Raw genomic sequence first — 101,012 nt, 5'->3', positions numbered from 1 at the left:
AAATAGTAATGCACCAACATCATTTGAAAAAATACAAATTAAGCATGCATCGTCTTTACCTCGTCGTTACACTCAGACACCCCTTATTAGCGTTAAGCTTAGATAGCTGTGGCCTTTGATCTTCACTGATCTTTGTAAACACATCAAAGGCAGGAAACCTCTATTAGCAGGTTATTACGAGGTGACAGGCGTAACCATATCCTGTATTAAAAACACATCAGACTATGTTGAGCGTCCATGTGTCAAGTTCTATGTTACAAGAAGAGGAGCACTGGTGAATGAAAAGGAATGAAATATGATGCAGTAAAGAAGAAGAATCCAATGGCATAATAGGTTCATGTAGAGGAATGGACTTTTGCACTTTGCAATAGAGACTTTTTCAGGTGTTCAGAAATGTGGTTTTGTGAGACCTAACAGATTACTTCCTATTTATTTTCTTATTTAAATTTGGATGTCTTTCAGTCCAAGAAGGGAAACAGTGAGTTCCTGTGCTTGTAACCTTTCATTTCATAACTAGTACCCACCTTTGGTAAAAAATTAATAGTTACAGTGCCTCTCATGATTGAAAACTGCTCAATGAAGTACCCCAAATGCTACTACTCTAGGCTCATCACTGGTTCCTCTTGATACTACAACTGGAATTCAATCACGCAAGTACAGCAAGAAAGCTCTACTGTGGAAAAATCATATAGATTCTGTGAAACAGGCATTGTTTTTCTCTAGCTTTCTCTTGCTTTTCGTGCAAATCAACCTGGCCTCAGAGCATTTCGTATTATTATTGTGTGTAAATCTTGAAGTTCCATTTAGTATGATATGTTTGTGGAAGTCCATCAATAATTTCACATGATATGTTACAAATGACAATTCTTACTATATATTAAGAATTTGCAAAAAATACTATATGTTAAGTTGTTAATGTTAGCTAGGCTAGGTCTTCTGTTTTAGGGTTAAGTTTAGAAGTTAGGTTAAATGGTTAATGTTAGGGCTAGGGTGAGCTAAAAGGATTAAGGTTAGGGGAAGGGTTAGCTAACATGCTAAGTAGTTGCAAAATGGCTAACAAGTAGCAAGTAGTTCAAAGTTGCTAATTACAATAATGCTAAAGATGAGATTCAAACTTGCAACCTTAGGGTTACCAAACTTTACATACCGTATCATACTAATTGAAGTATCCTGGATTTACATTTACTATGTTACGTCTATTGTATGAGACCAGGCTGTGCCAACAGTCAAACATGACCATACCAACCGCCATGCACAAAGCTCTCTGCAAAGCAGTAATATACAGCATGTACCGCAGGCAGGCTTTAGGACCACGTTTCTAAGTAGGCAGTGGTAACCCAAGGAGAAGGCATTCATTCGGGAGTGAGTTTGAGTTGGTTCACCAATTCAGACCGAAACGCTGCAGCATCAGCATCGCCACTATTACAGCAAGGTGAAGTAAAAACTACGCTCGCAAAAAGGCTGCACGTCCTTGGGACCTGGTGATCTAAAACGTGTTTTTGGTTGTTTATAATTTGTTAACATTAATAAATAAAAGTGGCAACTCTTTCCAGGATCCTTCCAAAAGGAGCCATGGATTGTATAAGAAGACACACATTTATTAATATCGCTGTCAGCGTTTTGATAGGTAAGTAGACTATAGTAATTTATTTACAATTTCCTTAGATATATTGCGGCACTGAGGAGTCAATTTCAGTAATGTTTATTTTTTTAAATCTCTTTGGTTTGGTCTAGATACACAGGAATATACTTCATTCGAAGTTTCAGTATCAGTTCCCCTCACGGTCATGATATGTTCTTCTTCTATGATAGGCATATTAATCAATTCATTTTATGGTGAGATTAATACACATTCCTGACCGAATCATTAAGGTTAACATACTTTTAGAGTCATTCTTGCACGTGGAAAATTCAGAACGACACATTTCCATTTGTTAGGAAAGGTTGTGGCAGTCAACTTGTTTACTCAACGGATTTCTCTAGAGGAATATTGTTATTATTGTGTGATCATAGGTTTTTAGGAATAATCGCCTGAGATGGTCAGATAACCATTTTGCGACCTATTGTAGCTTCAGATCAACTGTGATTATTAACATTACTGCCATTGAATAATTATTTGCTATTTGACATTGTGATTCTTGGCACCCTGATTATTTGGAATGGTGCTGAAAAAATTTGAAAACAATATTCACATGGATAGTCCATGTTGTCAATATTACTTTGACTATGCCTCACTGTATTTCCTTAAAGAGTAAGCCTTCATTATCCTTACAGCCATATTCACATTTTCGCGATCTTCATAATCCATAATGTCTCAATCAGAGAGTTCCTGAGGAACCTGCTTGAATATGTCTGTTTTAACTGTAGTTTACGTTTCTGCATGTACTGTACCTGTATAAGCACACGACATTTACACACGCCATCCCACTGATGTATGAGTAAGTATGACTGCACTCGCAGACAAATTTATTACAAATAAAAAACTGAAATACCATTTTTTTTTTATTTACTTAAAAGTAATTGTGGCAGTAGAAGCTGATGTGTTCCTAATGCTAAATCATGCATTAGGAAAACACAATTTGTGTTAAATAAATATGACAGGAAAACACTCATGTAAGATTCACGAAGCTCAAATGTAAGTTCAATACGAATAATTTATATAATGTTGTTTTGGCTTGGTTTTAAAACATGTTTTACTTGAATAAAACTCTCAACTTTTTAAATAGAACAATTATATGAAAAACTGTCTTAATTAACAAATTATAGTAGGTGATTTTGCTCTCCTTTTATAGTGGCTTATTTATTTATGTCTAATGCAATCGCTCTTGCTATATATCACGGCAGAATATTCCTTAGATGAGGAACATTGAAGTATTTGACATCAAATGTGTTAATTACATCAGAACAAATTAGTAACTACACTGTAATAAAGTGGTATCAGAGGAACCATAACTATTTTCACAGACCTTTATTACTTGAAATAGTGCAGCTTCACAGATTCTATTATTTTGGTAGTCATCCATGTGCTCATTACAACTGAAAGCATGTCTTGTAGATGGGACCAATCACCATAGTTCATCCAATACATCTTATTGTAATATATTCATTTATTTCCCGAAAATGTATTTCTTGTGATGAACTGTTGGTTTAGTCAAATAGAGGCAGGGAATTCCAAGCATGTATATATTATTTTGATAACAGGTTTATAATTTAATCGGGTCTGAAAGCAACCAAAACAAATGCAGATTTTGCAGACGTTTGACTGTGCTGGCAGCTGCTACCATGGAACTACACAGATTTTCTCAATATTAAAACTTCAAATCACCAGCTTGCCCCTTAGGTAAACTTCTTATTATATCTTGAAATGTTGTCTGTCTTGACTATTTTCAACCTACAGTGGTATCTTAAAATCAGGTAAAATATGTTCAATCTTTGACCTTGATGCAGTACCTTATAAGACAAAGGAGCTAATCGTGGGCTACAGGAAAAGAAGGGCCAAGCACGCCCCCAAACACATCGACAGGGCTGTAGTGGAGCATGTCGAGAGTTTCGAGTGACTTGGTGTTCACATCACTAAGGACCTATCATGGTCCAAACACACCAAGACAGTCGTGATAAGGGCACGACAACACCCCCTCAGGTGTCTGAAAAGATTTGACATGGGACCTCAGATCCTCAAAAAGTTCTATAGCTGCACCATCGAGAGCATCCTGACTGGTTGCATCACCGCTTGGTATAGCAACTATTCAGGCATTCCGACCGCAAGGCACTACAGAAGGTAGTGCGTACAGACCAGTACATCACTGGGGCCAAGCTTCCTATGCCAGGCGGTGTCAGAGGAAGACCACAAATATTGTCAAAGACTCAAGCCACCCAAGTCATCAATCATTCAATCAAATTTATCATCAGCTGATGTCACAAAGGGCTGTACAGAAACCCAGCCTAAAACCCCAAACAGCAAGCAATGCAGATGTAGAAGCACATAGACTGTACTCTCTGCTACCACACGGCAGGCGGTACCAGAGCGCCAAGTCTGGGACCAAAAATGCAGATTCTACCACCAAGCCATAAAACTGCTGAACAGTTAATCAATAAAATGCAAATGAATTACTTAAAAATCATACAATGTGATTTTCTGGATTTTTGTTTTAGATTCCGTCTCTCACAGTTGAAGTGTACCTATGATAAAAATGACAGACCTCTACATGCTTTGTAAGTAGGAAACACTGCCGATTTTGCAGGTTATCAAATACTTGTTCTCCCCACTGTATAGTGCAATCGGAATGTATTCAGACCCCTTCACTTTTTCCACATTTTGTTATTAAAATATTTTCCCCTGATCTATCTACACACAATACCCCATAATGACAAAGAAAAAACTGGTTTTAAGAAATGTTAGCAAATTTATTTAAAACAAATCTGAAATACTTTATTTACTTAAGTATTCAGATCCTTTGCTACGATACTCAAAATTGAGCTCAGGTGTATCCTGTTTCCATTTATCCTGTTTTTATTTTTTATTTCACCTTTTATTTAACCAGGTAAGCTAGTTGAGAACAAGCTCTCATTTGCAACTGCGACCTGGCCAAGATTAAGCATAGCAGTTCGACACATACAACAACAGAGTTACACATGGAATGAACATGCAGTCAATAATATAGATAAGAAAACAAAGTCTATATACAGTGAGTGCAAATAAGGTCAACTAAGGGAGTTAAGTCAATAAATAAGCCATGGTGGCAAAGTAATTACAATATGGCAATTAAACACTGGAATGGTCGATGTGCAAAAGATGGATGTGCAAGTAGAGATACTATGGTGCAAAAGGAGCTAAATAAATACATACAGTATGGGAATGAGGTAGATAGATGGGCTGTATACAGATGGGCTATGAACAGGTGCAGTGATCTGTGAGCTGCTCTCACAGCTGGTTCTTAAAGCCAGTGAGGGAGATGGGAATCTCCAGCTTTTTGCAGTTCATTCCAGTCAGTGGCAGCAGAGAACTGGAAGGAAAGGCGACCAAAGGAGGAATTGGCTTTGGGGGTGACCAGTGAGATATACCTGCTGGAGCGTGTGCTACGAATGGGTGCTGCTATGGTGACCAGCGAGCTGAGATAGGGCAGGTCTTTACCTAGCAGAGACTTGTAGATAACCTGTAGCCAGTGGGTTTGGCGACGAGTATGAAGCAAGGGCCCAGCCAACGAGAGCGAGATCATCCTTGAGATGTTTCTACATCTTGATTGGAGTCCACCTGTGGGACATTCAATTGATTTGGACATGATTTGGAAAGGCCCAAACCTGTCTATATTATGTCCCACTGTTGACAGTGCATGTCAGAGTAGCCATGAGGTCGAAGGAATTGTCCGTAGAGCTCCGAGACAGTATTGTGTCATGGCACAGATCTGGGGAAGGCTACCAAAAAATGGCTGCAGCATTGAAAGTCCCCAAGAACACAGTGGCCTCCACCATTCTTAAATGGAACCACCAATACTCTTCCTAGAGCTGGCTGCCTGGCCAAACTGAGCAATCGGGGGAGAATGGCCTTGGTCAGGGAGGTGACCAAAACCCCGATGGTTACTTTGACCAAGCTCCAGAGTTCCTCTGTGGAGATGGGAGAACCTTCCAGAAGGACAACCATCTCTGCAGCACTCCACCAATCAGGCCTTTATGGTAGAGTGGCCAGACGGAAGCCACTCCTCAGTAAAAGGCACATGACAGACCGCTTGGAATTTGCAGAATGAATACATCCCTGATCACACGCAAACACAGTTCACTTTCATAGCGGCTACATACAAACAGCTTTCCAAGCCAAACCTTCATATCATCACACTAACCACTACACACAGTCTACATTGTTTCCACCATAATAGCTAACGTCAAGTCAACATAGCTACTAGAACTAACACGTTAGTAAATCCGCTACAATCATGCAGTACAGGGTATAGTCAGCAAGCAGTTGAGCAGTTACACCGGTGGGCCCCGGTGGCAATAAATTAATAAAACCACAAGCTTACCTTGACTTGGAAGAGTTCCAGTGTTGGATAGCCATAGCCAGCTAGGTAACATAGCATCCCTCTCTGTTTGAGCCGGGTGTTTGAGTATGCTAAACTAGCAAACTGCATTCGCTAGCTAAGTAAGTGAAAGTGAAAGTGAAAAAATATGAAATATAGCTAGCTCACTCTCTCTTGTTTCTCCTTAATTTTTGAAGAAATGAATTTGGTCAAAACTGTTCAACTATTGTTTTTCTCTCTTTTTGAGTCAATTATTCACCACATTTTAAGCACTGCAGTGCTAGCTAGCTGTACTGTATGCTTTCAATACAATATTCATTGTCTGATCCTTGGATTGGGTGAACAACATGTCCTGTGGCAAGAGCTCTGATAGGTTGGAGGAGGTCCTCTGGAAGTCGTCATAATTACTGTGTAAGTCTATGGAATGGGGGGCCTCCTAGGTTTTGTGTTGAAGTCAATGTACCCAGAGGAGGATGGAAACTAGCTGTCCTCCAGCTACACCATGTTGCTACCCTACAGAGTGCTGTGCTGTTGAGACTACTGTAAACCTTCATTGCAATTTAGTATAGTTTTATCAAAAATTATATTTTTTAATGTTTCACAATTTTTATTTTTAAATTCTCCACACACACACACACACACACACACACACACACACACACACACACACACACACACACACACACACACACACACACACACACACACACATTCACATTCCTTCACCCTCTTCACATACACTGCTGCTAGTCTGTTTATTATCAATGCATAGTCACACCACCACCTACATGTACATACACTACATTAGCAAAAGGCAAGGATTGGTAGGATAGTCAGTTTTACAAGGGTATGTTTGGCAGCATGAGTGAAGGATGATTTGTTGCGAAATAGGAAACCGATTCTAGATTTAATTTTGGATTGGAGATTCTTAATGTGAGTCTGGAAGGAGAGTTTAGGTATTTGTAGTTGTCCACATATTCTAAGTCAGAACCGTCCAGAGTAGTGATGCTAGACGGGTGGGCGGGTGCGGGCAGCAATCGGTTGAAGAGCATGCATTAAGCTTTGCGTGCATTTAAGAGCAGTTGGAGGCAACGGAAGGAGTGTTGTATGGCATTGAAGCTTGTCTGGAGGTTTGTTAACACAGTGTCCAAAGAAGGGCCAGAGGTATACAGAATGGTGTCGTCTGCGTAGAGGTGGATCAGAGAGTCGCCAGCAGCAAGAGCGACATGATTGATGTATACAGAGAAGAGAGTCGGCCTGAGAATTGAACCCTGTGGCACCCCCATAGAGACTGCCAGAGGTCCGGACAACAGGCCCTCTGATTTGACACACTGAACTCTATCAGAGAAGTAGTTGGTGAACCAGGCGAGGCAGTCATTTGAGAAACCAAGGCTGTTGAGTCTGCCGATAAGAATGTGGTGATTGACAGTCGAAGCCTTGGCCAGGTCAATGAATACGGCTGCACAGTATTGTCTTTTATTGATGGCAGCTATGATATCATTTAGGACCTTGAGCATGGCTGAGGTGCACCCATGACCAGATCAGAAACCAGATTGCATAGTGGAGAAGGTTCTAAATGGTCGGTGATCTGTCGGTGATCTGTTTGTTCACTTGGCTTTCGGAGACTTTAGAAAGGCAAGGTAGAATAGATATAGGTCTGTAACAGTTTTGGTCTGTGAGTCACCCCCTTTGAAGAGGGGATGACCGCACCAGCTTTCCAAACTTTAGGGATCTTAGACAATACGAAAGAGAGGTTGAACAGGCTAGTAATAGGGGTTGCTACAATTGCGGCGGATAATGTTAGAAAGAGAGGGTCCAGATTGTCTAGCCCAGCTGATTTGTAGGGGTCCAGATTTTGCAGCTCTTTCAGAACATCAGCTATCTGGATTTGGGTAAAGGAGAAATGGGGGAGGCTTGGGCAAGTTGCTGTGGGGGGTGCATGGCTGTTGACCAGGGTAGGGGTAGCCAGGTGGAAAATGGTTATTGAAATTCTCAATTATTGTGGATTTATCGGTGGTGACAGTGTTTCCTATCCTGCAGTGGGCAGCTGGGATGAGGTGCTCTTATTCTCCATGGACTTTACAGTGTCCCAGAACTTTTGGGAGTTTGTGTTACAGGATGCAAATTTCTGTTTCAAAAAGCTAGCCACAGGATGGACTATTCGATGCTAATGCAGTACGACACAGGATGTTTTTGTGCTGGTCAAGGGCAGGCAGGTCTGGAGTGAACCAAGGGCTATATCTGTTCTTAGTTATACATTTTTTAAATGGGCCATCCTTATTTAAGATGGTGAGGAAACCACTTTTAAAGAATAACCAGGCATCCTCTACTGACGGAATGAGGTCAATATCCTTCTAGGATACCCATGCCAGGTCGATAAGAAAGGCCTGCTCACTGAAGTGTTTTAGGGAGCTTTTGACAGGGATGGGTGTTGGTAATTTGACTCCGGACCCATTACGGACACAGGCATTGAGGCAGTGGTCGCTGAGATCCTAGTAGAGGTGTATTTAGAGGGCAAGTTGGTCAGGATGATATCTATGAGGGTGCCCTTGTTTACTGATTTAGGGTGGTACCTGGTAGGTTCCATGATAATTTGTGTGAGATTGAGGGCATCTATCTTAGATAGTAGGATGGCCAGGGTGTTGAGCATATCCCAGTTTAGGTCACCTAACAGTGCAAACTCTGAAGATAAATGGGGGGGCAATTAATTCACATATGGTGTCAGCTGGGGGCTGAGGGGGGTCTATAACAAGCGGAAACAGTGAGAGACTTATTTCTGGAAAGGTAGATTTTTAAAAGTAGAAGCTCGACCTGTTTGGGCACAGACCAGGATAGCATGACAGAATTTTTGGTGGCCTTCCTAAGACAGGATTCAGACACGGACATTAGAGAGATGCATAAAGCAATCACAGGTGTTGATCAGGAGAGCTAAGACAACAACGGGTAAATGGCGATTAATGGGCAGAATGGGTCAGTTAGGTACATACAGGACCTGAGTTCGAGGCTGGGGCCGACAGGTAAACAAAATGAGGTACCATGTTATTGAAACAGTCCAGGGGGCATCAGCTGTGTAAATGAGTGATCACAGGGTCAAAAGAGCAGCAATAGGTGAGTCAAGGTGCTGATCGGTAATCACTATTACGCTAGGCGAGCAGGGGACACAGCGTTCAGAAAAGCTAGCGGGTCGAGGCTAGTAGCTGGTTCTTTGGCGACATCGTAACAGAATAGCCTGCTGAAACCACATCGGGCGATCACGTCGGCAGTCCAGTCGTGATGGATCTGCGAGGCTCCATGTCAACCATAAAGGGTCCAGGCCAATTGGCAAAGGAGGTATTGTAGCCCTAGAATTAGCTGGTATATGGGCCTAGCTCGAGGCCAGCTCAAGGCTAGCTGGTGCTAGCTTCGGGACAGAGGCGTTAGCTAACAGTGGCCACTCGTTTGCAGCTAGCTAGCTGTGATGATTCGGAGTAATGATTTTGTGTAATGATCCAAAGCGGCAGGAATCCGGTGAAATGGTAGAGAGAAGCAGTCTGATATGCTCTGGGTTGATATCGCGCTGTGCAGACTGGGAGGTGTTGTCCGAGCTAAGGCTGGCTGATGACGGAGGAAAAAGGCGAGGACCGCTAGCCGTGGCTAACACAGACTAGTAGCTAGTTAACTTCCATCTCCAGTTATAAGAAATAGAAATACAGATCTGTACCACGTTGGGTGAGGCGGGTTGCAGGAAAGTATATTTAGTTCATAGATAGAATGTGAGATTAAGATATATACAAAAAATACTGTCTATTTACACAGGAAAAGACAAAAGACAAAGACAGAGACAGATACACATACACACGTCCTACCTACTGCACCACCATCTTGGGAAAAATTAGGTCAGGGCACTGTGCAGGCCAGTCAAGTTCTTCCACACTGTTTTAGACAAGCCAGTTCTGTATGGACCTTGCTTTTTACACGGGGCATTGTCATTCTGAAATAGCAAAGGGCCTTCCCCAAACTGTTGCCACACAGTTGGAAGCACAGAGTATGCTGTCGTGTTAAGATTTCCCTTCACTGGAACTAAAGGGCCTAGACCAAACAATGAAAAACAGCCCCAGACCATTATTCAACTTTACAGTTGGCACTATGTATTGGGGCAAGGTAGCGTTCTCCTGGCATCCGCCAAACCCAGATTCGTCCGCCGGACTGCCAGATGGTGAAGTGTGTTTCATCACTCCAGAGAACACGTTTCCACTGCTCCAGAGTCCAATGGCGGTGAGTTTTACACCACTCCAGCTGATGCTTGGCATTGCACATGGTAATCTTAGGCTTGTGTGCGACTGCTCGGCCATGGAAACCGATTTCTTGAAGCTCCTGACAAACACTTATTGTGCTGGCGTTGCTTCCAGAGGCAGTTTGGAACTCAAGCTACTCGCTTCGGCCCTCGGCGGTCAGGTTCTTTGAGCTTGTGTGGTGTATATCTCTTTGCCACTGAGCCGTTGTTGCTCCTAGATGTTTCCACTTCACAGTAACAGCACGAGTGTGGCTGAAGTGGCCAAATTCACTCATTTGAAGGTGTGTCCACATACTTTTGTATATATAATGTATTACCTCAATTACGTCAACTAACCCGTACGCTTGCACATTGACTCGGTACCGGTATCCATTGTATATAGCCTCGTTATTGTTCATTTATTGTGTTTCTGTTTTTACTTTAGTTTATTGAGCAAATCGTTCTTACTTACTCTGCATTGTTGGTTAAGTGCTCGTAAGTACGCATTTCACGGTAAGGTCTATTTGGATTGGTTTTACAAAGCAAGAGACATTAAGAGTGAAGCCATGCTTCTCTACTGATTTTATGTATTATTTCCTGGCATTGCTTAGATTGCTTCACCAATGGCATTGGTTTTCTGGTGCATAGTTGATTCGCTGCCCTTATTATCCACATAACTGATTAGATAACCTATCCAATGGTCATCACAGTAAAATCACAAAAAATATATATTCCGTAAGGGAAAACAGGACACAGTACTCACTCTGAATGAGCAAATATTGGTATCATTTTCACCGCTGTGGCACAGTCAATTAGTTCTTATTCTAGCTTACTAATGAAAATAGCCCCTCTACAACTTAGTTTGCAGAACATGTTTGAGCATTTGTTGTTCTGCAAGATGACGGAAATGTTTTCCTGTAAATGCCAGTTAACTATTACCAGAATTATGCCTCTTTGTCTAAGTCTAAATAGGCCTGTGCATTGTTTGGGTTTGACTTTTGCTTTTAGTATGATTGAAGAAGCAACTGCCAAAAGTAAGGAAGGAATCGAAACCTGATTTGAGGTTACTTCTGAAAATATAATTGATTCATCAAAATAACCATGTACGACTCAGAGACACTCTCATTGGAATCATTGAGCTATACTGTAGGGATTCTTGTTCACTGTAGACTTTTCAATAACCAAGAAGAGAAAGGAGGCTTAACTTAATTTGTGTTTTAATAAGAAGAACCGCAATTAACGTCTGCCCCCCCCCTCCCCTCCAGTAATGCTTAGTATTCTGTCTAGGTGAAATTATCACCAACAGCAGACGGCAAAGGTCATTTCTCTATATGTTGTCTTTGAAATCTACTGTCCATACTTGCTGAAGCTTCACATTGATTTCAGTTACTTGTACTCTAACTTAATTTGATTGTTTTGAATTGATATACAAGCTGAATGAATTCAATGCAAGTGCCAGTTACCTTTTTCTTGAGGCAGATCTAATCTATAAAATAAAAAACTCATGTTGATGTGACGTCAAGCAGGCATGTTACATGAGTAGAGTGGTACGTTGATTACGCATTTCTTACACGACATGTCTACTGGAGAAAATCTCAGTTGGGAGGGAGCTCCTTTAGGGTAGGATACTGCTATTGTAAACAGTCTTTGTACAGACATATGTACAGTAGCCTATACATCATATTATTGTAGATAGATGCAGTGTTTCCCTTCTGATTTATTTCAGCAGCGGTGGCAAAGTAAGTAGTGGGGGTCACTGCCTCCCGTGAGATTTTTTTTTTATAGAACGACTGTGATAAGGTCATTTCTGTTGATAAAATAAAAAATTAAAAAATACATTCTACTCCCAAAAGCATGAAAATGTAATTATGTTGACACCAATCGGAAATATAACTGATGCGTACCTATACACTGTAGGGAGATGAGGAGCAAGCAGTGCACTCATGGCTCTAATTTGCACCACTGCTCAATATGTTTGAACTTAAAGGGGTGGCGCGAGATTTTGTCATCTAAGCCCTGTTTCTACATACCTAGAGTCAGAACTCATGTATAACATTTGATTGTCTCTGCGTGCAGTTTGCAGGGGCATGAGGCGTTGGAGAGCCATTGTCTTTATACTATACCACTCAGAGGAGTGTCCCACACTACTGTAGATACCAAAGTGGCTTGGGAGAGAGAGTTTTGAAGCTAGATCACTCTCTTTACACTACAAAACTATGTGTCGAGGAACTAGTATGTGTCGTCAAACTAGTGTAGTGTAAAGAGGATCTTCTATGGAAGAGCTGTTCAGGCCATTGTGAAAACCTGTCTGTGCTGTCATAGCTGATTCAATATGCTAACTTTATGCTATGGTAATGTAGTTAACGTTAGGTTGGAGACTGGATTTTTGGGAATGTTGGACTTGGCAAGAATATTTAGAGTGCATTGAGAAAATATTCAGACCCCTTGACTGGGTCTTCCAAATGGACAATGACCCCAAGCATACTTCCAAAGTTGTGGCAAAATGGCTTAACGACAAGGTACAGTATTGGAGTGGCCATCACAAAGCCCTGACCTCAATCCTATAGAGAATTTATGGGCAGAACTGAAAAAGTGTGTGCGAGCCAGGAGGCCTACAAACCTGACTCAGTTACACCAGCTCTGTCAGGAGGAATGGGCCAAAATTCATCCAACTTATTGTGGGAAGCTTTTGGAAGGCTACCCGAAACATTAGACCCAAGTTAAACAATTTCAAGGCAATGCTACCAAATACCAATTGAGTGTATGTAAACTTTGGACCCACTGGGAATGTGATGAAAGAAATAAAAGCTGAAATATATAATTTTCTCTACTATTAGTCTGACATTTCACATTCTTAAAATAGTGGTGATCCTAACTGACCTTAAACAGGGAATTTTTACTCTGATTAAATGTCAGGAATTGTGAAAAACAGAGTTTAAATGTATTTGGCTAAGGTGTATGTAAACCTCAGACTTCAACTGTACATAAGTATTCAGAGCCTTTACTCAGTACTTTGTTGAAGCACCTTTGGCAGCGATTACAGACTTGAGTTTTCTTGCGTATGACGCTACAAGCTTGGCACACATGTATTTGGGGTGTTTCTCCCATTCTTCTCTGCAGATCCTCTCAAGCTCTGTCAGGTTGGATGGGTAGCGACACTGAACAGCTATTTTCAGGTGTCTCGAGATGTTGATCGGATTCAATTCTGGGATCGTTGGCCTGTTGGAAGATTAACCTTCGCCCCCGTCTAAGGTCCTGAGCGCTTTGGAGCAGGTTTCCATCAAGGATCTCTCTGTACTTTGTTTCGTTTATCTTTCTCTCAAACCTGACTAGTCTCCCAGTCCCTGCCGCTGAAAAACAACCCCACAGCATGATGCTGCTACCCCCATGCTTCACCATAAGATGTTGCCAGGTTTCCTCCAGACGTGACGCTTGGCATTCAGGCCAAATAGTTCAATCTTGGTTTCATCAGACCAGAGAATCTTGTTCCTCATGGTCTGTGAGTCCTTTCGGTACCTTTTGGCAAACTCCAAGCGAGCTGTCATGTGCATTTTCTGGTACCCTTCACCAGATATGTGCCTCGACAAAATCCTGACTCTGAGTGCTGTGGAAAATTCCTTTGACCTTATTGCTTGGTTTTTGCTCTGACATGCACTGTCAACTGTGGGAAATTGTATAGAGACAGGTGTGTTCCTTTCCAAATAATGTACAATCATTGAATTATCTACAGGTGGACTCCAATCAAGTTGTAGAAACATTTCAAGGACGATCAATGGAAACAGGATGCACCTTATCTCATAGAAAAGTGTCTGATTACTTTTGTAAATAAGGTATTCCTATTCTTAATTTGTAATACATTTGCAAAAATGTATAAAAACCTGAATTTGCTTTGTCACTATGGGGTATTGTGTTTAGATTGATGTGGATTGAGAAATGTTTTAATTAATTTTAGAATAAGTCTGTAACGTAACAAAATGTTTTCTAGGTCAAGGGGTATGAATATTTTTCAATTACGCTGTGCTCTATAACCTCCAATACTTTGATTCTCACGTGAATGTGTTTATTATGATGCCATATTAATAGTTTTATTTTTACTGTATGAATCGTCAATGTAATTGAACAGATGGGCTGTTCATTTAAGTAAGCAGCTAATTGTGAATCCTGTCTCAATTAGCAATTAACGCGGTGTGTGAATATATTTGAATAAAGAGGAAGAATACGAAAACCCTTTAAAGACTCAAGGACATTTTAGAAAACACAATAATATACTGCAGATGGTGCCTTTGATGCAAATCATTTTGTAGCTTGTTGCTCCTAAAGCTCAATTAGAGGGAAATAATGAGTGATGATGGCATGTTCAGACATGTTCGAATTCTTAAGTAGTGAATGACAACGTTTTACTATCTGATGTGCTTTACATCTGCTAAACACATGGCCCAATATTTTAGGAACAAAATGTTATTTTACAATGACTGCCTACCCCAGCCAAACCCTCCACTAACCCGGACGACACTGGGCCAATTGTGCTCCGCCCTATGGGACTCCCGAACATGGCCAGTTGTGACACAGCCTGGGAACGAACCAGGGTCTTTAGTGACGCCTCTAGCATGGTGATGCAGTGCCTTAGACTGCTGTGCCACTCAGGAGGCCAGCTATATAACATCTTGTTGGCCAGAAGTAAGAAAGCAATAACAAGACACTGGCTATCACCTCAGATACCAACCATCCAGGACTAGACCAACATAACCAACAAAATCCAAGATATGGAACAAATAACAGCTAAAATACACTTGAAACCTGACCCCTTTGTAAATACCTGGACCCACTGGACATCATTTTTAAACCAAAAAACAACAGAAAATAACAGACCAAAAAAACTAGACTCCAAAACATAGAAGAATGTCTCTCTAAGACAAAACAGGAAGAAGGATAATTCACCAGAGTGAAGATGATGGAAATGTATTTATCTTAAACAAAAATGTATTAAAGTTGTATTAAATAGTATTTTATTAAATAAAGTAGTGCTCCCAATAGGTAAGCATCTGATTTCGTGTACAAAACTGTCCATGGTATGCTCCTGCTCCTTCATAAGCCAGTGATGAGCCATTTCCAGGTGGATCATCAAAACCAGGCTGTGAAAATGTATTTACCCCTTTTAGATATTATTCTAAATGATAAAGACTTTCAACATGTTTTCAGTTAAACAATCCCTAAATGTATGTTAAGTGAATGATTGAAGCAGTTAGATTGCAGGCCTCCCTGAATGGAATACAGACTGACACGTCTATTAAGTGATGACCTTCTGTACCGTAGATTGCATGACTCACTATGGAATTGTTGATTTTAATGCAGAATTTAAAGGTTCTCACCTTTTCTAACCAGATGATGCCATCTACAGTATATATACAAAAGTATCTGGACAACCCTTCAAATTAGTGGATTTGGCTATTTCAGCCCCACCCGTTGCTGACAGGCGTATAAAATCGAGCACACAGCCATGCAATCACCATAGACAAATATTGGCAGTAGAATGGCCTTACTGAAGAGCTCAGTGACTTTCAACATGGCACCGTCATAGGATGCCACCTTTCCAAGAAGTCAGTTTGTAAAATTTCTGCCCTGCTAGAGCTGCCTTGGTCAACTGTAAGTGTTGTTATTGTGAAGTGGAAACGTCTAGGAGTGACAACAGCACAGCCACGAAGTGGTAAGACGCACAAGCTTAAAGAATGGGACCGCTGAGTGCTGAAGCGATGTCCTCGGTTGCAACACTCTACCGAGTTCCAAACTGAGTTTGGAAGCAATGTCAGAACAAGAACTGTTCGTCGGGAGCTTCATGAAATGGGTTTCTATGGCCGACCAGCCGCACACAAGCCTAAGATCACCATGCTCAATGCGAAGTGTCGGCTAGAGTGGTGTAAAGCTCGCCGCCATTGGACTCTGGAGTAGTGGAAACGCATTCGCTGGTGTGTTGAATCACGCTTCATTGAAGGAAGAGGACCAAGGTGCAGCGTGGTGAGCGTACATTTTCTCTCTATTTGGAAAATGACGCCGAACAAAACAATAAACACTACAAAAACAAATTGTGAAGCTAAAGGCTATGTACCCTAAACAAAGTTAACTTCCCACAACCACAGGTGGGAAAAAGGGCAGTCTAAGTATGGTTCTCAATCAGAGACAACAATAGACAGCTGTCCCTGATTGAGAACCCTGCCCGGCTAAAACATAGAACTACACAACATAGAACATAGAATACCCACCTCAACTCACGCCCTGACCAAACCAAAATAGAGACATAAAAATTATCAGGGCGTTATACAGTACCCTCGCTGCGGGCCCCGGACTGGGCACCTTCGCTGCGGGCCCCAGACTGGGCACCCTCGCTGTGGGCCCCGGATTGGGAACCCTCGTTGCGGGCCCCGGACTGGGCACCCTCGCTGGAGGCTCCGGACTGGAGGCCGTCGCTGAAGGCTCCGGACTGGAGACCGTCTCTGGAGGCTCTGGATGGAGACCGTCGTTGGAGGCTTCGTGCCATGGATCATCACTGGAGGCTTCGTGCCATGGATCATCACTGGAGGCTTCGTGCCATGGATCATCACTGGAGGCTTCGTGCCATGGATCATCACTGGAGGCTTCGTGCCATGGATCATCACTGGAGGCTTCTTGCCATGGATCATCACTGGAGGCTTCTTGCCATGGATCATCACTGGAGTGGAGAGACACACGGGAAGCCTGGCTCAAATTTTTTGGGGGGCTGCCTCTCGGGCAACCTTGTTAGCCGTGTTCCCTCATAACGCTGCCGCTCTGCTTTAGCTGCTGCCTTCGCCTTCCTCTCTGCTTTAGCTGCTGCCTTCGCCTTCCTCTCTGCTTCTACCTGCTCCCAGGGCAGGCGATCCTTCCCGGCCAGGATCTCCTCCCACGTCCAGGATCCCTTGCCATTCAAAATGTCCTCCCACGTCCATTCCACCTTACCACGCTGCTTGGTCCGTTGTTGGTGGTGGGAAGTTCTGTCACGGCTGTTGAAGGAAGAGGACCAAGGTGCAGCGTGGTGAGCGTACATTTTCTCTTTATTTGGAAAATGACGCAGAACACAACAATAAACAAACCGTGAAGCTAAAGGCTATGTGCCCTAAACAAAGTCAACTTCCCACAACCACAGGTGGGAAAAAGGGCAGCCACCAGGTCTGGGTGTGACAGCTACTTGCCCCAATGCATAGTGCCAACTGTAAAGTTTGGTGGAGGACAAATAATGGTCTGGAGCTTTTTTTCATGGTTCGGGCTTGGCCCTTTGGTTCCAGTGAAGGGAAATCTTAATGCTACAGCATACAATGACATTGTAGACGATTCTGTGCTTCCAACTTTGTGGCAACAGTTTGGGGAAGGCCCTTTCCTGTTTCAGCATGACAATGCCCCTGTGCACAAAGCGAGGTCCATAATGGTTTATCGACATCTGTGTGAAAGACTGTTACTGGCCTGCACAAAGCCCTGACCTCAACCCCATTAAACACCTTCGGGATGAATTGGAACGCCGACTGCAAGCCAGGGCTAATCGCCCAACCTCACTAATGCTCTTGTGGATGAATGGAAGCAAGTCCCCACAGCAATGTTCCAACATCTATTGGGAAGCCTTCCCAGAAGAGTGGAGGCTGTTATAGCAGCAAAGGGGGACCAACTCCAAATTAATGCCCATGATTTTGGAATGAGATGTTCGACGAGCAGGTGTCCACATACCTTTGGTCATATAATATAATTTGACCAACATTATGCATAGTCTCGGATATCCCCGAACTTGGAGCAGCGTAAGCCTGTAGGCAACGGCACAAAGTCTGGGGAGAATGTCAGCTTTTCTCTGATATTCAGCAAACAAAATCTGGGGAGACTCCTCAACTCTCTCAAGAAGTCACGAGTTTGGGTAGGCGGGTCTGTAAATACAGGTGGGAATTGTGCTCATGTTTAGCTAAGGTAACAAGCGAATACGGCACTGGTGCTGCAGTGACCCATTTCCGACTCGTCCTCACACCCAAACTTATTCCCGAATTTGTCCAGATGTGTTTTTATCAATCTTGAATCTCGGATGTATGTCATCATAGCATATAGATTTCAATGTGTTAATGGGAAAGCGAGGTTGTGGTGGTTGTGGTGGCTCATATTTCCTTCCTGTCCCTCCTGAACAAAGTCCTCGAAAAATGGCCAATTTCCACTGACAGAGACAAGAACTGAAGATTATATAAAACCTCACTTTACAATGTAATAATGGGAAAGTGAGGTTGTGATGAGGTGAGTGGATGAATGGGGGATAGAGAGGATGTGTGTGTGTGTGTGTGTGGGGGGGCAGAATGTCTGGATGATGTGGGCTTTTAGTGTAAATGGAAGGACAGGGGTCTGAGGAACCCCTGAATCTAATTCAAGCCTAGCTGCAACCAATTAAATTATAAATTCAATTATGGTGTAATTTTTGGGAAATGCCAAAAGCCTGATTCACTGCATATGAATAGGTCCTTAGAAGTGGGGAGGGAGAAGACCAGCATTTTGCTCCAACAACAGACCCTGTATTTTGTTATGGTCTTGCGGTGTGGTAGCCATGTTTTTCCTAGTGGTCAAATAGTCTCTCTGGGTAGAAAAGGATGAGACAAGTTGCAGCACAGACCCTGTCCCCAGTTGTGTTTAGTTTGAAAAACAAAGAGGAACTTATTACAGCTGGAGGCCTGGATATTTCCATCCTGTCTGTGGTCTGTCCAGATCTAGGGTTCCCCCTGAACAAACGCCTTTGGAAATTGCCAATTTTCACTAGCATGAAAACACTGTCGTGGTATTTTGGCTGGCTGATTAACAGAGAGCAGATTCTGCTGAGTTTTACCTCTGGGCTCTTGAGGATATCTGTAATCACAAGAGCCCAGTCTCCTGTGTATTTTATTTTCTGCAGCACTGTTCTCCTCGATGTGTCAGTGGCGTGTGTCAGAGTTCTGGTGGACAGCCCCATACGATATGTCTGGAATGAGCAAGAAAATAAAACCTTAAACACAATTTCCTGTGGTGGGTCATGACCATGTTTTGGAATTCAATGTTCTGTTGTCATAGGTTTAGTTCTCTATGTCTTAAAACATGCGGTGCTCTAACTTCCTATTAATAGGGCTTGAATTCTTCAGATTGACATCTTCCTCGTCTTTTAGAACAATGAGTTTCAGCAAATATGTTTTTGGTTGACTCCAGAGCTACTTAAGTCTGTAACCACAGTAAATCTACTACCAGTTACAGACTAACAGTAGACCTAATTAACATAGGCTGACCAGTTAAGTTGCTGGATTTTGTCAGTCTCCCTGCTGGAGTGGAATAAATGAAAAGGGCAATATTCCTCCCTGAATGGATACCAGTCAGGAAGACACATATTAACCTGTTTTCATTCCACTAATGTACAGTATAGTGTTTGAAGGAAGTTGACTGCAGGACATAATCCCTTGTTATATCTGATCATTATTACCTCTATACAGGGTAAGGAACAGAACTGCTTCATCTCAGCTCTATATAATATGACAGGAATGTGAAAGCCTTCAGTTAATGAGGAAAACATTCCTGTTGACAGGCGTGGTGAAGAGCGCGGTGTGGTTTCACTGTCCTGGAACCTAATGAATGTCAAGCACTTCTAATGAAGAGAACAGATGTGTTCAACAGATGTGCTGCTCTGTTTATCCGTGACTCCACTGTCTGTCTCCTCTTCTTCCAAGATACTCCTTAGCCTCTGGAGCTGGTTTGAATTCAAGGTCGAACATAACTGCTTCACTTAGGAGGACACTAATGGCTCTGAGTTAGATCATGCTGTAGATATTATATTGATGCTGAAGCTGTATTGTACGAGTCCCTAAGTAGGCGTGGATACACAATATACAGTATCATAACAGAATAGAAAAGGATTACACTTGGAATCAAATCGATAATCTATTTTTACAAGGGAGCCCAATGTCCAAGAGTTACTTCCTATTTTAAGCTCATGGGAGTCTTATCCCTCCTCGTTTTCGTTAAATGGTGATAAAGTATACCCTTGTGGTTCAATGTGTTTGAAGGAAGTGTGTCGGACTCATTTGTCAGGTTTCAATTTCCAAGCCACATCACTACAGAAACGTTCCTTTGTGAATACTGAAGATTCCATTTGGCAAGCCTTGTTAGTTATTGGCTAAATGAAGACTCCTACTTGGACCTTCAGCTAATTCAATCGAGCACAGGCCTAACCGAATGAACAACAATGACAGAATGCGTTATGACATTTTAATAAATGGTTTGGGGAATGGTCTTGTCTCCAAGGGAAGATCCTCGGAGCCAGATGATGTGATGGCAGGTAGCCCTATGCGGGTCTGCTGGCTTCCATCATTGGAACTCCTTTCCCCCGCTGATGACAGGCCTTCAGGTTATTATAGTGGTGAGGAGGTGGATGCTTGTCGAAAAGTGAGAGAACGAGCGTAGGTGGACATTTTAAATACATCCCCAGATTTAAGCCCATTGGCTGAGAGAGAGGAAGGTGCTAATTGCAAGAGTGAGCCCGGAGGTTAAACAGCCAGCGTGATGAATGTGCATTATTGTGCCGTGCGTAAAGGCTATGAGGTAAGTAGGTGAAAGACATTCCACACACGGCTAATAGGAACGAGGAGAAGAAACAAGACGCTATGTTGATGATACATTTGTATTCATTCCCAATATGCCCGTAGAAAAGGAAACAAATTGAATTATGTTAAGCCTACTGGATGAAGTTAAATGAGCATTCGGACCAGCCTTCCTGATTGAACTTTCTTAAACTAGATTAGAAAAAGGCAAGGCTGATGCTCAGAACATTTGTGATATGATTTTTGCCTTGATAGTAAATGGAGGCTTTTCTGGCGACTTAGGAAAGATGGTGACGATGAGTGAGTTGTATCACTGTGACAGGCATTCAATGGTCCATTGGAAGAATAGCACCATGGTTTATGCCTTTTAGCGTCAGTAAATTGCCCATGCACTGCCAAAGCTTTATTATTAGGATATCCCTCTGGACATACCCTCTTAGTGGGTACAGCACCAGCTCCTGTACATCCTGCAGAGCTTTTAACACCAACATGTGTGAGACATCTGATATGTTTAGGCGTTTCTGCATGAATGGACAGTGCATGACTAAAACAGGATGTAAACTGGTGTCAGTTGGGAATGATGCAGACCACTGGTTCTAGTTGATGTCCCTCTACAACAAACCATGCCTTAGGATGTGGATTTCATTAAAACAACGTTGCAAATAAATTGCTCCCTTCTAAAGACCTTTTCTGTGAATGAGTTAATTTTCCTACAGATGATATCAAGTATTGTACGTTTTGGGCACCCTTTTGGTCAGAATACAATTTGGAAATATCTGAAATAGCTCAGTACTGATGTATTACCATATCATAATCCACTATGTACTGGAACCCTTGGAAAGAACAAAAGACTGAAAATATAATGAGCAAAACGCTCCGGTGTGAGAATGTACTGTAAGCTACAGTGTTCCCTGAACTAAATATCTAGTCCATTTTTAAATGTTTTACTGTAGGTGTTTGTTCTGTTTCACAGATCTCAGAGCATGAAAGGTGTGAGGTGAAATGGAACACATGTAAACCATTAAAATCACTCAAACATACACAAAAGGCTGTTATCAAGAGTAAACATTTCTACCAAGTATGGGGTTTTTGTAGTGCGTGCCCGGTACACCAGGCACTACCTTTTGAAGTTGAACTAAATCTGGAGCACGGCAGGGAGGTTATGAACCCAGGTTTGTGTAATTGCGTTGAAATGCTGTGGAATACCATCTTTGTCTTCAGACCGTGGGGCGTTGTCTTAGATCATGGGGCTATAGTGTAAGTTGACATTACTCTTCCCCAGAGGGGATAAAGCCTTTCGGAAGCAGGCGGATGCTCTTCCAGTGGATGACTCAGCAGGGAACAGAGGATGTAAGAAGACGTCGTTCTGCTGCATGATGTTCTGAGAAGAGGAGTAGAGGAGAGACGGGTCTGCTTAGGAGCGTGTTGGCAGTGTGGAGCTGTGAAGCTGGTTGGCTAAGCAGGCCCAGCTGTCACCGTCAAATGTGCTCCGTCGCCTGTGCAGCTGGAGTAGCTTGCACACGACACAGCCTGGACCTGAATCACAGATTCTGCTTTGAGGCTGGGCCTGCACTAGCTAATGAGCCAGATCATCCATTCCTTTCATTTCTGAAGATGACCAGATATCCTGTGGTTGATGATTGAATATATTTTTCTTTTGTTACATTTTTAGAGCCAATCTTAGGGCGTCATCTCAGCCTTGAACCGCACATGTGACGGTAAACAGTCAAACAATCCCTTACTCTGGAAACATCTTTGCTTCATTTCATAGTCAGTAGCTAGCGAAGAAGCCAACGCCCCCAAATTAAACATAAATTTATGCATTTTAGTGTCTTCAATAAAACATGCCAACTGTTAAATTGAACCAACAAATGCTTTATTTTGAAGCCAAATGGCAAATGGTGTCACTGGTATAGAGAGGAGTAGGCAGGAGGCTGTCGCAGGTTTACTGAATTTATTTAAGCACCATAGATCAAAGCCGGACAAAAACCAAACGCTGTTGTGCTCAAAATATATCTTCATAAACAAAAAGTCACAGGGCGAACCTGTCATGGATCCCTCTGGAACTTTCATTGTGCACACCTAGCCCCTATTCCAACTGATTGTATTGGTATATAAACTCAGCAAAAAAAGAAACGTCCCTTCTTTAAGACCCTGTCTTTCAAAGATAATTTGTGAAAATCTAAATAACTTCACAGATCTTCTTTGTAAAGGGTTTAATGAACATGCACCTGTGGAACTGTCGTTAAGACACTAACATCTTACAGGCGGTAGAAAATTAAGGTCACAGTTATGAAAACTTAGGACACTAAAGAGGCCTTTCTACTGACTCTGAAAAACACTAAAAAAAGATGCCCAGGGTTCCTGCTGGAATGGCAACAACAACTGCCCGAGTTGGAACACCAGGAACACACAATCCCTCCATCAGTGCTCAGACTGTCCACAATAGGCTGAGAGAGGCAGAACTGAGGGCTTGAGAGCCTGTTGTAAGCCAGGTCCTCACCAGACATCACCGGCAACAATGTCGCCTATGGGCACAAACCCACCGTCGCTGGACCAGACAGGACTGGTAAAAAGTGCTCTTCGCTGACGAGTCACGGTTTTGTCTGACCCGGGGTGATGGTCCGATTCGCGTTTCTCGCTTCTGTTAGTCACATGTCTGTGGAACTTGTTCAGTTTATGTCTGTTGTTGAATCTTATGTTCATACAAATATTTACATGTTAAGTCTTCTGACAAAAACACAGTTGACAGCGGAGAGGACGTTTCTTTTTTGCTGAGTTTATGTGCCCTTTGTTCACCCTGGCGCTGACGATTATTGTTACAATGTCTGTTGGTGCGTGTAAGTACCTGTGTTGTGTGTTTTGGGCTTTCGTGCCCTTGTGGATTGTGTAGATGATTACGGGTCTTGTCCCGTGAGATAATCATTGTGCCCGTGTGTATTTATTTTATGGTACTCCTGGCTCTTTTTTTTGGATTTCAACACTGTGTTTTGTGTACGTGTTTGTTTGGTCTTTGTCCCCGTGCCTTTCTACGGCACACCGTAATTTGGGCTAAATAAAAACCTGATTGCGTCTGTCTCCCGATCCTTCATGCCAACGTCACAGAATGGGAGACAGGGAGACAGCAGGAATGGCCCGTCCGATGACGCTGCGACGGGGTACTGTCACAGATCCCTCTGGAACTTTCATTGAGCACACCTGGCCCCTATTCCCACTGATTGTATTTGCGTACATGTGCCCTTTGTTCACCATGGTGCTGTCAATTATTGCCAAAAGCTTGAGCTGGACAGGAGGGGGAGCCAAAGCAAAGGCTGGTGTGACAGTAACCCCACCCCTCCCCCGAGGCGGTGCGCTGCCGACCTTGGGGATGATCCCGGAGATGCAGTGCTTGTCGGTTGGACGATGCCTGTGGAAGTCGCGAATAAGAGAACGATCCAGGATGTCCCACGCCAGAACCCAGCACCGCTCTTCGGGACCGTACCCCTTCCAGTCGACCAAGTACTGGAGAAACCCCCCACAATGCCATGAGCCAACAGACTGCAGACGGGGGGACCCTCGACGTTCAAGAGAGCGGGAGGTGCGTTCTGGGGTCCAGCACGAGACAAGGGACCAGCTTCCACCGTCCCGAGGAGAGATGCATGAAATTAGGGTGAGATACGGTAATTGACGAAGAGCTGTCATCTGTACGTCACCTCAATGACTCTCCTCAGGACTTTGAACGGCCCCACAAATGACGGGCTTGGCTTCGGGCAGGGCAGGCGGAGGGGCTGGTCCTTCGTAGAAAGCCAGACCCTGTCACTGGGGTGAAAGACCATACTGACAATCAGCCTGCGCCTTCTGCTGGAGGACGATGCACTGGAGACGGGTGTGTGCGGTGTTCCATACCTCCTCTGCGCACTGGAACCAATCGTCCACCGCAGGAACCTTGATCTGATAGCCTAGAACACACTGAAAGGGTGTGAGGTTAGTGGAGGAGTAACGGAGGGAGTTTTGTGCGTATTCTTCCCGAGGCAGAAATGCAGCCCACTCCCCTTTCCGGTCCTGACAGTAACTACGAAGGTACCTACCCAGTTCCTGATATACCCTTTCCCCCTGCCCATTTGATTGGGGACGGTACCCTTAGGTGAGGCTGACCATGACCCCCAGTCATTCCATGAAAGCCCACATGTCCTCCGGGAACCCGTAGTGCAGGAAGACATGAGAAAAGAGAGTCTCCTCGGTTTGCAGGGCCGTAGGGAGGTGATGCCCTCTCTCCAAAACGGACCTGACAGGAGACTTGTTGCATGCGTGTAGTGGAGTACACCAAGATGTCGTCTATGTACACCACTACCCAGCAACCCAACATGTCTCTAAACACCTTGTTAATAAATGATTGAACCACTGAGGGTGCATTTGTCAGGCTGTAGGGCATTACCCTGTATTCGTAGCGCCCGGTGCTGGTGCTGAAGGCGGTCTTCCATTCATCCCCCTCTCTGATGTGCACCAGGTTGTAGGCACTGCGCCAATCCAATCTAGTAAAGTACTTAGAACCTGTTCGATCACAGTGGGTATGAGAGGCAGGGGATAACTGAATTTAACAATTGCTTTACTTAGTATCCAGTAATCGATACAGGGGCGGAGACCTCCCTCCTTCTTCACACAAAAGAAGTTGGAGGTGGCCAGAGAGGTAGACGGACAAATTAATCTTTAGTCCAGCGCCTCCTGGACATAGGCCTCCATGGCTTCGGTCTTTGCATGCGAGAGAGGGTAGATGTGCCCACGCGGGAGGTTAGAACCAGACAGTAGGTCGATATTGCAGTCCCATGAGCGATGTGGGGGAAAGCATGTGGCACGAGTCTTTGAAAAGGCCACCTGTAGGTCCCGGTGCTCCATAGTGTTAGGGACGTGGGTGGTTTCCAGGGAGGTGGCACAGATTGACACAGAGACACCTCCCCTGAAACCTAAAACTGCACCGTGTGCAGGAGAGTTTAAGGTGGTTGTGAGTAAATGTGAGGGAAATGGGAATCGTGGTCTGGCACACCAGTCCTGTTCCGAGGGGACGGTTGTCTAGGGCAAGGACTGGGATAGGAGTTAAAAAGGGTCTAGAGGAATGCGTAATGATAAGGCCACTGACCGGTCTAGGAAATTGCCTGCAGCACCTGAGTCCACTAGGGCAGGACTCAGTGGGGGGCCAGGATAGTCAGGGAAGGTGACAGGAAGGAGGATGGGCTGGGTGGACAGAGCAAGGCACGTCCACGCCTACCTGTGAAGGTGCAGGAGTGCTCCTCTGCCTGTCGCTTAATCACCTGGTTCTCCTTCTGGGACAGATGTTCCAGGGGTGGTCCCGCAGTAGGAGCAGAGACCCTGTTGATGTTGCTGTTGGCGTCCCTCGGGGTGAAGGTGCGTCGTGCCAAACCTCTGTGGGCTCAATCTCGCTGGAGGTTCCTGTACAGCGTGAGGCCCTCATCGCAACAGGCCAGCTCGGTCTGGATGTCCGCCTGTAGCCCGCTAAGGAAAACCGTCAACAGGGCCTGGTCGTTCCAGCCAGTGGACGAAGCCACTGTCCGGAAATCCAGAACGTACTCTGACGCTGTCCTGTACCCCTGGCGTATACAGAGGAGACACTCACCTCCCTCTCAGCCCTCTGTAGGGTGGTTGAAGACGGCACGGAAGCACTCATAGGACTACACTTCTGGTCCGTCCCTCTCCCAGATGATGTGCGCTCACTACAGAGCCCAGCCTGTCAGCACCAAGATCACCAAGGCCACCTTGTCCGTCTCAGAGGCCATACCGGCATGACGGGCCTAACACTGCAGGAGAAACCCCCTACAATGAGCTTGGGTGCCGTCAAACCCCTTGGAGAGCGGCAGGTGGACGTTGCTCACTGGACTAGGTGATGGTGGTGGGGTGGCTGGAACAACTGCAGGGAGCTGGGAAGGTGGTGGTGTAGCCTGTATTTGGCGTACAGCCAGAAGCACCTTGTCCATGGCAGTCCCGAGGCGCTCCAGGCACCAGTTGGGGTGGTGGAGCTTTGCTCCTACAGCTGAGAGGTCGGGATGTCCTGCTGCTTCCTGTTTTCTTGGGTCGGTTATTCTGTCACTGGTGTAGAGAGGAGTAGGCAGGAGGCAGTCGCAGGTTTAGAACTACTGAATTTATTTAAGCACCATAGATCAAAGTGGGACGAAACCCAAACTTTGTTGTGCTCAAAATATATGTTCATATACAAAAAGGCCCAGGGCAAACCCAAAGTGCAAAATGTAAAGTACTGTAAATAGTAGGACAGATTCCTCTCAGGAAAACAAGTAACATTTGCAATGACCGACGAAGACAAATGGCAGAGGGAGTATATATACAGTGATAGAGTGGGGATTGGAACCAGGTGTGTGTAATGATGACGAGACAAGTACGGGGTGGATGAGTGAAGGGCGTTTACCAGCAGTAGGTTCAGCAGCAGCTAGAAGGCCGTCGACGCCTAACGCCTGAGCTGGACAGGAGGGGGAGCCAAAGCGAAGGCTGGTGTGACAAACGGCGAATAAGGCATCTAATGGCATCTAAGCTGAGAAAATATGTTCCTGTTTGCAGTGAAACAGTTGTTTTTATACAATATTAAAAATGGCATCGTAACCAATATAGTTACAGCCTACTTCATTTAGTGAGTGGCTTTTTTTTAATAATCCAATTTCACAAGCATGGCCATGTCTCATATGTTTTTCTTCAGCATCTGGCAACATACAGACGGTCTATTGTCATGTGAGCTTTTCATACAGGGGTCAATCTTTAGAATGACGCGATACTAGTATGGGCTTATTTTTATTGTCTCTTTTGTCCAGTCTTGTGAGGTTGAGTTATGCTGACCCCCCAGTGAAAACCCCTATTCCTGTTAGTGTGTGTTGATCCTAATTGGACCGTGGGGTGTGTCACATGATTTGTCCATTAACCCCCAGGGCTCTGATTGTTGGCGTTATGTCCTGTTTCCGGCCCTCTACCCCTTTGAGCTAAAACTGTCATCTCCAGTTTATTTTTGTGTGACTTTGTAGTTAAAAAATCGTCAATCGTTGTTTTGAATCGGTCTTGTTGTCTATAATTAATCTGTTTATACACATTTGATTTGTTTCAATCACTTCGGCTGAGTTCCTGTTTGGCGAGTCAGAGATGTAAAGCGTGTCGGTAGCCTGGAGCCTTGAGTCAGAGGGATCAGGAAACTTGAGTAGAGCTTTATTCAGGTCTTTGTGTTAGAATTCCTAAGCCTCTAAGGGTTTACTGTAACAGTGCTGATGTTGCACCCTGTTCAGAAATAACACGATGCATATAAAGTGTTTGGGAGAGGAGTGCTTTCTGTGGGCTGTGTATGAGGCAACTCTTAATGTTGTTTGCATAGATATTCTTGCTGGTATTCTTATTCTGCTGCCACTCACTCTGTGAAACTACTGGTAATGTAGGCCTACTGTATATACCTTGGTAAAACAGAGCTCACACACTTTTCTCTGCGGCCTGATCTTGTTTATGGCCCTTCTGTGAATAGTTTATTTTTATATATATATATTTTCTTTTTAACACATTCTGAAAACCTAGCTGCCTTGAGATCCCAGATTACCTTGTATGCTTCCTGTGGTAGAAGATTAAAAGGCATTTAAATATGGTTTCCAGAATTTGTTTTTCCACATTTTTTATTTGAACGTAAATCTCACTGACCAGGATGTATACATTCAAGCCTGATCCCCTCCACCCTCATTTAACTGAGTAAGTGTGGACAAGCCGTAGCCAAAGGGATTACTTGATAATTAAGTTCAGCTGATGTTATTGAAATCTAAGGACAGACAGATTCAGGGAGGAGGCATTCCTAACTAATACGATTAAGATACACATCTTAATGTTCAACCCTCTATAAACAAGTGGAGGTTTTATTGCCAAGATTAAAACAGGCCCGAAGACAGGGGTTGTGTTTAATCAAAGGTGGTGATAATAATGTATGTAGCAATGCGAGGACTCGATATACTGTATGGCAATCCAGAGAGAAGGTTCTGAGCTGTTCTGTAATGGTTACCTTGTATTGAACTTTTGGTTCTTTTGGTTTTTCATGAGAGCTAAATTGGGCTATTAAAAAAATGGGTTCCATAAAAATGACTTATTTCAAAACAGAGCTTAATGTAATAGTACCAATAGTTGATCTACTTTGATCCTACTATCCCAAGCAATGTGTGCCCATTTCAAACATGGCAAAGGAGTTTTTAATAACCCTTTTTGGTTATTGTGTAGAACTCAAGCCATGTTGTTAACAGATTGTTAACTTCAGCCCATGTAAACAAATTATGTATTCTAAAGTAATGTTAGGTAATTGTGCTCAAGTCAAAATACTATACTGTACCTCTTAAGGTTTGTATTTACAACCTGTTAATAATGCCTGTTATAAATGTAATGAACCTCGTGTTATTACAGTACAAACTCGCCTTTTACAAACATCTTGTTCATATGCGTAGGCGACAACAACTCGTTGTGAACTCAAATTGATCCTTCCCAAAGTTATATGACAAGCAATTATCTTCTGTGGCCTTCACACTCATTATTGAAACTGTAGGACAACAAAAACATCAAGCATTTGGCCACATTCATCGGCTACATTATATTCAACATGTCAGAGTGCAATTTATATGTAAAGGCCTCGTCAGAGAACACTTGAGTAAGCCACCTATCCTCTGGTGTCGGGACACACAGTCAATAACAGCAATCATCTAACCACTTGTTTCTCTCTCTCTCTCGCTCTCTCTCTCGCTCTCTCTCGCTCTCTCTCGCTCTCTCGCTCTCTCTCGCGCTCTCTCTCTCTCAGTTAGCAGCTCCAGCCATGCTTTATTGGACAAGTCCCTGGAGGAGAACTTCATGTTCCCCCATCGCTTGAGGCCAGAGGACGAGAGCCAAAGTAAGACTATTCACTTAGTCACAGCCACAGCAAGCTGTTTGTTATTAGCAGACCAGGAGAAGAATTCATTATTGACTTATTGACATTATTGACACAGTTGCGTAGAATACTCTCCCCTATCGTTAGTGAAGTATGCAAAGTGTGTACGGAACCCAACTTATTAAGTGTCATTAATGGTCATGTGTGTCAGGGTCATTAAGGCTCAGATCTCTGTCGTTATTCATTGTTTGCCTTATAGGGCTGCCATTTATCTTAGGTAGTAAGTAGTTGTCACGCCCTGACCTTAGAGAGCATTTTTTATATGTCTCTTTTTGGTTTGGTCAGGGTGTGATTTGGGTGGGCATTCTATGTCCTTTATTTGTGTTTCTATGTGTTGGCCGGGTATGGTTCTCAATCAGGGACAGCTGTCTATCGTTGTCTCTGATTGGGAATCATACTTAGGTAGCCTTTTTTCCCTCCTTCACTGTGGGTAGTTAACTTGGTTTGTTGCACTAATGCACTGTAAGCTTCACGGTTGTGTCTTTCGTTTGTTGTTTTGTTGGCGACATTTTGAATAAAAAGGAAAATGTACGCTCACCACCCTGCACCTTGGTCCACTTCTTTTGACAGCTGTGACAGTAGTATGTGTGGTCTGCAGAGAGTGAATTAAACCATTGAAAACACTAATGTAATACAGTCTTTGTCACAGCTTTTACAACATTGTAATGTGTTCGTCTTGAAATTTAGTTTAACACAAAAAGCCTCATCTGCCTTGTTTATTTATGACAAAAGCATGCTTGTATTTATAGTAACCCATCAAACTGCATGCAATAAAAACTATTTTATTACATTTTCCACCTAATCAGTTCTCATAGGATATTTCCGCGTCCCAGATGAGAGGGATGGTGTCACGTCCTGACCTTAGTTCCTTTTTTATGTCTCTATTTTAGTTTTGTCAGGGCGTGAGTTGGGGTGGGCGTTCTATGTTTTTGTTCTATGTTTTGTATTTCTGCTTTTGGCCTGGTATGGTTCCCAATCAGAGGCAGCTGTCAATCGTTGTCTCTGATTGAGAACCATACTTAGGCAGCCTGTGTTCCCACTATGATTTGTGGGTAGTTGTTTTCTGTCTCTGCACCAGACAGAACTGTTTCGTTTTCGTTCGTTCTCTTATTATTTTTTTTATTTTTTTTTGTGTTCAGTTTAATTAAATATTAACATGGACACGTACCATGCTGCATATTGGTCCGATCTTTCATACTCCTCAGAAGAGGAGGAAAGCTGTTACAGATGGCTTTCTTATTAATGGTTTCACTCCTTCAGGACCCTCACACATTCACTTGGTTAGATTCCCCATGCCAGTTATGGAGCCCCTAAAAATGTATATTTTCCTCTTCCAGACTGACATTCCATGGTCTTCTGCTGATAATGGAGTTGTTTCAATGTCTGATCGTTCGCAAATTACTTGCTTCATCAGACACAAAGCAGCGATGTTAGTTTGAACTATAAAATGCTTTTGAATTGTTTTGTTGGTGTCTTATTGGAGAAATGCTAGATATCTCCTGCACTACACTTTAGGCAAGTTCAAGCGCAAATGGAATTAGTCTGAAATGGACAATAACAGCTCCAAACACTAAGCAGGGTTTCTAAGGTCATTTTAGTCAATTCTGGTTGATGAGAAGAAACTGTACTGAATATGTACTGACATGAGTAATTTGTGCATGATTGTGTGAGTGTAGCAGACTCCAGACACCAAAGAGTTAATTAAATAGTTAACCAATAGCTACCCAGACTATCTACATTGACCCTTTTCGCAATAACTCTTTTGACTCACATATGATCACATACGCTGCTGCTACTGTTATCTGTCATATTATCTATCCTGTTGCCTAGTCACTTATATGTACTTATCTACCATAATTACCTCGTACCCCTCCACATCGACTCGGTACTTGAACCCCGTGTATATAGCCAGGTTATCGTTACTCATTGCGTAATTATTCCTCATCTTGTATTATCTCTGCATTGTTGGGAAGGGCCTGTAAATAAGCATTCCACTGTTAGTCTACACCTATTGTTTGCAAAGCATGTGGCAAATGTTATTTTTGGATTTGATATTTAATGATGGCCTTTTGTTAAGGCTCAGAGATGCTTTATAAAGAGTTTTCAATGTCAAACTAAATAGAAATGTTCTACTGAATATGCTGTATCTGGTTTGGTATCTGCTGTTCTTGGAGGTAGGCAGAGCTGTCTGTTTATTGCCATTATCGGAGTCTGGTAAATGCGCTCTCAGATAATGCATGTCAGAGAGCTCCTTTGGTATGAGTGGAAAATGTCACTGACCCCTGTGAGGTTACCACTTATGTGGATCACTCTGCATTGCTTGTCTGAATGTGTTCAGAATTACAGTAGAAACAGTAATGCTGTTAACCGCCATCGATAAGAAACTGTGGTATCTGTACCGAGGATGTGTCAGCAATCATGAGATTATATATATATACTCCAATTCTATGCTGTCGTTGAAGATGAAGTCTATACTGTAGCTAATTTACTGAAACCATAATGGTTTCAAATGATAATTGCGCTGAGATTTGGTTCATTTCTGCTAATTTCACCCATTTGGAGTTTCTTCTTCCCATGTAAGGAATTATTGGTGGAGTTGGGGTACACAGTTAAAGGAGTTGTGGCACAGTGGTCTAAGGCACTGCATCTCAATGCTGGAGGTGTCACTACAGACCTGGGATCGATCCCTGGTTTGATCCTGGGCTGTATCACAACTGGCCGTGATTGGGAGTCTCATAGGGCAATTTGTTCTTAACTGACTTGCTTAGTAAAATAAATAAAACATCTCGACATACTTCTGAAGCAGGATGCCATGTTGGCCTAAATTGGCATCAGATAAGGATAATTATTTCCGTGGGTTGTGTCTCCATTTCATTCATTTGTATAAATACTGTCAACTCATTTGATTACAAATCTATTTCAGATGTAGTTTCCCTCTTGAATTCCATGTTGACGTCAATGAATACAGTACAATGTTTATTTTAATTTTATTTTATTTCCCCTTTATTTAACCAGGTAGGCAAGTTGAGAACAAGTTCTCATTTACAATTGCGACCTGGCCAAGATAAAGCAAAGCAGTTCGACAGATACAACAACACAGAGTTACACATGGAGTAAAACAAACATACAGTCAATAATACAGTATAAACAAGTCTATATACAATGTGAGCAAATTAGGTGAGAAGTGAGGTAAAGGCAAAAAAGGCCATGGTGGCAAAGTAAATACAATATAGCAAGTAAAACACTGGAATGGTAGTTTTGCAATGGAAGAATGTGCAAAGAAGAAATAAAAATAATGGGGTGCAAAGGAGCAAAATAAATAAATTAATTAAATACAGTTGGGAAAGAGGTAGTTGTTTGGGCTAAATTATAGGTGGGCTATGTACAGGTGCAGTAATCTGTAAGATGCTCTGACAGTTGGTGCTTAAAGCTAGTGAGGGAGATAAGTGTTTCCAGTTTCAGAGATTTTTGTAGTTCGTTCCAGTCGTTGGCAGCAGAGAACTGTAAGGAGAGGCGGCCAAAGAAAGAATTGGTTTTGGGGGTGACTAGAGAGATATACCTGCTGGAGCGTGTGCTACAGGTGGGAGATGCTATGGTGACCAGCGAGCTGAGATAAGGGAGGACTTTACCTAGCAGGGTCTTGTAGATGACATGGAGCCAGTGGGTTTGGCGACGAGTATGAAGCGAGGGCCAGCCAACGAGAGCGTACAGGTCGCAATGGTGGATAGTATATGGGGCTTTGGTGGCAAAACGGATTGCACTGTGATAGACTGCATCCAATTTGTTGAGTAGGGTATTGGAGGCTATTTTGTAAATGACATCGCCAAAGTCGAGGATTGGTAGGATGGTCAGTTTTACAAGGGTATGTTTGGCAGCATGAGTGAAGGATGCTTTGTTGCGAAATAGGAAGCCAATTCTAGATTTAACTTTGGATTGGAGATGTTTGATATGGGTCTGGAAGGAGAGTTTACAGTCTAACCAGACACCTAAGTATTTGTAGTTGTCCACATATTCTAAGTCAGAGCCGTCCAGAGTAGTGATGTTGGACAGGCGGGTAGGTGCAGGTAGCGATTGGTTGAAGAGCATGCATTTAGTTTTACTTGTATTTAAGAGCAATTGGAGGCCACGGAAGGAGAGTTGTATGGCATTGAAGCTTGCCTGGAGGGTTGTTAACACAGTGTCCAAAGAAGGGCCGGAAGTATACAGAATGGTGTCGTCTGCGTAGAGGTGGATCAGGGACTCACCAGCAGCAAGAGCGACCTCATTGATGTATACAGAGAAAAGAGTCGGTCCAAGAATTGAACCCTGTGGCACCCCCATAGAGACTGCCAGAGGTCCGGACAGCAGACCCTCCGATTTGACACACTGAACTCTATCAGAGAAGTAGTTGGTGAACCAGGCGAGGTAATCATTTGAGAAACCAAGGCTGTCGAGTCTGCCGATGAGGATGTGGTGGTTGACAGAGTCGAAAGCCTTGGCCAGATCAATGAATACGGCTGCACAGTAATGTTTCTTATCGATGGCGGTTAAGATATCGTTTAGAACCTTGAGTGTGGCTGAGGTGCACCCATGACCAGCTCTGAAACCAGATTGCATAGCAGAGAAGGTATGGTGAGATTCGAAATGGTCGGTAATCTGTTTGTTGACTTGGCTTTCGAAGACCTTAGAAAGGCATGGTAGGATAGATATAGGTCTGTAGCAGTTTGGGTCAAGAGTGTCTCCCCCCTTTGAAGAGGGGGATGACCGCAGCTGCTTTCCAATCTTTGGGATTCTCAGACGACACGAAAGAGAGGTTGAACAGGCTTGTAATAGGGGTGGCAACAATTTCGGCAGATAATTTTAGAAAGAAAGGGTCCAGATTGTCTAGCCCGGCTGATTTGTAGGGGTCCAGATTTTTCAGCTCTTTCAGAACATCAGCTGAATGGATTTCGGAGACGGAGAAATGGGGAAGGCTTGGGCGAGTTGCTGTTGGGGGTGCAGTGCTGTTGACCGGGGTAGGAGTAGCCAGGTGGAAAGCATGGCCAGCCGTAGAAAAATGCTTATTGAAATGCTCAATTATGGTGGATTTATCAGTGGTGACAGTGTTTCCTATCTTCAGTGCAGTGGGCAGCTGGGAGGAGGTGTTCTTATTCTCCATGGACTTTACAGTGTCCCAGAACTTTTTTGAGTTAGTGTTGCAGGAAGCAAATTTCTGCTTGAAAAAGCTAGCCTTGGCTTTTCTAACTGCCTGTGTATAACGGTTTCTAGCTTCCCTGAACAGCTGCATATCACGGGGGCTGTTCGATGCTAATGCAGAACGCCATAGGATGTTTGTGTGTTGGTTAAGGGCAGTCAGGTCTGGGGAGAACCAAGGGCTATATCTGTTCCTGGTTCTAAATTTCTTGAATGGGGCATGTTTATTTTAGATGGTTAGGAAGGCATTTAAAAAAAATATCCAGGCATCCTCTACTAACGGGATGAGATCAATATCCTTCCAGGATATCCCGGCCAGGTCGATTAGAAAGGCCTGCTCGCTGAAGTGTTTCAGGGAGCGTTTTACAGTGATGAGTGGAGGTCGTTTGACCACTGACCCATTACAGATGCAGGCAATGAGGCAGTGATCGCTGAGATCTTGGTTGAAGACAGCAGAGGTGTATTTAGAGGGGAAGTTGGTTAGGATGATATCTATGAGGGTGCCCGTGTTTAAGGCTTTGGGGGGGTACCTGGTAGGTTCATTGATAATTTGAGTGAGATTGAGGGCATCACGTTTAGATTGTAGGATGGCTGGGGTGTTAAGCATGTTCCAGTTTAGGTCGCCTAGCAGCACGAGCTCTGAAGATAGATGGGGGGCAATCAGTTCACATATGGTGTCCAGAGCACAGCTGGGGGCAGAGGGTGGTCTATAGCAGGTGGCAACAGTGAGAGACTTGTTTTTAGAGAGGTGGATTTTTAAAAGTAGAAGTTCAAATTGTTTGGGTACAGACCTGGATAGTAGGACAGAACTTTGCAGGCTATCTTTGCAGTAGATTGCAACACCGCCCCCTTTGGCAGTTCTATCTTGTCTGAAAATGTCGTAATTTGGAATTAAAATTTCTGAATTTTTGGTGGTCTTCCTAAGCCAGGATTCAGACACAGCTAGAACATCCGGGTTGGCAGAGTGTGCTAAAGCAGTGAATAGAACAAACTTAGGGAGGAGGCTTCTAATGTTAACATGCATGAAACCAAGGCTATTACGGTTACAGAAGTCATCAAAAGAGAGCGCCTGGGGAATAGGAGTGGAGCTAGGCACTGCAGGGCCTGGATTCACCTCTACATCGCCAGAGGAACATAGGAGGAGAAGAATAAGGGTACGGCTAAAAGCAATAAGAATTGGTCGTCTAGAACGTCTGGAACAGAGAGTAAAAGGAGGTTTCTGGGGGCGATAAAATAGCATCAAGGTATAATGTACAGACAAAGGTATGGTAGGATGTGAATACAGTGGAGGTAAACCTAGGTATTGAGTGATGAAGAGAGAGATATTGTCTCTAGAAACATAATTGAAACCAGGAGATGTCATTGCATGTGTGGGTGGTGGAACTAATACATTGGATAAGGTATAGTGAGCAGGGCTAGAGGCTCTACAGTGAAATAAGCAAATAAACACTAACCAGAACAGCAATGGACAAGACATATTGACATTAAGGAGAGGCATCCTTAGTCGAGTGATCAAAAGAGTCCAGTGAGTGGAGTGGTTGGTTTGGGGGTCACGGCGATTTAGACAGCTAGCCAGGACATCGGTAGCAAGCTAGCATAGGATGGAGGTCTGTTGTTAGCCACCTCTTGCGTTCCGTCAGTAGATTAGTGGGGTTCCGTGTGGTAGAGGGGATTAGTCCAAATCACACAACAACAAAAATAAAATAAAAACAATAGATATAGTTATAGAGGCCCAAGAAGAAACATAATAATAATAAAAATAAATAAATTGTCCGATTGTCTATTCTGAGAGCAGCCGGTAAGACAGCTAACGGTTAGCAGGCCGCAGATGGGCGTTCAGGTAACGTCGCGACGGAGGAGCCAGCCGGATCTTCTTCGGGTAGATAACGCCGGCAGTCCAGTTGTGAAGGCCCGGTGGGGCTCCGCGTAGGCAGTAAGACGGGTCCGGATAGGTGACTGCAGCCCAGGAGTGATTGACGGAGCTCAGGAGTGATTGACGGAGCTGGCTAGCTCCGGAGTACTTGATGTTTGCTCCGGAATCGACGAGAGCAGATAGACACACGGATAGCAGCTAGCTAGCTGTGAGATCCGGGAATGAATGTCCAGAGTGCAGTTGAAATCCAAGGACATGGAGAGAAAAAATGGTCCGGTATGTTCCGTTCCGAGCTGCGCTGCTCCGTACAAAATTGGCGATAGATTTTCGAGCTAAAGGATAGCTGATGACCACAAACCGTGGTTAGCTGAATACTAACGATTTGCCAGTAAAGAAGCTAACTAGCTTCATAACTAGCTTCTGATTAGCTTCTAGCTAGCTCCTGGCTAGCTTCTGGTTAGTTTCTGGCTAGCTTCTTGGAATTTCTGGCTAGCTTCTTGGAGGATTGCAGATTTGAGGTAAATAATACTTATTTATAAATATAAATTGGTGAGGCGGGTTGCAGGAGAGTGTTTTGAAGATGAGTTGATGGAAAATAAAAATAAAATATATGTGAAAAAAAGTTGTAAATATATATATATATACAGGACACGTCAAGACGAGGACAAAAGACGTCTGAACTGCTATGCCATCTCGGGCCAATTTAGGACATGTGAATGGTATCATACAGTTACAGTGGCCAGTGTTGAGCGAGAATGTGTGACAGGTCCATAGAGTCAGTCTCAGACCTAATGAAACTCTTTATCCTCACTCCTGCAGTTACCTCCTGTGATTTTGAATCACCGTGCTCCTGGAGCTTCTCCAATCACAGCAGCAGATATGATTGGAGGGTCACATCACCACAGCAACACAGATCCAGCACAGAGGCCATGAGACCGGTCAGCGACCATTCGGAGGGGAGCTCTGATGGTAAGGGAGGAAGCACAGTCACAAATTGTGTTTTTCACTCACACTTTTAACGTGGTACTCCTTTTATCTCACAGAGAGCATGGTGTAGTATACTGTATTCAGAGAGACGTAATGGAGTCATTAGATAGATGGTGTTGAGTGCTGGGAAAACAGGCAAGAGAGAAGGGGAACATTTTTAAAATGTTGTTTCGCTCTATAATCAACTGTTTTTTTTTTTTACTTCTGGGAAATTATTGTCTGGTTCCCTCCCTTTCTAGGTCACTTCCTGCTTTTGAGTGCCTCTGCGGCCTCCAGGGCATCTAGAAAGTGTGAATACCACATCACTAGTCCAGTGGTCTACAGTAGTGGCCCACTGTGCCGTCTGCAGCTGGCCCGTTTTGAGTTGGGGCCCACCGCTGGAAACCTCTCAGTCTTAGTGAAACCAGTCGACTCGGCATCTGTCATCAGCACAACAGCTCTCAGTGGCAGAGCCCAAGATGGCACCAGGTCAGCAAGGCCTTATGATTAGATTTTATGCTCATGTTTAGCCATTTATGTTTCAATTGTATGCTTGTTCACTTCAACATTCCACATAACTTTTCAACCATTTCTATTTTTCATGCTTACAGTAGTAGCATTTACTGTACTAGCTCTACAGTGCATCCATGTGTAACTCACTTACGGTACTTACGGTACTCTACAATGTATCTTGAGTACGTTCTTAGCGATGAAATCTGGCAGTGAACTCAGAATCCTATACACATCCACCTAATACAGTAGTGAAAGAAATGGGCCAGCATTGCATTGAAACACTGCTAGTAACTATAAGGTACTCAGTCTGTTGATGGATTGAAGTGGTTGTTTTTAAGAAATACATGGATCATTCTGCTATAATATACTGAAGTGCAGGTTCTTGGGATACCTAGAGGGACTTGACATACAATAAGCTTTAAGTATGGCATGGAAATAGCACTACATCCCGAGACATGGAGAGAGATCATCTTTGTGTAACTATTGTTGGGCAAATGTCCTTAATATTGATCTAATGTTGGGCACAGGCATTCTGGGACCAGATAAAAGCATTTTGTTTCCAAATGCAGAACCTGAAAATGAATTTGGACATAATTGGCCTGGACAGTAGCGTGGAGGGATGGGCTGTGGCTATGCAACAAGGTTATACCCTGGCCTCTTTATTTGGAGAGTAATGGAGTGCTTGTCCATTATGAAAAAGGTTTTAACTCACAGACTGTAAGATGGTGAGTACTGGGGATGACAGGTCACCTTAATCTCCACTGGAAGCATGACATACTGTATAAACAGAGGTGGAAGGGGTGGAAATATAGAAAAAAAACAGATGGAATGAATGAATGAATAAATGAATGAAAGCTTTCAGCTTGGCAAGTTGTTTTTTTCACAGAATGTACAGTACTGGGTCATGTTCAGCACTCACCCACCGTAATGTGCAGACACATTTGAACCTATTAGCTGAGGTAGTAATAGAAGTGGGCTTTTAAGAGCATCTCATTTAATCTTCTTGAATAAAGGCACACCTATCGTGAGAATAAAAATGTAATTAAGGTTTAAACTTGGATTTAAAAGGCGACGTAAACATTCCATTTAGCTCCCCCCCAGAAATGGGGTTGGGGTCTCCTCTCCTAACGTGAGCTAGCTAGGCTATAAATATCCATTGGTGTGGTGTTATGCTGCTAGGTTCTCTGACAGGTCTCAGATGGGGGGCTCACGTGGATGGATGGTTGTTGTATGGCAGAGACAGCATAGAGCCAATATGAACAGTGTACACTTTATGTTGTCAAGAAAGAATGGAATCTAGACAGTTTGAATTGAATTGTATTTGGGTAAAAGATATACAAAAATATGTACAATGTGTCGCCAGAGGATAGCACATTATTAATTAAAACACTTGTTTCTAAAGTGGTCCTTGATGCAAAAACATACGGAACATGCACTGATTAGACAACATGACAAACAAAGACATTACATTCACATTTCCATCCCAAAAAGTGCCACTGTAGATTGCACTTAAAAATAGTTAAATGAGCAGATGTTGAGATGGTGGCCATAATATGTGATGTTATGCTGACTTTAGTTGAGAGGGAAATGTATAAACCTAAATTTAAAATGTCATAACATAATCTTTAAGTGTAGTATAATGGTTGCTTGGGTATGACGATGCAACACATCCCTCCCATTAAAAGTGAAGTTGTTTGATGACCAGAGACTGTTTGTGGCATAGACAAGGCTGCTTAGAGGTTTATTTGAACAGAAAGTCCTTTCAAGATTTTGCTGCCCAGACAAACATGCCACAACCTCGCACACACACACACGCACACACGCACACGCACACACGCACACACACACACACACACACACACACACACACGCACACACGCACACGCACACACACACACACGTTTTGTTCTTCTATCTTCGTGGGGACCTACAGTTTTTTCTCCATTCAAAATCCTAAACCTAACCCTAACCATTAACCCCATACCCTTACCCTAATTCTAACCCTAAACCTAATCCCTACATTTAAAATAGCCTTTGTCCTCATGAAGATGTGGGAAATGTCCCCACAAGGGAGAATGTTCCTTGTTTTACTATCTTTGTGGGCACTTTTGTGGATTTTATGTCCCCACAAGCGTAGAAGAGCCAACCCACACACACATGCACAGTTAACCCTCTCTTTGCTTGGAACAGGGCCCAGTGGGAGGTGCTGGAGACGGTGATTGGAGAGGTGGATGAGCCCTTCCAGGTGACCCTGCTCTACTCCACTTGCCTGGGGAAGGATAGGGGGACTCTGGCTCTCGACTCCCTGGAGCTCATAGACTGTGACATGGGTAAATTCTGAATTACATCTCCGAACGTTAATAGAAACATAAAAATGCTATAATATTTTTTCCGGGAACTAATCTGGAAACTAAATGTGAACTCTTTCTTGTTCCAGGTCACCATGAATTACAGCTGGGCACAGACTGTGACGAGATCACTTCTTTCCACTGTGAGCTAGGAGGCTGCATTGACAACACTAGAGTATGTGACTTCCACAGTGACTGCCCCCTAGGGGAGGACGAGGGATTTATCTGTGGTGAGTCTAAGGCCTTAAAGGGATACTGCGAGATTCTGGCAATTTAAGCAGTTTTTCTACTTTTTCTACCCAGAGTCAGATGAAAAGTAGAAACATTTCTTGATTACCAGAATCTCGCAGTATTCCTAAGAGCAGCTTCAACAGTGCAACAACGTCACATGACATTACTGACGTTGAATTCAGGGTCCAGATTTTTCATGGTCATCATGTGGCTAGGACAAATCCTGGGCCCTATGTGTGTGTACCTTGCATCTGATCTTTCCAAGAAAGATGTTGTCGAATATGTGTGTATATTTCATCCAAACATCATACTTTGAGAAATCTGAATAAATTGTGTAACATTCTGACATTTCAAATAGGCCTTCACCATAATTCATTGCCAGCTTTGATTTATTTTATTTTATAAACCTCACCAAAGTAAATCTTATAACGTAGTGATCAGATTATGTTTGAAACAGCTAACCCTAAAGGAAAAAGAGTTTCAGCATCTTAAATCACATCGTTTTTGGTTGGATATTCTCATTGGATTAAATTAATGCAATTAGAAGTGACGAGAGTGATGTGACAAGCCACAAAGACAGAGTGTGGTACCACTGGCAGGGTGCATGCCACCTGCATTAACTGTATTAAAGTTTAAGGCCATGATGAATTGTTAATCCTTTCACTGGAGGCAGTGGATTAGCCAACAGTAAGTGCTCTCCTTCTCTCTACTGTGTGTCTTAGTCGGTTCCTTCTCTCTACTGTGTCTTAGTCAGTTCCTTCTCTCTACTGTGTGTCTTAGTCAGTTCCTTCTCTCTAGTGTGTGTCTCAGTCAGTTCCTTCTCTCTACTGTGTGTCTTAGTCAGTTTCTTCTCTCTAGTGTGTGTCTCAGTCAGTTCCTTCTCTCTACTGTGTGTCTCAGTCAGTTCCTTCTCTCTACTGTGTGTCTCAGTCAGTTCCTTCTCTCTACTGTGTGTCTTAGTCAGTTCCTTCTCTCTAGTGTGTGTCTCAGTCAGTTCCTTCTCTCTACTGTGTGTCTCAGTCAGTTCCTTCTCTCTACTGTGTGTCTCAGTCAGTTCCTTCTCTCTACTGTGTGCCTCAGTCAGTTCCTTCTCTCTACTGTGTGTCTCAGTCAGTTCCTTCTCTCTACCGTGTGTCTTAGTCAGTTCCTTCTCTCTAGTGTGTGTCTTAGTCAGTTCCTTCTCTCTAGTGTGTGTCTCAGTCAGTTCCTTCTCTCTACTGTGTGTCTCAGTCAGTTCCTTCTCTCTACTGTGTGTCTCAGTCAGTTCCTTCTCTCTACTGTGTGTCTCAGTCAGTTCCTTCTCTCTACTGTGTGTCTCAGTCAGTTCCTTCGCTCTACTGTGTGTCTCAGTCAGTTCCTTTGCTCTACTGTGTAACAACCACTAGATGGGCATTGCATTAAGAGACAGAAATGTGCCAAAAGGGTCCTTCCACGAAGGCTAATATTTTTCTTTGGACCATTCTCTGTGGGTTTAATACATGTACTGTTTCTCCAAGACACCACTTGGAACTGAAATACCATTATTAAACTGTCATTTGAATGTAAATGCTCGTTTAAACGGCAGCTTTGTGAACGTATACAAAGGGAATTGATTAGTTAGTGACAACATGAAGGTAGCAGTCAACGCTTGCAGCCCTTGCATCACTGCTCACATCAACACCATTAGTCATAAAAGCCCTCTCAACACTCAATCAGAACACACTCAATGCAAAGAATGGTTCAGACATGGAGAATGCAACTTGTACCTCCAGTAGGTAATTAAGAGGCTATTCTCATTGACAAACATTTAAGGAGAGGCAGCGTGACAAGATTTCAATTGCCATAATATGTACATCAGTGGAGGCTGCTGGTTAGATCCATCTGAGCCACTGGCTTAATCCCATTCTTTCATTTGTATTTTTGGTTGAGCAGTAGATATATATCTCATTTAAAAGTTGATATTTGGTTGCGTTCTCAACCAAACACAATTCAATACTCATTTTGTAATATATTAAATAGCCTAAAGTTAAGGTTATCTAACAAACTAATGTAACATTCAACTTTGAAATTCGTAACACATCTATGGCCATATTTTGAGGTTACTCTAACTATACATTTCGTCTTATGTTATTACTGTATATAAAGCGTGGATGTTCAAGATAGGTCATCACAGGTCAGTAGAGATCTTCACAATTGCTGTTAAATTCTGTGCAGCATCTCGAACTGCATTGATCACTTGCACCATGTACTTTTAATGTAATCTCAACTGCAATCCAGGTCATTTGCATCTGTCATTAGGCGAAGTGCAGCAATAACAGATTAATCTGATATGTAAATAAACAAAATATCTGACATTGTATTCCCATGAACTTTAGTGTGCTTTTAGAGGGATACTTCAGGATTTTGGCAATTAAGCCCTTTATCTACTTCCCCCCGAGTCAGATGAACTGGTGGATACAGTTTTTATGTCTCTGCGTGCAGTTTGAAGGAAGTCACTAACTAGCGCAATTGCTAACTATCGTTAGCGCAATGACTGAAAGTGCATGGTAGCTGTTAGCATGCTAGTAGATACCATAGACTTCCAGTCATTGCGTTAATACGCTAGATAGCATTAGCTCACGAAACTACCTCCAACTTCCTTCATACTGGATGCAGAGACATAAAAAGGGTATCCATGAGTTCATCTGACTCAGGGGAAGTAGATAAAGGGATTCATTGCCAAAATCTCAAAGTATCCCTTTAAATGGTTGAAAGCGCAGTTAGACATTTGGGTGCCAACTAAACCAAAAACCAGACATTGTTTTTCCATTGGAATTTGGTTGTGCTTTTAGATGGTTGAAAGCATAGTGAAAACACATTGGAAATTCAACTAACTTTTGTCTGTCTTTAAAGTGGATATCCAAGCATAGGGCGGCGCACAATTGGCCTAGCGTCGTCCGGTTTTGGCCGGGTTAGGCCGTCATTGTAAATAAGAATTTGTTCTTAACTGACTTGACAATATACTGCAGGTTATATATAATCTTATTGATCAACTTCTCTACCAAATACTACCCAATTATCCACGTTGAAATGAAAGTGGGCAGGCTTCATTTTATCAATATCATGGAAGTCATTATATGAGGTAAAAGCAAAATTGCGACTGACAACTTTGATAATTCCCTGGTGAGTTGGTTAGCTTCTTGCTGCACGCTTCTTTCCTGGATGGTGGCCCAGAGCAGCCAAGGGGTGAAAAATGCCATTGAGGTTTCCTTTCTTAAAGCATTGTTGACAATATCAGAATGTAACTGTAAGCTGTTACTGCAATTTCAGGTGAAAACTCAATTAAAACAAGTCTCAAATATCCTGAAAATGGCCGTACATTTCAGCTGTTTCAAAAGCATTGCTCTGCTACTAGTATTTATATTGTATGAATGTTGGGCAATTCTGTTTACACTACCCTGCTTAGACCTAATAAGACCCATTGAATAGTGTGACCCTGCGGAGACGCTGTGGAGCCACTACATTCTGAGAAGAAAATATCATGTGCTGGGAGTGCTCAAATTGGTGTACAAGGTGGTCTTTGAAAAGGGGAGTCTGTGGACCTAGTCACTATGTCCTATGTTTATAATTTTCTAGAAGCTTTCATTTGTATAAGCTGTATCTGAATGTATAAGGGTATAGGGTACTGAATGAGCCACTGTGTCCCCTTGCAGACACTCTGCCTTATGGAGCCCACTGTTCCTTTGAGCCTGGGCCCTGTGGCTGGTCAACGTCCAGTGAGCTGTCCTCTTGGAGGAGGGTCAGTGGGGAGGAACTGGAACACACTAAAGACATGCTGGGGACAGCTCTGCAAAACACCCAAGGTAAATGGTGCAAAACACACCAGGTCACTCAAAGGGTACCAGTCCTAAAATGGCTGGCTAACCCTTTATTTGAAGGGGGTATACATGGCACCTTTATCAGGCTAGACATAAATAGAGGTTGGGTATTGCATTGTGCTGTATAAAGTATCAATTTTACTCTAGACTGGTCCTCATCCTGTAAATTGAGTATTGTTTTCAGAACATTGGGAATCTAATGGCTTAGTACAGTGTCGTGTCTTTGGCTATGCCGGATTAAGTGATATGACATGCTATTCTTTAAAATAATTTCTCCGTAATTGATATGACCTGTTTGAGCTAATCATGTAAATGTAATTAACTAGAGAGTCGGACACCACAAAATAATATTTATAGAGCTGTTATCTTCCGAATAAACTCTTAAAGACCTAGTAATATTTTACATCAATTGCAGTCAATATTAATCGTAAACTTAATTCAGTCTCATCTGAAAGTTGTAAATTCTTGGTTATCTGCACAAACCCTGGCTAACAAGTTGAACCAGCAATACAAAATTGGGTTTAATAATTGATTTACTAAATACGTAACTAATCACACAGAATTACACATACACATCATTAAATCATAACTTGATTACAAATGACGTATTAAAGGAAAACGTCCCTAGCGGGCGAAACAGATATGACAACTTGTTACACAAAAGAAAAGGGGCTGGGTTTGAGTGAAAGAGCGGGAAGACTGAGGAACAAAGGGCGAAGCTGTGCTATCGTAAATACAGTATCTTATGCATTCTAAATTACCGCCCATTTGGAAAAGGAAAATGCAATAAATATTTACTCTGAGTTGCGCTTCGGTAGGTTGGTGGTAGATGGAAGGCCGTGTTGCCCAACCGAGTCCTTTGAAGAATGTCTCTGGTTGTCAATTGGATATGTTGTAGTAACGTTGTTGTGTGATAGAGAGGATACTCTGTCTGTTCCTTCCTAACCCCCGTTTGCAGCGGCTGTTGCTAACTCAACGGCTAGGAGGTATCACTTCCGTAGTGAATAAGAGTTCAAAGTTCATACCATTCGCAACCAAAGCTCACGCTGATGTTGGCTTCATTCTGTAGTTATTATCTGAACCATTCTGACATCGGACCGTCATCCTCACGTCCTCGGAACAGGAGGTTATATTGTCATCAAGGCTTTATATAGGAAGGGAGAGGAGGGCGTGTTTGAAAAGTTTTATAGCACATGTCCCTTCACAGTGGCGGGCCACTGATTGAGCAGAGCCCGACCTTATGAAAACCCAAATCTCACATTTTAGAAGCTAAAATCACATTTCATCCCATCACAAATAATTTCATATTCAAATGTTTAAATTGAACAACAATTCCATGTGAATCCGATAACTCTGATGTGTAGACTTTCCACTGTAGAGTTTGTCATCTTATCATTGATGAGAATGTCTCAGATGACAACCGAACTGACATCATATTCATTAAGTACCACCGCATATGTTAAATTGGTCGGATTACCAGAATATTGTTCATTTTCCCCCACCTTCTGATGTTCCCAGAATCTCAATGTTAACCAAGGCGTTGCAAATGTAACATCAGTAGGGTAGAGAGAGGAAAAAGGGGGGAAGAGGTCTTTATGACTGTCATAAACCTACCCCCAAGCCAACGTCATGACAACAGTATTTCCCAAACTCGATCCTGGGGAACCCACGGGGTACAAATTTAGTTTTTTGCCCGTAGCACTACACAGATGATTCAAATAACCAACTCATCATTAAACTTTCATTATTTAAATCAGCTGTCTAGTGTTAGGGCAAAACCCAAAACTTGCACCCCTTGGGGTACCCCAGAACCGAGTTTGGCAAACACTGGCTTAGTCAGTCAAGTTCCACTGCTTTTCCCCTCTATTCAGGGAATGATTAGACCTGGTACACCAGGTGGGTGCAATTAATTATTAGGAAGAATAGAAAACCAGCAGGCTCCAGACCTCGTTGTCACGTTGGTATAAAGGTTTTGGGAGACAGGCGCAGGAATGCGTAATGGTTTTTAAAATTATACTCAAATGACAGCGTGCCGTGTAAAGGCACAGTGGCGAAGACCAAACAAACACTATACAAAACACAGGGTTGAAATCAAAACAAAAGAGCGAGGAGTACCTCAAATAATAACACACGCGCACAATGATTAACACAGATGACGAGACAAGTAATCATCTGCGCAATCCACAATGACACGAAAGCCAAAACAGACAGCACAGGTACTCACACGAACCAACGGACATTGTAACAATAATCAACAGGACACTGGTAAACCAAGGGCACTTATTCAATTACTAATCAGTGGGAATAGGGGACAGGTGTGTGTAATGAAAGTACTGGAGGGATCCGTGACACTCGTAGGGTAAGAGTTGAATAATCCTGCCAGCAGGCTCCAGACCACGTAGGGTAAGAATTGAATACTCCTGCCAGCAGGCTCCAGACCTCGCAGGGTAAATGTTGAATACTCCTGCCAGCAGGCTCCAGACCTCGTAGGGTAAGAGTTGAATACTCCTGCCAGCAGGCTCCAGACCTCATAGGGTAAGAGTTGAATACTCCTGCCAGCAGCCTCCAGACCTCGTAGGGTAAGAGTTGAATACTCCTGCCAGCAGGCTCCAGACCTCGTAGGGTAAGTGTTGAATACTCCTGACAGCAGCCTCCAGACCTCGTAGGGTAAGAGTTGAATACTCCTGCCAGCAGCCTCCAGACCTCGTAGGGTAAGTGTTGAATACTCCTGCCAGCAGCCTCCAGACCTCGTAGGGTAAGAGTTGAATACTCCTGCCAGCAGGCTCCAGACCTCGTAGGGTAAGAGTTGAATACTCCTACCAGCAGGCTACAGACCTCGTAGGGTAAGAGTTGAATACTCCTGCCAGCAGCCTCCAGACCTCGTAGGGTAAGTGTTGAATACTCCTGCCAGCAGCCTCCAGACCTCGTAGGGTAAGTGTTGAATACTCCTGCCCTATGGGGTTATCACTGAATATATTTGAATAACATCCTTTGGAAAGTTTGTAGATGATTTACAATCAGTTATAATACTTGAATACGTTCTATCTAGCCCAGCATGATGTGGTGTGAGGTAAAACGTGCCATGTTTCTGCAGAATTGATTTCCTGTCACTGACTTCTGCATTTCAGTTAATAGCTCCAATTGGTTTCATTCCAAACTGACAAGCACTGCACCAAGGCAATATATATTGTTTTGCAGATGAGGACTGAAAGGCTGTTCTCTTCAGAGCTCTATCAGTCATGCCTTTTTGAGTGGTGCAAAATTATGTCAGTGTTCACTCCCCTCAGTGTTGCGGTTATTGTCTCCCCCCAAGGGCACTTCCTGTTCCTGGCGGTGAGAGGGAACAGTTCCAGTATTAAAGCGTCTGTCCGAAGTTCCTCATTCCCCCGACCGCTCTCTACCATAGCCTGTCAGGTGAGAAAAATAGACATATCTTTCCACCAATGGCTTCCTTGCAATCTCCCCTACTAACTACATGCTCACTGATGACTCACGGATGAGTTCTCAATAAGGAAGTTTTTAGAAACACCCTCAAAGATGCCAGAATCTCACAACCGTAGCCAAGTCTTACATTTTTTTTGTAATTAGTCAGGTGGTCACAGCGGGTCTATCATAACAAAGAGCAGTCCTCTAGTACCACACACAGAATATTAAACATCATACAGTTACGCCATATTAAAGTCTTGAAATAGTATGTCATGAAATTCACCGTAACGTCTGTTCTCGATGTCTCTGTCTGCAGTTGCATTTCTCCCTGTATCTCTATGGGGAGTTTAATGGCACCGTGCTGCTGTCGCTAGAGGATAACAGTACTGTTGCATCCCCGTTGGTGTGGGAGAGGTCTGGACAGTGGAAAGACAACTGGCAGGACATCACTCTGCAGCTACCTGCCCTCCTCAATGGGTACAGTGCCATCATTTACTGCTAATTTACTGACCAGAAGTGTCAAACATACAGCACATAAAAGCTCAAAGTTCGTTTCTTGAGTGATTGTAGTTCAGTAATAAATGATGACTGTGTTAGTACAAAATATATTTTTGTAGTATACTGTATAGGAAATGCATAGGCTGATATGTGAAAGAATTGAAGGTACTTTTTGGTACTTAAACTAATATGAAAATAATGCCACTCTGTGTTTCACTCCATTCATTGTGATCTGTGTTCCCCCAGGTTCCACCTCAAGGTTAAGGCTCTGTGGGGACCAGGCTCCAATGCTGACATCGCCCTAGATGACATCGCCCTGGGGGCAGCATGCTTTGACACGGGTAGCCCTCCATGTAACACAATCTGTACACAAAACAAAGGCAGCTCTCATTATAGATACGGTAGCATACTGTGTGGCTAGAGTACAGTGGGCAACCATTTGGAGGGCTCCTAGCACGTCATTGAATAATCTCTCAAACAAACAGTGAAAGAGTAAAACTCCCTAAATGTCTTAAGATTACATACTGATTGAGAGGGGCCTCTTTCATAAAGATATAGCTAATAAGATTCCTTAACCCATTACAGTCTAAGCCCCGTACTAAGCTGTATCGAATTGTTTTCAGGAGGTCATACCAAGGATCATTTAGCTATTTGAATGTGTATTTTAAGACCCCTTGAAGTATCAAAAAGGATTCACTACATGGAACAACAGTCCCAAAAAAAGGCAGTTTGCTCTGAAGTGTCTGAGAGATTTATCTGAGAGATATAAGAAACATCCGGAAACATTTGTATATATATTTATATATTTTTACATTCAACCCCTTATTTTTGTCACTAAACAGTCTCTACATACAATGAGTATACCAAACATTATGGGCACCTTCCTAGTATTGAGTTGCCCCCCCCCCCTTTTGCCCTCAGAATAGCGGCAATTCATCGGGGCACCAACTCAACAAGGTGCCGAAAGCGTTCCACCTGGATGCTGTTCCATGTTGACTCCAATTCTTCCCGCAGTTGTGTCAAGTTGGCTGGAAGTCCTTTGTGTGGTAGACACATGGGAAACTGTTGAGCGTGAAAAACCCAGCAGCGTTGCGGTTCTTGACACAAACCGGTGCGCCTGGCACCTACTACCATACCCTGTTCAAAGGCGCTTACTGTAAATCTTGTGTCTTGCCCATTCACCCTCTGAATGGCACACATACACAATCCATGACTCAATTGTCTCAAGGCTTAATAATCCTTCTTCAACCTGTCTCCTCCCCTTCATCTAAACTGATTGAAGTGGATTTAACAAGTGACATCAATAAGGGATCATAGACTGACCAGGTGTATCCAGGTAAAAGCTATGTCATGGAAAGAGCAGGTGTTCCTAATGTTTTCTAACACTTTTTTTACATTTGTTTTTTCTACTGGTACCGGGGGACCTTCAGACGAGCAACCGACATGTGCGTGTTCGTGAGAGTCGCACCTTTCCAAATTGTTCGTAGGGCAAATTGTTCAGATGCTACAGATGATTTTGTGAGAAGACCGATTTTCGGGATGTCTCATGGTCTGACAAACACCGCTCCAGCTCTGTCACCTTTCACCCCAGATGTCTCATGGTCTGACAAACACCGCTCCAGCTCTGTCACCTTTCACCCCAGATGTCTCATGGTCTGACAAACACCGCTCCAGCTCTGTCACCTTTCACCCCAGATGTCTCATGGTCTGACAAACACCGCTCCAGCTCTGTCACCCTTCACCCCAGATGTCTCATGGTCTGACAAACACCGCTCCAGCTCTGTCACCTTTCACCCCAGATGTCTCATGGTCTGACAAACACCGCTCCAGCTCTGTCACCCTTCACCCCAGATGTCTCATGGTCTGTCAAACACCGCTCTATCTCTGTCACCCTTCACCCCAGATGTCTCATGGTCTGACAAACACCGCTCCAGCTCTGTCACCCTTCACCCCAGATGTCTCATGGTCTGTCAAACACCGCTCCAGCTCTGTCACCTTTCACCCCAGATGTCTCATGGTCTGACAAACACCGCTCCAGCTCTGTCACCTTTCACCCCAGATGTCTCATGGTCTGACAAACACCACTCCAGCTCTGTCACCTTTCACCCCAGATGTCTCATGGTCTGACAAACACCGCTCCAGCTCTGTCACCTTTCACCCCAGATGTCTCATGGTCTGACAAACACCACTCCAGCTCTGTCACCTTTCACCCCAGATGTCTCATGACAAACCCGCTCCAGCTCTGTCACCTTTCACCCCAGATGTCTCATGGTCTGACAAACACCGCTCCAGCTCTGTCACCTTTCACCCCAGATGTCTCATGGTCTGACAAACACCACTCCAGCTCTGTCACCTTTCACCCCAGATGTCTCATGGTCTGACAAACACCGCTCCAGCTCTGTCACCTTTCACCCCAGATGTCTCATGGTCTGACAAACACCACTCCAGCTCTGTCACCTTTCACCCCAGATGTCTCATGGTCTGACAAACCGCTCCAGCTCTGTCACCCTTCACCCCAGATGTCTCATGGTCTGACAAACACCGCTCCAGCTCTGTCACCCTTCACCCCAGATGTCTCATGGTCTGTCAAACACCGCTCCAGCTCTGTCACCTTTCACCCCAGATGTCTCATGGTCTGACAAACACCGCTCCAGCTCTGTCACCTTTCACCCCAGATGTCTCATGGTCTGACAAACACCACTCCAGCTCTGTCACCTTTCACCCCAGATGTCTCATGGTCTGACAAACACCGCTCCAGCTCTGTCACCTTTCACCCCAGATGTCTCATGGTCTGACAAACACCACTCCAGCTCTGTCACCTTTCACCCCAGATGTCTCATGGTCTGACAAACCGCTCCAGCTCTGTCACCTTTCACCCCAGATGTCTCATGGTCTGACAAACACCGCTCCAGCTCTGTCACCTTTCACCCCAGATGTCTCATGGTCTGACAAACACCACTCCAGCTCTGTCACCTTTCACCCCAGATGTCTCATGGTCTGACAAACACCGCTCCAGCTCTGTCACCTTTCACCCCAGATGTCTCATGGTCTGACAAACACCACTCCAGCTCTCTCACCTTTCACCCCAGATGTCTCATGGTCTGACAAACCGCTCCAGCTCTGTCACCTTTCACCCCAGATGTCTCATGGTCTGACAAACCGCTCCAGCTCTGTCACCTTTCACCCCAGATGTGAAAGTGCGACATCGGCGGATGCGGTGGATTGAGACGCATCCAATGCAAAAAACAACAACAGATATCTAGAGCTTAAACGGCCACATTTTGATGGGGATTTTTTGTTATGCTAATTAGATTTACACAGGGGGCGCGGACATCGACTCTAGGGGGTTAAAGGCCAACTGGATGTTGGCTATAAGCTCATATTGCCAATATCACTGAAGTGTAGCATTCACCTGAGGGATGCCATGAAGTTTGGATAGGAGCAGCTGAATACAGTCCAAAGCATGTGTGTCTAGTTCTAGGAAGGACATTCAGTGGAGAGGAACGCCCTATTAGAACTACTGATGCATCCCCATGAAGTTGCAAATGAGACCTTTTATCAAATCCAATAATATTTTATTGGCCACATTCACATGTTTAGCACATGTTTAGCAGTGTAGCTAAATGCTTGTGTTTCTAACTCCAACAGTGCAGTAATACTAACAGTTCACAACAATACACACAATACACACAAACCTAAAAGTAAAAGAATGGAATTAAGGAATATATAAATGAGCAATGTCGGAGTGGCATAGTCTAAAATACAGTAGAATAGAATCCAGTACACACATATGAAATGAGTAAAGCAAAAATATGTAAACATTGTTAAAGTGACTAGTGTTCCATTATTAAAGTGGCCAGTGATTTCAAAGTCTATGTATATAGGGCAGCAGCCTCTAAGGTGCAGGGTTACGTAACCGGGTGGAAGCCGCCTGGTGATGGCTATTTAACAGTCTGATGGCCTTGAGATAGAAGCTGTTTTTCAGTCTCTTGGTCCCAGCTTTGATGCACCTGTACTGGCCTCGCCTTCTGGATGCCAGCGGGGTGAACAGGCAGTGGCTTGGGTGGTTGTTGTCCTTGATGATCTTTTTGGCCTTCCTGTGACATCGGGTGTTGTAAGATGTCCTCGAGGGCAGGTAGTATGCCCCCGGTGATGCGTTGGGCAGACCGCACCACCCTCTGGAGAGCCCTGCGGCTGATGGAGCATTTCTTATGACTGGAAACAATAGAGCTGTTGAAGCACAGTCAAAGCCAGAGAGGAGTCTTAACCGAAGAATGATGCACACAGATGCGATGGCTAACCACGGTTTCCAATGCAGCTGGAGTGCTCCCCAGGAGGCCCAATGATCCACACACTGGCTGATTGCTTCTGAAAGAGGGAAACCGACGTAGAATGCATCTCCCCGGGATTCGAAATCTGCAATCCGACAATAAAATTGTACGCCAACAATGGGTTCCAGTGTCAAGTTATTGTCACGCTCGAGGACACATCTTCTTCGCTCCGTCGATTCTTCTCTACCATGAAACTCTTTGGTCCGAACTCTGGAGAAGCCTGCCAACATTAGTTTAATTTGATAGGAATTGACAATGCGGTTAGGTAAATGTTGGGAGAGAGGCGGGAGGGCTTGCAGAGTCTGGTGCAAGGCAAATGGTTCTGATGGCTGCGGGTTGTTCGACGCCAGACAGGCACCAGTTGGGCGTGCTATGATCGGCACGCAGATTTATCGGACCTATTACGTTTTACTGTAGCACATCTCCAGAATTCCACAGCTAATTACAGCTCCTAAGTCATAACCTCCCTTATATTGTCTCCTGCTAAGAGTTTCACGATGTCCTCCCTCACAATTATTACTTATCTCCTGAAACCTTTGTCTTTCTCCACAAGTCTGTCTGTCTTTCTTATTCTATCTCCTCAATCCTGCAGCTCATGCCTTTTTATATACTCAACTGGACTGTATCCTGCCCTCACAAAAACACATCTATGCTCTAAATCCTATCTCTGTCTCCGTCTTTGAAGAAACCATAATTAATAGACGTCGTATGAAAGAGAATGCTTTTCTGGTCCGTCTGTAGACTGTAGAGATGAATGTGTCTGTCTCCCTCCTCTCAGATCTCAACTCCCTGCTGCTCGGACACAGATTCCTCCATGAAATGGACTCCATCAGTGAACTGGATTTCTTCAGCCCCCTCCCAGAGCCCTCTGCCTCAGGTACACTACCAGCTGTTCTAATGGAATATCTTTAGCCTTTCTATGACCAATGGCCTTTGCAATTTGATTTTCGTAGAGCTTTTCCCCTCAATTTGGCAAAATACACCAGGTGCATCCATTAAAGTAATTTCCATTGATTTCCTCCGCAGCTGCTCCACTACTTGTATGTCTCTCTCCTTTCCATGCAACACAGGGAGTTTGTTTGTTGACTGACATGTGACTCATGTGTCTGTCTCCTCTCCTCAGAGGTGTCCCTGATGACCTGGTGGTTCACATCCTGTGGGGCCAGTGGCCCCCGAGGTCCCACCCAGGCCCAGTGTGACAGCGCATACCGCAACACCAACGTCAGTGTCACAGTGGGCAAGGAGGGTCCGTTCAAAGGAGTGCAGACCTGGAGGGTACCAGCCACCAACAGATACATGTGGGTGCAAATTTGGCTGTTGTTCTAATCTTGTAGAAATATGAAAGCTGTGTTTGCAATCGGAACACTCTTGCGCTCGACTAAACCCTCAGGTAAAGATGCTTGAAACAAGCCCCCTGACCAATGATTGCATCTGCACATCAGTATTGACAGCTGGCAGGAAGCAGCCTTGCCTGAGACGTCAGTCAACTGAATGAATACAGGTTAAATACTACCATGTATCACATTCATGTCACGTATCCGCTAGACCTATAGAATATAGGCAAGTCTCTGTAGTGTCACGATTGATTTCCACATGATCCAGGTTAGGAGAGGGGGATCTTACATGGGATCAGACCGTGTGTGTGTGTTTGTAAGACTGAGGCAGAGTGAGAAGCGTGACTCACCAGCTGGAGGCATAGATTAGTGTGTCTGTGCTCACTGCTCACTCTCTCTTCCTAATTTGGCCCCTGCCAAGCCAAGGCTTTGAACTCATTTATTGTAGTTGCTGGTCTATGGGGCATTTACAATGAGCTCCATAACACAAGATGATAAAAGGGGTACAGAAAGACAAGAAGTGGGTATCAGTTCTCTGCTCTTCTTTGTTAGCGTTGGTATGTTGTTGTCGGGGGGCTCAGCTGAGCTCTGATTACAGTAAAACTACAGAATATTCATCCTGATTTCATCTGATGATACAAGCTGATGATACAAGTCAGTCAGGAAAAGCCTTGGTATTGCCAGTGTTACAGTCTGATTTGAAGTGCTGCAAACGTTCTGATGCACTATAGAGACCAAACCAACATGTTTTTTTTGTCTCCTTTCTGCAATGCTCACTTTTAATTAATTGAGTAGCCACTGTTATAAGGTCACCCAAGCACCAAAAATGGCCTTCAGTGGCCCCATCACATGTTTACTGTGCCCTCCTCAGGATCTCAGCCTATGGAGCTGCAGGTGGCAAAGGAGCAAAGAACCACAACAAGCGTTCCCACGGTGTCTTCATCTCAGCCATCTTCCCTCTAGAGAAGGGAGACATCGTCTATATACTGGTGGGACATCAAGGGGAGGATGCCTGTCCAGGGGTGAGTGTTAGAATGGAGAGTTAGGCCACCTCGGGTGATATTATGGATGGATCACCTGCTCTTCAAAGTGTTTCGTTTTCTTTCAACGTTTGATTACTTCCTGGTACCTCGGGTGCCATCCAGAGAGTATTTTCCTCCTGATGGTAGGAAAATATCATTTCAGACTAGCAGCCACTCTCTCTCTCTGATCTGACCATATCCATTTGTTCTCTGTAGAGAAATCCTCTGACACAGAAGATCTGCCTGGGGGAATCCTCAGTGATAGAAGATGAGTTCACTGGTGATGATTGGGCAGGTGGTGGAGGAGGCGGCGGAGGAGCCACCTATATTTACAACGTAAGAGTCCCTAAAAGGAGTCCCTAATCTCGACATAACTTGATTCAACTCTTTCCCGCCTTTACCTTCATCTACACAAAATGAAAGCCACGATGGTGTCCATCGGAAGCAGATGTACTGGAGCTGCTAGATATGAACCGATGTACAAGCTTCAAAAAAGTTCTGAGGGAATTCCAAAAGATCATTTATCATGGTCTTTCTCTACAGATGTAGTTACAAGCAGTTGAGGTTAGAGGTTATGTTAACTGGTTTGTATCACAAGAGCCCTTTAGCCTAGAAGTTGTATGTCTTTGTAACGCTGGACTGGCCCCTAAGTTGCATGATGGACTATGACAGAGGGTAGAGGGGTGCTCTAAAAGCTTTTACTGTGATTGACTGTGACCGCTGCCAGATGGAGGGTGGAGTACTGGTGCCTCTACTCATAGCAGCTGGTGGTGGAGGTAAAGCCTACCTGGAGGACCCAGAGAGCAGCTTGGACCAGATCCCTCTGGAGCAGTATGAGAATGACACGGTGGCCGCCAGCTCCAACGGCAAGACTGGGGCAGCAGGTTGGTAGGGTTGCCTTTACCTCACCCCCTCCATGTGGCCCTTCCCCTGATTCTCTTCACAGAGCTGACGATCTGCTCCCTGAAAACATATGGCTTTCATTCCTCTCACTGCTAAAGCTCCTACTTGAGTGTCTTCAGGAGACAGGACAAGAGTGTGTCAGAGAAAGGGCAGGAGTGCATGTGTTTGTATCAAGAAGCTGGCTCTGTGTCTGGACTGGTTATCCATTGGGTCTGCTTATAATCTTGGTTGCAGCCTTTTGACTTATACAACTGTTGAAAAGGGAGAAACGGCATACTGTATATGGCAGTACCATGTCAGTGTTCTTGGAAAAGCTTCATGGAACATTCCCAGTAAATCACCTTTGACTGGCAGGGTCTTATGGAGCAATTATCGACACATCTTATGCAAACATTGATGGAAGAAGTGTTTAGAGAGCGTGATGGCTAAATTGAGGGGTGTGTGTGCGTGCCTGTGTGTGTGTGTGTGTTGCAGGGGGAGGTGGAGGTTGGAAGGACTCCTCCAGCCACTTGTGGGCAGGGAAGTCTCTCCTGGAGGGGGCCGAGGGGGGTTCCTCTTGTCCCCAAGCCTTATCCAAACTGTCCTGGGCCACCTTCGGGGGGTTTGGAGGGGGAGGGGGAGCCTGCACTGCTGGAGGAGGAGGCGGCGGATACAGAGGTAAGCTCACACACACACACACATACACACACACACACACACACACAATACTAATATGTATTTACTGCTTTCCTATGTGTTGTACTATACTGTTATTATAGGATGAATCTGACAAGATATTTATGCTGGAGAATTTCCATTGGCCCCAAGGAAATGGGCACATTGATAACATTCACTGCTTTTCTGTCTTTATCTAGTATGATTTACTAGTTGTGGATTGGTGACATAACTCACAGGCCGTTCTGAATGTACTGATATTTTGAGACAGTTTAAAGAAAGTTCTACTTCATTGATTGATAAGATTGGGTGTTCCACTTGGCTCCTCTGCAAAACATGATTGAGAGGAGATGGGTCGTTCAATGAAAGAATGCCTTTGATATTTTAAGTAGATGCTGTGCACCAATATTGCATTTTAAAAGCCTGTTATATTTAATGAGGTCTTATTTAATATAGACCACATAGAGAATTCAATAAATCAGATTTTTTAAATGAGTAAAGACTTGTTTCACCCCTTACGGAAAAACCAAATGATTTCACATGTGAAATGTCCATGTTTTGGCCTGTGTGAAATCATGTAAAACTATGTGTTTTTGGAACACTTCACACGATGATATTTCACATGAAGTTTCACTTGGATTTTCACATGTGATCACATAACCTTTATATTTGTTACATGAGATTTCACAGGTGATGTCCTGCAAACAAAAATGAGTAGTCAGGATACACACACAAACTGTACAGTGGCAAGAAAACGTATGTGAACCCTTTGGAAATAACTGGATTTCTGCATAAATTGGTCATAAAATTTGATCTGATCTTCATCTCGGTCACAACAATAGAACAATATGTTCTCATGTCTTTATTGAACACACTGTGTAAAAATTCACAGTGCAGGGCGGGAAAAGTATGTGACACCCTTGGATTGAATAACTGGTTGACCCTTCTGTGGATGCAATAACCTCAACCAAACGTTTTCTGTAGTTGCTGATCAGACCTGCACAACGGTCAGGAGGAATTTTGGACCATTCCTCTTTACAAAACTGTTTCAGTTCAGCAATATTCTTAGGATGTCTGGTGTGAACTGCTTTCTTGAGGTCATGCCACAGCATCTAAATCGGGTTGAGGTCAGGACTCTGACTGGGCCACTCCAGAAGACATATTTTCTTCTGTTGAAGCCATTTATCTGTTGATTTACTTCTGTGTTTTGGGACGTTGTCCTGTTGCATCACCCAACTTCTGTTGAGCAAAGCAGCCCCAAACCACGATGCTCCCTCCACCATACTTTACAGTTGGGATGAGGTTTTGAGCATTTTTTCTCCTCACATAGTGTTGTGTTCCTTCCCAAACAACTCAACTGTAGTTTAATCTGTCCACAGAATATTTTGCCAGTAGCGCTGTGGAACATCCAGGTGCACTTCTGCAAACTTAAGACGTGCAGCAATGGTTTTTTTTGGACAGCAGTGGCTTCTTCCGTGGTGTCCTCCCATGAACATCCTTCTTGTTTAGTGTTTTACGTATCGTAGCCTCGTCAACAGAGATGTTAGCATGTTTCAGAGATTTCTGTAAGTCTTTAGCTAACACTCTAGGATTCTTCTTAACCTCATTGAGCATTCCGTGCTGTGCTTTTACAATCATCTTTGCAGGACGGCCACTCCTAGGGAGAGTAGTAACAGTGGTGAACCTACTCGTTTTATAGACAATTTGTCTTACCGTAGACTGATGAACATCAAGGCTTTTAGGGATACTTTTGTAGCCCTTTCCAGCTTTATACAAGTCAACATCTCTTATGGCTTCTGCGATCTCTTTGTTCGAGGCATGGTTCACATCAGGCAATGCTTCTTGTGAATAGCAAACTCAAATTTTATGAGTGTTTTTTATAGGGCAAGGCAGCTCTAACCAACTTCTCCATAGACTATAAATATAAAGCCCTGTTAATTTTGTTATTTTGACAAAGTCATTTCTGAAGAATATTATTTATTAAATGTTACACTACATTATCAAAAGTATATGGACACCTGCTTGTCAAGCATCTCATTCCAAAATCATGGGCATTAATATGAAGTTGGTTCCTGCTTTGCTGCTATAACAGCCTCCACTCTTATGGGAAGACTTTCCACTAGATGTTGGAACATTGCAGCGGGGACTTGCTTCCATTCAGCCATAAGAGCATAAGTGAGGTCGGGCACTGAATTTGGGCGATTCGACCTGGCTCGCATTCAGCGTTCCAATTCATCCCAAAGGTGTTCGATGGGGTTGAGGTCAGGGCTGTGCAGGCCAGGCAAGTTCTTCCACATTGATCTCGACAAACCATTCTGTATGGACCTCGCTTTGTGCACGTGGGCATTGTTGTGCTGAAACAGGAAAGGGCCTTCCCCAAACCGTTGCCACAAAGTTGGAAGCACAGAATAGTCTAGAATGTCATTGCATGCTGAAGTGTTAAGATATCCCTTCCTTAACTGACACCCTGCTGTTCAACTGAGATTCTCATAGTTGTGTTACTGTTCAACTGATATTATAGGTGAATGTGACAGTGTTCACCTAGGGGTCTAGCCTGAACCATGAAAAACAGCCCCAGACCATTATTCCTCCTCCTCCAAACTTTACAGTTGGCACTATCCATTTGGGCAGGTAGCAATCTCCTAGCATCTAAACAAACACAGATTAGTCCGTCAGACTGCCAGATGGTGAAGCGTGATTCATTACTCCAGAGAACGCATTTCCACTGCTCCAGATTACAATGGTGGCGAGCTTTACACCACTCCAGCCTATACTTGGCATTGTGCGTGGTGATCTTAGACTGGTGTGCGGCTGCTCGGCTATGGAAACCTATTTCATGAAGCTCCACAGTTTTTGTGCTGACATTGCTTCCAGAGTTACGTGTTACGCGCTTCAGCACTCGGCAGTCCCGTTCTGTGAGCTTGTGTGGCCTACCACTTCACGACTAAGCCATTGTTGCTCTTAGATGTTTCCACTTCACAATAACAGCACTTTAAGTTGACCGAGGCAGGACTAGCAGGGCAGATATTTGGCGAACTGATTTGCTGGAAAGGTGGCATCCTATGAGAGTGTCACGTTGAAAGTCACTGAACTCTTCATTTACCGGACGTTCTACTGCCAATGTTTGTCTCTGGAGATTGCAAGGCTGTGTGCTCGATTTTATACACTCGTCAGCAAAGGGTGTGGCTGAAATAGCTGAATCCACTAATTTGAAGGCTTGTCCACATACTTTTGGTGATGTAGTGTATGTCATTTTCATTGAAAGCAAGTCTAAAAAGCGGTAGATCTGTTCTATAGGCGCTATATTACTATGTTTTTGTGTCTTTTACTTTGATGTTTTGTACACCAGTTTCAAACAGCTGAAACTACAAAATGTTTGATTATGGAAAATATATTTCACAGTTTAGATGGTAAATTGATTCTCTCCACTATACTTGCTTGTTTTGTCACATAAACTGAAATTAGGCCAACTATTGGATTTTTACATTCAATACCCTCTGTCAAAAGGGGCTTTATGGCTGATTTGATAATTAACCTGTTATGGTCAACGCTGTTACTTTATTTGGTACTTAATAGACATTTACTATCGTATTTTTTAAAATGTAACCTCTTGAGATGGGAAAACGTTTTTATGAAGTTGAACGTGTTCTTTATGAAAACATTTTTTAAACCAAATTACACTTTTCAAAAGGCACCGAATTGGTTGAATGATCAAGATATGAACAGATTGATTGAGAGACATTTGATTTCTTTCAGCATCGTTAATATACCATACATACTCTCCCTCTAACCAGACCTTTTTTGTTCAAAAGGAAGATTGCCACTTGTTAGCAGATGTGCAGGCAATAATAAGCCATTATTATTAGCTCAAACATGCACTTATCTTTAATATCGTGCTTAATCTAAATCAAGGAGGCGATGCCGCGCTGACTGATGACATCACAGCGGGCGGTCAGGATGGCATCTCCTTTGTTCATCCCATGGGGGAGATATTTCTCCAGCCGCTGGCAGGTAAGGCTTTCTCCTACTACATCAGTGTCACTGGGAGCCAGGAGAGCGCAAGGAAAGAGCCCTGGCCGTAACACAGAGGTCTGTGTGTCTCTATCACCTGACTGATTCAGTGGGAGAAGTAGGGAAGGGCGCCTCAATCCTCAGACACCGGTGACCTAATTGATAGCCTCACGGATCTTGTTGATCCTGGCGCCATGCTGTCTTCTCTTTAGCCGCTGAAAAACAGGCAGCCAATCAATTCTTTACGGCATGACAATGTCATTTGTGGCCAAAGCATGTGCTGCCAATGCTGCCCGGAATACAAAGCAGTTCTCTTTGTAGTGAAAGACATGGCAAAAACACAAACTAAAACATCAATTGATCCATGGTCATGCAGTATCGACATTACAGTGAAAACATGATTAGGTTTAGTTGACCATAGCTAAGAATTTAACTCCAGTGTTTGACGATGTTATGATGTTATGAAGAAGAGTAAAAAGTCTTCTCTTTTTAGTCATACATATGGCTAGGTTGACCGGTGCTTGTGCTACAGCATTGTTCTTGTGAGATTCATGTGGTGATGTCATGTCCTCTGTCATCCTCTCCACTCAGCCATGGAGAGCCATGGAGAATGTGAGATCAAGGTGCAGCTCAATTGCAGTCACTGCCAGACCCAGAGCTGCAAACGAGACGAGGACACTCGACTCATCCTCTGCCTCTGTCACAACGAGGAGGTGCTGGCCAGTGACAATGTCACCTGCACAGGTAACTTCTGTACAGTCATGGAAATACCCTAATTTACTGGATGTGTTTTGGGATCATGAATGCAACATTTTAAAAATGAGTCCTTGAGAATTTCTGCCAATCTGTTTCTTATTAAATGGCACAATCATCGAATAAAATACACGGAGGAATGGAATGGAAGGTTGTTAACGACCTCACTAGTATTCCCATTGTCTTTGAAACATTCTTATAATCTTAGTGGTTCTCCATCTTCCCCTGCTAACCCTGACCTCTGACCCCCCCCCCCCACCAGCAGCCCCTCAGGGCCTCACCCCAAAAGGCCAGCTGTCCCTGTCCCTCATCCTGGCCGTGGTGGCATCTATCGTGGTGACGGGCATCGTCCTGACCTGCGCCAGCCTCACCATCAGTAAGAGACTCTTCCAGTTCTGTGTGGACTCTGTGCCCTCCACCTTTCACCGCCTGTGAGCTTCTCTCCATGCCGACGATACTGTATTTAACTTTCAGAATGAAAGCATCCTGAAAAGGCAGGAAGGCTTAGCATTTTAAACCAAGCTGTGGATTAATGTGTTCTATTTGAGGGAAATGTGACATTGGATGAGAGTGAATGGCAGAAGTCCACGATTCAACACAGCAGTCAAAAACCAGCAAGATACTTAATTGTAGAGAAAGGCAGAGCTTGAATATAAAATAACTCAGAGACTTGACAGAAAGAGTACATAAGGTGGCCTTTTAGGAATTTAGGCTTATCATTTTCCACAGTGACAATAATGGGTTTGTCTTGCAAGCCCTTGGGCATTATCTTTATTTCAGTTTTCAAGCCTGGTGGAGACTAGACATATTTGAACTGTGATACACATCATTTTGGAGGGGCTTAAGGGATTACAGTGAGACTAACCACCATTCACTCTTACACTATTTCAGACCACACAATCGAAGACATTTATGTTGGAGTGAAGGGGTTAGCGAAGTATTCAGTTGCTTGTGTAGCACATTGGGATTGATGGTCCTAATTGTGTGCAATAACATATACTGTATATCTATTCATGCTTCAAAGGGCACATTGGACATATCTCCAGTAACAATTCTTACCCTCTACTGTATACTTGTTTTATAATCACATTCAAGGTGATACATGGCTTCACCGCTTAATGCTAATGATTGCACAATTACCCTGCTAAAAGGAATGATTAGGGAATTAGGAAAAGGACTGATATGAACCTTTAAATTGTACCTTTGATTATTCTGCTTTGAGGAGTGAAAGAGAGAATAATCATCGATTCTCCTAATATTAGTGTCTAACTTTGTCTTGCCAATAGGCAATGATCAATATCATATTGAATGCTGCTACCGTGTTATGTGTGTACTTAATGTGTGCGCATGCAAACATTTTTTTTTTTTAACCAATTGTCTTATTATTGTTGGGTGGGCTAGAAATGTAGGACAGTGAGGGATTATCTGATGTTTCTGTTTGCACTGCCCCCTTTCTGACGCCCGTGTGCTGCGGTAAGAGCAGAGGTCGGCTCTGTCCGTGTGCTGCGGTAAGAGCGGAGGTCAGTTCTGTACGTGGAAGACTACTTTTCCAGACAGTGCTGATTTTAAAGGAGTGTCTAACCATGGAGTGTCTTACCATGGCAGAATGTCAACTTTTAAGCTTTAAAAGCACTGTGGTGGTGACTCATCACTATGCATATGCCCTGTCAGGATCCAAGCATTACTGCTTTGCTGCGAAAGGATCTTCTCTAATCCCCTATACCTCTCTCATATAGTGTACATCTCTCAACCGCGGAGGAGTTAATACCAATAACAATAGAGTGTTGGGATATGAACGATTAACTATGTGATTACTGTTGTCTGTGAAGGCAACAAACCATCTCTCTATGTCAGTATGAGATACAGATATTTAGAGTTTGACTTGTGCACGAACTGTAACACACTGTGCCATGACTGAAGTGTAACTGTACTTTTCCCCCCATGCTAAATAAATAAAACCCATAATTAACACAAAGTTTCACCGTGAAGTGAGAGTCCCTCTGGGTATGACCACAGAACGTTCCCATGAGCCTCAGAGGAAGTGATGTCAGCGCTATCAATTCAGAAAACATACTGTACAGTGTCAGTAAATAGTTTCCCTATATCCTAAACACACAACATGTGTAACACACAACATACAACACATACACACTCAACCCAACACAAAATCCTTAGCCCTGGGCCGGATGGTTTATGCAGCCCCACAGTGGCCCATGGAGAGGGCCCTTCCAGAGTGGAGACAGACCTCAGACACTTAACAGTGTCTCTTCACCTGAGCTCTCCCCCATGTAGGTTGGTAGTCTGTCCACGGGCCCCCCACTCCTCCCCCGAGTGTCGCGTCTGTCTGCACCTGCAGCTCGACATCACAGCAGAGGGCACCTCTCACCTCCACGCATCGCCCCCCAGGGCCCCCACCCAGCCCTCCAGGCAGACTACCAACCTGCATCGAGGCCGCAGGCCGCCTCCACGGAGGGTGAGTCCTCGGTCCTCAACTCACAGACTGTTAGCTAGTCACTGATTGGACCAGGGCCAGAAGCCAGAGGTTAGAGGACAGACAGACATCAGGGTAGTGTGTCTAATGCAGCGCTAGTGGGATGTTGTCTCTGATAGTTACAGTATAGCAACAGTTTGAAGCCGAGGGCTGTATCACAGTAACCAACCCCATCTTCCTGGTCTCTCTCCCCTACAGTATACTACCGTAAGAAGAACCAGCTGCATGCTGTCAGGCTGCGTCTCCAGAGTCCAGAGTACAAGCTGAGTAAGATCCGGTCATCCACCATCATGACAGACTACAACCCAAACTACTGCTTTGCTGGCAAGGCTGCTTCACTGAGCGAGCTGAAGGAAGTACCACGCAAGAACATCACCCTCCTCAGGTAGTCCACACACACAGCGAGGCTGACACAGCAGAGACCTATAAGCTATTAAGTGCATTACATAATAATTTATTTGTAGTAGTGTGCTATGTTCAAGTCACTTCAGGTTTTGACTGGACTCTGGAATTAAGCTCTTTGTCATCTGTCTGGCTTGGTGTGTGTTTGCAGGGCGTTGGGCCATGGAGCATTTGGGGAGGTGTATGAGGGCCAGGTTCTAGGGATGAATGGCGAGAACACAGCCATGCAAGTGGCCATAAAGGTCAGTTCCTCTTCCTCCGTCTCCGTTACTCGTCCATGACTTGAAGCACATTAGCATATAGCAGTTGAAATGAAGTAATTGCTTTTGGCAGTGCATATGACTGAATGTCTTAAAAACAGGAGTAGAGAGAAGATGGTTAATATTGGTAACCTTTTGACCAAAAATATATTCCTCTATGGTAGTTTTCCTTGACATTTTCTTCATTATATGTACTGCTGGTCTGTTGCATTGAGAACTGTCTGGATGTCGACAATAACAAGGTCCCCTTTTTGCCTCTGTGTTGTAAGCAACAATGACGTGCAGACCTGTAATCGAACAAAGGAGATTGTGCTTGTGACCTTTAACTAGACTTCAACACGGATCTAAATGTCGTTCTATTAGTCTCTCTGTTTCGCTGTGACACAACATGTCTGTATGCATTGCTTCTGCTTGGAAAAATGCATGATGCAAGTCAAACAATGCGCGATTACGTGATCATTTAAGAGTAGCGTTAAAATCAGTGGAGGCTGCTGAAGGGGAGGGCGGCTCATAATAATGGCTGGAACGGAGCAAATGCAATGGCATCAAAACACATGGAAGCCATGGAAACCATATGTTAGATGTATTTGATAACGTTACACTTATTCCGCTCCAGCTATTACCACAATCCCGCCCTCTCCAATTAGGGGAAATGTAACATAATTGCATCACACATACCATAGACGTTGACATTAATGAATTAATTAATTCAGCTACATATATTAATGAATTCATTGATTTTCCGAGAAAACAGGGTGTGAAAATCGATCAATAAAATGTATTTATGAAGCCCTTTTTACATCAGCCGATGTCACGAAGTGCTATACAGAAACACAGCCTAAAACTCCAAACAGCAAGCAATACATATGTAGAAGCACAGTGGCTAGGAAAAACTCCCTAGAAAGGCAGGTACCAAGGAAAAAACCTAGAAAGGATCCAGGCTCTGAGGGGTGGCCAGTCCTCTTCTGGCTGTGCCGGTGGCGATTATAAGAGTACAGTTGTGGCCAAAAGTTTTGAGAATGACACAAATATTAATTTCCACAAAGTTTGCTGCTTCAGTGTCTTTAGATATTATTGTCAGATATTACTATGGAATACTGAAGTATAATTACAAGCATTTCATATGTGTCAAAGGCTTTTATTGACAATTACATGAAGTTGATGCAAAGAGTCAATATTTGCAGTGTTGACCCTTCTTTTTCAAGACCCTCTGCATTCTGCCCTGGCATGCTGTCAATTAACTTCTGGGCCACATCCTGACTGATGGCAGCCCATTCTTGCATAATCCATGCTTGGAGTTTGTCAGAATTTGTGGGTTTTTGTTTGTCCACCCGCCTCTTGAGGATTGACCACAAGTTCTCAATGGGATTAAGGTCTGGGGATTTTCCTGACCCAAAATATTGATGTTTTGTTCCCCGAGCCACTTATTGCTTTTGCCTTATGGCAAGGTGCTCCATCATGCTGGAAAAGGCATTGTTCATCACCAAACTGTTCCTGGATGGTTGGGAGAAGTTGCTGTCAGAGGATGTGTTGGTACCATTCTTAATTCATGGCTCTGTTCTTAGGCAAAATTGTGAGTGAGCCCACTCTCTTGGCTGAGAAGCAACCCCACACATGAATGGTATCAGGATGCTTTACTGTTGGCATAACACAGGACTGATGGTAGCGCTCCCCTTGTCTTCTCCGGACAAGCTTTTTTTCCGGATGCCCCAAACAATCGGAAAGGGGATTCATCAGAGAAAATGACTTTATCCCAGTTCTCAGCAGTCCAATCCCTGTACCTTTTGCAGAATATCAGTCTGTCCCTGATGTTTTTCCTGGAGAGAAGTGTCTTCTTTGCTGCCCTTCTTGACACCAGGCCATCCTCCAAAAGTCTTTGCCTCACTGTGTGTGCAGATGCACTCACACCTGCCTGCTGCATTCCTGAGCAAGCTCTGTACTGGTGGTGCCCCGATCCCGCAGCTGAATCAACTTTAGGAGACGGTCCTGGTGCTTGCTGGACTTTCTTGCCCTGAAGCCTTCTTCACAACAATTGAACCGCTCTCCTTGAAGTTCTTGATGATCTGATAAATGGTTGATTTAGGTGCAATTTTACTAAAAAAGCCATATCCTTTTTGCGTGTTTTTTTTTTTGCAGAAATATCCTTGCCTGTGAAGCGCTTTTTGTGCAAGCAATGATGACGGCACATGTTTCTTGTAGGTAACCATGGTTGACAGAGGAAGAACAATGATTCCAAGCACCACCCTCTTTTTGAAGCTTCCAGTCTGTTATTCGAACTCAATCAGCATGACAGAGTGATCTCCAGCCTTGTCCTCGTCAACCCTCACACCTGTGTAAACAAGAGAATCACTGACATGATGTCAGCTGGTCCTTTTGTGGCAGGGCTGAAATGCAGTGGAAATGTTTTTTGGGGGATTCAGCTCATTTGCATGGCAAAGAGGGACTTTCCAATTATTTGAAATTCATCTAATCACTCTTCATAACATTATAGAGTATATGCAAATTGCCATCATACAAACTGAGGCAGCAGACTTTGTGAAAATTAATATTTGTGTCATTCTCAACTTTTGGCCATGACTGTACATGTACAGTTGAAGTCGGAAGTTTACATCAGAGTCATTAAAACTAGTTTTTCAACCACTCGACCAATTTCTTATTAACGAACTATAGTCCTGGCAAGTCGGTTAGGACATCTACTTTGTGCATGACAAAAGTAATTTTTCCAACAATTGTTTACAGGCAGATTATTTCACTTATAATTCACTGTATCACAATTCCAGTGGGTCAGAAATGTCCATACATTATGTTGATTGTGTCTTTAAACAGCTCGGAAAATTCCAAAAAATGATTTCATGGCTTTAGAAGCTTCTGATAGGCTAATTGACATAATTTGAGTCAATGGGAGGTGTACCTGTGGATGTATTTCAAGGCCTACCTTCAAACTCACTGCCTCTTTGCTTGACGTCATGGGAAAATCTAACTAAATCTGCCAAGACCTCGGAAAATAATCGTAGACCTCCACAAGTCTGGTCCATCCTTGGGAGCAATTTCCAAATGCCTGAAGGTACTTCATTACTGCCACTTTTAGTGGTACACATCCGGAGGACAGGGAGCCATTTATTATATTCAACATAGGAGGGCTAAGTACAGGAAATAGCTCTTTCAGTAGTTTAGTAGGAAGAGGTTATATTAGGCAGCTGGAAGGTTTAGAGTCCATTACTATTGCTGTGGAATGTGTCGAGAAATACGGGATTAAAAAACCTGAGTCTCTCAATTGATCCAAGGTCCTGGCAGTTCTGTGCAGACTGAGGACAACTGGGTTTTGGAGAAATACACATATTCAAAGAGAAGACTGCAATTATCTTTCTAATGCTCATGATCTTTTCGTCTAAGAAGTTCATGAATTCATCACTGCTGAAGTGAAGGCCATTATCACTTGGGGAATGCTTGTTTTTAGTTTGCGTTGCGTCAGTCTTTACATTTTTCTCCATTTTGAAAAGTAGGCTGATCGAGCAGCAGTGAGAGCTTTTTCGATAATGTCCGTCCAAGCTAGTCGGAAGACGTCCAATTTGGTGGACCTCCATTTCCATTCCAATTTTCTGGAAGCTTGTTTCAGGGCTCTGGCATTTTGTGTATACCAGGGAGCTAGTTTCTTGTAACAAATCTTTTTGTGTTTTCAGTGACATGACTAGATCTAGGATATTACGCAAAGTTAAGTTTAGATCCTAGGTTAGGTGGTTAACTGATTTTTGTACGCCGACGTCCTTGGGTAGGTGGAGTCTGAAAGGGCATCTAGGAATCTTTGCGTTATCAGAGAACCTATAGGGTGTTATAATCCTTGGTTGGGGTCTGGGCAAATAAAATTGGTGGTCCAATAGTTTAAGATTATGAGGAAAAACATTTAGATACACTATCTATCCCACAGGATAAAACTAGATCCGGGGTATGATTGTGACATTGCGTAGGTCCCGAGACATGTTGCACAACACCCATTGAGTCAATGGCTCTGAAAGCCTTTTGTAGTGTCTGTGGACTATTATGACTACGAGGTCCGATAGGAATTCAGGGAACTCGGTGAGGAACGCTGTATACGGCACAGGAGGCCTGTAAACAGTAGCTATAAAAAAGTAATTGAGAAGTCTGCATAGATTTCATGACTAGAACCTCGAAAGACAAAGACGCAGTCATTTTCTTCCCCCCCTGTAACTTGAAATTCGCTGTCATAAATGTTAGCAATGCCTCTGCCTTTTGCGGGATGCGCAATGGATATGGTCATTAGAGTAACCAGAAGGAGAGGCTTCCTTTTACACAGTCAATTAATCAGGCTTGAGCTATGTTTCAGTCAAGCCAGTAACCTCAAGTTTATGATACATTGACTATGACTGCCTTGGAAGTGAGGGATCTAACATTAAGTAGTCCTATTTTGAGATGAGGTATTTTCCCTCTCTTTCAATAATCACAGGAATGGAGGAAGTCTTTATTCCAGGGAGATTGCTAAAGCAAACACTGCCATGTTTAGTTTTACCAGACCTAGATTGAGGCACATACCCAGTCTCAATGGAGAAAATTGAGCTGACTGTGCTATCTTTTGTGAGGGACAGAAATACGTTTTCAACCACTGATTCATTTGTGAGTCTGCTGTAGAGCTCATCACTCCCCTTTACTGGGAGGGGGCCAGAGACAATTATTCAATGCCAATATATATTTCTAGTTAAATTACACGCTGAAGTTATGTTGCACTTGATGACCTCTGACTGTTTCAGCCTAATTTGTGCTGATGTGGATAACAATATCCCTATACCATCTACACTCACCAGTTTTAACCTCAGCCAGCACCATCTTCAGATTAGCCTTTATCTCGGTGGCCCTGCCCCCCGGTAAACGATGTATGCTGAACAAAAATATAAACGCAACATGCAACATTTTCAACGATTTTACTGAGTAACATACAGTTTATAGAAGGAAATCAGTGAGTTTAAATAACTTCATTAGGCCCTCAAAAATGGATGTCACATGACTGGGCAGGGGCACAGCTATGGGTGGGTTTGGGAGGCAGACCCACTCACCGGGGAGCCAGGCTGAGTCAATCAGAATTAGTTTTTTTTCTCCAGAAAAAGGGCTTTATTACAGACAGAAATACTCCTCAGCAGTCCCCCTCAGATGATCCCGCAGGTGAAGAAGCTAGATGTGGAGGTCCTGGGCTGGTGTAATTACACATGGTCAGCGGTTGTGAGGCCGGTTTGATGTACTGCCAAATTCTCTAAAACGACGTTGGAGGCAGCTTATGGTAGAGAAATGAACATGACATTCTCTGACATCAGCTCTGTTGGACATTCCTGCAGTCAGCATGCCAATTGCACGCTCCCTCAAAACTTGAGACATCTGTGGCATTGTGTTGTGACAACTGCACATTTTAGTGGCCTTTTGATTGTCCCCAGCACAAGGTGCACCTGTGTAAGGATCATGCTGTTTAATCAACTTCTTAATATGCCACACCTGTCAGGTGGATTGATTACCTTGGCAAAGGAGAAATGCTCACTAACAGGGCCGTAAACAAATTTGTGCCATTGGGTGTGTCTCTCACTGCTCTGCTCTGAATAGGACCTGATTGGCCTGACTGCCTATTGTTACCTCTCTGCTCCACAGACTCTTCCGGAGATCTGCTCCGAACAGGACGAGATGGATTTCCTGATGGAGGCCCTGATTATGAGGTGCATTGGGCTGGAACACACGGCCCCATCCACTTCCTCCTGCACCACACACACACACACACACACACACACACACACACACACACACACACACACACACACAGGATGCATACTGTAACATAGCGTACCATGAGGCAGGCGGATGAGACCCAAACACTGTCATGCCATCACTTAGCGCTCAGCAGGCTAGTCTGCTGCCATGTTTTGTGTGCTGCTTGTTTGGTTAACCAGCTCCCCAGCTGTTTATCATAGTGAGTCAGGTAATTCATCCCTATCGAGGAGACAGCAGCTGGTTGCCAGAAGAACCTCGTCTCTCCTCCAAATGGAGCTCTGATGAAAGCATTAAAAAGCATATCTGTCGAGCAGATGCTGTCGGGCGAAAGCAGGCACAACAGAGTGCATAATAAGCAGCTTGGGGTAAATTGGGACCCGGAGTGTTTCCTGGCCATGAAATAACCCTAGACATGCAGATGTAAACACAGACGCATGAATGTAGACGCCATCACACAACATCACACACACTTTTGTAACAATCCGTGCTTAATTTGTAAATCGGGAGGTGTCGGAGCAAAAAATGAGTGGGTGAGCTGGGGAGCTCTGAGGTACCGGAACGCATGCGAAAAAAACACATCACCTGTATAATAAAGCCTGGCTTGCATGTAATCACATTTTATTTGCGTGGTGACATAGAGCAGTAGAGTAGAGGCACTTCCAGAAGTTGCACACATGGGGAACGTTTTTAGTAGCCTAGGGTCTGGGGGAAAATGTGGCCTTTCAATAAACAAATTCCATGCAATTGACAAATTGCAACTGACAGATTTGCCGAGCGTTCTCGACTTGTAGGCTATGCCTCGTTAATGGGCTACTATACACAATCCACAGCTAGGCTATTTATTTTTCATTTTTAAAGAAGCTATTGATCCTCTGTGGCTTAATTAGTAGGCTACTCTAAATTATTTCGTTTATTTCTGGACAGACAGCAGTAATTCTATAACTTTTTCAAATGTATTTGAATTAATCAGGGGTGCTCCAGCTCCTCCAGAACCCTTCTCGCTGTTGTGATTACATATGGAAATAAAGTACAACGCTGGAGAGCGGAGAGTTGCAGGCTCATGTCTATCAGAGAGAGGGAGAGAGATCATAGAAAATGAATCTCATTCTAGTTCTGTGAGCGATGAAGCTGTGCTTCTCACACATCCACACGTTGGTCTCAAACATAATGTTGCTCAAACCGTAAACCCAGGCCGGCTGTACCCCAATCAACTCTTAGAATATTAGATAAGGGCTGAAAATCAAATTTTTCATATTACGTTTATTTTTTGCCAAGAGGTACTGGATCCGGCCAAATGGTTTCAGGAATGAAACAGTCCAAAACGGAATGGTGCCGGATCCTGTGTACCCTGAAGCTATTACAGCTGGTGTCTGGCCTGAGGCAGTGTATTCACCACCACTGTCCTTGTGTGTCCTCAGTAAGTTCAGCCACCAGAACATAGTGCGCTGCATCGGGGTGAGTCTGCAGATCCTGCCCCGCTTCATCCTCCTTGAGCTGATGACTGGAGGAGATATGAAGAGCTTCCTGAGACAGAACAGACCCAAAACGGTCAGTAGCTTCCTGAGACAGCACAGACCCAAAACGGTCAGTAGCTTCCTGAGACAGAACCGACCCAAAACGGTCAGAAGCGGAGTGTCTCTCAACTGTTAAACAGCCCTGTAGGTCTGTGTAGGTAAAAGCCAGCAGTAATGGTTTTGTATGGTGTCTTTTCAGAGTCAGAGCTCCTCCCTCACCATGCTGGAGCTGTTACACGTGGCCAGAGACATCGCCTTCGGCTGCCGTTACTTGGAGGAGAACCACTTCATCCACAGGTTACTATGTCCTCCTACCACAACCTTAGCATGACCTTTTTGTATACGGTATTCATATTACATAAAGAGGTATTCAATGTTGTGTGTTTCAGAGACATAGCTGCCAGGAATTGTTTGCTGACCTGCCCTGGGCCAGACAGAGTGGCTAAGATAGGGGACTTTGGAATGGCACGTGATATATACAGGTACACTTAAACCACTAGTACTATCTGTCCCGATAGCACGCTCGGCATCTACCAAGCCTCTTGATCTTCATGACATGAGCCGTTTTCATTTCTCCATTCTTTTTCTTCCTAGTTGAAATCTCAACGTATCTGTAGGATCAGTCTGGTCTCGCTCCATGCAGTGATGAAGACTCACTATTCCCATTGAGTTATATACCTAGAGGAGTTTGAGACGCTAACCATGACTCATTCTCCCCCACAGGGCCAGCTACTACAGAAAGGGCGGCCGTGCCATGCTGCCCGTCAAGTGGATGCCGCCAGAGGCCTTCATGGAGGGCATCTTCACCTGCAAAACTGACACCTGGTAACCTGTTTACTCTTCTACATGATCCAAAGTTGAATGAGTGGTATAAGTACATACGGCCAGTGTAAATGGGACAGCAACTGATTTCTCTGAGCAACTTTTTAAACTGAGCTCTGTTCTCCCTCTGCAGGTCGTTTGGAGTACTGCTCTGGGAGATTTTCTCTCTTGGCTACATGCCTTACCCCTGCAAGACCAACCAAGAGGTTCTGGAGTTTGTGACGAGTGGGGGGAGGATGGATCCCCCGAAGAGCTGTCCCGGGCCTGTGTGAGTAGATCAGATTGAGCTAATGGAGAGTTGACTCTTGGTGGGAATTTATAATACATTTACTGTTGTTGCAAGGCCTATATGCAATTTTAGACTTTAAATGACTTAAATGTAAATGTAAATGTAGACTTAAATCCATGATATTGAGTTTTTTTTCCTCCCTTTCCCTTCTGTAGTTACCGGATCATGACTCAGTGCTGGCAGCACTGCCCTGAACACAGACCCAATTTCTCCACCATTCTGGAGAGGATCAACTACTGCACTCAGGTACTGACCCACTGGCAGCCAGGGATGCATTTCCTTTATAACACCCGATTTTATATTTACCATTTATATTCTTGCTCTCCCACCCAGGACCCTGATGTGATCAACACACCCCTGCCTGTGGAGTATGGCCCCACAATAGAGGAGGACTTGAGCACTGTGATCTGCCCTGACACCTCAGGCAGTCTGACCCCTCTGCTGGTGGCCCCCTCCCAGGAGGTCTCTCCCCAGCTCAGCAGACTGGGTCTGGGCATTGGTCCCACCCCGCTGCCCCAACCACACAAGCCCCGTCTGCTGCTACATAGGCCCCAGCAGCTGCCTCAGGAGGTGGCCTCATACCGTGAGGCCCTGGAGCCCTGCTGGGCTGAGCCTGTCCCTGCTCCAGGGGTCTGCCCTGGGGGCTGGCTCCAACCTGAGCCCCTCCTCCAGCCCTGCTCCAGGAACAGCTCCTTCTCAGGCAGCCAGAGGCTCAAAAACAAGACCAAGAACCTGTGGAACCCAACCTATGGCTCTTGGGTGCTGGAGAGCTTTGGTCAGGGGAAGACAGCACTGTCTCATACCCAGTCCATGCCCCTGTCCAGCAGCTGCTCTGCCCTCCAGGCAGTACCCCCTACCTCCGAGTGCACCAACTCTGGGTGCGATGGCAGCCTCGGCCTCCCTGGTCCCAGCAGCCTGTGCTCCTCATCCCCCTTCTCGTCCTGCCAGACCCTTTCTGCTCCCCAGGGTGCACCCAGCCTCAGCCTGGTGTCCTCCCGGAAGGGCCCAGCAGGAGGCGCCAGTGGGGGCCAGACCGTGGACCTGGCTAAACTGCAGAGCTTCCCCTGTGGCAACGTCAACTATGCCTACGACGAGCAGAGCTACGAGGTGGAGAGACTGCCCCTGGTGGTGCCCAAAAGCCCAGAGCCCTGCCCCAGCACCAGCTGTGCCCCCAGCGGCTCTTTCTCCTCCTGCTCAGGGGCAGGCCTGGGTGCAGCCTCCTCTTGTATGCCCAAACTGCTACTGAAGCGCCACGCCAGCTATGGACACGAGGATGTGAGGAAGCACACCAAACCTGAGAAACCCACCCGGGACAGAGACTCAGGCTTCTCCCTGTCGGAGGACCTGAGCGTCACCCCTGTCTAAATGTGGCTCCTGGGGGGGGAGAAGCAGAACCCCGGAACAGACCACACAGATCAATGGCCACGCACAGGAACACACTACTGGAGACGGCAGCCATTTTGACCAAATCATTCACTCCCTTTTGTCTATTCATTGTTTTATTTTATACAGTTTTGGTGCAACTGATGCATTCTAGTTAGCGTAGGCAATGAGAGAATTATATGAAAGGCACAGTAGCAGGAAAACACAACAGTTTACAGACCGGAAGAGATGCTGCATTGCCAGAAGACGGGTGGTATGTTCTCTTCCTGATGTGGAATATGACACATCCCATGAAGGCTGTCACTGGCACAGAAGCACATCCAAGCCTCAGTGGGTTTCTAGGCCCTTGCTGGATTCATCTGTTCAGTGTCTACTCTGCTTCGGGGCTCTTTTGTTAGTCCATTCCTTTCTTCTCTGTTTCTACCATTACCTTTTTTATCCCAACAACAATCCTCTACCCTTGAGCAAGGGGGGTTTGGTTCGTCACTGAAACGATGGATAATAAAGTTGTATTGTAGGTTTACACTGGAATGAATGACTGGGATTGACTGCTAAATCAATACTGTGGAGACATAAGAATCTCTGGTTTCCCTATGCAGGTGATGGTAAGGCAGAAAGGAGAATTACATTGTGCGAGGATGCTATGACGGGTACAGTCTAGACTAGTGTAGGAGCTCCTTGCGATAATTATAATGACTTGTCACCTAAAAGGTGCATGACCAATGTAATCTCGTTTAGTATTGTCAGTTATTTTGTAGATAGTTTAAATGTAGTAATTTCCACACTTATTTTCTTAATTCTATTGTCTACTAATACTTTACCCTCTCTACGTGCATTTAATCAAATGGTGGCTATTCTCACTTTTTACGGAGGGTTTTAGAGAAACCTACAGCAGGTCATGTGGTAGGAAGTCCTCTGTGTCCATACTACTGAATTTCACCTTGGCAACACCAAAACATGATATACTATTATTTGACATTGGAATTCCTTAAACTGGACTAACTTTGTACATTTGTAGCAATTATTCTTCATTTCTAAAAAGTGTATTTATGTTTGTCTTGAACACTACAGGTTTGTACTGTACCTCCTCCCCCCAGCAGGGGACAGCATCCTCATATGAAATACCAAATAGTTGAGGGCTTGTTTGCCATTTACTTTTTTGATTCCTCAGTATTTGTTATGAGCTGCAGTTAAAGGTTGCTGATGTACATGTTAGCTTATTACACTGAAATAAAACATTGTTTACTGGATATTTTAGGTTACGATAATGTCCTGTGTTTCCAATTATGTAGGCTACAGTCAAACACAGTGACACTTTGTGGACAAACCTTGAAGCCTAATGTATATATATAAATTACAGTGAAGAAACCCCCCTTCACCTGACTCTACCTGGTATAATACAATCTTTCCCAACCAAAATAAAAAATCATAAAACAGTCTGAAAACGTTTTTTTCAAAATTTCCACAGACATTGGTTTCATATCCAAAGTTATGGGCCTCTACACAGAAGAACAAACACTATAAACTTGTATCTCTCTGCCCCAAACAAATAACTATTTAATGTGTTTTATAATACAGCATTACAGATGTTTACTTTAACATATGAAATCCCAATACACAACCATTGCTAACCCATTCACGCAAGGCAATAGCGTTTTTCTGAGGTTAGGCTCATGGACTATCAAAATACAATACTAGAAAGACTCGTTTTAAATTCATCTTTCACCATGATATGATCCTAAATACAAACTGCTGTGTGTAACTGTATTAGAATAAAGTATGCCCAATGTCTTAGATAACGTTTGAAACCAAAAAAAGACATGCTTGATTATCAAATACTTCAATCATATCTAATGATACCTTGGAATATGGAGCGTGTTAGATTTCTATGCAATACTGTCCCTTATGTAAGCAGTAATGTAATGCCTTTTTCTAGAATGTACAGGCTTTACAATATCAAGTTTCTGTATATTCATTAGTTCAACAGGCACAGATATGCAAAAAAAAAAAAAACCTTTTACCTCCATGCTGCAATAGCTTCAACAATACTGTATTACTTACAACAATACTTACTCAGCGATACAATTCGTTGTGCTGAATACAGTAGGTAGGTAAGCTGTAAGTGTGATTCATACAGTAGGTATACTTTGTGACAGAGGACCCTTGAGAGACTGTAGAATACCGCCCAGGGTCCTCTAACTGCTAGAATGATGGGTGGCCATAGCTAAGAGGCACTCAGTAGTTCACTCACTAGTCAATTGACTAGTTCCTTCACTATTGCCTTCATTGGTCAAAGAGCCCAGTGTCCTCATCAGGTTGTCCAGTCCCAACATGTATCCGTCCTCTCGGTTGCCCTCCTGCCAGGGTATGCAGTGGTCCAGAGTCTGTCCTTCAGGTAACCCTGTGGTCTTACCAAAGTCAATGAGCCAAACCTCAGCTCGCTCAGTGTGGTCATGGATGAAGAGGAGGGAGCTCCCAATCACCTTGGAGAAAAAGACTAGTACTCATTACAATATAATCATTGATATCGTTCACTGGTGTGCCTCACAAAAGCTCTTCGATGTGTTTAATATATACAGTCGTGGCCAAAAGTTGAGAATGACACAAATATTAATTTCTACAAAGTTTGCTGCTTCAGTGTCTTTAGAGATTTGTCAGATGTTACTATGGAATACTGAAGTATAATTACAAGCATTTCACAAGTGTCAAAGGCTTTTATTGACAATTACAAAAAGTTGATGCAAAGAGTCAATATTTGCAGTGTTGACCCTTCTTTTTCAAGACCTCTGCAATCTGCCCTGGCATGATGCCAATTAACTTCTGGGCCACATCCTGAATGATGGCAGCCTATTCTTGCATAATCAATGCTTGGAGTTTGTCAGAATTGGTGGGGTTTTGTTTGTCCACCTGCCTCTTGATGATTGACCACAAGTTCTCAATGGGATAAAGGTCTGTGGAGTTCTGGCCACGGACCCAAAATATCGATGTTTTGTTCCTCGAGCCACTTAGTTATCACTTTTGCCTTATGGCAAGGTGCTCCATTATGCTGGAAAGGGCATTGTTCACCACCAAACTGTTCCTGGATGGTTGGGAGAAGTTTCTCTCAGAGGATGTGTTGGTACCATTCTTAATTCATGGCTGTGTTCTTAGGCAAAATTGTGAGTGAGTCCACTCTCTTGGCTGAGAAGCAACCCCACACATGAATGGTCTCAGGATGCTTTACTGTTGGCATAACACAGGACTGATGGTAGCGCTCGCCTTGTAGTCTTCTCCGGACAAGCTTTTTTCCGGATGCCCCAAACAATCGGAAAGGGGATTCATCAGAGAAAATGACTTTTCCCCAGTCCTCAGCATTCCAATCCCTGTACCTTTTGCAGAATATCAGTCTGTCCCTGATGTTTTTCCTGGAGAGAAGTGTCTTCTTTGCTGCCCTTCATGACACCAGGCCATCCTCAAAAAGTCTTCGCCTCACTGTGTGTGCAGATGCACTCACACCTGCCTGCTGCCATTCCTGAGCAAGCTCTGTACTGGTGGTGCCCCAATCCCGCTGCGGAATCAACTTTAGGAGATGGTCCTGGCGCTTGCTGGACTTTCTTGGGTGCCCTGAAGCCTTCTTCACAACAATTGAACCACTCTCCTTGAATTTCATGATATTCTGATAAATGGTTGATTTAGGGTGAAATCTTACTGGCAGCAATATCCCTGCCTGTGAAGCCCTTTTTGTGCAAAGCAATGGTGACGGCACGTGTCTTCTTGCAGGTAACTATGGTTGACAGAGGAAGAACAATGATTCCATACACCACCCTCCTTTTGAAGCTTCCATTCTGTTATTCGAACTCAATCATGACAGAGTGATCTCCAGCCTCGTCCTTGTCAACACTCACACCTGTGTTAACTAGAGAATCACTGACATGATGTCAGCTGGTCCTTTTGTGGCAGGGCTGAAATGCAGTGGAAATGTTTTTGGGGGATTCAGTTAATTTGCATGGCAAAGAGGGACTTTGCAATTCATTGCAATTCATCTGATCACTCTTCATAACATTATGGGGTATATGCAGATTAACATCATACAAACTGAGGCAGCAGACTTTGAAAATTAATATTTGTGTCAGTCTCAACTTTTGGCCACGACTGTAAAATGTGATGAACAAATTTCAATAGAAAACATGTGCTGATGAACTAAAGCTCCTCTATTCACCTCATGTCTCTTGAAGAATTCAGATGACTTCAGGGCTTGTTGAATTTTTGCTAGTTTGCTGAGGTATGAATTCTGTATGAGAGGGAGAGAATAGGGGGCAATGTGATAATTCTGGCTGTAGAGTTGAGACTTGGGAGCCTCCCTTGATAAAGCCATTAAATTAAGAGGTTATGTGTACAGGTAGCTCAATTCCATTTGCCATCTGTCGTTCCAACAGGATATAGTGCATATTGCCATGTGGGTTTCTCATCCTATCCAAATATTTACCAATGTGTGTATTACTTTTCATGTGATCTTACACGAGACAGGTAAACCAATTTGTTTGACTGTTCAAGTATGGCCTTTACATGAGACAAGGTATGTCTCCATTTGTCTATGAATCAGCAGAACATGCAAATGAATGCGGCTGTAACACCATAACAGGTAGGACTCGTTGCCGTCAACCTACTACGATGTTTGTATTGCCTCCGGAAAAGTCCCTGAAGACCTGTGTGACATCCGCCTTAGACCGGGTCTTCTTGAAATCCGTATGACATGTACCGTCAGCTTTCTGTGAGAAGGAACAGACAACATGACTAAATTGAGTATGTAGTGAACTACAAATAAAAAAACTAATGAGCATCATTAACCATTAAAAATTGGTTAATGGGGACGGGGGGGGGGGGCGCAATGAAAACCTTTTCTGGTTTAAATGGGAAAGGATCTCTATGGTGGCGTTTTGAGTGAAAAGTGACCAAATTCCTTCTTTTATGTTGACACACTGGTACTTGCCTTGATGCCCTCGATGCGGAACCCCAGGGTGTGTGTGGAGCTGAGGGTCTCCCTCCACTGCATGTAGCAGGGTTTGGTGACGGCCCTCTGGAGGTGCTCCTGTGGGCTGGGGGCCTCACTGTCCACCTCCAGCATCTTGTCATACAGATCCCTACGGAGCTTAGGCCGCTCCCGCGCTCGCACCAGCTCCTCCTCCAGATACGTCCTGAGAGGAAAAAAACAGAACGAGACACACTGAGTGGCGTATGACACTCAGTGTATGATGAGAGTGGAGTTGGTGTGGTGGCACTAGACAACAGCATGCAAAGTACTACGACTTCCGGAGCCGACAGAGATGGCCGCCTCGCTTCGCGTTCCTAGGAAACTATGTAGTTTTTTTTTTTACGTGTTATTTCTTACATTAGTACCCCAGGTCATCTTAGGTTTCATTACATACAGTCGAGAAGAACTACTGAATATAAGATCAGCGTCAACTCACCATCAGTACGACCAAGAATATGTTTTTCGCGACGCGGATCCTGTGTTCTGCCTTACAAACAGGACAATGGAATGGATTCCCTGCAGCGACCCAAAAAAACGACTCCGAAAAAGAGGGAAACGAGGCGGTCTTCTGGTCAGACTCCGGAGACGGGCACACCATGCACCACTCCCTAGCATTCTTCTTGCCAATGTCCAGTCTCTTGACAACAAGGTTGATGAAATACGAGCAAGGGTAGCATTCCAGAGGGACATCAGAGACTAACGTTCTCTGCTTCACGGAAACATGGCTCACTGGAGAGACGCTATCCGGGGCGGTGCAGCCAACGGGTTTCTCCACGCATCGCGCCGACAGAAACAAACATCTTTGAGTGGCGGGGGCGTATGCCTCATGACTAACGAGACATGGTGTGATGTAAGAAACATACAGGAACTCAAATCCTTCTATTCACCTGATTTAGAATTCCTCACAATCAAATGTAGACCGCATTATCTACCAAGAGAATTCTCTTCGATTATAATCACAGCCGTATATATCCCCCCCAAGCAGACACATCGATGGCTCTGAAGGAAATTTATTTAACTCTTTGCAAACTGGAAACCATTTATCCGGAGGCTGCATTCATTGTAGCTGGGGATTTTAACAAGGCTAATCTGAAAACAAGACTCCCTAAATTTTATCAGCATATCGATTGCGCAACCAGGGGTGGTAAAACCTTGGATCATTGTTACTCTAACTTCCGCGACGTATATAAGGCCCTGCCCCGCCCCCCTTTCGGAAAAGCTGACCACGACTCCATTTTGTTGATCCCTGCCTACAGACAGAAACTAAAACAAGAGGCTCCCACGCTGAGGTCTGTCCAACGCTGGTCCGACCAAGCCGACTCCACACTCCAAGACTGATTCCATCACGTGGACTAGGATATGTTTCGTATTGCGTCAGATAACAATATTGACGAATACGCTGATTCGGTGTGCGAGTTCATTAGAACGTGCATTGAAGATGTCGTTCCCATAGCAACGATTAAAACATTCCCTAACCAGAAACCGTGGATTGATGGCAGCATTCGCGTGAAACTGAAAGCGCGAACCACTGCTTTTAATCAGGGCAAGGTGTCTGGTAACATGACCGAATACAAACAGTGCAGCTATTCCCTCCGCAAGGCTATCAAACAAGCTAAGCGTCAGTACAGAGACAAAGTAGAATCTCAATTCAACGGCTCAGACACAAGAGGCATGTGGCAGGGTCTACAGTCAATCACGGACTACAAGAAGAAATCCAGCCCAGTCACGGACTGGGATTACTTGTTTGTTATTACTGCATTGTCGGAACTAGAAGCACAAGCATTTCGCTACACTCACATTAACATCTGCTAACCATGTGTATGTGACAAATAACATTTTATTTGATTTACTTGGTAGACAAAAAGAGAAGTAAAGTCAATCTATGAAGGTCAGTTTCATTCTGCTAATGGAACTTCCTCTGTATAAAAGGAGGAAGTCAGGAGGAGACTCCAGGGTACACAGCCTGATTGTTAGTTTAACTGTGTGACAGGGTGTGTTAGCTGACAGTGAGAGAGCTTGGGTAATGAATTGGATTGTATGTTTGTCAGAAGGGAGTCTCCAGGGGAAACCTGTGCCTGCAACCCCCCGTGTGTGCGTTTGTACGTGGTTCTTTGTCTATGTACAGGAAACGTGAGGGCCTCTGTGTGACATGACACCCCCACCAACTGTGGCAGGAAATCCTCACAGAAACAGTATTTTTTTTTTATCAAGAGAAAAATAAACAAGTTTACAGTGTGTATGTTCTGCTATCAGGAGCACTGAAGTGTAAGATGGAAAATGCTCTCTGATACTGCTAAATTATATTACTCCAACCGTGACTCGTTTGCCATTTTCTCAACTTTGCTTAATACCTCCTTTCACCCAACCCTCCTAAAGGGCCAGACATGTAGTATTCTGCACATTATTATGGAACAGACCTACTGCTGCTACCTTACCTCACTCCCATCTTGCAGTCCATAACACTGGGTTCATCAAAGTTGACCAGTAGATCAGTCATATGTAGGAAGGGCTCCCCATCCCTCTCCACCACCCCATGGTATCCTGGCACAAAGCCCTGGAGCATGTCACCCTGCAATCTCTCAAAGCACAGCTTCTCATTCTCGGAGAACTTCTTCAGAATGGTGCCTTTGCTGCCAGCTTTGAAATTACCTGGAAAAGAGCAGCACAGACACACTGACATGCCACGGCAAACCACTCATGACTGACAGTTTATATTTACATTTTTTTTTGGGGGGGGGGGGGAATAAGACATATGACTTAGTGACTTCTGAACGTATTCACACCCCTAGACTTTTTCCACATTTTTGTGTTACAGCCTAAATTTAAAAATGTATTAAAAATGAGAGTGACACCATCTACAAACAATACCCCCGTAATGTCAAAGTGCAAGCCTAAATAAATTTAGGAGTGAAGATTTGCTTAACAAGTCACATTATAAGTTGCATGGACTCACTCTGTGCACAATAATAGTGTTTAACATGATTTTTGAAAGACTACCTCATCTCTGTACCCCACACACACATACGGATAATTGTAAAGTCCCTCAGTCGAGCAGTGGACTTCAAACAGATTCAACCAAAGACCAGGGAGGTTTTCCAATACCTCGCAAAGAAGGGCACCTATTGGTATTTTTTTGTATATAATAATTAATCATTCATTATTATTATAATAAATGTCATTTAGCAGACGCTTTTATCCAAAGTGAATAACAATCATGCATACACGGGAATTGAACTCACAATCCTGGCGTCACAAGCTCCATGCTCTATCAACTGAGCCATACAGGACCACAAAAATGCAGAGATTGAATATTTCTTTAAGCATGAAAAAGTTATTAATTACACCTTGTGTAATTACACCCAGCAATCACTACAAAGATACAGGCGTCCTTCCTAACTCAGTTGCCGTAGAGGAAGGAAACCACCATGGTCGGCAAAGCAGCAAGCCAAAGCCCTACTAGCCTACATCTAAACCAGCTAGCACTATAACCCACAGTTAAAAACAAAACCTTTGCTAGCAGAGGAAAAAGCAGAGAGCAGAGGCCTACTCAATGAGATTGACGACTGGGGCCCACACAATGGCAAAAGAGTCAAGGCTGGGTTACCAGAGCCAGGGAAAGAGGCGCTTCAGGGGAGAGGCCGTAGCGAAGTCGTCACCAACCTTTTCGGAGTCAAGACCCCTTCTGCAGTCAAAAAGCATGCAGAGTTCTACCGCTTATAATATTTTCTAAACAGGACTTAAAATGTAACATTAACCTAATAAAAACAGTTCTGTAGGAATGAGGTTTGTGCACTAGGCCCAAACCTAAAGCATATTGGCTGTAGGCCTAGCTTGCCAATATTCTTCTCAGACCATATTATAATTCAAAACTCGAGATTTGATAACAATTAGATCTATTGGTGTAGCACTTGCAAGGAACAGCTGAGCATAAATTGAAATTATTAGCTTTGTTCCTAGACTGATGGTACCTGCATCCAATGGTAATGGTGCTTTTATGACAACTGGGACCCGGGGGGTCAAATCGTGACGTCAATGATCTTCAGGACGGAAAGTCAGAGCTCCAGAGTTTCCAACTTGGAATTCTGAGTTGAATGACCGTTCAAACTATTGTTCCCAGTCAGATCTCATTTTTGCCAGAGTTCCCAGTTGTCTTGATCAGCAGATGGAAGGAGAGAGCAGCAGAGGTTCCGCCTCTCACCGTCCCTGCTCTCTCCTTCCTTTCCTCCAGTGAGACTGAGCAGAAAGAGGGGACACGGTCTTCCACCTGATGGCAAAATTCATCTGTCTCAAGCACAAATTCATGCTGTTCCTATGACCAGAGAAAGTCCTCATTATTAAAAAAAGACAACAAACTGCTAATAATAAGTCATATGCAGGGCTATCGAGAGACTTGGCTACTCATTCATTGCAGCGGGAGAAGTAGGGAGAGGCCCGTTTTATAATAGTGTTGAATAAAAGCAGACATGAACTCACTCGTAAAAACAGCAGCTCTTTGATGTGTTCTTTGAGTCTCTCTGGTCATGATTTTAAAACTTACGAAACCTCATGTAGGCTCGCATCAAACTTTGTGGCCGGGGAAGCTGTAGACAAAGTGATTTGAGCTATCCAAATTGGCCGGCGCAGTAGGCACACTCAATTTAACCACAGGTCTCCCGGACTGCCTGGTAGGCGGAGTTTGTCTTTTCAGAGAAAATAAATTGTTAAAAAATGGGAACACTTTGCCTGTGCAGGGCTTCTGAATCAAGTGCAACTACCAACAACAGGGCAACCTGCACACAAAAAAAGGAGTGTAAGCCTTTATCGTCAGTGACCGCTGCCATAGAACTTACCGGCAAATAATCAGGGGGAGGCGGAAGTCATACCCGGCAGCGAGAGTCAGAGGGCAATCTGATAGGAGGCCAGGAGTGAACCAGCAGGCCGGCGATCAGAGGAAGAACCCTGGCAGGTGGAAGTCACAGCAGCGCAGTCCAGACTCAAATCCAATTTATGCTTGATCCGAAAATATGGTTGGAGGCTTTGTATGGCGGGTGTGACAATTGCAGAGCCGCCAGAGGCACGCAAAGGCCAAATCAAGTTCCGTACCACATCGCTGTGTGCCTCTCACATTTTGCAACAATGGTGGAGGACTCCGTATTGGAATGATTGGTTGATGGTGGGTGGGGACGGGAGGTCCTGTATAAAACACTAACTCAGTGTATTAGGTAGTCGTTGTGGAATTGTTAGATATTGCAGCACTGTCGGAACTAGAGGCACAAGCATGTCGCTACACTCGCAATAACATCTGCTAACCATGTGTATGTGACCAATATAATTGTATTTTATTTGACAACAGCTCTGTGAAGCGCTGAAAGTACATTTGCGCCAACTTCTGCACCGTCTGTATCAGCAGTAAATGCTGTACAGCCACTGCACAGACCACAGATTGACCATGCAGAACCTTTCCAGAGGTAGACTAACAGCTAACGAGCTCTAATAAAGCAAGGTTGTAAAAGTCCAGCATGCAAGGCAAGTGGACAAAAACAGGCTGAAAAGTAGACAAAAAAAACAGAACAATGAAGAACTAACAAATCGAAGTTAACAAGTCAACACTGTTAGGAGAAACATGTACCAGGGACAAGCGGCAGTCTAGCACGAAGACAGAAAATACTTAGGCCCTGAAATTACATCACACAGTTACAGAGATTAAAGTTACAGAGATTTAATGGCTGTGATAGGAGAAAACTGAGGATGGATCAACATTGTAGTTAGTCCACAATACTAACCTAAAATGACAGTGAAAAGAAGGGAGCCTGTAAAGAATAAAAAATATTCAACAATAAGGCACTCAAGTAAAACTGCAAAAAAAATGTGTAAAAGTAATTAACTTCATGCCCTGAATACAAAGTGTTGTGTTGTGTTGGATTTGCCCCAAACATATCACTGAGTACACCACTCATCATATTTTCAAGCACGGAGGTGGCTGCATAAAGTTATGGGTATGCTCGTCATCGGCAAGGCCTACGGAGTTGTTTTAGGATAGAAAGAAACAAAAGAGAGCTAAGCACCTAGAGGAAAACCTGGTTCAGTCTGCTTTCCACCAGACACTAGGAGACAATTTCACCTTTCAGCAGGACAATAACCTAAAACACAAGGCCAAATATAGACTGGAGTTGCTTACGAAGACAACATTGAATGTTCCTGAGTGGCTTTATTTTCAAGTCGATTTAAGTCAAAACTATGGTAAGACTTAAATGGCTGTCTAGCAATGATAAACAACCAACTTGACAGAGCTTGAAGAATTTGAAATAGAATCATGTGCAAATATTGTACAATGCAGGTGTGCAAAGCTCAGAGATTTACCCAGAAAGACTTACAGCTTTAATCACTACCAAAGCTGATTCTAACATGGATTAAGTCCGGGGTGGGAATACTTATGCATTTAATTTTTAATACATTTGCAAACATTTCTAAAAACACGTTTTCACTTTGTCATTATGGGATATTGTGTGTCGATGAGTGGAAACAATACATTGCATCCATTTTATGCTGTAACAACAAATGTGTAATAAGTGAAGGAGTATAAATATTTTGTGAAGGCACTGTATTTAAGATACTTTTAAGAGGTAGTACGTTTTTAGTTGTTGTCAGAAGATGGGCAGAGACTCTGCTGTCCTAGCTTCAGGTGGAAGCTCGTTCCACCATTTGAGTGCCAGGACAGAGAAGAGCTTGGACTGGGCTGAGCAGGAGCGGACCTTCTGTAGGGTGTGAGGTCCAAGAGACCAGAGGTGGCAGAACGGAGTGCTCGGGTTGGGTGTAGGGTTTGAGTAGAGCTAGGTAGAGGAACAGTTCCCTTTGTTGCTCCGTAGGTAAGCACCTTGATTTTGTAATGGATGCGAGCTTCGACTGGAAGCCAGTGGGGTGTGCGGAGGTACGGGGTGACATGGTAGAACATCAGGCAGGCTGCGGAGATCTGGATAAGTTGCAGGGGTTTTATGGCACAAGCAGGGAGCCCAGCCAACAGAGAGTTGCAGCAGTCCAGATGGGAGTTGACAAGTGCCTGGATTAGGACCTGAGCCATTTCCTGTGTGAAGTACTAGGGTCGTACTCTACGGATGTTGTAGAGCATGAACCTGCAGGAGTGAGTTACTGCTTTGGTGTTTGCAAAGAACAACAGGGTGTTGCCCAGGATCACACCAAGGTTATTTGCATTCTGGGAGGAAGACACCGTAGAGTTAGTCAACCGTGATGGAGAGGTCTTGGAGCGGGCAGGCCTTCTTGTTGAGGTTGAGGTGGTGGGCCAATATCCAAGCTGAGATGTCTGCCTGGCATGCAGAGATGCCTGTCGCCACCTGGGTGTCAAAAGGGGGAAGTAGAAAAGTAATTGAGTGTCATCCGTGATAGGAGAGACCATGTGAGGATGTGACGGAGCCAAGTGACTTGGTGTATAGAGAGAAGAGGGCATAGGACAGAGCCCTGGGGGACACCAGTAGTGAGAGGACATGGTGCAGAGATCCTCTCCACGTCACCTGGTAGGAGCGGCCAGCCAGGTAGGATGCAAACCAAGAGTGTGGAGATCCTGAGATGCCCAGCCCTGAGAGGGTGGAGAGGAGGATCTGACGGTTTATAGTGTTGAAGGCAACGGACAGATCTAGGAGGATGAGGAGAGAGTCAGCTTTGGTAGTGCGGAGAGCCTCCGTGACAGAGAGGAGAGTGGTCTCAGCTGAGTGACCCGTCTTGAAGCTGGTTAGGGTCAAAAAGATTGTTTCAGATGGAATTTGCAGTTGTGTGTGACTAATAGCATACAGTAGTCTGTGTCGTGTGCTTTATTTTGTGTGGAATGTGCACAGTATGTATCATTAGTGATTGGTTCGTGGTACGCTGCTCTGATCGCTGAGGGGTCATGACCATGATGACTGTGCTTTACCTTTGTGTCCAGCTAGTTGAACCCAGGACAGGTTTCTTCTCTGGGAGCCAAGAAAAGGCCAGTTGACGACGATATTCTTTAGCGTCCACCAGGGAATGCTCTGAGGAAAGAAGACCAAGCACAGTAACAGTCAGCTTTACCTCGTTGGAGTATCTGGTTCATTATCAACCAGGCAGAGTCACTGTCCTCCTCAAGCCAGCGCTCACCAGTCGGGTGGACGTCGATTAAGTTGTATAACGATAATGATCATGATTTGACTCAAATACGACGGACAGCTGTCATAATCACTTGGCCACTGTGACTTTGGTTATTTGCTTCAATGTATCTAAGTCACTAACCGTAGCTTCGTATCCTTATCGCGGCTCAACTTGAATTCTAACCCTAGCTTCATGGCCCCATTCTTGCTCAACCCTAAACCTTAATCCTTCACGTGATGCATTGTGGTCTCTCCCTTTCTGCCTTTTTGTGCTGTTGTCAGTGTCCAAAAATGTTTGTACCATGTTGGTGCAGCTACCGTGTTGTCATGTTGTGCTGCTGCCATGCTGTGTTGTCTTTGGTCTCGCTTTTATGTAGTGTTGTCTCTTGTTGTAATGTGTGTGTGTGTTTTATCCCACATTTTTATTTTGAATCCCCAGCCCCCGTCCCCGCAGGAGGCCTTTTGGTAGGCCATCATTGTAAATAAGAATTTGTTCTTAACCGACTTGCCTAGCTAAATAAATAAAAACCTAGCCATTACCCCTAACCCATTACTTGAAACACTAACCTTGGCCTCATCTGCAAACATATTAGTTTCTTTGCTATACATTGTCATTTCTGTGGAACTTACACATTTCACTACCAGCTGTTGTGTATGGTCACACCTGACTGGCTTTCTGTTTCCATGTGATTTGCATTAAGACAGTCATGGAGATCTTGTTCAATGAGATGTGGATGACTCAGGCAGAGACGTGACAACTTTGGTTCTCTATCTGTGATGAGACGTTGAGTGAGTCACACAGCATGTTCACAGCAGAACTGATACACAGTCTTAGCACTGGCTTGATGACACAGAGGTGAGACATTCTTTTATTACACTCTAAAAAAGGAAACATTTCCACACCAATCCGGTTTCAGCTGATGTGTTAAATTGCTTCGATTATAAAAATCATTATGCTGCCTTCTTTATAGACCGAACACTGTTGACCATCCCATTCTCATACCAAAAGGTTGAATGACATAGGCCTGGATCAGGCTTCTTGCGTGTGGTTTGAGAATTATCTGTCAGACAAGACACAGTGTGTGATTTCTAAATGGTGTTCAGTCTAGTTTTCGAGATACATGTTTTTATAATGTTCAGCTCTATGCAGACACGTATCTATGGCATTGCCCAAACTGACAACCAGGCTGTGTAAGAGCTACAATCTGGCCTGGTTGCCTTACAGAATGCTCCGGTAGGTTTAAAACGTATACTTAATGCGGGCAAGATTAAATATATGTTGTTCTCTTATTCTCGTAAAATTTTGGGGGCTGGACTATATATTTATGGGGGCTGGACTACATATTTTTGGGGGCTGGACTACATATTTATTCATTCGATGGTTCTCCCTTTGATCGGGTCACCACCTATAAATATCTGGGCATTTGGATTGACAAAAATGTAATGTTTTAAAAAAAAATATATATATATATATATATGCTAGTTAAAAATATTTAAAGTTAGCTTATTTTTCAGAAATAGATATTGCCTCTCCCTAAGTAGCAGGAAGCAGATTGTTTACAAAGCTCGACTACACAAGCTTCCAACTTACCTAACTGTGCTACTAAAGTACAAAAGAATGAGCTACCAAACCCATTCGCAGGGATGGTTAACTCAAATGTCCCTCTGGTCTCGACCAATTTAGGTAAATCCTCCTCTAGTTTCAGGGATCCCCTGAATAAATAAAAGTAAAACCATATATTTTCTTTAAGTACTGAGATACAGTGCATTCGGAAAGTGTTCAGACGCCTTGACTTTTTCCACTTTGTTACATTACAGCCTTATTCTAAACAGGATTAAATCATTTCCCCCCTCAATTTACACAAAATACCACATAATGACAAAGCAAAAATGAGTTTAGAAATGTTTGCAAATATATTAAAAATGTATTCTTATTTACATAAGAATACATACCCTTTGCTATGAGACTCCAAATTGAGCTCAGATGCATCCTGTTTCCATTGATCATCCTTGAGATGCTTCTATAACCTCATAGTCCGCCCCATCCCGCATGTGGTCGCGTTACTACAGCCTCAAGCTCATTACCATAACGCAACGTTAGCAATTTCTAAAAATCGCAAATGAAATTAAATAAATATGCCTGCTCTCAAGCTTATCATTTTCTTAACAATCCTGTCGTCTCAGATTTTCAAAATATGCTTTAGAACCAGAGAAAATCAATAATTTGTGTAAGAGTGGTGATAGCTAGCTTAGCATTTAGCGTTAGCATTTAGCACGCAACATATTCACAAAAACCAGCAAAGGGATCAAATAAAATAATTTACCTTTGAAGAACTTCAGATGTTTCAATGAGGAGACTCTGTTACATAGCAGATGTCCAGTTTTTCCTGAAAGATTCTTGTGTAGGACACATCGTTCCGTTTTGTTACTATGCATTTGGCTACCGAAACTAACCGAAAATTCAGTCACCTACACGTCAAACTTTTTTCCGAATTAACTCCATAATATCGACTGAAACATGGAAAACGTTGTTTGAATCAATCCTCAAGGTGTTTTGTCATATATCTCTTCATTGAAATGGCAGTCCTAGAAGCCTTCTTTGTTCTCTGATTCGGATGGAAAAATACTGGTAGCTGACTTTTGCGCACCAATTTCCAGGCAGACACCGTGCGGGACACTTGGCAATTGTAGTCTCTTATGGTCAATCTTCCAATGATATGCCTACAAATACGTCACAATGCTGCAGACACCTTGGGGAAACGCTAGAAAGTGTCCGTTCATTCCTGTCGCATTCACAGCCATATAAGGCGATCATGGAAAACGTACCTTCAGAAATCCTGTTAATTTCCTGGTCGCTGAAACATCTTGGTTTTGCCTGAAGCTTTTGTTATAAGGCACTCACAGTGAAAATCTTTGCAGTTCTGGAAACGTAAGAGTGTCTTCTTTCCAAAACTATCAATTCCAAGCATAGTCGAGCATCTTTTCGTGACAAAATATTGCGCTTAAAATGGGCACGTCTTTTTATCCAAAAATGAAATAATGCCCCTAGAGGACCTTTGCTATGAGACTCCAAATTGAGCTCAGATGCATCCTGTTTCCATTGATCATCCTCGAGATGCTTCTATAACTTAAATTGGAGTCCCCTCGTGGTAAATTAAATTGATTGGACATGATTTGGAAAGGCACACACCTGTCTATATAAAGGTCCCATAGTTGACAGTGCATGTCAGAGCAAAAACCAAGCCATGAGGTCAAAGGAATTGTCCGTAGAGACAGGATTGTGTCGAGGTACAGATGTGGGGAAGGGTATCAAAAAATGTCATTGAAGATCCCCAAGAACACAGTGGCCATAATCATTCTTAAATGGAAGAAGTTTGGAAGCACCAAGAATATTCCTAGAGCTGACCAGGAAGATGACCAAGAACCCAATGGTCACTCTGACAGAGCTCCAGAGTTCCTCTGTGGAGATGGGAGAAACTTCCAAAAGGACAAACATCTCTACAGCACTCCACCAAACAGGCCTTTATGATATAGTGGCCAGACGGAAGCCACTCCTCAGTAGAAGGCACATGACAGCCCACTTGGAGTTTGACAAAAGGCACCTAAAGACTGACCGTAAGAAGAAAAATAATATTGGGGTCTGATGAAACTCTTTGGCCTGAATGCCAAGCGTCACGTCTGGAGGAAACCTAGCACCATCCCTACGGTGAAGCATGGTGGTTGCAGCATCATGCTGTGAGGATGTTTTTTCAGCAGCAAGGACTTGGAGACTAGTCAGGATCGAGGGAAAGGTAAACGGAGCAAAGTACAGCGAGATCCTTGATGAAAACCTACTCCAGAGCACTCAGGACCTCAGACTGGGGTGAAGGTTCACCTTCCAATAGGACAACAACCCTAAGCACACAGCCAAGACAATGCAGGAGTGGCTTCGGGACAAGTCTCTGAATGTCCTTGAGTGGCCCAGCCTGAGCCCGGACTTGAACCCTCTGGAGGGTTCTGGAGACACCTGAAAATAGCTGAGCAGCAACGCTCCCCATCCAAACTGACAGAGCTCGAGAGGATCTGCAGAGAAGTGTGGGAGAAAATCCCCAAATACAGGTGTGCTAAGCTTGTAGCATCATACCCAAGAAGACTCAAGGCTGTACTTGGTGCTTCAACAAAGTACTGAATACTTATGTAAATATGATATTTCCTTTTTTTTTCTTTAGAAAATCTAAACTTTTTTTTGTCATCATGCGGTATTGTCTGTAGATTGAGGGGGGAAACAACAATTTAATCAATTTTAGAGTAAGGCTGCACTGTAACAAAACGTGGAAAAAGTCAAGGGGTCTGAATACTTTCCAAATGCACTGTAAGTCCAGTGACACTGACAATTCAGGGTAAGCAATGAAACAGAGGTCGGAGGTCACAATGCAGTATGCTGAGATTGCAGTAAAAGGAAGTGAAGCCCTAGTCATTGGCTGCAGTGAAAGAACACTAACTCATTCTATTGATTGTATACACTGGAATCAAATAACAGAACTCACAGACAGGCACTCTGAAATGTCAAGTGACACTTGCTGGTGTTGTTTATGTGGCATATTAAAATGCCCTTTGTTGGTTTAGCCAGCTATGTGGGTGTCATATGTCCACACAGGCCTTCAACTCTCTCGCAAACACATCATTGCCAACAGTGTACAGTGACATATTAAATGAACATGTATTTAATAAAGCCATGTCATCTGTCAAGACAAGGAGATATGAACACAGTCCTTTCATTTGTGGCTACACACAATTCTATAGATGTAATGTAAAAGCTAGTCTGAATTTCAACATTGTAGTAGGCATTTAAAAAAGATTGCAACATTTCCATGGTAGAGCGTATGCACCGTATGGGGCACGCTCTCACACAAACTACAATCAATTCCTGTTTGTGAACATTGTTGCTTCTTTAACCTTTTATTAATACATTCCTGTTGACTTCTGGGATACGTCTCTATGTAAAGCCGTGCCTAGTGTGGTTGTCAGACTGATAGAAAATAATGCTCCTGGGATCAGCTGCAAATAAAGCCCACTACACTTTGACTTGACCAATTATAAAATGACACAACAGCAAACAAGAACTGGAACAAGGGAGTGACAATACTGAATGATTCACTCAAGCTGTTCATTTTCCTTGCAACAGTTTCTCAACCTGGCAGATTTGAATATGAGCAATCATTAACATGCCATTTTTTTTATGTATTTTTTTTTTACAAATTGGTAGCGCCAATTGATGTGATGACAATGTTCATTCCTCGTTTTCACTACAAGTAATTGTCATAGGGGAGGGTGGGGTAAGTTCAGCCAAAGGGGTAAACCAAACACAAAATTAATAATTTGACCAAATATTTAGGAAGACGTCATAATTTCATGGAGTCTGTGAAGGAAGAAACCACATTGAAAAAGTGGTAAGCAAGTTAGGTAATTTTTTAAAGATTGTCACCAAGTCAAATAAATGTATTGTGTTAGAAGCATCATGAAAGCTCCATCTAAACCAAAGAAGATCATCTTAAGAATGTTCTATACATCAGTGGGGGTCTCAATAAGGTTCAAAATGAGGTCCTAAACCTAGCATGACAAGCATAATTATACAGTTGAAGTCAGAAGTTCACATACACCTTAGCCAAATACATTTAAACTTGGTTTATCACAATTCCTGCAATTTAATCCTTGTAAGAATTCCCCATCTTAAGTCAGTTAGGATGACCACTTTATATAAGAATGTGAAATGTCAGAATAATAGTAGAGTGAAGGATATATTTCAGCTTTTATTTCTTTCATCACATTCCCAGTGGATCAGAAGTTTACATACACTCAATTAGTATTTGGTAGCATTGCCTTTAAATTGTTTAATTTGGGTCAAACGTTTTGGGTAGCCTTCCACAAGTTTCCCACTATAAGTTGGGTGAATTTTGGCCCATTCCTCCTGACAGAGCTGGTGTAACTGAGTCAGGTTTGTCGGCCTCCTTGCTCGCACACGCTTTTTCAGTTCTGCACACAAATGTTCTGCAAAATTGAGGGCAGGGCTTGTGATGGACACTCCAATACCTTGACTTTATTGTCGTTAAGCCCTTTTGCTTTGGAAGTGTGCTTGGGGTCATTGTCCATTTGGAAGACCCATTTGCAACCAAGCTTTAACCTCCTGACTAATGTTATTGAGATGTGGCTTCAATATATGCACAATTTTCCTACCTCATGATGCCATCTATTTTATGAAGTGCACCAGTCCCTCCTGCAGCAAAGCAACCCCACAACATAATGCTACAACCCACATGCTTCACAGTTGGGATGGTGTTCTTCGGCTTACTAGCCTCCCCCTTTTTCCTCCAAACATAACGATGGTCATTATGGCCAAACAGTTCGGTTTTTGTTTCATCAGACCAGAGGACATTTCTCCAAAAAGTATGATGTTTGTCCCCATGTGCAGTTGCGAACTGTAGTCTGGCTTTTTTATAGTGGTTTTGGAGCAGTGGCTTCTTTCTTGCTGAGCAGCCTTACAGGTTATGTCAATATAGGATTTGTTTTACTGTGGATATAGATACTTTTGTACGTGTTTCCTCCAGCATCTTCACAAGGTCCTTTGCCGTTGTTCTGGGATTGATTTGCACTTTTCGCACCAAAGTACGTTCATCTCTAGGAGACAGAACGAGTCTCCTTCCTGAGGGGTATGATGGCTGCGTGGTCCCATGGTGTTTATACTTGCGTACTATTGTTTGTACAGGTGAACATTGTACCTTCAGACGTTTGGAAATTGCTCCCAAGGATGAACCACACTTGTGGAGTTCTTGGCTGATTTCTTTTGAGTTTCCCATGATGTCAAGCAAAGAGGCACTGGGTTTGAAGGCAGGCCTTGAAATACATCCACAGGTACACCTCCAGTTGAGTCAAAGTATGTCAATTAGCCTATCAGAAGCTTCTAAAGCCATGACATCATTTTCTGAAATTTTCCAAGCTGGTTACAGGCACAGTTAACTTAGTGTATGTAAACTTCTGACCCAATGGAATTATGATACAGTGAATTATAAGTTAAATAATCTGTCTGTAAACAATTGTTCGAAAAGCACAAAGTCATGCAAAAAGTAGATGTCCTAACCGACTTGCCAAAACTATAGTTCGTTAACAAGAAATTTGTGGAGTGTTTGAAAACTAGTTTTAATGACTCCAACCTAAGTGTATGTAAACTTCTAACTTCAACTGTAGCTGTGTGGGCTAATATTGTCAAAATGTTTGCCTTGGGGTAAGTTGAGCCAATGGCAAGTTGAGCAAATTGAAGTGTTGTCTTCCCAGGCGTAATGCAAGGAATTATTGCTGGTATATGAGCAAACAACAGGGCCTATGTTAAAAGTGTTAGATAGCTTGTCTATGTTTTCCATGGCCTTTGATTATTTCCAGGGATACACAACATCTTGAAATATATGTAGATATCTTTGTTAGAAAGAATACTATATTTCCCTTGACGGAGTAATGCTAAAGGGTAAAAAAAATAAAAATCTACTTACCTCACTCTCCCCTACTGGAAAAACACAGAATGGGTAACCTAGTGTACAAAGTAGTCGTTTTCTGTCTGTGTTGAAAGGGCAATAACTAAATGTCAATGTGGCTCAAATGTGCACATAAGTCATAAGACTATGGGGGTGTCTTGTAATGTAAGTGTGGGGGCTGACTGGAGACTTCATCTACCATTTAAAAAAGGTTAGCGAGGTAATGAAATCTCTATTTTCATAAACGGGGAGGAACCTTTTCCATGACCATTTTTTTGTTTTCAATAACTGGAAAGATCAATAAAACGGTTGAGTATGAGAGCTTTCAAGTGGCCTGTCATACTGACCTGGCCCAGTTGGAGAGCACTGTGAACCACTGTGCAGTGTACACAGCCCAGCCATCCCTTCCTGCAGGGCCAGGCAATGTGTATGCAGTGTGTTTAAAGGAAGCTGACAGCTCAGAGCCTTCTATGGAGATGGCTGAGCTCTGACGAGTTACACAGAGGCACAGATCTCCTTTGTCAGAGACAAAGTCAAATATGGCTTCTGACAAGTAGATTATTATTCACTTCGATCAGAATTTTCACCCAGTGGTGTAGAGAAACAGAGTGGCCTTAGAAGTCAAACATTGAATTATGTTTTTACATTCACAAGTGACATTGTTTGGAAACTTTGTTGGATCATCATATTAGGTATTCAGGGTTACTTTTAAGTTTGAGGATCTAAAACTACTGTATTGTCCTGACAAACACAACTGTGCCACTATTTTATACAACAAGTCATCAATCAAGTGTGTTGAAGTCAAATACAACACCATCCTCAGCCCTCCTAAATTATACTGTAGGCCAGGCAAACAGCAGCGCCTGTATTATGTGCTATAAGACGTGGCTAAAACAAAATGGCTGCTTCAGACCAGGGTCCATCAGACGTGAAGGAAGTTAACTCAATTAAGATTGGGGGGTAAACTAAATCCTTTCCACTTCTGTGTTGTCTCACAGAAGTGCACCGAAAGAGAGGAAATGACCTTTAAGATGGCTAACTATAGGCCTATCTGACATGATCCCAATCAAGACTAAATAAACCATTCGAAGAGTGTCTGTAATTACCCAAGTGATCAGCGCTAACTGATCACTTGGCTGTTGATTAGATACAAAAATGTCCTGTTTTTCACTCAACGATTCATCGTTACTGCACTATAAATGAGAAAACATTATAAAGACCCTCAAAAACAACTGATTATACCAGTATCACATGTACTGTATGTTGCTTAATGGTCTTGTGTATGAAAGGGTTTCTAACAGATGAATTAATACATTAAGGAAAGGATGTTTAGAAAAATTCATCAGAAAGCTCACATCCATGAAAGATGAACTATGCAGAAATCGCTCCGCCATTTCTTGGTTGCTAAAATTCTAGTTCACGTGACAAAACAAGCAAGTATAGTGTAGAGAATCATTCTACCATTTAAACCACTGTGAAATATATTTGTGTGCAAAGCTGTCATCAAGGCAAAGGGAGCCTACTTTGAAGAATCTCAAATATATATTTGGATTAGTTTAACACTTTTTTGATTTCTACATGATTCCATGTGTGTTATTTCATAGTTTTGATGTATTCACTATTATTATACAATGTAGAAAATAGTAAACAATTAAGAAAATCCCTGGAATGAGTAGGTGTGTCCAAACCTTGGACTGGTACTGTACAGTACATAGGGGAAGAATCAATCTTGCCCTATGACAGGACAGAGTTCTCAGTCATAATATCAAAATGACTGCCAGATCTGAGATATACTAGTAGACTAAACATTTCTAGCCTGTATCTATGGGTAACAGGGTTGACAAAAGTAATAGCCTGCAAAAATGAACGTTAAGAACAGGAACCATAGAAAATGCGCACATAGAACAGAGCTACCGCTTCTTAGACTTGCTGTCAATGAATTTTGTCAGGTCGCTCCAAAATTGTAAATATTGCAGCTTTAACAGGGTTGGCCTTAAAATGAGGTACATATGTAAATGAATCACTAATCACATGAAATGAAAAATCATCTTCAGAAATAACTGTCAGAACTTGAGCTTAACTACATGACGGTGAAAACCTGGAAAACATTTGTGGGTTAAAATCTTCCTAGAAGTCACAGAGGGTGCCTGGAATGCAATGAAAATGCAGATTTTTGGCACTTGTTTGTTGTTGCCACAAGACTTCATTTTAAAAAAAGCTGATTTATTGAATTCTCCATGTGGTCTATATTAAAGGTTACAAAGTTTCTCAACCCAGCGTTATTAAAGGGCAATTCATTCATTTACTATAACAGGCTTTTAAAATTCTATATTGGTGCACAATCCCATTAAAATATGAAAAGGGACCCAAAGGCACTCTTTTTGTGGAACGACCCAATAACAATAAGACTTTAATTGAATAAAGAATAGTCCGTACTCACTTCTCCCGTGTGCTCACACAAATGTTCTAATGTGATATTTCCCTTGCTCTTTTTCTCGTTGTCACTCAGAATGTCATCCTCTGACTCTATGGAGGAACCTGTTGAGGAGATAGAAGAGTTTGACATATTCCGTCGCAGAGGACCGTCCACATCAGCCCAGTCCTCCTGTTCCATCTCCTGCGAGCAGCCTCCATCTGGGGTTATTGTCACCTGTGGTACACGGCGCACCTCCATCATACTAGATTGCGCTAGAACGGCGTTAACCTCAGGCAACTTAACTTCTGTCATCTGGCACAGTTCATCGCAATTCTCAGATGCTTTGCAGCTTGTTCTGCGCTCTTTACAAAACCCTTCACCAATCCCAGCGCCAGACAGCCCTGCCTCCTTGGAGGTCTTTCGCCTCTTCTCCCTCTCCTTCGGCATTCGACTGATGAACGTGCGGGAGTGTGCACAACCGACACCGTGTAATCCAAAATTGTAGGGCGCTACAATTTAATTTTACCGCACTCCGTCAAACGTGGTTATCTCAATTACAGTACTATTTTTGAGTGCAACTTTCAGTGTATTTTCCAATACTGCAATAGGTATTCTTCTGGTTAGGCTACTGTCCGGCATAGAGAGATATTTCAGGCAGTACAATGTGCTGACTGGTGTTTTGGGGAACCCCACTCTACGGCGCACACCGCGTCGACACACACAAACTTATCTTCCGCATTAATTGTGCCTCTCTTCTTCTTCTTCTTCTTCTTCAACTTCTTCTTCTTCTTCTTCTTCTTCTTCTTCTATGAGGTTTAACGGCGGTTGGCATTGAATTTGTTGCATTACCGCCACCTACTAGGCTGGAGTACTCCCTTATACTTTGCTTGAAAAATAAAAATGGACTAAATAAATACCATTGCATCTAACACTATACTCACTAACTTCACAATTATTTAAAATAAAATGAACACCACCCTACTCCACTATTCTTTTTCCTGATCCTGGTGCATACCTAGGTCTCCGATACTTCACCCTCATTCACTTCCATTTCTCCTCCTGTCTTAACAAACCATCTCCCTTTTATCCACCATTTTTATCCGACTCAAGCTCACCCTCTTCTTCCCTCTCTCTCTTAGATCTCCTCTCCCTCTCTTTTTCCCTCCATTCCTCCTCTTTCTTCCAAGTATACGTCTCCTTATTATAAAACTGCAATACTCCTGCCAACCATGTTCTTTTCTTTATTTTCACCTTTATTTAACCAGGTGGGCCAGTTGAGAACAAGTTCTCATTTACAACTGCGACCTGGCCAAGATAAAGCAGAGCAGTGCGACAAAAACAACAGCGCAAAGTTACACATGGGATAAACAAACGTACAATAGAAACATCTGTATACAGTGTGTGCAAAATGATGTAAGGAGGTAATGCAATAAATAGGCCAATAGTAGCGAAGTAATTACAATTTAGCAATTTACACTGGAGTGATATATGTGTCGATGAGGATGTGCAAGTAGAAATACTGGTGTGCAAAAGAGCAGAAAAACAAAAACAAATATGGGGATGAGGTAGGTAGTTGGTTGGATGGGCTATTTACAGATGGGCTATGTACAGCTGCAGCGATCGGTAAGCTGCTCTGACAGCTGACGCTTAAAGTTAGTGAGGGAGATATGAGTCTATAACTTCAGTGATTTTTGCAATTCGTTCCAGTCATTGGCAGCAGAGAACTGGAAGGAACGGCGGCCAAAGGGGGTGTTGACTTTGGGGATGACCAGTGAAATATACCTGCTGGAGCGGGTGCTACGGGTGGGTGTTGCTATGGTGACCAGTGAGCTGAGATAAGGCGGAGATTTACTTGACAAAGACTTATAGATGACCTGTAGCCAGTGGGTTTGGCAACTAATATGTAGCTAGGACCAGCCAACGAGAGCATACAGGTCGCAGTGGTGGGTAGTATATGGGGAGTATATGGGGCTTTGGTGACAAAACGGATGGCACTGTGATAGACTGCATCCAATTTGCTGAGTAGAGTGTTGGAGGCTATTTTGTAAATGACTTCCCCGAAGTCAAGGATTGGTAGGGTAGTCAGTTTTACTAGGGTATGTTTGGAAGCATGAGTGAAGGAGGCTTTGTTGCAAAATAGGAAGCCAATTCTAGATTTAACTTTGGATTGGAGATGCTTAATGTGAGTCTGGAAGGAGAGTTTACTAGCCAGACACCTAGGTATTTATAGTTGTTCAAATATTCTAAGTCAGAACCGTCCAGAGTAGTGATGCTAGTCTGGTGGGCGGGTGCGGGCAGTGATCGGTTGAAGAGCATGCATTTAGTTTTACTAGCATTTAAGAGCAGTTGGAGGCCACAGAAGGAGAGTGACAACAAGCTCAGTCCGATGATGCTGTGACACAACGTCCCCAGACCATGACGGACCCTCCACCTCCAAATTGATCCCGCTCAAGAGTACAGGCCTTGGTGTAACGCTCATTCCTTCGTCAATAAACCAAATCCATCCATCACCCCTGGTGAGACCAAACCGAGACTCGTCAGCGAAGAGCACTTTTTGCCAGTCCTGTCTGGTCCAGCGAAGGTGGGTTTGTGCCCATAGGCAACGTTGTTGCCGGTGATGTCTGGTGAGGACCTGCCTTACAACAGGCCTACAAGCCCTCAGTCCAGCCTCTCCCAGCCTATTGCAGACAGTCTGAGCACTGATGGAGGGATTGTGTGTTCCTGGTATAATTCGGGCAGTTGTTGTTGCCATCCTGTACCTGTCCCACAGGTGTGATGTTCGGATGTACCGATCCTGTGCAGGTGTTGTTACACGTGGTCTGCCACTGCGATGACGATCAGCTGTCTGTCCTGTCTCCCTGTAGTGCTGTCTTAGGCACTACAGTACAGACATTGCAAGGTTTCACAGTACAGACATTGCAATGTAATGCCCTGTCCACATCTGCAGTCCTCATCCCTCCTTGCAGCATGCCTAAGGCATGTTCACGCAGATGAGCAGGGACCCTGGGCATCTTTCTTTTGGTGTTTTCAGAGTCAGTAGAAAGGCCTCTTTAGTGTCCTAAGTTTTCATAACTGTGACCTTAATTGCCTACCGTCTGTAAGATGTTAGTATCTTAACGACCGTTCCACATGTGCATGTTCATTAATTGTTTATGGTTCATTGAACAAGCATGGGAAACAGTGTTTAATTAAACCCTTTACAATGAAGATCTGTGAAGTTATTTGGATTTTTACGAAATATTTAAGAAAGACAGGGTCCTGATAAAGGGCCATTTCTTTTTTTGCTGAGTTTACTCTAAAAAATGTGTAGATACTATCAGAATATTTCGAGACATAGGATATGTTTCTTCATTTGTAGAATTGTGTGGTGATTTCCATCTATTTATGTGGCAGAGATCAGCACAG

General features: G+C 43.6%; 2 protein-coding genes across 5 annotated transcripts; one reads left to right on the top strand and one right to left on the bottom strand.

Annotated features, from left to right (window-relative positions):
* The first annotated feature begins 1,240 nt into the window (after positions 1 to 1,240).
* ltk (leukocyte receptor tyrosine kinase) lies at positions 1,241 to 75,829 on the top strand. 3 transcript variants are annotated; one of them, XM_035752592.2, is made up of 30 exons: positions 1,241 to 1,432; positions 1,554 to 1,627; positions 29,656 to 29,745; positions 37,649 to 37,798; positions 38,056 to 38,284; positions 40,499 to 40,638; positions 40,746 to 40,886; positions 44,559 to 44,708; positions 48,037 to 48,137; positions 48,466 to 48,626; positions 48,894 to 48,988; positions 53,757 to 53,855; positions 54,102 to 54,276; positions 55,184 to 55,334; positions 55,551 to 55,670; positions 56,062 to 56,218; positions 56,712 to 56,894; positions 60,804 to 60,902; positions 61,494 to 61,646; positions 61,918 to 62,031; positions 64,345 to 64,531; positions 64,700 to 64,790; positions 70,455 to 70,519; positions 71,990 to 72,119; positions 72,285 to 72,382; positions 72,475 to 72,567; positions 72,809 to 72,910; positions 73,041 to 73,175; positions 73,352 to 73,442; positions 73,530 to 75,829. In XM_035752592.2, exons 2-30 carry the CDS (start codon positions 1,573 to 1,575, stop codon positions 74,559 to 74,561), a joined length of 4,587 nt encoding a protein of 1,528 aa, XP_035608485.2. In that variant the 5' UTR covers positions 1,241 to 1,432; positions 1,554 to 1,572; the 3' UTR covers positions 74,562 to 75,829. The 3 variants fall into 3 exon arrangements, with proteins under 3 accessions (XP_035608485.2, XP_052352909.1, XP_052352908.1); XM_052496949.1 differs by having other exon boundaries at positions 1,241 to 1,627; positions 61,921 to 62,031; XM_052496948.1 differs by having other exon boundaries at positions 1,241 to 1,627.
* Positions 75,830 to 76,112: 283 nt separating this feature from the next.
* On the bottom strand, positions 76,113 to 98,393 carry LOC118369103 (inositol-trisphosphate 3-kinase A-like). Of its 2 annotated transcripts, none has more exons than XM_052496965.1 (7): positions 97,632 to 98,391; positions 87,494 to 87,593; positions 82,026 to 82,239; positions 79,545 to 79,753; positions 79,226 to 79,323; positions 78,778 to 78,849; positions 76,113 to 77,062 (listed from the first exon to the last, which is right to left on the bottom strand). In XM_052496965.1, exons 1-7 carry the CDS (start codon positions 98,052 to 98,054, stop codon positions 76,823 to 76,825), a joined length of 1,356 nt encoding a protein of 451 aa, XP_052352925.1. In that variant the 5' UTR covers positions 98,055 to 98,391; the 3' UTR covers positions 76,113 to 76,822. The 2 variants fall into 2 exon arrangements, with proteins under 2 accessions (XP_052352925.1, XP_052352926.1); XM_052496966.1 differs by having other exon boundaries at positions 76,934 to 77,076; positions 97,632 to 98,393.
* Between the last annotated feature and the right edge of the window lie 2,619 nt (positions 98,394 to 101,012).

Source organism: Oncorhynchus keta, chromosome 35, assembly GCF_023373465.1.
Source record: "Oncorhynchus keta strain PuntledgeMale-10-30-2019 chromosome 35, Oket_V2, whole genome shotgun sequence".
Taxonomy (NCBI): domain Eukaryota; kingdom Metazoa; phylum Chordata; class Actinopteri; order Salmoniformes; family Salmonidae; genus Oncorhynchus; species Oncorhynchus keta.
This window is presented reverse-complemented; position numbering and strand designations above follow the sequence as displayed.

Coding starts and splice junctions, on each gene's coding strand:
- LOC118369103 (XM_052496965.1), bottom strand. CDS start 98,054: ATGCCGAAGGAGAGGGAGAAGAGGCGAAAGACCTCCAAGGAGGCAGGG. Junction 87,594..97,631: donor TGTGTGAGCACACGGGAGAA/GTGAGTACGGAC, acceptor TTCTTTCCTCAG/AGCATTCCCTGGTGGACGCT. Junction 77,063..78,777: donor AATTCTTCAAGAGACATGAG/GTGAATAGAGGA, acceptor TTTTTCTCCAAG/GTGATTGGGAGCTCCCTCCT.
- ltk (XM_035752592.2), top strand. CDS start 1,573: ATGGATTGTATAAGAAGACACACATTTATTAATATCGCTGTCAGCGTT. Junction 55,335..55,550: donor GGGAGGATGCCTGTCCAGGG/GTGAGTGTTAGA, acceptor TGTTCTCTGTAG/AGAAATCCTCTGACACAGAA. Junction 72,383..72,474: donor GAGAACCACTTCATCCACAG/GTTACTATGTCC, acceptor TGTGTGTTTCAG/AGACATAGCTGCCAGGAATT.